This window comes from Cupressus sempervirens, chromosome 4, assembly GCF_028749045.1.
Source record: "Cupressus sempervirens isolate cs-2001-9-10 chromosome 4, ASM2874904v1, whole genome shotgun sequence".
Classification (NCBI taxonomy): domain Eukaryota; kingdom Viridiplantae; phylum Streptophyta; class Pinopsida; order Cupressales; family Cupressaceae; genus Cupressus; species Cupressus sempervirens.
In genome coordinates, this window is record NC_143121.1 from 265,668,091 (window position 1) to 265,812,269 (window position 144,179).

Sequence of the window (144,179 nt, forward strand, 5' to 3'; positions counted from 1 at the left end):
ATTATTCATGTCTTTTGACATTAGAAGTACCTAAGATTTATAGTATTCCCATTTATTTAACATTGATGAAGAGTGATTTAACCAACTAGTGTAACAAAGCACATTTTAAGTATAAGTCAAGGGAAAATAAGATTAAGTATAGTTAGTAGTACAAGTGTAGGTCCAGGGGTTGATGATTCATAGAATATGGATAAACTAATGCAAGAAAAAGACATAAAGGTTAATACTTGATCTTCTACAATTGGTAGTAAAAATTGTGAGGTTCATAATACACAAAGGGATAATCACTAGTTTTGGGAAGCTCCTAGGAAGAGCACTAGATAGTGGAAGCAACCAGCCAAGTTCGATGACTATGTGGCATTAGTTAGTTGGTAGATAGTGATCCTTCCAACTATCAAGAGGATGCAAAGCATCAGGTATGGAGAGATGATATAGTTGAGGAATATACCTCAATAATGTAGTATGATATGTGGGAGGTAGTGCCTAGACCAATAGATAAGGTAGAAGTTAGATCACGTAGGATCTATAAGATAAAACATTGTGCAAATCATACTATCAAGAAATACAAGGCAAGGTTTGTGGAAAAGAAATTCTCTCAAAAGCAAAGAATAGACTATGACGAGACATTTTCTCTAGTGGCCAGGTATACTTGTATACAAGCTATGATATCATAAAAATGTTTGCTTTGCACATGGCATGACTAATCCATGAAATGGATGTTAAGACAACATTCATTAATGGTGGGTTGAAGGAGAAGGTATACATAGAACAATCAGAAGGATTTGTAGCACACATCAAAGAGACCCACATGTGTAGCTTGAACAAAGACTTGTATAGACTCAAGAAGGCTTTCAAAGCATTGACAAGGACACTGATACATGCTGGTAGGAAGTGGGCTTTGCGAAGAGTGTGACATATATTAATATCTACTATTTAATGGTTTGGGTGAATTTATCATTCTTCTTCTATATGTAAATGACCAATTTCTCACATGTTTATTAGGGATCATAGATGATAGAAAGAGGGACCTTTCAGAAGAGTTCAAGATGAAGTATTTGAGACTTATGCACTACTTTCTAGGCATGAAGGTTTTTCAGACTGGGAGAGATTTTCCTTGGACAAGGGAGATTTTGAATTAAAATTGTAAAGAGATTTAGAATAGAGGATTGCTAATCCATGTCTACAACTATGATCATGAATTGGAGGAAGGTAGATGCATCTAGGGAAATAGATATAGATCCCACCTTATACAACTAGTTGATTAATTTTCTTATGTATTTTGTCAACACCATGCCAAATAAAGCTTTGTAGCAAACTCCCTTAGGCAATTCATGGTTGAGTGAAATAGGGTACATTGCCAGATGACTAAGCATGTTTTGCGTTACTTATTTGGTAAAATTGACTATGGGATTAGTTATGCTTGAAGTGAAGGAATCAAGTTTGTAGGCTATAGTGATGTTGATTGGGATGGCAATACAATAGACAGTGGAGCACTTTAGGTTGTTGTTTCAGTTTGAAATCAAAAGTTGTATCCTTTTTCATTACGAAGAAGTCCATCACTCTGAGCTTAGTAGAAGTAGAATACATAGCTACTAGTAGGGCGACATGTTAAGCTATATGGCTTCAAAATTTTCTAGTAGCCTTGTTTGGTCAAAGAGTTGAGACTACTATGATACACTGCAAAAATCATAATTACATCAATTTGTTTTAAAATCTAGTGTTTCACAATAGTCCTAAACATACAGACATCAAATATCTATCACTCCATCAGAGATTGTGTAGAGTGACAAATTGTTTAGCTATGGTACATAACTATAGAGGATTGGGTAGAAATTTTTTTGACTAAGTAATTGGGGAAAGCAAAATGTACCTTCATAAGAGATAAGTTAGGTGTCACGCAGAATAGAGTCCTTGCTAAGAGGGAGTGCTAGTTAGTTTAGCTCTGACAACTATTTGTCCATATGTGATTATTTAGTAAATAATTGGTTTCCTAAAAAAATTGTTAGAGTAGGGATAATAATTCGTCAAATAATTGACCTTGTTTAGAAATAACTACAAACCAATTATTTTATTGGCTATTTGGTTTTTTTAATCTCAACTGTCAACTAAGAGTCAATCTTGGTAGTTGGTTTTCCAATAGAAGTAGTATAAAAGGGGTTAGAGATCATTAGAAAAATAGGCTTAAGAAGTATTTGCAATAATAGAAAATAGTCTTGTAGTTAGGGGAATACTGGTAGGAGAAATTTGGAGATTGTTAGAGTTTTTCTAGTAAGAGACAAGGAACTTTTGTATCTTTTGATTTTCTAAAGTTAAGAATACAATTCTTTATCTATAGTATTAATTTACTAGTAGGGTTTTTCCTTGGGACAATTTGTCTGAAAATTTTGTGTCATTGTGTTGCAAATTTATTTCCATATTTTTATTGGCAAGTGAACTAGTTAAAATAAATTCCAAATTTATAGGTGTAAAATTATATATTATCAACTGTGTAATAAATTACAGATTTATAATTGTGTAATTATATGTCATTATTTGTGATAGAATGGAGAGAGAGTCATGATTTATAATAAATAAATAATATTTTTAGAATTAAATATTTATATTTTCTTCTTTGTATTTTAATTTCATATATTGAGATTCATTACAATAGAATTATTTTAGTAGAGTATAGAGGACACATCTTATAGTATTAATGTGCATGACAAAAAATGATTTCAACATTATAAGAAAATGTAAAAGAGAATATTTGAAAATTTCTTAAATGAACTAAGCTTAGCACTTGAGGGGTTTTAATTATGCTTACACAATTTATTAAAATGAACTCAAAAATGCAAAGAAAAGTGTGAATTTAAATTGAAATTAAACTAAAAATATATATACAATGAAATTAGATATGGAACAACTATACAAATTTTGTTGCTAGAATTTAATTTAATTTAATTATATAATTCATAATATTTAGGAATGGATTTCAAAGCACTACATATTGTACACACACACACACACACACACACATTCTATGGAAATATTTTAAGACTTAGAGATATATAATTTGTGTGAATTCAAGATGTTATAACTACATGCTTAGTTTTCAAGAATAGAAAATTTTAGTCTAGTTCTTCCTCATTTTGAGTTTATCTAAACAATTTATCCACTTTAACATTTTATATAAGGCTTAACAACTATTTTAAAAATTCCCTGATTTTATTATCATTTAAGATGTTTAGTTGAAATTTTGAATTTAAGGTTGTAAGGTGTTAAAATTTCAATGTTATGATTTGAAAACTCCAAATCTTCCATTGTATTGTTTCAATTCAATATTTAAGTACTATTTTTAATGTAAAAATTAATAAATAATTTAATTTTTATTAATATTATTTATAATTTTTTCATTCTTAGTTTATTTATCTTTATGTAGGTTGAATCTATAAGTAAAAAATTTGATTTGTCAAAAAATTGTTACCCCCTTTTAATAATTTTTTTTTTCAACTTGACAATAGAAATTTGATGAAGAGAGGACATGTTATACTAAACTTTGTATATTAAAACTACAAGTTTTTGATACATGCATTAGATATGAAGAAAACTATACTTCTCTCTTCTCATTATTTTAATGGAATTCAATTTTGCATATATATATTTTACCATAGTAAAAATTTGAGAATAATTCAATTTAGACTTTGTACTTTACAAAATTATAATCAAAATAGTGGAAAAATTCTAATCATTTTTTTTTTCTTTCGCTGTTCTAATTAATTAAATAATATACAAATACAAGCTATTACATTACACTTTTTTTAAGGCACATGACTGTTTAATCAAATTTCTAGAACATAAACAAAATTGAAAATATGCATATACCATTAAAAATTAGTATAGATATTTTAAATAAATCTATCTAAAGAAATGCCAATAAATATCCACTACAAAATAATTATAATTTAATTTACTACATCTCAAAGTATTTATATTTTCTTTATCTCCATTTATTTAGTTTTTTACTAACTAAAACTTTTATTTTAATTTCTTAAAAAATGTATGTTTTATATCTCCAAATATTATAATCTAAATGCATATTTTATGTGATATTTATTGAATTATTTTTAAAAATATATTCTATTTATAATAAGATTTAAACTTTTGAGATGTAGATGGTTGTCAAATTTAACCAAAAAAATAAAAGTTAACATTAACATGCTCACACTATTTCACTCCCCCATTCTGCCTATGTCATAAAAAAACAAGAACCATCCAAGAAAATCTATACACTCAATATTTTATTAGATGATTACTGCTTTTAGCTGTAGTGAAAAACTTTTGAAAAGCCTTTAAAATGTATATATTTTCGAAACTACTGACCTGGCTGGAAGAAGCCATGCCAATTCACCGCTGTAATTTCGATTATTTTTACTTCCTTACCCTCGAAGTTAATCATTTGGAGGCCCGTCCAAAACCAATCAAACACTACATGTCCGCTATACTCCTATTAAGATGTCCCATATCAGGAAATGCTCTTTACCTTTCGCTGGTCATAATGCAGCAATAAACAAAGGCGATAAAAATGAGATATTTTCTTGTGAGAAATATTGTGAAGGACAGTAGATTTACTCTGTAGGATTGAATCTCCGCCATCCATGTTTGGAAATTTGCGCAATCTTTAAGGAATTCTCCTAAGAGGATTACGTAACTCCTAGATAGAAAAAGCAAACAAGTATGAATGTGACTAAGAGTGTACGGATAATTTACAAGCTTCTGTAAATAGTTTGAAACTCTTTCACTAAAGAGGAATAAACAGATGATAATAATAATACCCACTAAAGTTATTCCAACAATGCCACTGAAAGTTCCCAATTCCATTGCTTGCACACAAAAACTCCAACCCATTATCAGAATGGCACGTCATATCACTATCTATCAAGCAGACTGGACAAATCAGATTGATTATTCTTCTTTCTCAGACATTAGAAGTACCTAAGATTTACAGTATTCCCATTTATTTAACATTGACGAAGAATGATTTTACCAACTAGTGTAACAAAGTACATTTTATCGTTTATGATTCATGGCCCAATGGCTTTCTAACAGCAAATCTGACATATTATTTTCATAATCCAATCTATAATGGAAAGTTGATATGACTATCTAAAATGTAAATTAGATGAAAGTGCGGAAGATGTACTGTATCCCAATTTGTTCTATAAAGATTTATCAAGATTTTACCAAGGAGAAGCAAAACATCATACGTTTTGTCTTTTGTACTCTATTTCTGCCCCAAAGCCTGCGTACCATTGTATCTGACACACAAATTATTATTTTCATCATCCTAATGTTCTACCTAAGGATTTATCATTGTTGCACTGTTTAGTTCTCTTATTATCAGTAACATTGTAACCATGGTGCTGCTGGCATCATTTTGGGCGAGAAAATAGATAATATTTTCATTATTTAAAATTCCTTTCCAAACTCTACATCATTGTGCTAATCGTGACTGCCACAACCAAAAGTCATTGCACATAATAATGAACCAGAAAATATATCTTGTGGATCTTGGATTAATGTTTTAGATTGTTGAATTAATCTATTTGAAACACTAGCAATTTCTATGGTATATATATTTGCATTATTGATTGCAATTGTTTTATAAATGGAAGGTATTATTATGTCACAGAAACGGAATAATTGATGTCTGTACATCAAATTGATTCAGGGAATATTTGATACACTGTAAGCCAGTTGTTACAAGGTGCCACTATTATTTGATTTAAAGCAGATGTTGAGTGCATCACCATTTAGGACAAATAATTTATCTGTATCCCATAAAAAAATCCTTCTAGCCATAGATGACGTGTCAATCGACTCTTTATTAAATTAACATAGTATTTGTAACTACAGACAAGGTCAAGGTACTATTAGTCATTTCATTAGTTATCTGCAGAATGTGTTCCATAGATTTTTTTCTCCTACACAAACTTTCTCTTAGAACAATATTTTTTTGGATGCCTTTTCCTTATTAAATTGATAGGATAACTAGTTATACAATAGTGAATATTGTATTAGCTTGGTTGACAGATAAGGGACGTGAATAATGTGTGACTTACAGTGCGTATGAAATAATTTCTTTCCTTCCTTGATATATATACAACAATTGGGTCTCCCATCTTGGCTAATTACACCCACACCTACGTTAGAATAACGGCATGAGTTCTTACTAGTATAAAGAGTCAAGATTCTTGCGATTGAAATATAGACATGTTGATTTCAAATTAAAACATTAACTGTCACCAGATCGTTCTTGTATGATATACATTGGAGTTAGGAAGGCTGAATGCGTAGCAGGAATGTGGTTGAAACTTAATCACAATACATCCTTACCGCAAGTAGATCTGATGTTCATTTTGTGACTCACCTTATTGCATAGTTCGGGAACATCTATTAGAAAGAACTCTGTGTCACAAGGCATTGTGGAGTGTATGCATTGAGATCTATTACAAAATCTGTGTGCTATACCTCTGAAATGTATTTACATTGAATACTTTTATTGTAACAACTTACGGTAATGTCTATGATAGGGCACCATGATCCAATCTAGATTTATATTACAATGTATATTGAAATCCATGGTTTATTATAATCTGAAATGAATGCATTAAGGCAATTCTTTTTTGTAGTTTTATGTTTGACTTTTGCCGAAATCCATGACTATGCATAGATAGAAATTGGATAAACTCTAAACCTAAGTTAGTGCTTGAGTTAATATGAATCATTATATGTTCCTGCAAACATGTTTTAGTTATGTCTATGTGGGGATATCACATTAAAATTTGTTAAACATGTGAGATTACTGTATTCATAAAATATATTGTGTAGTTGATTGTAGTTGAGTGCCTCCATTGTGTAAATATGGAAATATGATATGATTGTATGTTGTTGTGAGGGTGGGGATGGATACATTATGTTTTTACTTCTCCTAACCTATCAGATTCTAAAGAGTATGATTCATTATGTTTTATCTCTCTTTTTAGTAATGCTAATGAAAATGCTTGACCAAGCCATATTGTATTTAAGTATGTTGTTTCTGACATGAAGTATATGTGCTTGACTATGTTTATTTTTATCTTGAATATGAGTAGATATGCTTTAATTAAAAGAAATGTACATGTGTGTAGATGTAAATGAGTATATGTGTAGTGTTCTTTTCTTTTCCCTGCCACATTCCATGATTAGGCTACTAGGCACATGGTTGTATGTAGCATGTTTCATGGCTGCACCAGATCCATCCCATCCATCTCTTTTTGAAAAAGCTAGGCATCTCATGCTAGAGTCGAGGCATTCTTCATGTCATAAAGAACCCTTGGGAAGTAAACACTCCGTGATTAGCATGCTAAATGCACCTTGGCCACACTTCCATCTCAGATAGTAGATGGATGACATTTGATGGTTTTGGAGACTGAGTCATAAAGATGGACACATGCTGAGGTTTTATATATATCTCTTCTTATTAAATTGTACAATCATCTTTGGATGATCATTCTGATGTAATTATATAAATGGATAATGTATCTTAATGATCTCATTTTAATTATTTAAGGAGTATTCTGATAGATGTATGACATGTAGATCAACATTCTAGATAATGCAATTATGTACTTTGTTATGAGTAATGAATTTGTTAATCTTGATCATGGTTAAAGTAAATGGAATTTGACTTTAAAACTATGGTTTTTTGGCATATGCTGACTAGGATAAGGTTCATACATAAGCTAGCATGATCTTTCTTCTTATCTCTAAATTGGTTCAATTATTCATTCAGATTGTTACTCAATTTTTCTTCTGTCTTGCTATTTTACTTTCAAAATAGGAAGGTAACCATTATCTTTGTCAAGATCATCAAGAGATTTTTGATGCTGACTTTGAATATTGATAGGAATTTCTATGTATTATTTACTTTATTCAATCCAAATCCTAACTTAATACTAAATATAATTACATTTTAAAAATACAAGATCCAAAACATAATGTGATAACACCATAAATTTTTATTATTATTAAATCTAGGTTAAGGGAGAAACTTTTGTGAAAATGAAAGTCACAAATAACTCACTAATCCCTACTATAATAATAAGTTTCATGTTAAAAGAATAAGTACAATTGAGGGAAACACATTATGATTTAGGCCTATGGTTACTGTTCAATTAAAAAATAGATATTACCTCATTGAGGTTCATTGATCTATAACAAATCAAGTCATATAAGAAAATTGGACTTCCAGACCTATACTGAGTTGATCGATAGCATCAACAATGATTTTATATAGTCCCAATGAAGCTTTAACAAGTATTTCTCTCCAATATTATCTCTAACTATATAGTTACCTAAGTTATATAAGCAAAATGGACTCACAAGACTGATAGCATCAACAATGATTTTATATAATCCCAATGAAGCTCTAACAAGTATTTCTATCCAATATTGTCTCTAACCATATAACTATCATCTTCAAATCATATTTTTCACCCATAGATCATGCATACTCATCACAATCAAAACTTGATATTATCTACGAAGTGTAACTTAGAAATTGTAATGTTTTCTAGTTTCCAAATGAAATAGCCTAGAATAGTCAATGATGATGTTGGTCCAACCAAAATATATTATTTACCATAAGCTCAAATCTTAGTAATCAATCATACATATGGATCATTCTCAATTACTCTTTTCTACATAGAATATTGTCAGCCCAAGACTCAACAGTGGATATTTCACACATTAGATAATATCTAGATCTATGATATTGGGATTACATAGAATCATATATGGACATTAATTCTCTCCAATTGCAACATCTAGATTTTCAAAATATGCCCAATTCAAATATATATATAGCTAATTACAATTAAATTCAATATATAGATAACTTATAAGCATCAAAACCTTTAGTAAATTGTCTAATCTGTACTATCTCCAATAATAAATTAAAAGTAGGTACCATCAAAGACACATCCCATGCATAACCTAAAGAAAGTTTGGCTTATATGGGATATATTATTGTTTCTCTTGTGTTTTTTTATAATCTTATGCTACACCATGTCTTTGTGGCGGAGTTCCTTTGGGTTGCATAAGGCATCACTTTAAAAAGATAAAATTCAATGGAATAAATAGAGTAAAAAAAAAACCAAATGTTAATAAAATACGTAAACCATGCTAAATTTAATTCAAAAACCTTTCCAATTCTAAATGATGTGTTAAAAAGAGATCATGGGTCTCAAAATTGTGCAATTTTACAATAAGGAGAAAAACCTTAAGATCTAACTCGCTCATCACATAGAAAAATATAAGACCTAACTCGCTCATTATACAACCTTGAAGAATCCTAAAAAGTAATAATCTAATTTCAAAAAAATATGTCTTTCTTGTTATGGCACAATGAGGGTAATCATAATTGTAAATTATGATTTGCATTTTAAATTAGCTTTATATAAGAATTGTTGAATATTGGAGATTTATTTAAAATATTAAATTTGTATTGTACAGATTGATGAAATTAAGACATATTTTTAAGTTTTATTTTTTATATTTTTATCAATAAACAATTGAAGGCTTGTATATTACATTAATAAAGATAAGATTACAAATTTCTCTATTCAAACGGACATTGATAGGAAGGAACAGAGAATAAAACCTCCAATGTTGCTTAGGATTTTTGTTCAATTGATTAAAATATTTGCTGATGTATATGATCAATGCCATGATTAACCTCTTGACTCTCTATCCTACACTAGGCTATATTGATGAGGTATTCCTTACTAATTATCTACAACCACAAACCACTTCATATATTTTAAATGTTAGTATTTTCCATCAATATATTTTCTCCGATCTATCTTTTTAACTAAGATCTGATCTGTCTTCTAGATTTTCTAAAATCAAAGAGTAGAACTTATTTATATTTAATTTTTTTATCCTTATATTAATTATATTCTCTTATTGGACTATAATTTATATTCCTGGATGTTAATTACTATTAAGTATAATCTAAAAACCATCTACTTAATTTAGGAAGAAAGTATACTATGGTTTAACTTTTTAGAATTAATGACTTATATTAAAGTCTACCTATTATTATTATTTTAATTAAAAGTATATGGTAATGATTCATAAAATTATACTTCTAGTAGTCCTTAATCTTTAATTATTGTTTTGAGTGATCTCCCATTATGTTTACATGTTGATTGATTGCATTCATTACTAACATGTGTTCTGATAAATTCCATTAACTAGATTTATACATTTTATTTTTCCTTCATGTTAACAGTATATTTAAAATCATCTATACATTTCCATAATGACAGATACCCTATCTTTGTACCAGAAATTTGGCATTAAGCATTGTTTTGTTCGCAGATGTTTAATTGAATTTAATTTACCTCAGTTTTGAGTTCTAAACTAGTGTTTGGAGTACATGCTATGAAAATGGAGATAGAATTTTGGAAACAAGTCGAAACAATCTCTAAATCATACTTAACTTGATATTCCATCAATACCCTTATCACAGATTGAAATTATATTAAAAATTTTAATTTACATATATTTCATAGAAATTGTGTCTATATACAAGGATCTATTATTAAAAAAGAAACAAGATCCCTATGGATTGAGAAATATCTAACAATATATACAAAAATCCAGTTTTTGATGAGACTAAAAACTGAAAATACTAGGCTATGACCTAAAAACGTATACAAGATGTTGGCGCTCAAAATTGTACCCCAAATTTTGAGCACCATTGAAAAAATTGAGCCCTATAAATGCTTTAAAATGACTTTGTACCTAGCTATACCTTTGAGGCCCCTAAGGTGTTTACTGCTTCTAACACCTTCCATTTAGTATGTCTACCTATTCCATGAAGTTAAATTTCCATTCTGAGCCATTTCCTGAGGTCTCGTTGTAAGCATTCGTCAAATCTGCATTTTACCCTAAGTGTTAAACAGCGAGAGGAGGCTATGTTTGGGATTGAATATCTCACACCCAGAAATGTGTCATGACTTGCCACTTTGGGAGTGTTTAGTGTACTCGAGAACCTATGTTTCAGATTTTGAGTTGTTTCGAGTTCGTTTGACTAGATTTTGACTCCCTCAAAGCTGGTCAGTTACTGTTTTCATGCATTTGCAAATTGCACATATTTTTGGGAAGCCTTGTTTGACGTGTTATAACTTTGACCCAGTTGACCAAAATGCTAAAATTTCTTTTGCGTTGCATTGTAAATGTCAGAGACTTGTTATATTTCAAGTTTTAGCTTATGACGAATCCATTTGATCAGTTTTCAAATGCGATTCCAAACACAATTTGTATCTTTTTACTAGTGTTAGCATTTGCAAACTTTTCGGGACCCTTGTTCGTGATGCTATATCTTGAAATCGGTGATTGGTAAGATTGAATGAATTGTACCACTATGTTTTCCTCTAAAAATACTTTAAGTGTGTTAGTTTGGAAGTCATGCCAAATCCATATTCACACTTTTCTAGGTCAGTTCTGTTTGCCAAAATCACTTTTCTGCCATTATTTCAATTTGCAAAATCTAGGTAGCCCACTTTGATCGCTCGCCATTTGTGTTATGTTATTCATCATGAACTCGAATTGCAGATTCATAATGTCCTCACCATAGAGAACCAATGCCTTAGGTTTTGTCTCCCCAGGTGTCAGTTTGCCTAGTTTTCTGAGCCAAATCCAAACCCAATTTATGGTTTTCTAACATGTTTATTTGCAAGTGTTTTTAAGTGGTCAACTTTGACGAAGAATATCTTTTGACTTGGAATTTTTCATAAGACGATATTTGATAGGGTGAAAGTATGTGGAACAAAGATTTAGTGTGCCAAATTTTAGAGCCTAGTTAGAGGTTCGGATCAGTTTTTAAGGCCAATCAATGGACCTCCTGGCACCAAATTCACAGTTTGCAAAAAGTGGGTAAATGAGTTTTTAATGATCAAATTAATGCTCGAATTGGATTCAAATCAGTCTGAGAAGGTCAGTGGATCAGTTTGGAGGTTTCAGTTGTCCGAAAATGAAATTTTTTTAGTCAGACCCATTTTGGGGGCTCGACTAATCTACAATAGATTCCTAAGAGGGTTGATCTTATTGGCCATGCTAACTACCTTGAAGAGGCTTTAAATATATCATCAACATGGAAAGTAAACCCGCATTTGTTTTGTAGATGTATTTGTTAGGTGCCTCAAGAAGTAGATAGGTGGGGTGGTGTTCAAAGCAGGAATAGAAAGTAGAGGACAAGTATTCATAGATAAATAGTGTCATCAATTTCCCCACAGTGTTAATCAAATGAAGATCAATATTTGGGATGCCGAATTCACCATATAAAGGGCTGATTGTATTTTCTAGAGAATCATCTGCTGTCTGCAGACCTTGAATTTAGGGCAGAAGCGACTTGGTCAGCTAGCAAAATGGAAGACAACAAAAGAAGTAGTTGCATTGGTAAGGTCATTACTCATTGAGGAGCAACCAAAAAAAAAAAATTTTACGCATAAGGGAATGCTAGATCCTTTGGAAGTTCACTTACTTGACTTTCCCAACATTGTCATCAAAGGCATTGAGCTTCAATTGCCCTTCCAAGCATGCTTAAAAATTGAAAAGTTTGGTGATCTAATTCTGAAGGCTACTGAGCCCCAAATGGTTCTTTTCAAACATTTATGATGATTGGTTAAAGACTATCTCCTCTTACACTACATTTTCTCGCTTAATATTGATGCTACGAGCCCTTCATGTGAATAACGAGAAAGCAAAGATGTTGTTGAAACCTAAGAAGACAATTGTTACTGAGCCACATCACATTTGGCCAAACATCTCTGATGATCAATGGATGAAGGTGGAAGTAGCTTTGAGAGACCTGATTCTCCCCGACTATGCTAAAAAGAATAATGTTAATCCATCTACATTAACTCAATTAGAAATTAGAGATATTATACTTGGAGCTGAAATAATCCCACCTTCTCAACAAAGGAAATAGATAGCTAAAACAAGAGGCACCATGAATGAAGAAGTAGGCAAGCTACAGGGGTGCGTCTGAAGCAAAAGGGCAAACTATGCCCAACGTAGGAGAAGACAGCCCACATTAGTAAACAAAATACAGTCAAAGATAATAATAGGAGAATCTGCCATAGAACAGGAAGCCAACCAAATGAGCCCACGTTGGAGCAGGGACAATCAATGGAAAACACATGCACAAAGAAACTAAGGCCTCTCACGCCTTAAGAGGAGGAAAAAATAAAAATAAAAGGAAGAACGTCCACACCCAAGCAGAGGAAGACTGATCAACATGTAGGGAAACCACCTAGTAATCAGGGGAGCCTTCATAAAAGGACGCTATCAAATCACAAACACTCACACCTGCAAAAAAAAAGTCACGGTGAGAAGATAAAGCCACTGGCCAGTAAAGGAGGAGACCCGTGTGATTTTGCATTAGTCAATTTCTCATAGGAAATTGCAGGAGGATACACGTTTTAGAAAATGCCTTGCAGTCTCAGCGCAAGGAAAAGAAAATCAGATAGAAATCCATGTTGAAAGTAGAGGAAGGTGTCAGAATTTGAGGACGCCATCAGACCAGGACCCACATATTAAGGCATTGACCACACATGAGAAAGAGCGGTTGTCTTTTGCAATTGGATTTTCAAGAAGAATCCATGGCTAAGCATAGAACAGAGCTCCCACTACGCAGAGAAGAAGACCATGATGAGCAGGGGCAGAACAAAGGCAACCACGCGGACAAAGAGAGGGAGCCTCTTGAGATGAATCCACAGGGCAGTATGAGAAGGTTAAAACGTTTAATCCCACATTCATCGTGGGTGCGCTTATTTTTGTGGTTAAATACTATTGCATAGGATTGAGATAATGTCTATTAGACAGAATGCTTTTGTGAAAGCCAAGTCCAGGCGTGGGCCTGTGGTCAGTTGGAGGGACAGTAAAGGGTGACATCAGTGAGGCATAAACATAAGTTTTAAACGAATCCATAGACGTGATGATGTGATGCCCAGATCAGATGCATCGAGAGTTCGACACGTATCGAGATCGTGCGGTGCTTGCATGCCTGCAAAAATAAGCTGCGAGGAAGTTAAATAAAGTGGGCATGCAAATTTTTTCCATGTGGCAGTGCAGGATCCAAGCATGGTGACGTGGAAATCAAAGCAAGCTTAGGTGAGAATCGACCAAATTGTGACATGTGTCACGATCTGATGATGGGGGCATACCCACAATAATAAGTTGCACACTAGATAAAAAGTTGGGGAATGCAGACTTTCGAGATGTGGCGCGGGTCTCGATGGCACTAACATGGCAGATGATGTAGAAGGCTCAGCCAATCAAACAGTGCCACGTGGCACCGGTCAAACAGAGGGTTGACCATCGATTGGAAGGATGAGGAAAAGGTTGAAGAGTAAAAAGTAATAATATTTTATTATTTTCTCAGAGAAATGAAGTCACATTCAAAATTTTAAATTCCAAAAGGGCTTTATAATAAAGTTTCAACTTTAGAATTTTTAATTTTTTGAATTTTCAAAGATGCATCAGACCTGAATTTTCTATTAGATGGGCATTTTTCAGACTGAGATTTAATGGGTTTTCGAGAGGCAAAATAGGCGATGTTATATATTGACAGAATTGTGAGAATCTAAATTTTCCAATCCTAGAATCAATTTTTGCACAGGAAGTAGTCCATTCAAGTTACATGAGGTTTTCTTCCAGGTTTCCAACTTGCAACCGATTTCAGGTATCAGAGTTTAGTTTTGATTTTTAACATGGTAATGACTTCAATAAGAATAAAATATGGTGAAAATGTAGTTGGGGTAAATTGTAACTACTTTCAAGTCATCTAAAACTCAAATTTCGCCATAATTTCATAAGGTTTCAGATATTTTGATGAATCAACAAGGGATTTCATCATTCAGCAGGAGATATTTTGCTAGTTAGTTACAAAATAATGATGAAATCAAATCAGATCAATAGTAGAAAGATGAAAGAGGTTTTCAATGAAAAAGATTGGATTCCAAGTGGACACTTATCATTCTGAAATCAGATCTGAGAATTCATTTTGTCTATATCTTTCTTTCTTTCTTTCTTTCATTTGAAGGGTTCCAGTCTTGGTCACTAAGAAACCAATTGGTAGGCAGTTTTCTCTGGGTAATACCAGCAGGGTTCCAGTGTTTTTCTATGATACCAAATTCTTCAACAAATTTCTCTTGTATGAACAACATTAGGAATGATAATATAGATAGTTCAGATCTGTTAGGTGTTTTTCATGCCTTCATTTCATGCATATGGTTGTATTTTTTCAAGGAAATTAATACAAAGAACAAAAAAGTTTCATTAGTTTCATTTTGATTCTTGTCTCCCTTTATCAGTGAGTTTCAATGTTTTATGGTCTTTGAACAAAGAGCCTAGATCGTAGTTGCAATCCCTTAAGGCTGTATGTTATTTCATTATTGCCTGTAACTCAAGTAGCTATGTAATTGCTTCAGGGAAATAACAGGGTTGCAAGTTTGCTGATGGGGATATCATGAAAGAATGAGGTTTAGATTGAGCACAGATGTCTATTTACAAGTTAAATAGATAGATCAGTTATCTGAATATATGTATAAGTATCAGATATCCATATGTATACATTTGACTCATGGATTTTCCCAATGGTTAAGGCACTGACCAGTTACAAGATCATTAAATTCTTATTGCTGCATATCTAAGGGTTTTTTGAAATCAACATTATTAATCAAATGGTCTTTCTATTTTATGTTGAAGGATCTAAATGTTTAATCCTCACTCAACTTGTGAATATTCTAGACTTGCATTTAGCTACTGCAGATCTGTGTCATTTCATGAGTTACTAGGAGATATAAGGGTTTCATCTTCTTAATAGATTCAAGGATATGTTTTTGCACTGGTACGGTATCATTTGAATTTGAGGTCTACCCACCTAGGTTTAGCAGAGCCTGAAGTAGAAGAAGGGTCATGCCTTATAGTTGGTCCAGTGTTTGAAATAGCATGTTGAAAATGGGAGTTAGTTGCCCCTAGATGTGTTATATTCTCATTGGGATAATTGAAAACCCTCCAGTGTTTTCAAACACCAACACAAGACACACCAAAATTCCTCATTAAGGCTAGAGGAAGCCCTACCCATACTAGAACAGGTACCCAAAAGGACCTACCTATAGAAGAAAGAGAAGAGAACAATAAAAAATAAGGAAAAGACGGACAAGATGGGGACGGATCACTCCTCTTTATTCTAAAATACCATGTTAGGTCATCTGATTCCTCCAATTTAGTAATAATTGATCTTGGAGCTAAATAAAGTGTCATATTTTTTTGCTAGATTTGGTGAAGTTGGGGAGAAAGAAGTCTAGCCTATTTAAGTTGTGAAATTCCTCCCTATGTTCAATGTAGGCATCAAATTCATGTAGATATTGGAGAAGCCAATCCTTGTTCTATTCTTGAAATATGCCACTCTAATGAAGGATAAAATTGATACTAGCCTCTATCTTAGGCCATTTCCTATTAAATTGGTAGGAATCCCTAATGTGTAAAATTGGCTACCTAATAACATTGGCTTGACCAAATGACCTAGAGGAGCCGTCATATACACTTTTGTAAGAGCAATTTCCATTTGGCAGTTAATTCTAAGCATTGCATGTTCAAGGCACTCTAGCTAGGTGGAATAATAAATGTTTTTACATAACTAGACAATCTCATAGTGACTCACATGTGATATCATTAGACATCATAAAAAGTAACCTATTACTCAACTATTGTTTCACCATGTGAATTCATATTTTAAAGCATGCTCCCTAATAGCCCTACTCGTAGCTACTCTAGACATATCACCTATGGGGTTTAAAATCTTATTCCATCTTTCATGTTTGACAAGTCCCCTAGAGGCCATAGTGTGGGCTACATGAGTATAGAATAAAGAGATAGTAGACTCCATTATAGACTCCTAAACACATTTGAACTAGATGCCTTATAAATTAATCTAATGACAACAACTAGAAAGATGGGAAAGAAAGGCTATAATAAATAAGCGTCAAAACCCTTAAGTCTTCGTGACCATCCTAGAAACTTCTTCATGACGATGCTAAAGTTGAATTTTAATGATTAAAATTGTTATGGCTGAGGTCCCCTCCTGATCCTAATGTGCTTAAGTTAGCATTTTTAATTAAAGTTCTTCTACCTAATAAGAGACAAAGAATTAACTGATGTACACATAATATATTGCCCAAACAGTTTGAAAATGCAAACGGCCAAACTCTAAAACTTAATGAGGGAGGATAAAATTTAGACAAAGGGTGAAGTATCTAAGTCATAGATGGTTTTCTATTGCTTGAATAGTAAATTCCTCTTCTTCTACACCATTGTTTTCTAGAATATCTTCTTCTATATTTTCTTCCCAATATATATGCTAAAATCTAGTTTTTTCAAATTTATCAATGAAGCTTAGTAAATTCTCAAGTTTTGAGTTTATAATCCAATTTGTATTCTTTCTTTTTCTTATAGCATTTATGATGATTTGAGAATCCCCTTCTACAATTAGTCTCCTCATATCTAATTATAGGCTCAATCTAAGTCCTTCCTGGACAACTTTTAGTTCTACCACATTATTTGTTGTGATTGCTAATTATTTGGCTCTCATAATGATGCACTTTCCCAAGTTAGTGTATATAATACATCATATACTTGCCATACCTAGATTTCCTCTTGAATGTCCATCAGAATTTAATTTTGTCCACCCATACGGTGGAGGTTCCCATTTACATTCTTGGCTTTCTTTCTAATTTTTCTTATAATGGACTAATGGAGGATTGATTAGATTAAGCCAATTATTTTTCATTAAAGCATCCCATTCATTAAAATATCCTTCTTCTATAGGTAATCTTCTTAAATGACCCTCCATGACTATTTTTATGCTTTCTTTAACTTTTTCAAGCAAGGATGTGGTTCTAAGGTAAATATTAGTAAATATCCTCATGTTCTATTCCTTCCAGATCTCCTACATCAAAATAGATTGAGATATGTTCAAAAATTTATTATATATCATAGAATTATTACCATTGAGCCATCCAATTATATGACTACCAAGATCCCCAGCTACGAGAGAAGACCAATTTATCTTTTGATGAAGCCAATACCAAAATTCTTTCGCATATGAGCATTGAAAAAGTATGTTTTTTTCTAGCTCCTCATTTTCTTTGGATAAACTGCATCTTAAAGGGCCTTCAAATCCCATATTCTGAAATCTATCAGATATTAGTATACCTTTTTGCAGTTCTTCCCATTATAAAAATGCCAGCCTTTGGCAAACAAACTAGATCCCAATATAACCTAAAAGACATATTAATATTTTCCCATCTTTGAGAGTTTATTATAATGTTGTAGTACCCTTTCTTTACCCTATACTACCCATCCTTTGAGTCCCCCAAATGAGTTGATCTTCTCTATCTTTATGATTGACCTTTCTCTGTTTGAATATTTGATCTATGAGCTCTTTTTCTTTAGAGGCCAAGCTTACATCTTCTAGAGATTTCCATGTCCAGATATCCTTCCCATTCACCCTATTAAGTTCTTTATAATTAGTGACCTATTTACTCCATAAATTTACTAAACTATGTTTAATGTTTGGGGGAATAGTGAGACTATCTAAATCTAGAAGCCCATCCCAAGTATCTTCCTCAAAAAGGGCTTCTTCCATTTTTCCTATGTCCCATGTTATATATTTACTAATCAAAGATCAACACCTAGTCATAAAATTACATGCCTCTGATCCTTTGGATGGAATCCTGGGTCTCAACAATGAGGAAGAGTCTTCTACATTGAAGTATTTTTAAATATAATTTTATCTTACTTACTATCTCTCTCTTCATACATTCACTAGACTAGCTTTAAATCCGAGGCTTCATTCTACCCATGAAAGTTCTTAATACCTAAACCACCTCATTCTTTTGGTCTACAGATCTTCTCCCATTTAATTAATGTAGATTTATTTTAACCTCTATTCCACTCCAGAATACATTTTTAACTTTGTCTTCTATTTTTAAATTTATATTTTTAGGTAAAGGGAGACATGACATTTGATAAGTGGGAATAGCTAAGAAAATAGCTTTGACATTTGTGGATCTACCAACCTTAGTTAAACATTTTCCTTTCCAACTTTTGGTTTGTTTATTGATTCTATATAAGATGTTGCTCCAGGATTTAGTTTCCCTTGCAACATTTTCTAAATGCATACCTAGGTATTTGCATGGAAAGGATCCCTTCTTGAATCCCATGCAAATGCAAATGTAGTCTTCCATTTCAATTGATGTGTTGAGGAAGAAATTTTTTGATTTCTCTACATTCACATTTTGTCCTGATTCTTCCATATTATCTTGCAAAATTTGTTTAAAATTTTGAACTTGTACTAATTTTCTCTCTCTTGGTATGATTTTGTCTCAACAAATTGTTGATGAGTGACATCTATGATGTTTTCTACTATAGTAATTCCTATTAAATTTAGCCCTCATCTTGAACTTTCTTTATTGCTCTACACTAGGAGTGCCTAAATATAAAGGCCTTAGGAGAGCTTCTAGAATGCATAGAAGTTAGCATCATGATATGTCATACAACTAGGCACATGTCCACTAGATATGGGTTATCCTTCATTGAGCATGAGATTAAGTGCGATGATGTGAGGATAAGCCTACAATGGTGTAGCATGCAAATCAGTGGTGTAGACAACATGTGCTAAATGAGGAGTGTGGATAACTATGTTGTCAACATGAAAACTCAGTGAATGATGCATACTCCTATGTTGTAGACACCATGTACATAATTAGAGTTATGTAACTCAATGAGAGTACACAAACTCCTAAGTGTCTCACCTAAAACAATAATAAAATAATGCAAAATAGTTAAATAATGAATTAACCTAAGTAAAATTAAGTAAGTGTAATAATTAAATACTTATTTACACCAACACCCCCCCTTAAGTGCAACTTAGGGGAATGCCCTTAAGCTTATGAAGTCTAGGATGAGATGCAGAATGGGTCCCGGCTACTAGGCCATGTTAGGTACCCATGTACATAATGATATGCAATCTCCCATAAAGTGGGGAAAGAGGGAAAACCCCATGGGAAAACCCTCCCCCAAAAAGAGAGATAAATAGGGATGCATGGATGGATGGAGTAACCAAGACCCCCCCATTACGAAATACATCCAGTATATACATAAGAGAATGATGAGAAGAGGAAGAGAGATAGGATGGGTTCCCCCCCCCAATAGAATAATGTTGAACAGTGACTGCTCTGATGAAGAAGGTGATCCAAGACTATAGAATGGTGTTCCTCCCCTTAGGAAGAAACAATGCCAAAGGTTCAACTTAGATGCTCCAGCTATGTGTGGAAAGAATCCCATGGATGAGTGATGTCTTTGAAACCTGCTCAACTAGTTGAAGAACCTGTCTGAAAGAACTGTCTGTCTCTGCAGTTGATGAACCCTATTGCAACTACTAATCATAAGTATCCACAATCACTTCAACTTATGAGGATCGATCATGTAGATAACGAACAAGAGAGTTTGATGGAGCCCTCATGACAATTGAAGAATGTAATTTTGCGTCAAGAAGAAGAGGCAGATCATGAATACTATCCCCCAAATTTGTCACTGAACCTGTATCTAGAAGACTAGATGCACCCTAATGTTTTGGACCTATCACTATGGTGATGTACGCATGTGGACTAAACTAATGAAGTGACCTCTCACTGTAACTGCTGATAGAACCCCACGTGTCTGAAGCTGTTGAAGCACTATCATTGAAATCACTATCAGTATCCACACTATATGATGTGCAGAGAGGAGCAAAGAACAAGCTTGGTGAACTTTCCTCAAAATGTACTTCCATCTCCACAAATATTTGATGTTTCTTTGGATCTAGAAGTATGTATGCCTTCACACTGTCTTCATAAACAATGAAGGTACAAGGCCAAGGTGATTGTGCCATGCATCCCCTGGAAGATAGCTTTGGCCATGCAGGACAACTGAAGACTCTGAAGTGTGTCACAATAGGTTTCTTGCTGCACCATGCCTCAAAAGGAGTTTTTCCATCTAAGGTTGGATGAGGAGAATGATTAAGAGTGTGAGTGGCACATGATATTGCTTCGACTTCTAATGATGGATCGAGAGACTTGGCATGAATCATGCAACTTGCCATAGACTTAGAAGTTATAATCCTTCAAACTGCAACATCTGTCTTATGAGGACTGAATGCTGAAGGATTATGAAGATCAATGCCCTCATGTCTGTAAAAGTCCTAAAGTCTTCTATTCACATCCATGCTTCCATTGTCCATGCAGAGTACTTTGATGGTCTTTCTGGATTTCTGTTCTACATGAGCCTTGAAGTCTAGAAACTTGTCCAACACTTCATTCTTGTTATGTAGAAAGTAGACCCAAGTGAACCTTGAAAAATCATCAACTAAGTTAAGTATGTAGCAACCCTAGCTAAATGCAAAAGGACCTACTAATACCATGTGAACCATCTGTAGAACACCTGTTGCTCTAGAAGACTTCCCTCTTTGTAACTTCCCCTCTGAATGCATATCCACTAAATCTATTGAACATTCACCCTTAGAAAAATTGATTTGAGGTAGACCTTTCACCATGTGGTATGTGAAAAGTTGCTGAAGGTAGTGGTAGTCAAGATGACCATATCACTCATTCCATATTTGCATGTTTGAATTAGATAGAGATAACAAGGCTTTTGAAGGAGACTTGGGTACAAAATGAGAGAAAGAGTAGAACCTCTTATGATCATTCACTTTCTCCATTGCAACCAAGGAATCATCTTTAAGACTGTGCACCTGAACTGAGTCTAGAATGAACTCAACTCTATCTTCATCTCCAAGGTGACTGATTTCATAGATTGAAAGGAGATTTGAACTTAGGTTTGGAACATAGAGAATCTCTTGAAACTCTCCATTTTCCATCGCCACATTTCCTTTTCCTTAAACTTCCATTTTTCTATCATTCCCCATTGAAATGTGCAGTACCTTTGAGTGATTCATTGACGAAAAATCCTCCTTTGAAGAGCCCATGTGATATGAGGCACCTGAGTCAAATATCCATTCTTTTGAAGAGTTTGAATTAGCCATGAGTGCTTTCCCTTTTCCCTTTGAATCTAAAGACGACCCTTTATCCTTATAAGCATTAGGCAATGAAACATTATGTTTCTTCATGATGTTGGTTAATTCATCAATCTTTTTAAGATAGCACTCATGCTCTTCATAACCCAATTTCTTGCAATAAGCACACTTCTTCTTCTCCTTATTGTTGTTGTCCCCTTTCTTGTTGGAATTCAAGGACTTGCCTTATTGATTAGATTGTGGTGTTGTCTTTTCTACATCCTCATATTTGTCTTTCTTCCACTTCTTTTTACCCTTTCCTTTATTTGAAGATTGTCCAGCTGAAGTTTGAGAATGCTCATTGTTGGCCACCAATGCTTTGGACTAAGGTGATTTGAGAATCCTCATTGATTTCAACTTCTTTTCTTCATCATCCAACAATTTATCATATTCATCAAAAGTGACTTTCTTGTAGGTAGACCCTAAGGTAGTCTTTGAGGTGTTAAAAGAAGATACAAATGTGGAATATTCAAATGGTAGCTTGTTATGGATGAGATAGATCAGTCTGTCATCTTTGATAGAACTCCCACAATCAGTAAGCTTCATCCTTAGTTCATTCACCTTATGATGAAATCCTGTATGGAGTCATATGACTTAGGATCTAAGGAAACAAGCTCATCTTTGATTTTGAAAACATCCTCCAGACACTTTACCATAAAGGCTTTCGAGGGTATCCCAAGCTTCATTGGATGTAGTACATTTCTTGATTTGATACATGATCTTATCATCTACCCCAAAACATATATCACCTAGGGCTTTCCTATCCATTGCTACCCAATTTGAAATATCACTTGCAAAAACATTATCACCTGCTGGTTTAAGAAGAGTACCATCTACATATTGTGAAACTCCATTATGCATTAAGTGATATAACATTTTGATTGACCACGTTATGAGGAGTTAATTTAGGAAACTTAAAGTTGCCCATAATGCAAAAAATGAAAGAAAAGTGTAGAAAAGAGAGAACACAACACCAAGAACACCCCCCCTTTTCACTAAATCAAGAAACCCCCCCAAAATAGATGCTTTGGGAACTTTATTAGTAGTTTGATTACATTGGGCCACTAGCAAATTTTGGCCTTCGTGGACTTTTTATTTTGCTTGTTTAACCTCTTAATGGAGTACAAATCTGGAACTTTACAATGTGCTACAATTTTGAAGCATTACAAAGCAAATAAAGCCCTATTGCTGAAAGTGACAATTTTGTCCACACAACACTACAATATGATGCCAGATCTGGAAAGTTGATGAAAATATACATACTTTAAAAAAAAAAGAACCTATTTTCGATTCCAGATGTGCCCGTACGGAGCATTTGAAGTTGCAAAATGCAGGATTATCCAAGTACAGTCACCAAAAAATGCAATTTCTAAACAATCTGTGCACCAAAACCATAAAATAGCTACACCACTAAAAAATTTAGGAAATTCTACCTAATTTCAAAAAAAATTACACCTAATTTGGAGTGTCGATGTGCAAGTTATGGCCTCTTGAAGTCAGACTACAAAATTGAAAATTAATCTGGAGAGGGGTTGCATCAGCAAATTAGAGGGTTGAATTTGATGGTCATACAGCCATTATAGTAGTTAAATTTTTCTCTTTAATGATGTCCAGATGAGGATCAAATTTAGGCTAGTATTTAGATGACATTAGCGAAAACTCAGCCCTCGGATGACATTAGAAATGTACATACTTTATAGAAATGACATGTCAATGTAGATGATGATGTGCCATGTGTCACTCAAGTATTGGCTAGGTTGGATAGCGATGAGTACTAGCTAGATCTTGACGTGTGCGCTGACAGTGTGTATAATAAGATGCTGACTGATCTCCACGTGTTTGATGACTAGTCGCTGCTGACAATGCAAAGTTTCTCCATGTGGCTGCTAGGACGAACCAAAGGGTGCCATGTGTCTTTGCAGATAGGATGCATGCAGGTGGGCCGGTGATGCTGCATGTCTGCGATTTGCAAGATAGGTGTGTACACATGTCTTCAGTCTGCTTGGAGTATTTTGGCGCACCTCATAATATACTCACAGGTGATGGAGATAATTCGCAGGTGCCAGAATATGCTGAAGGTGACGTCGAAGATCGAGTATGGCTTGCCAAAGTTTCACAAGGAAAGATCCCACATTCATGGATAGAGCACTTTAGGCACTTTTTAAAAGGAAACCAATCCTCCAACCAAAATAGAAGTTGGAACCACTAGTTTGTGAAATATGGTGCCAAATTTATGAGGTATGGTAGTATTGTGCAGAGTGAGCAAGTTCAGCCATTGTGTATAATGTGTCGAATATTGGTTGTACATCCCACAGTATTAATGCCAAAATATTATAATAAAATTCTGCGAAAAATATAATAATCCACCACAAATATGGAGTCTAGCCAAGGTGTGACTGCTCGGTCGGCAAAATTACTTTTTCTCTACTAGGGAAATTTAAATTTCAAAAAATAATTTGAAAAAAATCAATAATAGTAGAGAACAAAATTATTTTAGATCTCAAAAATAATTAATCAGATCAAATAAAATGATCATACCCGATCTGCAAATTGGGGCCTCTGGGTTCCGATTTACAAAATTTTTTTGCCTCACAATCAACTTTCACCCAACATAGGAAAATTTATAGTCAATCTACATTGAATTAATGCTCCAGATGCAACGGTGAGGTCAGATCTAGCTCTAGACCCTCCCAATTTCTGCAGATCCTCCAAATTCGTGTCGAGGTGCTAAAGCATGAACAGTCTCGAATGACTATGCGATGAGAATCTCCCTTAGCTCTAATACCATGTAAGAATTTGGCTTAGGAAAGAATTCACCCAAGAACTAAAGAACTCAACACAAGCACACAATAGACTAAAATAGATAGAGTATGATTAGAATGATGATATTCATTCAATAACTTGTTGAGAGTATACTAGGAGTGCCTGAATATAAAGGCTTCAGGAGAGCTCCTAGAATACATAGAAGTCAGCATCATGATATGTCATACAACTAGGAGCATGTCCACCAGATATGGGTTATCCTCCATTGACCATGAGATTAAGTGCGATGATGTGAGGATAAGCCTACAATGGTGTAGCACGCAAATCAGTGGTGTAGACAACATGTGCTAAATGAGGAGTGCAGATAACTGTGTTGTCAACATGACAACTAAGTGAATGATACATACTCCTGTGTTGTAGACACCATGTGCATAATTAGAGTTGCATAACTCAATGAGAGTACACAAACTCCTAAGTGTTTCACCTAAAATAATAATAAAATAATGCAAAATAATTAAATAATGCATTAACCTAAGTAAAATTAAGTAAGTGTAATAAGTAAATACTTATTTACACCAACAGAATCAAAGTTTCCTCTAATTATAAAGTTTTATTTGAGGTTAGCTTCCATAAAAGTGTTGATCTCATCCCATAGTTTTTTCTTGTCTGATCTCATAAAAATTAATCAAAATAAATTAAAGATTTTGTTTGAAACTTTTTATTTTACATCCAATCTGTTTATTGTTTGTGGCCATTATATTGATCACTAGTTTGTGTGGATTCAAAATGAAGCCTATACCTCATGATGCCCCATTAGATTGTACCGATACTATTTTCTAGTTACCTAGTTTCTTTTATAATTTGCCTCCTTCTTCTTTATTCAACTTGGTTTCTTGGAGTAATATTATTTTAGATTCAAATAAATTAAGGTTGTATTTTAATAACAATTTTTTACATGGGGCATTTAGACCCCTAGCATTGCAAGTTGTGCTCCTCATTTTTCTATCGGAAGGCTTTTCCTCTTTCCTTCTTTTATAATTTTGTTAATATTTTTGTATCCCTTTTCTTGCTCATCTCCAAATCTCAATTCCTTGAGTGATTTTCTTCCGCACTTCATTTTATCTTTACCACACTTCGAGGTCTAGAAACATTCTTGATTGATTGAAATGCCTATATTTTTCATATATTTTTGTCCATTGTTGATTCTATATGAGTTCAATTCTTGTTTCACCTCTTCCTCGTCTTCTACTACTTCCTTAAATATTTTTTCTTCTAGTTCCATTTCCTCAATATCTCATTCTTTGCATTCTTAAAGCTGTTGTTCCATATCCTTTTCCTGATTGTTGTGTTTTGTTTCATTGAGGACCCCCAATTCTTCCCATAGCTGACAGTTTCCAATATATCTATCCTCTTTAGTCCTTGTTTTGACACAATAATTTTGGTCTTCTACATTTACTATCTTAATATAGGTAGTGACTCCATTGGTATTAAGGGTTCATTTGATTTATTCATTTCCTTATATATATGGTGTTCCTCTTTGTTAGTGTCTTTAGAGAGGTCTTTCACATTAACAAGAGGTTGCCAAAATTTGTGGCTTCTTTTCTTAGACTTTTTTTAGATTGTCACATTACTCTAGTGTGCTGAAGTTGTTGAAGGTATAGTGTCTTCCTGACCCTGTTCTTTCATGTGAGTGGTCGTTGCTCTATCCTTTTGAATAGCTCTTGTTTGCTTCAATCTTATCATTTTTTAACTGATCTCTATTGCCATTTTAAGACATCTTTTTGAGAGTTCTTTGTCCTCCCTTTTCTTGATTTTTACTCTCCTTTATTAGGCTCTCCAAACTATGTTTTGATATGCATTGATTTTCTATCCTAGATTTTTCTATCTATGTTGAGACCTCAATGTGTCCTTGTATTTCAATTTGATTATTTTAATTTCTTAAATTCTTGTTTGTTTCTTCTTTCATTCTTCTATTTTGAAATCTTTCATCTATGTTCTCTATGTTGTTGATCTCCTATTATTATTTGGTCTTTAATATCATTCTTAATGAGTTAAATTTCTTGGATTAATCTATTCAGGTTCTTTAGGCTATCTTCAAGCTCTTCTAAAATCCCATTCTCTCCTTGACTTAATACACACTACTAAATGTTTCAATTTTACTTTGCATGTTTGTACTTTTTTGAGCTTCATTTTCAATCTCTTCTAAAGTCTTCATACCTTTTGAATTATCTCTTGATGTTATTAATTCTCCTTTTATATTTCTTCCCTCTCACTCTTCCATAATTTAATTCCATCCTCTTTTGTTTTTTCTTCCTAATTTCCTTTTTTTCCTTTGTGTTTTTTTTTTGTGAATTTCTTTTTTTCTTATTCTTTCTTTGTGCCATATTCTATATTTCCCTTCATGCTACTGATGTTCCATAGTGCTTCTTTGATATTTGTGATTTTATATTCAAGGTTAACATTGAGTTTAATAAATCCATTGATTACTCATTTAAATTTTGTGAAAACTAGTTCAAATATGGATCTATTTGTTGTGATCTTTTTAGTATTAAATACGTTTTTTCCTAGTTCTAGACCCATTAAAAACTTAATATTACTAGTTTTATGGAACTTCAGCTCGATTCCTATAAAATTTCTTATAGATTTACAAATTTAATTAGGGTTTGGATGTAATTTGATTCAAGAAGAATTTTTTTACATTCAAACCAGTTAGGAGCATAATATTTCCTAATATTTTTTTCATTCCCATTAGGTTCCCAAGATAATTTTTTACTGAATATCCTTTATGTAAGCATTACGAGTTTTCAAGATTAATTTATTCCTAATATCCTTTTTTTTACACAATTTAAATACAATGAAAAATTAGAATAATTTATGATACTTACCTATTGCTAGCAAATCCTTTTTAATCTTCTTATCAGTTTTGAGATTAGCTTTTCTAGTCCACTCCAATATGCAAATACACCTAGCTCTGAGCACTCCAACCATTTATCCTCTATGTATCTATTACCTATAATCTAGCTATCTTTATAGTATTTCTAATTTTCTAGGGATCCTATGGTTGAAAGGTTGTTAGAAACCTCTAAGCACTTATCTTTATCCTTATTTCCAGATAGTTTTTTATGGGGATGTATATAGGCTTTTGTACTTTTATTATACATATTAGGGAACCTAGAAAATAATTAAGAGGATCTACTATGTTGTTTGATACCTAAGGGATATTATTTTCTTCTAGAACTATTTTAGGTCGAGGCTTACTACCATAGTTGGAATCTTCATTATTCAATGCCAATTTTCTTGCATACTTTTTTTATTGAAAAAAAACCCTCTCGCATTTAACTTGTACATCTTCCACAATGTTTTGTAGATCTGTTTCTATCTTCTTTCGAGGCATTATTACCCTTCTTGCCTTTCTTTTTATGACTTGTTTCCAATCTTTCCCATGTTCTTCTGGATTAGGAGAATTTATGATCTATTTGCCTTACTTTTTGAGAATTTCCTTATCCCTTGCTTCATGAAGTTATACTAGGGACTTAAATGTTATATTCCTTTGTCCATTGCTTTTTCCCTAGATAGTGGATGTAATATCAAATCTATTGCTAGTAATAATATAGGAAGGCTCCAAACATTGGTTGCTCCATGATTTGAGATTGTCAAAGTTTTATGAATGTCTAAACTTATCTTGTTAGGAAAAATGCCTAGTGCTCCATTAATGCAGTTAAGGTTTCTTGGATAATTTTTTTTGTTTTCTAACTTTTATGAAATGCTCACCATTTTTTAAATTCTACAATTTTTTTATTAAATATTGATTACAAAAATAAAATTCTAGCCAATTAAGTTTGAACTATTTGGTTTATGATAGTTATTTTTTGGATTAGATTGTGTAATGATTTTTGTCATCAACGTTTTGAATCACACTACATGATCCATTATTAGGATGAGAGAGCATGAGATGTAAAAAATGTATGTAAGTTGCAAATTCAGCATAGATGCAACAAATAAAGGAGACCAAGAGAAAGGGTTTGCACATGCCCCAAAGTTAGAAAAACAATAAAATAATTGGTGTGAAAGACTAAGCAAGAAGGCAACTAACAATTACAAGAAAAAAAGGTTAATAGTAAGGGAGAGAAATTAAAAATAAAATCAATAACCAAACTAAATCCAAGTGAAACAAGTGAATAGATTAAGGAATGTGAATAAGTTACCTATATATGTTATATACTTATATATACATAATATGTATTTGTATAAATATACACATATAAATATTACACACACACACACACATTTAAATATTTCATAAATATAATTGTATTAATAAATTGAAAAGTAGATTATTATTTTTATTTAATTGTATTAATAATTCTAATTTATATATGAGAGATAACACGTTACAGAAAATATGTTAATTTTAATAAATGATTATAATAGTTATTGCATTCTAACCTTCATATACATTTAATTTAATACTTTAGTTCATACTATTAATCATATACTATTTTATAATTATAATTATCAATTTAAGTTAAATATGTATAAATTATTTCACTATAACTAAACTATGATAAAACTTTCTGAACTTAGATAGAGAACATGAATGAGAATGTTTCCCCTTCCATAATGCTTGTGCTACTGTTCAAATAAATGGAGACACTTCAAAAAATTTGATCTTTTCTACTTCAGAAAAACCAAGAAGTAGGCCTCCTAAGGGGGAAAAAATGCAATAAGAAATAGCTTCGAGGATCCTATATATGCTCTCTTTCCCCAAATTATCTAGGAAGACAAAAGATGTAGCCATTGCTTCAATACCAAAACATATGAAGCAAGGAAGGAGATTAGTTGGCTATCTGAGGCTCCAATACAAATTATTTCTTGGAATGTTAGAGGCATTTATACCTTTAACAAGGTCTGACTTATCAGTGACCAAATTCTAATAAGTAGGGTATATATTATTTTAGTGCAGGAAACATAATTGTCTAGGGATAGAGGTGACGAGCTCTTTGGATCTTAGAAGAGTTGGGATTTTCTCCACATTCTATCTTTAGGAGCTTTGGGGGCTTTGGTGATTTTATGGAAACCTCATAAGTGTAAGGTGGAGCTGGTTTCTTCAAATAATAGTTGGCTACTTGTTCAAGTATCTATCTTTTCAATCTCCTTTTATTTGGAAAATATTGATGGCCTAATTTTGTTTATTAGTAAAGAAATATTGTGGACTACCCCATCCCAAGTTCTCTCAAACCTTGAGGACTTTAAGCTTATTTTAGGTGGTGATTTCAATGTTACATTGGGAGTTAAGGATAAGGTTGGTAGGGCTGATCCATCTTATCAGGTTACCCAAGATTTTAGGAAATTTATTTATGGTAATGCTCTTTTTTATTATGTCCCAACTAATGGGAAGATAACCTAGAAAAATAGGAGAAAGGGATCTCAGTATATAGGGGTCAGATTGGATATGTTCTTTCCTAATCTATTATGGTTAGTGGAACATGGATGTTGAAATTTTAATATTCCCAGTTTACATGGACTAGATCACTTTGGAATAAGTTTAGAGGTTCAATTGGAACCTAACTCTTTTAAGTGTACGTCATACTCCAAGATAGAATGCATGTGGTTCAGAGATAAAGATTTTTTTGCAGCTACTTCATCAGTGGTGGTTGGATTTTCCCCCCTCTAAAGGGTATATGATGTTTCAGCTATACAAAATATTAGCTTTCATGAAAGTGAACATCAAGGAATGAAATCATTCTAGTTTTTGAAACATCTTTAAAGAAAAAGAGAGCCTTCAAAGGAAATTGGAGGATTGGAATGCTCATGTTATGAACAACGGTCTCTCACAATAGGTCTATGATATCCAAAAGGACCTACAAGGTAGCTTGGATGAAACTCTCCTTAGTAGAAGAGACTTGTTAGAGACATCAATCTAGAGAATTATGGCTTAGGGAAAGGGATAGGAGTACCAACTTCTTTCATGCTTCAGTCAGAGTTAAGAGACAAAAGATTGTTATTTTTCAAATTAAAGATGTTAGTGGAAACATCCTTACCTTGAATAAAGATATTCAAATGGAGGAAGTCCATTTTTACCGAGACTTTCTTAGCCAATTAGGTGACTCCCTTGTCCTTCCAAATTATCCAATTTTTATCCCTTAGCTTTTGATAGAAGAAGATAATAATCTTTTAATTTAGCCTTTTACTTTGGACAAGATTCAGATTATAGTATTTTCCATGGAGGCTAATAAAGCTCCTAGGAGAAGATATTCTGGTAGTGGTTAAGGAGTCCAGGAGAAACTCATGTATGTTTAGACCATTCAATAATACATTCATCACATTGATACCTAAATTTTTGAATCCTTCCTCCTTTTTGGATTATAGGACAAATTCATTATGCAATACAATATACTAAATCATTACAAAATTTATTTCACTTACGTTGGGTAAAATTAATCCAACAATTAACTTTGATGAACAAGGAGGCTTTGTTGCAGGAAAAGACACAGTTGAGGGAGCTTTGACTGCTCATGAGATTCTTTGCTCCATTAAATCTTAGGGTCTTTAGTCTATGATTCTTAAATTGGATATGATGAAGGCATATGATAAACTGTGCTAGCATTTCTTAAAGAAAATTATGCAAAAAATGGGGTTTTCATTTAAATGGATTATGGCATGTGTCAAAGGGGCAAGATTCTTAGTAATGGTGAATGGTTCCCCTTGTGATTTCTTCCATCATTCATAGGGAGTTAGGTAGGGGGATTCAATATCTCCCTTTCTCTTCATTATTATGGCAGAAAGCTTGAGCAAACTCATCATTGCTAAGAATGCCCAGGGTGCTTGGGAAGGTATTTCTCTTCATCACTCCCAGTTGTTAGTTTATCACACATTATTTGCAGATGATTCTTTGTTGTATGGTAAGGTTTCCCTTGAGGAGGTGTAGGTCATTAAGGAAACCTTGGAGGTTTATTGCTTTATCTTAGGAAGAAAATTAAAAAAGTCAAAATCAAAGATATTCTTTTTAATCTCCCAAGATCGATTCAATTAGCTATTCACAAGTTACTTTGATTTGATATTTCTCTAACTAATAGTAAATATCTTCGCATTCCACTTTTTCAAGGTTCATGTAAAGATCCATTTTGGGACAACATATTTCAATCTATAAGAGATAGGATTACTTCTTGGAAGGGAAGATGTCTCTCTCTTGTGAGAAGATTCATTTTAGTCAAGTCTATCATTTCCTCCATTCCCAACTACATTATGTCTGTTCTTTTGGCTCCTAGGTTAGTCATAGAAAAGATCAGAAAATAAATTAAAGATTTTATTCGAAAGGGAAATAAGGATAACTCAACTAAGGTCCCTTTACTATCATAGGATAAGATTTGTTTACCCAAAGATTTTGGGGTTGTTGGTCTTCATAGCCTTTTTGAGAGAAACATCAATTTAGGAGCCAAGCTATCTTGGAAAATATATGAGAGTCTAGGGTCTTTATGGGCTAAGATCATTAGGACAAAGTATTTGGATTCTGATGATCTAGCCAAGATTTTCACAATCAAAGATCCTCCCTTGGGAGCAGCTGTGTGGAATTTTGTTACGTAATGCAAAGAAGTTATCCTTCCTCATTTATCTTGGGTGGTAAATTCAAGGGATAAGGGTCATTTTTGGGATGAATCATGGAATGGCTTGCCCCAAATTTCTTCCATGCCAAATTTTGATCCAATAGTTAAAACTCTTCTCTAGCATCATTCAGGGTTGGTAGTAAAGGATTATTTGATTCTAACCAGAAAAAAAGATGATGGGTTCCTCGCAACTTGGAAAGATCTCTCTTAGTTTCATCTTACACAGTTGCAAAAGAACTTCTTGGTTAATATATTTGAACAAAGGATCTTGCACATCAATCAAAATGCAGCCAAGTTAGTTAGGACATTAGCTCAAGATGGAAGGTATTCAGTTAGCTTTGGTTATCTTTCTTTCACTAGCAATAATGTTCATCCTAGTAGACACATCTTTAGAGTTTTTTGGCACCCTATTGTCTTGCCAAAAGTAGGCTCTCTTTTATGGTTGACAATCCTTAAAAGAAATCTTTCTACTGATTGTCTTTTTAGATTAGGCATTGCAGATAGATTCCTATGTGTTATGTGTGAAATGCATCTTGAAGATTCCAATCATCTACTAGTATCATGTTCCTTTGATTAGGATGTTTGGTATTGGACACTTCGTAAGTTAGGCTAGAATGGCCCCTTGCCGGCTGACCTTCAAGCCCTTCTTGAACAATGACCTCTTCTTTCTAAAGATTCCTTTTTTTCTCAAAATTTTTGGGTGACTCCAATAGTTTTCACTTGGAGTATCTAGTGGGAAATAGATAAGAGAATTTTTAGATAAGAGAGATGTTCAGTAGCTCGAGTTTGTGAGTTTGTGGAAAAATTAATTTTTTAAATGATCAATGCATATACATCTAGATCTAAGTCACTGTCTTCACTTTTCTCCTCTCATGATTCTAGGGTTTTGAATTAGTGGCCACTCATTTCTATCCCCTACAAAGGAGTGTTAATTGGAAAACAAAATAAGATGGAGAGAAGCGAGGACATTAAGTGGGATCCACCTGATAAAGATTTTTCTAAACTCAAATTTGATGGAGCTTCAAGAGGAGACCATGGGATTTCAAGGGTAGGTTATGTCTTCTGAGATCCTAATTCTCAAGTTATTCAGGCAACATGTTCTAGGATTCCACCTTATTCTAATAACATTGCTAAGACAAGGGCTTTACATTTGGGAATTAGTCTTGCAATTTCTAATGGCATTCGAAGAATCCACATAAAAGGGGATTCTCAAATTGTAACTTCAGTCATTACATTAGGACACTTTGGTAGTTGGGAGATCCACCACATTGTCTAGGAGGTGAGGGCATTACTTTATAAATTTTTAGAATTCAAAATTTCACATTGTTTTAGGGAGGCTAATAGTTAGCTGATTGGCTAGCCAATAAAGGGGTTTCTTTGGATAAAGGGTCAATTGATTGGGATTCAACATCATTAGCCAGTTCATTGATAGTCGATAAAGATTCATAATAGATGTTGGGTGAAATATCTTCATTTAGTATTTGACAAATTGCTAGGGGGTTTCAGGCCATGACATAGTATTTTAGTTTTGAATCTGCTCTCGATTTGTTTTTTGGGCAGATTCTAGTTGTTTCTCTTTGAATATATATTGTTCATTTGATTGCGAAGGGAGGTTTTCTTCATTGCTTCTTTCCTCCTAGATCTTCTTGAAGTAGTTTATAATAAAATATAATGGCTTCATCCATTTTTATTAAAAAACAATTTAATTTAAAATTCTAAGTAAACTAATTTACAATTAATTTCAAATTGATTTATTTTTATTACATATTTATTATAATGAAATGAAATATTTATTTTAAATATTATGCTTGAATATTATTTTAATTTTTATTAATATATAATAAATATAGAAATAAAAAACATGTTTAAAATCTTAATCTAATAGTAAAAAGACCATTCATTTCTCCCATGTTAATGCATTTAAAGAGCCCTCACTTAAGCCTTAGGCTTGGTACCACATGATTAAGAAAAAAATCATTTAATTGATGGTAATAATGTAGGATGGAGAAGTAACTTGAATAATAATAATGTCATTTATTGAGTTAGACTTCATATATAAGATCAATATCTAAAATATGTATAATAGTAGCATAAATGTCATGGATGAGACTAAAGTCCCTATATTGTTCTGCTTAGATGATTTCATGTACATAGAAAAAATAATATAGACAAATTATAAACCTTAATGAAAAATAATAATATGTTTCAATTAAACACTACAAATAACTCAAACTTATAACTCAAACACAAAATCTCAAATATAAGATAACATGATAAATGAGAGAATTAAATGAAATCTCTTCTAGAAACTATCGAGATATAATTATAATTGCAAGGCTACATAGTAAATGCTCATACAATATAGTAAAAATACATCCCAATTTGTTGATAAAGAGAAAATATGTCAAATGTTAAAAGTGATTGAAAGAGGCAATACCAATGCATGTGAAAAATGAATAGATGAAGAAAACATGAAACATTGTTAGATGGTGACCTAAAAAAATCAAATGAAGTAGTAAATGACAAAATATTATATATATTTGAAATATATTTCATTACAATCAATCTACAAACTAATTGATTCAAATAAAAAACTACTATTTCTTGAAAAAGAGAATTTGACTATAGTTCCTATGATGTCGTCTCTGTGATTCCTCCTATCCCTATAGGAGCGTCAATTCTAGCCACTATAGGGATGCAAGCGAAGGACAAAGGAACTACTCCCAGAGTTTCATAGGTTTCAAACCCTACTGACATGTAGGGGATTAAGGTAGCTACCAGGACTTCTACCTTGGCTGGGGTGCATACTCCTCTTGCTACTTCTTCCATAGCACCTCTAGTGATGCGACATTCTCGCAGTCCTCCTAGATGTGCGAAGATACTAGAGGTGAAGCGTCAGGCTATAAGTTTAGAGGGTTTTTTGTTTGACTTCAATCATGTTTCTACCTTCTTGTAGAATAGCTACTCCTCTCTTGAGGATGAAGATGATATGGATGAGTTCTCATGAACTTCCTATTATGGAATGTACAAGGTCTCATAGACCTCCCTAGAAAGTAGTATGTTCAAGATGCCCGTCATAGACTTGGTAATTTAATTTTTCTCTATCTATGAGAAGTTAAAATTTCTAGTTTCATGCTTTCTTCAGCATGCCATTTAATTTGGGAGGATGGCATGATGTTTTCTTCTCAACAAAAAGCTGGCTGAGGTGGTGTAGTTACTCTCTTGTCACCTCGCCTTCACTCTGCTATTATTTCACATGGTTTTGACCTCACACATAGAATTATTTGGCTTTTTCTTTCCATTAACAATGATTCTTTTGGAGTCATTAATTTTTATACTTCTAATGATGCTATGGAAAGGTCCCAGATGTGGGCTTGAGTGGCTGACAACTTGCCTCTAGCTACTTGGGTCATGTGTGGGGATTTTAATATGGTTGAAGTGGCCTTTGACAAAGATGACATTCTACCTTTTTATTGGACAGCTAGGGAAAGACAAGCCTGGTATTACATGCACAATAAATTGGGCCTTTTTGATCCCAATACCAACTGCCACCAAGATAGTGGGGTTTGGCACACTTGGTCCAACTTTCAAGCTGGCTCTGACCACATATTAAAATGCCTCGATCGTGCTATGATCACTACACAATCGTTTTTCCCTTTTTCTAAGGATTGAGATCTTCTTATCATTCCCTTGCCAGATGTGATGTTATCTGACTATTATCCCATTTATTTTATCATTTCTTGGCAACCAGTTGTCTCGAAGGTGGCCAAGTCTCAGTTATTCCTCAACATGTTTGTGCTGATGGATGCTTAAACCATCTTGCACATCCTAATTGTCTAGAATTTGGAGCCACATCTACATTCTCAAAGGGGATGGATTCAATGGTGGAATGATGCCATTACTAGAACTGTCTGGTTCCTATGCATTTATGGGCGTCAATTGGCTATGTTCAGAAAATAGTCATATGAAGCCAACATGCTTGCCCTCAAGAAAGCCTCTGAAGCCCTCGCCCTCAATCTGTTTGATGTGAACTTATAGATTTAGCTTGCCAAGTATTTCCATGAAAAATAAATTGTTGATAATTTTGCTGCTCAGGGAGCCCAAATCAAAGCCCGTCTCCATTGGTTGGAGGTTGGCGAAAAAGCCTCGAAGGATTTTTCTCAAGTTCTTCATGCCCATCATACCAATGTTGGGATTAGAAAGGTCAAATAAGGAAATTCTATTCTATCTAGTCTCCTTGCCATCCTGCAAGAATTTGTTCATCACTATGAGAACATGTTTGCTTTGCAAGGAAATTTGATTGCTTAGGAGGAAGCTCTTAGAAAGTGTATTTCTATTACTCCAAACTACCTAGCATTTTAGCAACATGCTTTCTATGAGAAACTTCTTTCCCTTTGAGACCTTAAAGAGGTAGTCTACTCCATGGTGGATGACAAGTCCCCTAGGTGTGGTAGGTTTCCTTGTGAATTCTACAAACACCTCTGGGAGCATATAGGTCCTGATCTGCACAAAGTTTATCTTGAAGCCTATCATTCTAAAAGCTTAGGAGCCATTATAAAAAAAAGAAAATATAAAATTCATACCTAAAGTCGGTGATCCAAAGGACTTATGCAATTGGAGACCCATTACCCTTCTAAATGTGTCTTATAAGATTATTGCCAAGGTGCTCTCTCTCAAAATCAGGCACATGTTGCCCTTTATTGTGTGGCTAGAGAAAACTAGATTGATCAAGTCCAGATATATTCTTGACAACATCATTGTTGTCTGGGATGAAATAAAATAGGCTCGCAAGTCTAATAAGAAGGCTATCTTTTTAAATATAGATTTTGCTAAAGCCTATGATCACATTGAATTGCCCTTCATCTTGGCTATGCTTTGAGCTTTGGGTTTTGGCCCCAATTTCCTTTAGTCTGTGGGGATTCTCTTTGGTGATGCTAATGCTTGCATTACCATCAAAATTTCACAATTTGAGGCTTTTGGACTTTTTCATTCCATCAAGTATGGTTATCCATTAGCTCCTACACTTTATGTCCTTGTTGTAGACGGTTTTGGCTATTTACTTGTGCATCTTGTGTCCTTAGGATTGGTTCATGGCTTTTCCTTGCCTGAATCATCCTCCCAATTAGTCAATGGACACTTTGCTGATGATTCTTTTCTTACTCTTTTAGAGGATGAAGAAAACATCAATAATGCTTTAAGTTTCCTAGACACCTTTTGTCAAGCCTCTAGTTCTATCATTCAATGGCATAAAATGCTCTACTTTCGCTAGTCATTTTTGGCAGCTCCACCTTGGCTTAGCCAGTTTGAGTGGAAATGGGTTGCTCATAGGGAAATCTTCCACTTTCTAAGCATTCCTTTTGCATTCCAAGTGTTTCCTATGGAACTTTGGAAAGTTGTTCTGGCCAAGATTAGCAAAAAGCTTGACTACTGGATCAAAAACCTACTCTCCCTCACTAGAAAATTCCAAACTTTCTCTAAGATTCTAGTGGTCACTCATGTGTATTACTCCTCCTGCTAAGCTCCATCCAAAGCTTCTTACATGAAGCTGGAAAGATTACTCAGGGATTTTCTCTAGACCTTTGGTTTTGATCACCATGGCTTCCACAGAGTGGCCTAGGAATTTTTTTGTCTCCCAAAAGAGTTTGATGGTCTTAGCCTACTTTCCACTCAAAAATAAGGCCTTGCTCTTTGTGAAAAATGGATTATTAGGGCTACTTCAGGAGATGAAGCTTGGAAGATTCTGGTTTGACACTACATTTCTTCTAGCTTTCCTATTAACAAGCTTACTTGGAAGGGGATTAGTTTCCAAACCCTTCTCATCATGCATGATCCCATGGTCATTTAGGGTTCATTGATCATGAAGAACATCTGGAAATCATGGGAGGCTATTAAGCCTTAGCTTCGATGGGTTGGAGATGAATTCTACAACGGCCTCTCCTTGAATGAGTAGAACATTTGGTGGTCTCCCCTATTCGCCATTCAGGATACTCCCCTCACCAAGACTCAAGGGGCCAATGCTCTACATTTTTTTAAACATGGCACCAGAACTTCTAAGGACCTCTTTTCAAGGGTCACCATGAGTTTCAGGACCTAGGAAGATATGGAAGTATAGTACCACCTTATCCATTTAGACCAATAGACATTTGACCTTCTACTTTCTTCCATCCCTATTCACTTAGTTCATAAAGTGGGGATTCAGTCTATTTGCCCTTGGTGGCTTGATTGGAAGTGGTATCCTGCCACTCCTTTTTCTAATTACAAGCCATGTTTGGGCTAAAAATGGCTTTCATCTCATCTCTAATGGTGGATATGCTAAACCACAGATGGCATTTACAATATTCTCTTTCTCAATGGAGAAAATGCTTTGATACCATATGGAATTCTATAACTAAACCCAAGATTATGCATTTTCCTTAGTGCCTAGCCTTCCAAGGTCTTCCCCTGGAGCCTTATCTCAAACACATTAGGGTTCCTGATACTAGATGCCCCTTCTATGGACAACCAAAATCTTTCTTGCATACTTTCTAGTTTTGTAAGCATGCGAAAAATTTTTGGCAATGGATTCATGATTTTTTTAAGCCATTCAAACCTGAGTCTTTTTCTTGGCACATGATTTTACTAGGTTACTCTCATAGATTTCCTTAGAAGTTCACCCAAATTTGGCATACCTTCAGGCTGGAGATTTTTTTTTCTCTATGGAAGGATAGGAATTTTGTTCTTTTCACACACAGTTTGTTGGATGTTAACATTGCTATGTACACTAAGGCATGCATTTGTAATAATGTAATTATGTAGATTCAGGTGCAAGCTAACAAAGGTGCACTCAAGGTAGCTCACTTGTAGGAGCTACTAAATCATTGGGGCAATGCTCCATGCACTATTGCCAGAGTTCCTCTTGATGCCTCAGTGGAGAACTTGACTGCTCGTGGATGCCATCCTTGGCACCACTCCTCCAGTTGCGACTCGCACACCCCATGCTCCCAGGCTTCCCGCCACCATTTTCCTAGTGGTGGTGATGGAAAATGGAGGCACCACTCAACTTTCCCACCCCGTGGTTGTTCTGGTTGGTCCCTGGCTCCTCCTCTTGGTACTCATCATGCACATTCTAGGAAGTGGCCTTGCCTGGACCTAGTGATCTCTTCTCCATGGCCAGAGGTTAAAGATGCAGAGGCTACCACTATTATTACTACTATTGATGATGGTTGGAATATTCCAAGCCCGTCCCCCAATCCTAAAGATGATTTCAATTTTCAAGACAAAGATGATCCACCACCCTTGACTGGCACTGCTTTGGCAGTGTAAGGTTGCCTTATATGTTTTTTTTTTATGAATAGTTTGTGTTTCTTGCTGTGGCCATGTTTTTAGTCCAGCTTTGACCATGTGAACTCATTCATAGGATGATCTTGTATCCCCCAACCCTTTTTTTGTGAATTGTAATATGAGTATATTTTATTAATAGAAAAGCACATTATTCATCAAAAAACACCTATCATTTCAAAGATAAATTCAAAACAAAAAAATTCTAAACATGTATAGTGCAAGAGAAATTATCGTACTCTAGTATCATGTATGATCACACTAGAAACTATGAATCATGTACAAGAGAAACTCCTATCACTTAAAATAGATTTAAAAATAATAAGCATGTTGTATAACAATCCCACAATTTTATATTGATGACAAAAGTAAAATTAGAATTGGGATATATTAGAATGATTGCACAATTTGATTTCCTAAATATAAGAATAATGGAAAATACAAGTCTATATTTATAGATCAAACTAACCTAAACCTAGTTTTATCTAGTTTTACTTAATCTACACTATAGGTGTGAATTTATACATGCTCAATTATCATACCAATACAAATAAATTTTTTATTGAGCATGCACACTAATTAAATGAAATATATGCAAGCCTTCCTAATCTAAATATTAAAAACTCTCTAATACCCTATTTAAGCTAAATTGAATGAGAAAAAAATTCTTTGATCATGAAATCCATGAAGTTAACATGAATGAGTTTTTGGAATAAAGAGTTTGTTGAAGTTCTCCCAAGGTATTGTCCTATCTACTTGGAAATTACATTCTTTGTTAGTTCAAATAAGGCCTCATATTGGAAATTTGTTATACAAAGGATCAAATTTTAGAGTTCGGCATGGAAAGTCACATGGCTATCTCTATCCGATGGAATTCTTCTCATCAAGTCTATGTAGTGTACTTTTCCTAATTGTAAGAATTATTCTAAGGGAAAAATTCACCCAAGAACTAAGAATTCAAACACAAGCACACAATAGACTAGAAAGAGAGAGAGTATGATCAAAATGATAATGTATCCAATATGCCATGATTAAGAGTACACTACGAGTGCCTATATATAAAGGCCTCTTAGGAAGCACCTAGAATGTCTCTAGAAATAACAAGAAGATAAGACAACTAAGAACCTTATCCAACATTCTAGATGAATGGATAAGAATGACAAAGTGTCATATGTGTGTAGAAGGTTCTTATTTTGTAGACAATGTGTGCTAAAAAGAGCTACAGACCCCTGTGATGTCATCATGATAACTCACAAGAGTGCACAAACTCCTAAGTGTCGCACAAATAAAATAATGCAAAATAAACAAATAATGCATTAAACTAAGTAAAATTAAGTAAGTGTAATAAGTAAGTAATTATTTACACCAAAACCCCCCCCTTAAGTGCAACTTAGGGGAATGCCCTTAAGCTTACGAAACTAGGATGAAGATGCATAATGGGTCCCAGCTAGTAGGGCATTTTAGGCACCCATGTACATAATGAAGATGTAACCTCTCATAAAGCAGGGAAAGAGGGAAAACCTCATGGGAAAAATTCTCCCCCAAAAAGAGAGATAAATATGGATGCATCAATGGATGGAGTAATCAAGACCCCCCCTATTATGACATACATCTAGTATATATATACAAGAATAAGAGAAGGAAGAGAGACAAAATAGGCTCCCCCCCCCCAAAAAAGAAGAAGAATTCCAACAAGTGAAAGTTGCTCTGATGAAGAAGCTAGTCCAAGACTGTAGAATGGTGTTCCTCCCCTTAGGAAGAAAAAATGGCAAAGGTACACTCCTAAAGATGTATGTTGGCCCTAAAACCTACTCAAGTATCCATGTGATCATGCTGATGTTCACCCCTTCCAATTGTGCTGAAAAGAATGAATATAGATCTGGCAAGGATATCTATTGAACTTGTTCCACTGAACCATCTATCTGCTCAACTCACAAAGAGACCTCCACTAATTTCTATTCATAAGGATCCACAATCATGCCAGCCTATGAAGATTGATCATGTAGAGAATGGACATGAGGGTCAGAGTGAGCCCTCACAACAACTATAGAAGGATCACCTTCATCAATGAAAAGATGTAAGTCCTCAAGTCTATCTCCCAAGTCAACTAAAGCTAGAGCTAGAAGACAAGATGTACCATGATGAGATGGACCTTTCACTGTGGCAATGTAAGCATGTGGACTAGACTGATGTGACCTCTCACTGCAACTATCGACAGAACCCCACGTGTCTGAACTTGTTGAAGCACTATCACTGGTATCACTATTATTTTCCATTATATATGATGTGTGGAGAGGATTAGAGGATAAGCTAGGAGAACTTTCCTCAAAGTGAACATCCTTCTCCACAAAAATCTCATGAGTTTCTAGATCCATCAGTCTATAAGCCTTCACATTGTCTTCATAACCGATGAAAGTACAAGGCCTAGGTGTTGGTGCCTTGCAACTCCTAGAAGAAAGGTTTTCCCATGCTAGACAATTGAAGACTCTAGGGTGACTCACAACAAGTTTTCTAATGCCTCAAAAGGATTCTTGCCATATAAGGTTGGATGAGGAGATCTATTAAGTATGTGAGTAGCACTACTAATGGCTTCAACTTCAAGTGTAGGATCAAGAGGCTTGGACTTAATCATGCAACTTGCCATGGTCTTGAGAGTCCTAATCCTCATAACTATAACATTTGTCTTGTGTAGACTAAATGCTAGTGAGTTCTAAAGATCAATCCCCTCAATTTTGAAAAATTTCTTAAGTCTTCTATCAACATATATGTTCTCATTTTCCACCCTTAGTAGCTTGATGGCTTTCCTTGACTTGGGTTCAACATGAGTCTTGAATTCTTGAAGCTTATGAACCAATTCATTCTTATGATGAAGGAAGTAGACCCAAGTGAATCTCAAAAAGTCATCAACAAATGTGAGTATGTAATGGCCTTGCCTGACTGAAGTCACTACATAGGGTCCTACTAATACCATGTGAACTAGCTGAAGAACAACTACAGCTCGAGAAGACTTCCCTTTATCATACTTGTCCTTGAGATTCATATCCAATGAACAAGATGAACATTCTCCCTTAGAAAAGTTGATATTAGGTAGACCTTTGACCATATGTTTAGAGCAAAGTTGCTGAAGAGAGTAGAAGTCAAGGTGACCAAACCATTCATGCCATAAGTTGATTTGTGAAGTAGAGTGAGTTAAAAAGGCCTAGGAAGGACTCTTAGGCACAAAGTGGGAGAATGAATAAAGCCTCTTGTCATCATTGACTTTCCCAATTGCAACCAATGAATCATCTCTAAGACTTCACACCATCACATAGTCTAGAAGGAACTCAACTTTGTGACCATCTCCAAGGTGAGTGATTTGGTAAACTAATAGGAGATTAGATCTTAGATTTGGAATATAGAGAACATCCTTGAATTTCCCATTTTCCATTTCAACATGTCCTTTCCCTTCAACTTCCATCTTAGCATCATCTCCCATGAAGATGTGTGGTATCTTTGACTGTTTCAATGAAGAAAAGTCTTCCTTTGAAGAACTTGTATGGTAAGAGGCACGTGAGTCAAGTATCCATTCCAAAGAAGAACTAGTGTTTTCCATAAGGGCTTTACCTTTACCCTTCAAAGAGGTTGGAGTTGAATCCTTGGAAGTACCTAGCACTTGAATCTTGTTCTTCTTGAGTAGATCATCTAACTCATTGATTCTTTTTGTCTTGCAATGATGCTTGTCATGATTTGGCTTTTTACAGTAGGCACAAAAGAGTTTGTCCTTCTTGTCATTACTTCCCTTCTTTTTTGAAGAAGAATCACCTTGTTGAGAGGAGGATTGTTCTATCTCAGATTGTGTTTTTTTCTTCCACTGCTTCTTCTTCTTGTTGCTTTTCCCCCCTTGACCTGATTTGTGATCATCACTAGCCACCAAGGTTTTGATCTTTGATGACTTAAGAAGTCCAAAATCCATCAAGTGATATTTTTCAACAATCAACATGTCTGCAAATGCATCAAAGGAAGGCTTGAGGTAAGCAGATCCCATGGTTAACTTATGAGTATTAAAACTCAAAACAAAGTTGGCGTACTTAGAAGGTAGCCTCTTCAGGATGTGATGAATCAACTTGTCATCCTTCATGGGATTTACACAATCTTTAAGAAGTGCCCTATACTCATTGACTCTGATGATGTAATCCTAAATTGTGTCACAATTCTTAAGATCTAAGAGAAGTAGATCATCCTCAATCTGAAATCCCTTTTCTTCATCAACCTTAACATACAACTATTCAAGTTTGTCCCAAGCTTCTTTAGAGTTTGAACAATTTTTAATGTGAAAGAGAAGATCCCCATGTACACAACTCTTGATTACTCCTAAAGCCTATTGGTCTTGAATTTTCCAATCAATGAGTTATTTAGCATCAGTAGGTTTGGTAATTGTACCATCAACATACATAGTATATCCTTTTTCTATTAATCTACTCCATGTAATATCTTTCCATGTAGAATAGTTGCATGAAGTTAGAGGAGGACATTTAAAACCCATGATGCAGAAATAAAAAGAGTACAATAGAGAGACACAAGAAACACAGTAGACACCCCCCCTTTTCACTCAGTCAAAAGACCCCCCTAAAAAAGACGTTGTTGGCACTTTATAAGTAGTGTGTTTACAATGGGCCACTTGTCAAAATGAAAAAAGTGGACTTTCTGATTTTTCTTTTACAACCATCTTATGAGGCTAAAATTTGTCATTTAAGCACTGTAGCTTAGTTTTACAAGAATTTTGGAAAGGAATCAAAGCTGTACAATGCCGAAAAAGGCCTAATTCTGAAAGTGAGAAATTGGTCCACAAAAACCTCAAATCTAACTTTAGAACTGGAAAGTAGATGAAAAAAAACACACTTTCAAAAAAAATAGAACCTAAAAAAGTGACCAGATGTGCCTGTACGGAGCTTTTGAAGTTCCAAAACACAGGATTATGTAGGTATAGTCATCGAAAAACACAATTTCTACAAAATCTATGCACCAAAACTAGAAAACAACACCACCACTAGAAAACTCAAAATTTTTTACCCAATTTCAAAAAAAATTACACCTGAATCGGACTCTAGATGTCCAACTTGTGGGCTCACAAATTCAAGCTGCCAAACTAAAAAGCAATCTAGAGAGGGGTCCAGAAGGAAAAATGCCAGTCTAAATTTGATGGTTAAGTGGCCATTGAATCAATTATAAAACACTTAGTTTTGATGGTCAAATAGTTGTCAATTTTATAACAGTGTTCTACTGACGTCAGCAAAAAATTTGCACCCTAGGGTGACGTGGCAGAATGACTAGTGCTGACTTTGATTTTCATACAATATGAAATGTATGGATTTGGAACACATGGAAAAGGTGTCTAGTTTCCACATGGTGATGTGGCAGTACCGGATCTTCTATGTGCAAATGTTGACGTGGCCTCTAGATAGGCAAACATGTGGCTCTGCAGGTAACTGCGAGCAGGAGTTTCAAATGACACCGGCTGAGATTTCAAAACTTTTTCAGAATATACTTTGATGCCTTTTAGAATCTCCTTGCACTATCCAAGAGTATACTTAAAATTGACACCATGAATATGAGTTGTCGTGCACCGGAACAATGACTACAGATGGTGATATGAGATGGAATATTCCATCATAGATGCTAAAAATTTGAAATAGTGGGTTGTCAAATTTGCAGAAAGGCGTGCCAAAAATAGCTCACTAGAAACTCATGGTGGGAGAAGGAAATAGTGGTGCCAAAAACTTCTTAGGATCTTGCCGTCGATAAAAATAGCAACGCCCAAAAATCACACTGCCAAAAAGGCCAAATGCAATGGCGGGAAGATGTAACTAGGCGCCGAATTTACTATGCATGCTAGAAAATTCATGTGGGATTTTAATCCCACATCAATGGGATAAGTAGATAAAATGTGCAACAAAACCTAAACACCACCAAGAGCAAACAAATAAGTGGCTACGGGTGGAATTGTGAAGGCGCTAGTTAAGTTGGTGGCCAGTTGAGTGTGATGTTGGGTTGCCAATATTAGGTAAGCCACCAGGGAGTTTGATAAGGCTGCTATGCTATAAGAAATGTGTGCCAAATTTATGCAGTATGACCTCTGTACGAAATAAAGAACTATACTTTCCTGCGATAGTAATAAAATAAACTCTCCAAATGGAAAATCCGTGGTGTCACTACTTGGGTCTGCTAAAAAAAAATTCTTTGCTAGGTGCCCGAAAGGGGAAAAAAATTCCAAAAATTTGATGAAAAAATGCAGAGAAATAAAAAATTGCAAATCCAAGAATAATCAATGAGATCTTCAAAAGACCATACCCATATTGTATATCAGGGCCTCCGGGTTCCAATTTGTAAAAGAAAATTTGCCTCATGATCGACTTTGAGCCAAGATAGCTGAGTTTATAGTCAATTTTCACTAGTTTAGCATTCCAGATGCAATGGAGAGGTCAGATTTGGCTCTAGATGCTCCCAATTTCTATAGCACTCTAGATTCGAGCTAAGGTGCTGAAGAAAGCATGGTCTCAAATGACTATATGATGAGAAAATCTCCAAGTTTCTCTGATACCATGTAAGAATTTTCCTAAGGGAAAAATTCACCTAGGAACTAAGAACTCAAACACAAGTACATAGTAGACCAGAAAGAGAGAGAGTATGATCAGAATGACAATATATTCAATATGCCATGATTAAGAGTACACTAGGAGTGCCTATCTATAAAGGCCTCTCAGGAAGCACCTAGAATGTCTCTAGAAACAACTAGAAGATAAGACAACTAAGCACCTTATCCAACATTCTAGATGAATGGATAAGAATGACAAAGTTTCATATGTGTGTAGAAGATTACTGTGTTGTAGATAACACATGCTAAAAAGAGGTGCGGACCCCTATGATGTCATCATGACAACTCACAAGAGTGCACAAACTCCTAAGTGTCTCACAAATAAAATAATGAAAAATAAATAAATAATGCATTAACCTAAGTAAACTTAAGTAAGTGTAATAATTAAATACTTATTTACACCATCACTAATAATTTATTTTCTCTTTTGCAAGCCCAAGTGGGGTGGTTAAAAAAATTATAAAATTTAAAAGGATCTTCCTTTTGTCTAGCAATATGACTAGTGAATCCAAGTTCCCCTTCATCTCTCTTCACAACATGTCTTTGGACAAAATTGAGGGCTAGATAAATATTCATGATGTTACTAAAAGGAACAAGGCTTTTGTTAGGAAACTTGTATGGAAAATGTAAGAAAAGTCTAAAAATAAATGGTTTCAAAGTATATAGACTAGATACCTTGATTCTCGAGGTCCCACGAGGGTTTTTACATCTCTTAATCCCACTAAGGGCTTATCTATTTGGAATTTCATGATTACCTATAAAGATGTTATATATAACTTCACCACTTGCAGAGTGAATAGTGATGAGAAAACTCTATTTTGGGAAGATTCATGGAATGGGTTTTCTCCTTCATCATTATCTTTGAGTTGGGACAACTATATTTTGATCTTCTAAAGTCAATGAGTAATATTAGTAGTGGATCAAATATAGATTTTTAATGTTTTCAATGGGCATGTTTAATGGAAAGATCTGAATAACATTTAAATACCATAAGATGATAACACTACATTTAAAAGGTTGCCAAGAAATAGTGAAGTGTTCATTTCAAATCAACAAGACTCAATGATTTGGGATCCATGTAAATATGGGAAGCACTCAATTAGGATGGGGTATAAAGCTACTAGAAACATGTTTGGAGATAGAACCAAGTCTAGAGCTTTTTCATTCTAATAGGGGAGAAGATGCAAAAAAATAAAATTGTTTAGTCATTAAAATGTATCCTTTATCATGAAGTGGAAGAGAATGTTGATCACTTTCTCCTACAATGGAAATTTTCTCAAAAATTTTGGGTACATATCTAGGTTCAAAAGCTTAAGTTTTATATGTCACTTCCACATAATCTTTGGGATCTCTTTAAGGATTGGATGACCATTAATTCTCATTCATACTACTCCTACCCATGGAAATGTACCCCTTCTTTATTAATTTGGTCAATTTCATGGAAGGAAAATAAATGAATTTTACAAAAAAATTCTCTTCTATGGAATTAGTGTTATCTACCATAGAATCATCTATTCTTGAGGTGGCTTCAACATACATCATGTATGGTAATAAGAACCTTCTTATTACCCCTTGGAACATTTTAGTAGAAAATCACTAGGAATCTCTCCCATCTCCTTCCTTTCCCTTATGTGAATAACCCAACAGTAACTTCCAATAGGAAATATGTTACATGGATTCCTCTAGATAGACATTCTCTCAAACTTAACTTAAATGATGGTTACTCTCAGGGGAATCCAAGAGCCTCTAGGATCACTGCATGTATTAGAGATTGCAATGGAAATATCATTTCATACTTGGCCCATCTCATCCCTTTGGCTACCAATAATGCAATAGAGGAACTTACTCTTCTTTAGGGCTTCAAAATGGAAAAAAATATTGAATATAAGGAGTCTAGTTATTGAAGGGGATTCAATAGTATTAACTAATGATTGTATGAAAATAATTTCAAGTAATTTGAAGAGTACCTACATTTTGAACTATTATTGGCATATTATTGATACATTTAAAGAAGTCTCCATCTCTCACACTCTATATGAAGGGAATTTTGTAGTGAATTATTTGGAAAATATAGGGTGTTATGACATTACTTTAGATTTCTCTTCATTTGCAGAAGACATGAATAGGTTCCCTTATCTCTACTCAACTATTGAGGTTGCTAAAAATTATATCCATCACTGAGTTGATGTTAAGCGACTTGACCATGACTTTATTTTTCATTACTTTAAACTATTGTTTGATGAGTTTGATAGACATTTATGAATTTTGTATATATATACATAGACACACACATAAACATATATACATACATATACATATGTATATATAAGTGTGTGTGTGTGTGTGTATTATTAGAAATAATTGATTAATTGTGTATTGTCTTTGATGTTACATAAAATTCCATATCATTGCTAGTTAGTGTATGTTGAGATCACTCAGGCATTGAAGACAATTTCCTATGTTTGTTGAGTTATTTCATTGTTTACCAAGTTGCAACATTTGTTAGTGTAAATTGAGTGCCTGTGTGTTTGCCAAGTTACAATAGAGTTCAGTTTACATAGAGTTAAGATTTGTATTAACATCTAAGGGATCTGAGATTTATTTTTGTAGTAACTAATTCAACGCTCTCATCTCAGTTACTCTTCTTATAATTACAACAATTGGTATCAGAGCTTTTGGTGCTTGCAAAGAAGGTTTCAAGGACCAAAGCTAAAGATCAGGATGTCTTACAAAAGAAAGATTCCCAAGTTGAACAGAGACAACTTTGCAGCATGGAAAGGACTTATGAGGTTAAATTTTTCAACTATTAGTGATTTAGGTTGTAAATATATCTTGATAGTGAACACAAGACTCCTACTAGAACATTATTAGTTAAAGAAATTTCTGAAAATAAAAATCATAACATCATCATGATTTGCATTGCTTCTCCTCTTAATTATGCTAAATTTGATGAAGTCAAAAGTTGCACTACAACTTATGATATGTGGATCAAACTAAAAGCCATCTATGGAGGACATAATAATGTAATAAGAGCTAAATTCAAAATTCTTAGAGGAAAATTTGATCAAATGAAGATGAGAACATTGCAAAATATGTTGATGGAATTAAAGAAAATTTGAGTGCAATCAAAGCATCTGAAAGAGACATTGATGACAAAATAGTTTTAAGCAAGGTACTCAGAGCCCTTCTTCCTATCTATGGAATTAGAGTGTCTATTATTCAAGAGATGAGATGTGATAAAAATAGTAATAAAACTTTGCATGCTCTAGTTGGAAGATTGATAACATTTAAGTTGGATAGCTATGATAACTATGTCCCTAGTTCTAAAGGTATTGAGCCTAGATTTGAAGCCAAGATTTCACTCAAGAAAAAGGGTAAGAAATCAAAAGCCAATCAATCAGAATGTTAAGAAGAGGAAGAAAGTTAAGGCAGTGATCTTGAAGTTGTTGAAGCCCTACTTGCAAGGAAATAATCCAAAGGTAGAGGAAACTACAAAGGTAAGATTCCTCTAATCTACTTTTCTTGTGAAGAACTTTGTGACATCGCTGCAAAATGTCCCAACAAAAGAAGAAAATAAGAAAAGAAAAGTAATAAGTTAAAAGGCATCAAGGAATTCAATAACTACATGGACTACAAGGAGAAAGGTAAGAAATCTTGTGTTATGGCTAAAGATTATGATAATAGTGAATATGGAATGGTAAATATTGTTGTAAAAGATAAATCCAATGATTAAGGAGATAAAATGGAACTTATATCTCATGTTAGCAAAAGCGATACATGGATTATTGATAGTGGCTACTTGCATCATATGAATGGTGATAAAAAAAAATTAAACACATGGAACATTATGATGGTGGTAGTGTGAGATTTGGAAACAATGAACCTTTTTGCATAAAGGGGAAAGGGTGTATATCATTAACTAATGAACTTAGACGTGACAATGCTTATTTGGTTTAATAACTAAAGCATCATCTACTAAGTGTGGCATAGTTGAATAACATTGGATTCAAGGTAAAATTCATGAATGGGAAAGCCAAACTGCTAGATGGAAAAGGAAATTTTGTTGGGTCTAGCAAACAAACAAAAGGTAATCTATTCTATCTAGATTTTAGTAAAAGTTCACATTTTATTGCTCAAGTAGAAGAAATCTGGTTATGGCACAAAATATTATGTCATGTGAACTTTAATAATCTAGTCAAAATATCAAAAATAGAAAAGAAAGAGGTATTCCTAGCTTGAGGAAACCTAATATGGGTCAATGGAAAAATTATCAACTAGGTAAGATGGGAAAAACTAGTTTCAAAAGTAAGAACTATCATTCTAAAGAAGTCTTAGAGGTATTACATATAGACTTATATGGACCTATTGGAATAGAGATTTAAAGTGGAGATAAGTTCTTCATTATTTTTCTTGATGATTATTCTAGAATGGTGATTGTAATTCATCTAAAAGAAAAGCCTGAATCATTTCAAAAATTTAAGTGGTATCTGGAAAGAGTAGAGAAAGAAACTGGAAAGAAGCTGAAATATTTGAGATCAAATAGAGATGGTGAATTCATTTCCAATGAGTTCAATGAAATCTCCATTGAAAAAGGAATTAAGAGATAGGTATCAACCCCTTGTATACCATAGTAGAATGGTATAGTTGAAAGAAGGAACTGATCCATCATGGATTGTGCAAGGACATTGACAATAGAAAAATTGTTGGAATGAAATATTGGAAGGAAGTAATCAGTAGTGCAATGCATACCTTGAACAAAGTATAGTTGAAGAAAGACTCAAATCAAACTCCTTATGAACAATGGTATGGCTATAAACCTAATGTAAGTTACTTGAAAGTATTTGGTAGAAAGTGTTATATCTTGAAGTAAAGAGTAAAGAGTACAAATGTTTGAATTTGCCTACTCATAAAATCATAGAAAGTGCACATGTGAGAATTGATGAGTTTACAACAAAGAATGAAGAAGATATCATTAAAGAACTTGAGAATTATAGAAGATTTTCTTACTTTTAACCTAATACAGTGCCAAATATATTTGTAAGTTAGGAGGCCTCATCCTCTGAGTTCCCATAATCTCCAAAATCTATTGACTTGCAACCAATGCAACCCGAGTCATAGTCTAAAGGACCTAAATCACAGTCAGAAGCTACCAAGCTATTGCTAAAGAAACTATCTAATTGACCTGAGTTGAATATAAGAGATCATAAAGAGGTTAGTTGAATGAACTCAAAATTCAAAGTACCTATGTTAGCAAGATATGTTAAAAGGCATCGTGCACCTGATTAGATCATTCGAGACAAGTCAGATGGAACAATGACAAGAAATAAATTGAAAGGTACATGTTTGCCTTTTGAATTTGCACCCAGAAATGTTAAATATTCTTTGGATCTAATGAAATTTTGATTGAAGCTATGAATGAGGAAATATGATAGATAGAGAAGAATATGACTTCGACTCTTGTTCCTAGACTCAAGGTTAGAAATGTAATTGGCACAAAGTGGGTATTCAGAAATAAGCTAAGTGAAGATGGAGAAGTTTTCAAAAACAAAGCAAGGTTAGTATATAAAGGTTATTCTCAAGAAGATGGTTTTGATTATGGTGAAACTTTTTCTCCCATTGCAAGATTAGAAGGTGTTCGAACTTTACTAGAAAATGCAGCATTTAGAGGATTTCATTTTTATCAAATGGATTGTAAAATCTACATTTTTGAATGGAGTTCTTGATGAAAAAATCTAAATAGAGAAACCTGAAGGTTTTGTAGATCTTAGCAAAAGAGATATTGTATGAAAATTACGCAAAGCATTGTATGGTCTTAACCAATCTCCTAGAGCTTGGTATGAAAGGCTTCATAACTACTTGATAAAGATTTGTTTCTAAAGAACAAATGATAACATCAGTCTGTATATCAAAGAAGGACTAGATAGGAAGATTTTGTTGTTAGAAATATTTGTGGATGACACTCTATTCACAAGAAATGATGACTTGTACAAAGCATCTTTAGAAGAAATGAGTAAATAATTTGAGATGTCCATGCTTGGAGTCATAAAATTCTTTGTTGGATTACAGTTCCAACATAAGAAAGATGATATCTACATTACTCAATCTAAATGTATGAAAGAGATACTAAAGAAGTTTAGAATGGAAGATTCTAGACTAGTTGGAACTCCTATATCTACTGGACATAAGCTTTCCAAAAATGATGATTCCAAAGAGGTAGATCAAACCACATGTAGATCAATGATTGGAAAATTGTAGTATGTAGTGCATAGAAGGCTTGATAGTGCATTAGTATTTGGAATGGTGGCAAGATTCTCAGAAAATTCCAAAGAAAGTCACATCATGGAAATCAAAAGAATCATGAGATATCTGAAAGGTACTAAAGACTATGGTTTATGGTACAAAAAATGAGGCAATTTGGATTTGAAAGCATTCATAGATGTTGATTAGGAAGGAAGTATTGATAACAGAAAGACCATCGGTGGTGGAGGATTATTTCTTGGTAAAAGACTAGTGTCTTTGACAAGAAAGAAATAAAATTGTATTTGTTACAATAGAGGCAAAATATGTGGCAGAGGTAGTTAATTTTTCACATGTTCTTTGGTTCAAGCAATTATTGGTAGGTATGAAGATAGAAATAAAGGATCTAGTGGTTATCTTTTCTTATAACACCAGTCCAATCAATACATCAAAGAATCTTGTGATAGATACCAAAACAAAACACATTACTAGAAATATTATTAATTAAGAGAATTGGTACAAGATAAAGAGGCGACATTGGAATATGTGAATACTAAAGAACAAATTGTGGATATATTCACTAAGTCATTACCTAAGGATGTATTTATGTATCTCAGAGCTAAGTTAGGTGTCATTCCCCTATCGAAAGATCACTAAATGAATTTTAGTGATTCATCAACCATAGCATATTGAAGATCAATCAATTGATGGGTATGTGCAGGATCATGGTGTGCCAAAAAGTGGCGATCTAAAAAATATGTAGTTTTGAAATGCCTCAAAGAATTTCAAAATCTATTCCAACTTTTTTCCCACCCATCTTGATACTAAATGAAAACAATTAATACCTTTATAATTCCTACTATATCTTTCGATACCAACCTTATATGGTCATCTTTAAAACATCCCAAAAATGTGTTTTTGGCATGTTCTTATGTGTTTTTTACTTCAAGCATGTAGCTGACGACTTTTTTTAACCAAAATTTGATGTAATGAAAAGGGTTTCTTAAGAATGTTCTTAGATTTTCATAAATGTAAGGCTTGACAAATTACGAGTTCAATAAGTAATTATTACTTATTTTCTAATGGAGTTAGCTACAAAGTGTTGATTGACATACTGGTTGAAAAATAGATATAAATTTCAAACTGTATAAGATTTGTGAAATCCAAAAGATGCGTCACGTTCTATGCTTCGAATAGTATAAGAAAAAAATAAGAAAAACTAAATTTTGATTTTTTTTGAACTAGTTAAGGTGGTCAGACATGAGTGTTTTTAAATTCTGAAAATAGTATACTAGAAAATTCATAATTAATTATTTATTTAGAATAAAATTTCCCAAAAATATGCATCACATCCAAGCATGAGTCTACTTTTTATATCTAAAATTATATTTAAAAATATTATCATTTGATTATGATTAAGGTGGTCAGACATACACCTACTTTTTATTTTTGCCTTGAAAATTTTGTAGTACTACATTAAAATCCAAAATTTTGACCAATTAAATAATTTTTTCTCTAGACAAGGCCTTGTTGTTTAGAAACTAAATTCAATTTCCTACAGATTATTTTCTTACAAGTTTTTGATATAAAGTCTAGAACCACTTTAAAAATATGTGTCAAGTTGACATAACCCTGATTTGCTGGTTTTTCACTGCCACTTAAGGCCATAGTTTGGTACACCATGATGCTGCACATACCTTGATGTAGTATTGACAAGGGCATATTGCAAATGAATCGATACATAAGGTATATTGATATTCACTGAATATTGTCTTTAGATGAGATATCAAAGAGGGAGATATTTATTGTTATATCTCACAAAAATTTTATAAAGATAAAGAGGAGTGATGCTGGAGAATCCTAGGTGTAATAGAAATTTTGCATCATCCAAAAATATTTTCTTTTAAGTCTTTTTCTGTTTTAATAAGGACTAGTAGAAAGGGTGGTTACTATTTATGGGAACTTGCTATTTTTGGTATGTTTGTCATATGAGCTCAAAATGTTCTCATTTTCTACAAGAAGGTTCATTTAAGAGTTATAAGCCTACCATAAAAATCTCATTGCTCTAGCTCAAGTATCAGAGAAGTTATTACAGAATTTCAATGAAAAAATTTGTAGAAAAATATTCAAGCCCACTATTGGAGGCCTTAGAGTGCACAGATGAGGTTTGAAAAATTGACATAAGGGTGCTTGCATTTTCAAAAAGTGGTTATAATAGCCAATCAGAGTTGTGGTTTGAGAGATATGGCCTTTCGAAGTTGGACTGCCAAATTATTTGAATAATTTGTCATAAATGTATTTATCTAACTCTATATGTAGTTTTAGGGTCTGTTGTCCCTAGGTATTAAGTTTGAGCATCTAGAAACTTCCTGGGCAGCATAAAATTGTCTATTTAAGAAAGGCCTAAACATTGTCTAGGACAACTTTGGGTAGTAGTTCACAGCTTAGTATTGCAAATTATTGTAATGAAGGCACCCATGTGGGTTAACATATTGTACTTGTGAATTCTATAATTTTACATCTATGGTGCAAATAAGAAGTTTGTATTTTGTCTTGGATTGGATGTTGTTTCTTTGTTTCTATTATGAGTTTATGGTTTTAAGGGTAGCATCCTTCATCAAGTGTATCAGAGTGAAGATTATACTTGAGCATATAGACAGATCACTGAAGTTGAGGTAATTTGCACTAGGAGCTTAGGAGGACATGCAAATGGATCTATAGTTGCAAAGACAAAATGTTGATCTTGTTTTGGAGGATTGATCCATTGGTGATTTGTTGCAGATGGTTTTTGAGGATCTTGGAAGATGGCTTCTAGACAAGTGGACCATGATTGGAAATCTCTATGATATAGTGGAGAGAAGGATTAATGAGAAAATAGGTCGGGTAGATGTTGTTGTGGATGCTACTTTTTCTAAAAGAGTTGAGAAACAAAAGAAGAAATTTCTATACTATTGGTGTTGGAGTCTACTAATCCAGAAGAGAGTTATTTGGCCAATTAGAAGACTTGTTTGAGAGAGAAGATGGCATCGCAAGGTCGAAGTGGAAGAGGTTGGTTTTGTTGATTAGTTTGTATAGTCTAATGCAAAACTTGTAGAGAAAATTGACGTTGCTGCTAGGGATATTCCTAATCTTGTTGATGTTGGGATGGAGATTGGTTTTCATGATTATTTGGTTGAGTCTGACATAGAGATTGTAGAGCACTCGGTCATGGATGATCTCATTGTTGTTGGTGGTGAGTTGTATGTTGCAAAGCATCTTTTTGTGAGAAATGAGACTGCTAGTGTTGTCCATTTAGAATGTGTTGATGGAGATCTACATGTTGCTATTCATGTGGGATTTGTGGTTGATGGTGTGGACTCACTAGTTGTTGATGTAGATGAGGGTTTTCTAATCAAGCATTATGTTCAGTTTGTTCTTGAGAGTGAGCATGTTGATTGGATGGTTGAGATTTTTGTGTTTGAAAGAGTGATGCAGATGTGGATGATGTGCAAATTGATTTTCTTACCCCTATTAGAGTGGAAACCTTTGGTGAAGATGAAGAGGGTTGTAGATCTTTCTTTTGGCATCAAAGAATGGGACAAACTTTTCTATCTACAAGGGGAGTCTGATGCATGAACATCTTGCATTAGAATTTATTTATTTTAAATGGAGGAAAGAGAAAGTGACAAAAATTAGAGGGAAAATAATAAAAAATAAAAAATAGAAAAAGGGAGAAAAGAGGAATTTCTATTTTCAAGGTGCATAAGTGGCATAAATAGAAAAATAAATTAAAATAGTTGTCATTGCATTTATCAAGGGGTGTAAGTGGAATTCTAGAAGTTTGTGGACATATCCTTAAATCATGCATTTAATATTTGTTGGGCCACACGATGGTGCTTAGTTGAATATGGATGGGAATTAAATATTTTCTATAAGGTAGTGTCATTTACCTTTTATCCCACATTTGTTGTGTTTATAACATCTTGGGTGGTAAGTATTTAAGCAAGGCATATGAGCATTTTTAATCAAGCTTCAAGGTTTGATCTTTTCTTAGTAGAAGCTTGGAGAGAAGGAGGAAATAGTGGAGTGATTTTTCCTGAGTCTGTGGATAGAGCGCCAAATGTGAGGTAGTTCACAATAGGATTGTGTTGAAGTTCCATATTTATGAGAAGGGCTAGTGGCTATAGTTTAGAAATAAGGAGATTGATTGGTGGGCTTGCAAGTACTAGTTGAATCTTCCTTGGAGGTTTCTACCAGAGTGTAGATTTGGACTAGCTAGTGTTTGGGTTGGATCTTAAAGGATCTTGTAGAACTATTATTGTAATTTCTTTATATTTGGCCATAATCAAGAAAGATTTATAGCCTGACACATTGCATGTAACAATTATTTTATGAATAAAGAGTTGTGATTTGGTATCAGATCTTGCATTATTGTGTTCCTACTATGTGGTTATTTTCTAGGGGCTAGGACATCTCCTTCGGGGATTCTCCTACCTTGCACTATGTCAAAGACTAAACTTGGTCTAATATCAAAGTCAAATTTTTCTATAAGAAGAAGATGTTGAAGATAAAAAAAATTTGACACAGGGAGAAACTTAAGAAATAGGGATTTCATACTGATAGAGGGAGTTCGCATGGATGACAATTAGAATGAAACTAAGGTTATGTTCATTATTTTATTCTTGCTCTAAAATTTCATTACATTATAACATGCACTGTATTACCATCAATGCCAAAGAGCATGATTGTTGGAAACAATTGATTAATTGTTTATTGTCTTTGATGTTACACAAAATATCATATCATTGCTAGTCAGTGTATGCTAAGGTCACTTGGCCATTAAAGGTAGTTTCTTGTGTTTATGGATTTATTTCAATATTAATTGACTTACAACATTTGCTAGTGTAAAATGAGTGTCTCTATGTTTGTTGAGTTACAATAGAATTCAATTTATACAAAGTTTTGATTTATAATGACATCTAAGGGATCTAGGATTTATTTTTGTAGTAATTGATTCACCCCTCCTTTCTTTCTTTGTGACATCAATTGTGCCATATAATGTTAAATTATGAATGAAGCTTTGTTAAAAGAAATAAAATCTTTATCAAAAATTAATTTTGGATGATTTCACCGGGGTGTATTCGATATTGACAATCAGTTTGTACAAAGGGAATTTAAAGAACATATTTTTGGTATAGAAATGATGTGGGTTTCCTTGAAATGAATTCATCTATTGCAGATTTTTGGTTCCAATTTTGGTATATAAACTTTAGGCTCACCATTGTACGCCTAAAATTTTTTGGACGAGGCCCAAAAATTTGACAAATGGGTGCTTGCATGTATTTGAGCCTAAAGATCAAAAAACTGAGTTTTCTAAAAAGTGGTTATAATGGCCAAACACAATAACCATTTGAGAGTTATGGCCTTCCCAAGTAAGGCTGACCAAAAATTCCAAAATAATTTTTGTTGACTCTATATGTATTTTTAGGGTCTGTCAACCCTAGGTATTAAGTCTGAGTATCTAGAACCTTTCTAAGTGGCATAAAATTATGTATTTAAGGAATGCTCATACATTGTCTAGGATAGTTCTAGGTGATATTTCATAGCTTTGTAGATTACTATAATGGAGGCACCCATGTGGGTTAGAATGTTATAATCTTGAATTATGCAATTTCACATTTGTGGTGATAATAAGAAGCCCATATTTTATTCTCCCAAATTATTGTTATATGTTTGTTTCTATTATGTGTTTATGGTATTAAGGGGAGCACAATTCATCAAGTGGTATCAATGCCAAATGTTTTGAGTGTGTTGATAGATCACCAACTATGAGGTAGTTCACATGAGGACCATGGTTTGGGCTAAGTGTGTAGATAGATCATGGATAGTGAGCCAATTTACACTAGGGTTTAGTAGAAGCATGAATATGCCTACTTGAAGAGAGTGTGATGGGAGAGTCTTAGGTGTTATAGATGAGGGTTTTAGAGCCCTCTAGAGGAAAACACAAAAATTGCAAAAAAAATGCATAGAGGAATGAATCTTGTTGTAAGAGATGATAAAAGTGAGGATGAAATAAAATAAGGAAATGTGGATCAAGTGGTAGAAGATGAGGTTTTGAACTCAATTTGATGTTCCCAAAAAATTTGGGAAAGATTAACCTAAAGGAATTGATCAATTGGGTCAATTAATTGCACGAGTACTTTAAATATGAAGATATTGGAGATCCAAATAGGGTGAAGTTTGCAAAGGCCGAACTGAAGGGTCACACAAAGATTTAGTGGTAGGAGATCCAGTTGGAGTGAAATAGGGAAGGTAAGGAATACCTCACCAGATGGGATTGAATCATAGCTAAAATTAAGTGACAGTTGATTCATGTGGATTATGAGCTTGATCTATTGAAGAAAATGCAAGGGTTTAAGCAAGTGGTAAGATCTCTTCAAGATTATATTGAGGAGTTCTACTAATTTCTTATTACAGCATGCCATGCAAAAGATGACAAGGAGAAAGTTTCCTATTATCTTAATGGGCTAAGGCCTAGCATTCAGGAGGAGTTGAGTCTAGTCTAAATGACCAGTATTGAGGAGGCATACAAGTTTTACCTAGGAGTGGAGGAGAAGCTAAAACAAAAGTTTGATAAAAAAAAATAGTGGTAGAGGTCATGATACAAGATTTGACAGGCAATATTATGGAGGCCAAAATGATAATGAGAAGAACAAGTATTAGGCTTGAAGTAGTAGTTAGAACTAGAGGGGAAACAATTCCAACCATTTCCATGATCAAGATAATAGATATTAAAGAGGGAAAGTAAGAGGACAAGTATTTGGAAGATGAGGTTTTTGTGGAAAATGTTTTCACTAAGAAGAGGAAGGGCATAGAGAATTTGAGTGTTCCCAGTGCCATGGAAGGACATATCAAAGAACAAAAGGTAGGCCTAGAGTTACATATATTGACAAAGATGTCAAATCATCCCATTTTGATGATGTTGAAAGAGGAGAAGTCCTAGTTAATAGAAGAGTCCTATTGAGTGGTGAAAATGAACCTGAACAAGGATGGAGCTTGTTTTGCATAAGATGCAAATGTGAAGACAAGTGTTGTGATGTGACCATTTCTGGTAGAAGTACTGACAATATAGTGTTAGAAAAGATGGTCACAAATTTGAAGCTAAAAAGATATAGGAACTTGCATCCATACCATATTGCTTGGGTGCAAGATGACCATAGGTTCATGGTTAGTGAGAAATGCTTAGTGAAGTTCAAGATTGGAAGCTAGTAGGATGAGGTGCTATTTGATATCATACCGATGGAAATATGCCATTTTTTATTGGGTAGGCCATGACAGTTCGATAGGAATTCTATACATGATGGGAAATCAAATACCTACACTCTGACAAATGATGGAGTAAAACATTATTTGAAGCCATCAATGGAAAAAGAAGAAAAAGTATGTAGTATTTCTAGAATATGTTTTATTTTTTGAAAGAAGTTTCTCGAAGGTAGAAAGCATGAACAAATGTGTTTTTCTATAATTTCAAAAGATGGTAAGGAAGAAGTAGAGAAGGTACTTAAAGAAGTTACACATTTATTGGGAGAGTTTCCTAACATTGTGTTAGATAATGTACCTGATAGATTAGCCCTAGTGAGTAAGATGGCTTGGTAGATAAATTTGATTAGAGGAGCTAGTTTTCCAAAGAAGGAAGCACACAGAATGACACCAACATAAAGTGATCAAGAGTTGAAAAAACAAGTTCATGAGTTCTTGTAGAAGGAATTGATTCAAGAGAGTCTAAATCCATGTGTTGTATGAGTAATATTAGCACCAAAGAAGAATTTAGAATGGAGGATATGTATAGATTCTTACGCTATCAACAAGATCATAATCAAGTATAGATTTAAATTTCCAAGGATGGATGATATTATGGGCTGTTTGAGTGAAGTTGTGTATTTCACTAGATTCACACTAGAGAAGGAGATGAGTGGATGAGTACCTTCAAGACAACATAAGGGTTGTAGTTATTGTAAGTCATGACTTTTGGACTAACTAATGTACCGAGCACTTTCCTGTGGCTCATGAATAAGGTATTGAAGAAGATTTTGTATAAGTTTTTCATTTCTTACCAAGACATTAGAGGAGTATTTGATGCATATTCAAAAGGTATTTGATATGTTGAGAGAATGAAATTTGTTGATAACACTAAAGAAGTGCAATTTTGTGAAGAAAGAGATGGTGTACTTAGGATTTGTAGTCTCTATAGAAGATTTGAAAATCAACCCTAAGAAAGTGAAGGCTATCCTTGAATGGCCTACTCCAAGGAGTACTACAAAGGTAAGATATTTTCATTGATTGGATAGTTTTTTATAGAAAGTTCATAAGAGGTTTTAGAAGTATTTGTGGACCCTTGACTAAAACAATGAGGGGACATAAATGAAAGAATTTAAGTGGAATATAGGAGGAGATAATAGTTTTAATCTATTGAAATAGAAAATTAGAGAGAAGCCTATTTTAGCACTTCCAAATTTTAACAAGGTGCTTCAAGTAGATTGTGATGTGAGTGGTACTTAAATAGGAGTTTTTTTGACCCATGAAGGTGTACCTATTGCTTATTTCAATGAGAAGTTGAATGATGCCAAAATAAAATATTCTATTTATGATCAAGATTTTTATGCTATAGTTCAGGCATTGAAGAAGTGGAGACACTATCTTCTTCCTAAGGATTTTATTTTATATACTAATCATCGAGATTTGCAATGTTTGAATAGTAAAGGAAAATTGAATTAAAGGCATTTGAGTTGGGTTGATTTTTTGTAGAGTTATACATTTGTTTTGAAACATAGGAGTCGAAAGTCTAATAGAGTTGCAAATGCTATTAGTTGAAGACAAATTTTGCTAACAAAGATGTAGATTAAGGTGGTTGGGTTCAAGGAACTCAAGAATTTGTATCTAGAGGATCCTTGTTTTGGAAAAGCATGGAATGCTTGTACATAACTCATTACATGTGATAGGACAAAGTGGTTCAATTTCATAATCCAAGATCATATGTTGTTCAAAGGAATCTAGTTGTGTATTCCTAGAAATTCAATGAGAGGGAATCTCATCAAGGAGAAGCATAGTGGAGGACCGGTTAGATACTTTGGGAGGGATAAGACCATTTCTTTTATTTCTAAGAATTATTACTAGCTAAAATGGAAGAAATATGTACAAAGAAGTTTGTGCAGAGTTGCATACTATGTTAGATGGAAAAATGAGTAAAGAAAAATACAGGGTTGTATAATCCATTACCTATACTGAAGAGACCATGGGAGGATGTTAGCGTGGACTTCATTCTTGGATTACCAAGGATTGAGTGAGGGAATGATTCTATTTTTTTTGGTGGTTGACACATTTTCCAAGATGAAACATTTCATCCCCTAAAAGAAGAGTATAGTCTTATATCAAGATAGCAAATTTTTTGGGTATTTATGGTGTACATAGTGGAAAAATTGAAGATATATTTGGAGTTCATTTCACATCATCCATAGATTGATGGACAGACATAAGTTGTGAATTAAGTTTGGGAAACCTGCTTAGATGTTTTTTTGGTGATAATCTAGAAGGATGAGATTTTATTTTATGACAAGATGAATTTTCATATCATAATTTTGTCAATAGAAGTAATGGTAAATCTACATTCTAGACTGTATATGGGAGTAATCCCAAATATTATTTTGAATTGAGGAAGTTGGATAGAGGACAAATAGTAGTGTTGAAGCAGAAGAATATGATGAACATCTAAAGAATATCCCTGAGGAGGTGAGGAAGTATATTAAAATGATGAATAGACAATATGAGGATAAGGAAAATGTCAAAAAGAGGTCAAAGGAATCTTAGAATGGAGATGAAGTCATGGTTAATTTGAGAAAGGAGCATTTTCGAGTGGGTACATATAATTTAAGCTAAAAATGAAGATGTTTGGACCATGTAAGATAGAGAAAAGAAATGATTCTAGAAATGCCTATAAAGTGGAGTTACTCACTGAACTAAATATTTCATGACTATTTAACATTTCATATTTGATAGAGTATTATGAACGAGATGAGGTTGTAGAAGCATAGTGGAGTATTCTAGTAGCTAGTTTGGCTACAAAGGAGATTGAGGAGGTACTAGACATTCATGTTAGAAAAAATACAAGGAATAGAACTTACGAAGAATACCTAGTCAAGAGGAAAGTAAGGAAAGTAGAAGATTTATAATGGCTTGGAAGGGAGGAGGTTAACCATATTGGTTTTCCTCTAAATACTTAAGATGCAATGGGGCCACTTCTTCAATTACCCTAGGTGTCTGATGTAGGAGAATCCTAGGTGTAAGAGCAATCTTGCATCAACCAAAAATATTTCATTTCAATTGTTTGAATAAGGGTTTTCTTAATGGAGAGTTTTTGTCTATGGAAGCTTGCTACTTAGTAAGTCATTCATATGAGCTCAGAATGTCCTAATTTAAGAGGTTGATATTCATCTTTGATATATTAGTCTACCAATTCAGGCTCAATGTCATATCATGTGTATTCATGGATTTTTTGTACACTTTTGGTTTTCAATTTTGGTATATAAAATTTAGGCTCACCATTGAAGGCCTAAAAGTTCTTAGATGAGGCCCAAAAACTTGATGGATAGGTGCTTGCATAGATCTGAGTGTGTATATCACAAGTAGAGGTTTCTAATCAATAGTTACAATAGCTAATTGGGGCAATAGTTTGAGAGTTATGGCCTTTCGAAGTAGGCCCAACCAAAACTTCCAAAATAAATGGGAAAATGTATTTGGATGACTCTATATGTATTTTTAGTATTCTTTGGCCATAGGTATTAAGTTTGAGTATCTAGAACTTTTCTAGGGGACATAAAATTACAAATTTCCTATTTAGGAAATTCCCAAACATTTTTTAGGACAACTCTGGATGATAGGTCATAGCTTTTTCTTGTAGATTATTGTAATGAAGGAACCCATGTGGGTTAGCATATTGTAATCCTAAATTTGAGAATTTCACATTTACAATGATAATATGAAGCTCATATTTTGTTCTCACAAATTACTATTATTTATTTATTTCTATTATGTCTTTATGGTATTAAGGGGAGCACCCTTTATCAGTATCTTAGTTTCCTAATAAACTTCCAACAATTGGTATCAGATCCTACCTCTCCTCAAAGAAGGTTAGAAAATTAATAGTTCAAATCTTGTAGATTATGGCTTACAAATTGGGAAAGATTGTTGATAATCAAGTGACAGACATCCAATTCATACTAAACAAATTGAAACAACAAGAGAGGAACTACACAAATCCATAAGAAAGAAAAAAGATATGGCTACTCAAAAAAATGACACACTTTATCAAGAATTTGATACTCAAGGATTAATTGATGATGGAAATTTTAGTTAAAGTGATGCATCCATTGTAGATCTATTTGAGAAGAATAATATTCTGAATGAAGAAGTTAGAGGAATAAAAAGAGAACATGAAATCTAGTTAGTAAGGCTATGTGAAGTGACCAAAGAAAAGATGTAAGTTGCAAAAGAAAAATTTGTGGCCAAAGAAGACAAAAGGAAAATAGCTACTAGACTTGAAGAAAGATTAGTTGAGGTACAAAATATTTTAAAAAATCTACTAGACATGGTGAATCAACTAATGATTGCAAATTATGAACTAAACAGAAAAGGCATAAAGATAGAAAATCCAAGATCACAAAATGATCTACTAAAGAATGAGTTAAGATCTAGGTGAAAGAACTTGTGGAAAGGATGAACAATCCCAGTGAAGCAATAATATACTCTAAAGAATTGATGAGATCACCTAGGTCATCTGATAACACCTCTAGACTAGGACATATAAAGAAACATTCATCCAGTGCAAAAGGAGACCCATCCAAGAGTGGATAGTAAAGGAATGCAAAACTAAAATGAAAAACTACACACTAACATTGTGGTAAACTTGGACATATTGCAAAAATTTACAGAGGCAATAATGGTATGTAAAACCCTAAACCTAATTTTACTAGTTACTATTTTTATTGCAAGGATAAAGGACATCAAATACATCAATTTAGATCAAAGATGAAAAACACACCTATTGCACATAGATTTGACGGATATTGTTATAATTTTCATAAATTTTGGACATAGAGCATATGAATGCAAATCATAGGAAAAACCCAACTATACAATCAAAAGGAATTTCAATGTACCTAAGAAGGTTTGTTCTAATTGTCATAAGGTTGGACATGTGAGAAATAACTATAGGATCCAAGCACCAATACCAAACAATAATCACATAAAGGTAAACGAGAAGTTGGTGCTGAAAAAACAAAGAAGGAGATGAATCAAACTTGGAAGAAAAGGTTGAAGAAAAAAGTAGTGGAACAAAAGAAGTCAAGATCACCCAATCAAATGGAGAAGGTAGACACGCTACCTCAAACTAATAAAGAGAGGTATGTAAGGAACTATATACTTAACAATTTATCTTACATCAGTAACTAACATAAATATGGACAAGTTCATATCTAAATAACATAAGATACATTAGAACAAATATATAAAAAAGATAGTGCAACAAGAATCATTTACATTCTGGGTGTTGAGCATCAATAAAACTATTTAATATGACTAAGTATTGTAATATGGATTGAGTAGCCCCAACAATAAAACTAATGTATAGGCTGAGTTAGATGTAGTTAACCAAGTTGTATGATGGAGACCAAGTTCAAATTTTTAATAATGACTTAGATAGCTGGATTCCACCTAATAGAGGATAAAACATTTATGGAGAGCCTATTTTTAATGAATGGAGGTATATATCAAGAATACCAAAGGTATTTTAGACACCTTTCATTTAGATTTCAAGAGCATAAAGAAATTTGAGCAACTTGCAAAGTGAGTTTAAGGCAACTGAAAGTAGATCAAAAGTGGAAGTGTGATCAAGTGTTGATTTTCTAGTTTTCCTGAGTTGTTCAAAAAGGAAAGTTTCAAAACCCTAACATAAAAATATGGCATCATCATCATCAATGAAAAAGAATCAAGGAGAAGAGGTAAGAAATTTTCAATTGGTGAAGAGTGGCACTTGTCCTCCACCTAAATACCCTTTTATTCCTAAAATATCTGTGAAAGGAGATTTGATGGGTGCATTATCATCAATATTTCCTAAGGTCATTATGATTCATGATATGAGGAGTTATTACATCTATAAAATTGTGAAATTGAAGACTACAAGATTTGTTTGGCATATGAAAATTGTGTGATGAAGTATAACTAGAGGATGAGTTCAAGACTATTGAGAGGAAAAGGTTAACTCGTGCCCTATATTTTCTAAAAAAAATCAAGATTGAATGGATTAAGGTTATGCTGAGCTGAATTCATGACATGAGTTATGGCTAGAGAATGGACCAATTAAGATCACAAAGAAGATGATACATAGTGTTAGTGGATACCCAATACTTTACAAGAAGAAGACAATGTGTTTCCAAAGAAAAGATGTTGTCAAGGAAAATTCAAAAGCCAACTTGAATGGACATGACCTATCTTTTTAAACCATCACTAGTTCATTAATCAAGTTTGTAGTGAGAGTTATCTCTTGTAAATTTTATCAGTTAGGCCAACTGAACAATGTATCATGTATGCAAATTGATTAGGCATAGAAGATTGTCATGAAAGATCATGAATACAATCTTGCCAAGTTGCAATAGTTGCAACTAGTAGAAAACCTGATGTTAATCAGGAAAACAAAGAATGCAATGTGTAATTTTGGATCATTGATTATGTATATTTTCTTTTACACTGAGAAAAAAAATTTGGACTATTAGGAATGTTGTATGGGGACATGACAAACCTGTTGCAAGGTAAATCAATAAGTATATAAAAAGTTTGGGAGAAAATGATAAGAATTTTTGAGATGTATATTTTGAAGAATTCAAATAGAAGATGAGAAAAAAAAAAAGATACTAGCATCTTTAGTTGAAAATAAATATGTGATGTATTTTTTCTAGTTAATACCAATAATACATTTGTAAATGAAGTTAAGTGAAGGATAGCCTGGCTCATACCTTTTGCCTATGAAATTGTGATTAATTATGTTAGTACAATAATTACTACACTAATAAATAAAGAAATTGATACAAAGGCTGAGCCCTTTGGAAAATATGAAGAAGCAAAATCCAGAATAACTATAGACATATAGATTACTTCTACTGATATGAAAGGGAAGAAAATGATTGAAGACCTAGAGGAAAATATAGATACACAAACTAAAGAGAAAGAACCTTTAATGTTGACAAAAGGTATTAGAGAGGATAAATTATAAAATGGCATTGATGTAAATGAAAATGAAGAGAGTGCAGTGAAATAGGGTAAAACCCTAGCATTTGTGACACCACAAGTGAAAAAGGCTATAATAGTGAAAACTATTGAGCTTGAGGCGAGGAATGATTCAAAGAAGGTAACACATTTTTCCCCTCTCTCCTCCTACACCACAAAGAAAAATTATTAGGCCCACAACAATAGCCAATGTTGAGCCACCACTAAAGAAAGGATTGGGAAAGGATCACAAAACCAAGTGGCACAAGTGTAGCACATAAGAAAATTCCACCCACTAAAGTTTAATAGAAGGGAAGAAGGTCAATTAAAAAAAATGATACTGAAGAGGAAGATACAAAGAGAACTAAATTTGATGGACTTGGTCAGCACCAAGTCATTGTGCCTATAAATCCTATAACTATTGATGAGGTATGTACCAATATTAGAAACCATGCATGCCTATTAGGTTTTAGATATGTAAAGTATGAGATATTGAGTAATGCTTGATAACTCCAAGGTAGAGGAGGCCATGTTATAAATGATGGCTAACAATAAGCTAGCACCTATAGAATTTTAAAACAAATTCCACATTATATTTATACTATAATTGATGGCAAGAGGCAGCATAAAACTGAAATTAAGAAACAAATTAGAGAAGGTACATTAGCTAAAATTATACATGAGTTGAAAAATAAGAAAAAGATAACATTTTTGGAGAAGTATAGGAACCAATTCTCCTAAATTTATGGCACTTATGATTTTACAATATAAAATTGAGGCTATTATACAATAGAATGAATTGATGTGGAAAGACATTTTTGGACTAATTATAAAAGAGGTTGATAAGATTAGCAAAGAATATTAACATGAGAAGAAAGCAACACAATAAATATTGAATATATTCATAGAGATGAAGAAGTTTTAGGTGCACTGAGCCCGAATGAAAATATATCACCTATTCATGATACTTCACCCAACACTCCTATATTACAACAAATAAAGGAGTATCCTAAGGTAGGAGAAACAACATTCCAAATTGTTGATTTTAATGAACAAATAGATTAGATCAAGTAGCAAGTCCAATACACTTCTCATACCAAAAAATTGATCATAGAAACCAAGTAGTCAAAAAAGGAGAAGCAAGAAGAAAAGTAACCAGAAAAGTAAACAAATATAGATCCATCTAATATAGGTCAAATAGAACCATATGTCTCAAGACCTAAAGATGAGAGAAATAAGGAGACTATACACAAAGAGGTTAAAAAAGAAAAAGAGAATGGGGTGTCAAGTGCTACTATTGTTGTTCCCAACACTGAAATACAAGTTAGACCTAGTGCTGAAACCCCCTCACCTACTCTAACTCTAATCGTGTCAAGGAGAAATACTCCTAAGAAAATAAAAAGAAGGATGAAAATTGACAATTCTCTAGATAATACTATTACTCTAGATGAAGTTATTAAAATGAAAAAATAGGATCTAAACAATCTCACATTTGAAGAGACTGTCATCCTGCAAGATATTTTAGAAACAAAGAAAAGATGAGAAGAGATTAGGAGAGAAAAACAAGAGAAATAAGTGTTGCATGATATCAAGGAAATATTTGTTAACACCTTTGATATAAAAACCATTGTTGACCCCATTATCTCTCACCTAGTGAATTTTTTTGAAAAAGTCAATACTGAGGATATGGAGGCAAATGAAAAACCTGTGGCTTGGTCTGAAAGAAGTTTGAAAATAAATTAATAAAGAAAGTTTCTACTATCATTATAGTAATAAAATTAGAGTTGTAGGTACTATTACATAATCTAGAAGAACATATGAAGAAGGTACAAGGTTTTTACAATATTGTTTGCGAGATGCCAAGGTTTACAAATGAATTTTTGGCAAAAAATTAGATGACTCAAGATGACATAAAGCTATAAGGTAGTTCTATCTCTTAGTCAATAGGATCAATTTCAATGGATTATAACACATTTTTATTTACAGAATGATGATTGGTCAAGCTACACACATGGGATATGAGAATGAGGGAAAACTTATCTCCATTGAACCAATGTTGACACCTCACCTGAAGGCTATGAAATGAGAGGTAGATTTAAGAAAGGATCTAATTTATAGAGATTATAATCTTTCTATTGTTGAGATCTTAATTGACTAAGCTATAAATATGGCGATAAAGATTCATGTTTTGGAATCGATGAGAACCACGTGGGATTATGATTTTTCCATGATTATTAAAACCAATAAGCCATTAATTGATAAACATGGTTTAATTCCATCTACTCAGCCCCAACAAAAAACATCCAAGTAGTAGACATAAGTGTAAAGAATAAGGGGAAATGAAATGAAATGAATTAAAATGAGGAATGATAGGATAAAAGAATGGTAGGAATAGGGGGATTTCTCAAATTTGTGTTATCTATTAGTGTCAAACACTTAGTCATATATAAGGAAGAGTCACTTGGTCATCACTATGAATTAGTTACTCTATATAGGTTGAGTCATGTAAAGAGTTGTAAATAATCATGTATAACCTGATCTCTCTAGGAGGTGAGCCAGTCTTTGGTTGCTAAGTACTTCCATAGAAGATGAGTTTAGTTAAATACTGAGAACATAGCATACATAGGTGTTGAGATGCATAGAAGGAGCCAAGTAAGCTATTACTATTGGAAATACAAATGGGAAATGTATACTTCTGAGAAGGGGGTGAATCAAAAGTACTAGTATTTAACCAATAAAACTTTTAACTTTAAAATATTGCATGTATTGACATATTGAAATAGAATGTAAAGTAAATGAATTAACATAAACACTTGACACTAGATATGATTACCTAGAAACCCTCCAATGAGAAGGTAAAATTGGGGTGGGGATGACACCCACAATTCTTCACTATTGCAGCAATAAATTTCACCTATTAAGGTTACACAGTTTGACCATTCTCTTGATCTACCCTGTGAAAGGCCTGCCCTATTAAAGGCTTACAAAGGACTATTAGATCCCACCCTATTAAAGGATTTTAACACCCTGTTAAAAGCATGCCTAGTTAAAGGAATTTAGTACACTCACTTTAAATGTTACCTTGTTAAAGGATTTTACAATGATTGTTAAATCAGCCTTAGTCTAGAGGATTTCACCCTAATGATATAGTTGTTAGAAAGTAATAGTAGAATGTTTGATCTAATAGACCTACAAGTTTGGCTTGCTGATTTTAGATCACAATTCTATCCATCTTGATCCTCTTGATCGATTATATCAATGTTGTATAGCTTCTCTTCTATTCTACAAACTAATTTTGTAATTTTTTCACACTTCTATGTCACCTTGTATGCTTTCTAATCAATTAAGCGTTTCTCACTTCCTTCAATTCTTTTCTTGCATCACTTCCTCACATACATTCATTCCCACATACTGAATTATGGAGTTTCATCTCCCCTTTTACAAGACTTTGGTGGCTTAGGGTTATGTATGAATCTATTACTAATATTTATTCATTTTCCCACTCAATTCCTTCCATTTTTCTGATTGGTTGCATGTTGATTGCATAGGAAGTCCAAATAGATTCAATCTCATCTTCAAAGCTTCAAGATATATCCATAAGTCACCTCAAAAATGGTTTACATAGTTGTTTGTGCCCTCACAAACAACTAGGTTCATTATGTATTACTCAACACTTGATAATATTGATGCTCAACACTTACTATAATTCTATCTTGCCAATCTAAGATCAACAATCTGCCCCTTTGACATGAGTGTCATAAACACTTAACTATACATAAAAAATCTAATTCCTCAAGTTTAATATATATATAGTTCGGCATATGTACAAAACTTCAAAATTTTCAAATCTCTGTAATAGAATCATACATGTAAAAATTTTGCTCAAAATTTTGTGTAACTCCCCCTGAGTTAATGTGCCCATTCTATATCCAAAATTTCTTCTCTTCTCTAAGTAGATTTGCTTCATGTTGATACTCTTTGTCTTCAAAAGTACTAACACTATGTTTCTATCTGATGTTTTTTTTTTTTTTTTTTCTGTTCTTTTGCTGGTTGCTCCCCCTTTTCTTGCTCTTCCCCCTTTTTGGGTTATCTCCTCCTTTATTATCTCCCCCTTTCATATATTTCTCCTCCTTTAATATATTCCTCCCCCTTTTTAACACTAATGTCAAAGGGTCTATACACTGATTGTGTATTTGTTAAAAAATTTCTTGTGGACTTCCATGATGATCTTCAAAGTAGCATCCTAATTGTCTAATGCAACATCTAAGGACTTCATCTAGATGGCTATCTCTATTGCAAGATTAACTAAACCATTCAATGTCGAAAGATTGGGATCTTTCTTTAACATTGTTTATGCATATGCTAGTTTTTTTTTGAGTATTTTTATATGGGGAGTAAGGGAGGGTTGTATATTTGTCATGCCCAAACTACGAGGGCAAAAACAAACTCCAAATTTTTTTTTGAGTAATAATTAATAATTAAACATGCTCTAAGTTTGAAATGATAGATAAAAGTTTTAGTACAAGTTCTCTACATTAACTTTCAACAATAAGAAACAATTATTTAAATGACAATGTAATGTATTTGAGTTTAGATTCATTGAAAGTATATAACCAACATCAATTATAAGAATCTTAGACAATTATCAATTTACAAATTAATCAATATTAAAAGTCACTTTAAGGAAAGACAACTTAACTAGAATTAAAACTGGACATATGGATATCAAATTTATTAACTTTAAACTTTACAACTATTTTAACATATTAATAAACCATCAAAATCTTACTAAATTTAAATTTAATGAAATAAAAACTAACTAAATATAAATCAATAGTACATTTAAACTAGTTAAAATCATATCAGTATAGCACTAACGTTACACTTATTTAAATGATGGTAGAACCTATAAATTAATATTAATTTAACATGATACTTAATTCATAACCAAAATAAACTTACCATTTTAATGTTAATACAATCACAAATCAAATACCAAATTCAATTGTCACAAAATTTAAACTATAATAGCAACTAAACTATATAAAAATATATATAGATTCGAAGACTAATTTAATTTTAATCTTAAAATTAACTAATCTTTTCACTAATCATTATGTTATGGCTTTATAAGTTGATTAACAACTAAATTAATCTAAAAACAAAACTAACTAAATCCAATATAATCGACTAATCATAAATCTAAACTTAATTACATTTTAAACTAACTTTAATGACTACTTCTAAAACATGTTAATTACTACTACTAAAATATATATATATATATTAAAATTTAAACAAACGTAATCATAACTAAACACAATTCCTAACACCTACACTAACTTCTAACTCTAACAACTTTATTAACAAAAAATTACTAATACTAACAACTAATACTAACCTAAACCATAACTAAAAACATAAACAAGACAATAAATAACAAATAAACTAAAACTAACTTAAATTTAAAACTAATAATTAAAACATGCACAAACTACACTAAAATAAAAACTTAATAAAATATACTAACATAAATACTAACAACTAAAACTACCATTAACATATAATTTACCCCCTATTCTATCCCTACACCCCCCCCTACAACCCCTCTACCCCTATTCCTTGGGCAGCACTTCCCACGGAGCGCTTCCCAAGTGCTATCCTTCGGACAGTGCTCTGCCCCAATGCTGACAAGCGTAGTCCTCAAGAAAGGTGGTGGCCAAACCAATAAAAAGCAAGGGAATAAGGATAAAGTGAATGCTATGATACTTTGTTTCAAAACAATATAATTAACTTCCATGCAACCATGAAGTAAGCGCTCAAAAAGGTAAGGGAGAAGATGGGGGATGGGACATGGGGGCAGGGTGATGTCACCCCCCCCCATGTACATTGTTGACTTGCACAAACTTAAAAACATTTAAAATCCTCCCTCCAAAACTGACGTCCACTAAAGAAGGTAAGCATTGATGTAATAAAATTTTATAGGTAGCATAGATATTTAGGATATTAGTTTTCAATTATGTTATACCCAATTTCTATTACCATTATTATTTTAATTTTAATTTACAAGATTTTACAAATGATTTAAAGGAGGATATTTAAAAGAATATTCTCTGTTATGAAAGGGGCGTTTAAGTTGTTTCCCCATACAAATTCCAGAGACTATTTGGCTCTTGGATACAATTTTTTTTTGGAAAATTTATCTAAGTATAGAATTACAAGCAACGCATGAATATATTTTTTTTTTTGGTCTAAATTTTCTAAGTATAAAATTTTTAGTTGATTAATAACCAAGAGGGGGATTAATTCTTTCTTTTCCAAGCAAATCCATAAAGACTTGTTACAACTTAATATACCAAAAATTTGAATTATTCATTTTGTTGAATCATGCAATAATTGTTTGATTCTAATAATCATGAAAACTAATCAACATACAAGAAAACTTGAAATTTTGCCACATTAAAACAACATCAATTCCATCATATTTTGATATGCATCCATCTAAATTTAAATCTCGATTAAATCACATGATAAACAATTATACAAAAACACCAATTTTATTGGCAAACCTAATTCAAGGGCTCAGCCGAGAAAGAAGCAGGAAGAAAACTCGACGTCATTGCCATTACAAAAAAGTTTTGAGATAAAAATAACATAGGATTTCAATCCTAGATTGCAACACTTAAATTTAATTTCCTTGATGACCCTCATCAAGAGTTCCATATCAAAATTTGCAACACATTACTACAAACCGAGGATGAAACAGAATTTGATCAGGTGACAACAAGCATGTCCAAGAACAATACAACATGCATTTTCATACAAGGTTTCCAGAATAGGATTCACAATGACTCAAAACCAGGAGAAGTCAAGCACAACACCAAATAGATGCCCAATCGGGGCTATAAACCAAGAACTTCCATTCTTCCATTTCAACATACCATAATCATACAAGGTTTGTGCTAACAGGTAGGGGCCCATAACACCCTACCGTTTCTCCCTCTTCTCATCCTAAGAAGAGACTCTACACTGGTTGGAGTCCGACAAAATAAAACCTTCCCAAAATTGGTCACTTCTACCCTATCCAAGGGTGAGTAATACCAAAAATCCCATGCAAGAAAATCTCAAAATTTCCAACATAATCATAAAAAGAACTCATCCAAAATAACATGGTTTTCAAATCTTCCCAACATACCCACAAACATACAAACATTCAAACAACAACAAGGTAGCATAAGCATGAAACAAGAATGAAATCTGAACAAGGGAGATGAGAATTCCAACCTTGAAAAAGAGGTAATGGCAATGAACAAGTTTTAGTACAGCTTCCCTTTCCTTGCTTTCAATCTTCCAAAAAAAACTCCTCTCTAAATGTAGAGATTGGGTAACAACCTCCGCTCCTCCAAGAAGGGCCTCTAAATAAGCCTTAGACTCAACCACCCAAAAGGATCAATAACTTCTCCCACCCACTTGCAATTCTAAAAACTCCTAACTCTACCCTCACTATGGTTAGACACTAAAAGGAGGTGGGGTGAGGCATCTCATGGAACCATGGTCAATTTTCGCACAAAGGCAAAAAGAGACTTTTTGAGTGACCTCAAAAGTCAATAAACGGGGCTTAGGGGTTGGAAAAGACCCCTAACCCATACCCATACCCTTTGAGTATAATAATTTCATGATTTAAAGCCTTAGGAATAAGTTTAGAGCCAAACAAAAGCTAAGAAATAATTAGAACTAACTAACAACTCTAAAATGCAAATTAAGCACTAATCTGGATTAGGGATGACTAACCTTGATTATGAACTCAATTAGCAAACTGACACTAACTTAAACCAACTTGGGTACAAAGGTTACACAACTAACCCTAATCAGCACACTGAAGAACATAACAATTTACAAGTGTCAAGTGACACTAAAAGAACATAGTTACGAACATTAACATTCACTAAACACAGAAATAAAATATATACATCTCACAGTACAATACTTGAATTACAAACAATAAGGTTTTCAAAATTAACACATAGAGATCATTTTTGTTCCTCCATTGGTTTTCTCGGCTAAATATCTGCACACTCATTGCACACATCAGTAGTCCCATAAAATTACATGTACATATATGTATGTATCAGAAGTTCACATATATTAAAACATACATCAATTAGGGTTTCTTGCATCCTACTTATATCCTTCATCATAAAGATTCCAAAATTAATGTGTTAATCCTACATGTTACTTAATTCATCAACATACAAATACATAAAGCATTAAATGACGGACATCAAATATCTGAAAATAATCATCACGCAACATGAAAAAAATATGATATGTTCAAGAATCTGATAATGTCTCGACATCTCGAGTCATGAGTAACAAAAAGATAAAGTAATAACTAAGGCTACGTAGGGTCGGGGTGAGGCCTCACAATATTAATCAACTTGGTTCTTATACTAGCCTCTTGTGCTATTGACACAACTAGTTGGTTTTGTGTATGAAGCACTGAATGAAAGTGATTTTCACTCTAAGCTAGACTTTAGGGCAGTTCCATACCTAAAATTTTTAGATTCCTTTCTAGACTCAAAATTCTATGGCTCTTTTCTTGTGTGAAGAGTGAAGAATCACATAAATTTTGTGTACAATGAGAATATGTTCCCAAGTACTTTCTTCACTTTCTCAATTTTCTTAGCCAAGTCAAATAGTGTTATCTCTCCTGATATGTTCTCGTTGACTTTTCCTTGAAATTTCTTTTTAGACCATTCTATGAGTTTAGCATTAGTTTCTTGCTCTCCATTTGTCATCTATTCAACAATTTCTGATAATTGTTCTAATATAGGCTTTGATTCATTAGGTGTTTGCAAGCTGAAAGCATCTAAAAAGATGTCTTTGATCTCCTAAAGTGATTGCCTTTGTTTATAATCTTTCCTAAGTATCTCTTGGTTCTTCTTTCTTTCTAGTGCTTCTTGCTTGATATTGATCTATTCTAAGGTCATTGTTGCATAATCATATTTTAGTATCACTACATCTTCATCTAATAGTGCATCACCATAGTGAAATACCTTAGCAACCTTTGTTGAGCTAGAGCCTAGTGCTGAAATTTGCACTGGCATTGCATTAGTGCTCAGCCTCAGAAGAACTTTAGTAGGATTGCCAGAAGTTGGTAAGTTTACCAATTTATGTATGGCTTCTTGCTCCTTTTCTTTGGGTATGTCCTTGTCTTCATAAAATCTACCTTGATCAATTATTATCAATTAAGGTTCACCTTGTACTTGTGGAGTAGCTATATAAACACCTATCTATCCTACTTATTCTTTTGTAGTCTCTTTTTCTACTGTTTAAACTTCATCAACTTTTGTAGTAGTGTCAAACTTTATGGATTTATCCTCTATTTGTGTCAATGGTTGAGCATTGGTAGTTGTAGGGATGGTAGTAGGTGTTTCTTGTGTATTCACCTTTTCCATTGTTATGTTAGCTACTACTTTTTGTAGTTCATCTACATTGACCAATATATGATTTTCACATAGCCTTGCTTGTAATGTGGATTGGTCAAGTATCTTTTTCAAAACCTCTATAGTTAATGGATTGATGTTCTAAGGTGATTTTTTAGGAACATCTTTCACTATTATGGTCTCTACAATTGTATTTGTGTCATTTGGAGGGCTCATGGATAGCAATTGTGAATCTTCCACATTCTGTAATGCTTGTTTCTGAACAGCTATTGCCACCTCATCTTTCTTTTGTTGTCTCCCTTGCATAGTAGTGTCTTCTTTCTTTTTTTCTATTTCATCCTCCTTGTCCTAACCTTCTTCTTCATTATTTCTTCCCTCAAATGGATCTACTTCTTCTTCTTTTATAGTTGTCAAACCATATATTAACCTCCACATTTGTGCGGATTTCTTCACAACATCCTCAATTTTGTTCTGTAAAATGTGAAATGGTCTATACTTAGGTGCAAATCTTCTACCATATTTCTTATTTTCCTTAGTTATTTGTCCTTTTGACAATTCTAGCATGACTTGTGATAATGTGGAATCTCTTATTTCTTTCTACATATTTAGGCAATAGTGCCACTTATTCTCAACAATAGTATACAAGACTTTTGGCATTGTATTATCAAATTCAAGAGTAGTGTTCATGAATTTTACCATCATGGCATATATTGATTCTTCAATCATGTTTTGATCTTCTCTACTAAGTTTACCAAATTCAATGTTTTTCAAACTAGTCAAATCTACATTATCTCAAACATTATCACAAATGTTTTCTGGATCAGATTTGGGAGCATGACTTATCATTCTAAAATGACTTGTGTCCTATGATTATGTCTTCTCATCATCTCACTCTAGTTGTGCTAAATATTTTCTTCATAGTTTCTTCTGCATAGGACCAGTCTGTTCAGTAGCCTTAGTTTTCTCTTTGGTTTGCTCCTTGGCTTTTTGTGTAGTTGCCCTTGTAGTGGCTCTGGTTGCTAGAGTTGCAGGCTTTGCAATCTTCTTTGCCTTAGGTTATGCAACTAATTGTGTCTTTTCTTTTCTCTTCTTTGCTTGAAGCTTGGCTAGTGCTTCCTCAACATCTTCTCCCTTGGAAACTTCTTCTTCCTAATCCTCACCCATTCCATGGGTCAAAGAAAGAGGTTCTTGACCTTGTATCTCTTCTTCCTCTTCTTCTTCTTCTCCATCATTGCCTTTTACACCTTCCCCAAACTTAGCTTTTAGCTTCTTCACCATTTTCTCTTCTTTAAATATCAGTTTGTCTTTAATTCCATTTCTACCTTTGATTTAACAACATCATAGTTACCAAAAATTTTGTCAGTCTTATCAACTTCTTCTACAAGAAATGTAGTGATAGCAGCTAAAGCTTCATCAATATTTATTTCATAACCTAGAGACCTTAACAATCTAACTCTAGGTATTGTAGCCTAGATGAAGGTGTAGTCCATATCTACTAAAAAGTAAATGTCATTGTAATATTTCTCTACTATAGAAATAGGAATTCTCAACCTCTATTTCATGGAATAATTGAAATTTTCAAAATAACTAGTCATCATTGACTCAAAATTCCCTCCCATTTGCTCAATATACTCATTTATTTGCACAGAAACTAACTAATTGGTCTTCCATCCTACTGTACCAAAAGATGGGAATTCATTTTGAACATAGAAAAATATACATATTAGTATTGAACCAAACTTACATTGAGCACTTTTAGATTTCCTTATTGCTCCTAGGTTTTCAATGATTTGTTATAGCTAGAGTTTTGCAAGATCATAGGTATGATATTTCTTGACTATCTTGTAGCCTACATCAACTGCTATACATGGAACACTATTCCTTTTGATTGACTACTAGAATTTATGTGAAATTACTCTAACAAAAAAGTCAAGAAGTGGATCTATGATAGTGTCAATGGTCATCCCATGCTTGTTCCACTTTGCTCCTATATTTTTCTCAATCACCTCTTTAGAGTCGCTCCTCAATATTTTAGGCTAATCTAGGGTTGGTTATCCAGTAACCCTTTATACAAATCTCTTTAAAAGTTTGATGGGTCCACCTTCTAGCCATAGAAAACTATCATGTATTCTACTTAGAACAATCTTAATCCATTCAATTTTAAAGACTGTTGGAAAATATAGAGCATGGGTTAAGCCCTTCCTCTCTACAATTTTGAACTCCTCCTTCAACTCTCCATTGTCACATAATGTGTCATATGCTTGTTTGATTTCAATGTCTATAATCCCTCCTACTTTGCAGTTATAATACTTCCTCACATCTTGAACCATGACAACCTTAGGAGGAATGATAGATAACACACCTGTTGGATCATTCTTGTATGTAACTTTTGGTATTGCCCTAAAATCTATTTTTTTGACCTCATTTCTCACTAATTGAACTTTGAATGGTTCCTTCTCCTTTACATTCTTAGACCTTGAGGTCATTTTTTAAGCTAGGGTCTAACAAATATGAAACTGTGCAGCTTACAAAATGAAGAATACCTCTGAAATTGATGAAGTGATGCTCGATCTTCACTATAATCTATGAAAATGCTATGCTGTTGTTTGTAAATTTGTTCTTCACTCTACTCACTCTTTCTCTATGTTCATAATCATGAAAAATATATGAAACTTGACCTTATACCAACTGTAAACTCAACTTTAATGCAATTTTTGTTTCACTCAGCATTCACTAATTTTACCATCACTCGGTAGCTATAAGAATTACCCTTACTTAGAATTAATGGAAATTTCCCTCACTCAATAGCTACTACTAACTCGGCTTTAACTAATGTTGGCTGACAACTTGGCACATACTAGGATTTTACTCAGCACTTGAAGAGGACTTTTCACACTTGGCAGTAAGATGAAAACTTAAAGACTTGACCTTGGATTTTCCTTATTATCTTGCATCTTTATTCATGCTAATCCATATTTTTCAATACTAAGATCTTTTGGAATTGATGTATGATAAAAAAAATTTGAATATCAGTCCCACATACCTCCTTTTTCTTAATTTGATGAGAAGTGAGCACTTGACCTATCAAGTGAACTGATCCCTTCATTTGATGTGCTACATCCATCTTTCTTCTTCCATGTTTTTTTGATCTCTCCTATGATGTGTCCAACTTCTACCTTGCATTTTCCTTTGTTGAACTATGAGTTAGGTGCCTTTGTCCTTATTAGGCAATGCTTGCTTATATGACCAATCTTCAAGTAGCTAAAGCATATAGTTTGACTCAACCATCTATTGTACTTACCACTAAAGTGTGTCCTTATGCAATTCTTAGGGACGTGTCCATATTCTTGATAATAATGATAGCTATGTCTTGTATTGTAATCCTAGTTATAGGAGTTTTCACAGCTTCTTCCCTTTGTTGATTTGTTTGATGACCATGTGGACTTGGATCTACATTCAAAGGCTCTATGTCCAAACTTCTAGCAATAATAGCATTATCATTCAAATTTTGGTACATGCATGGTTTTGGCTCTGCATTCATGTTCTTGATGACAGTGTTTGTTGCACTTGTGATAATGAATCACATTCTTAGACTTAGCATTCTAACTTGTATTCTTGTTCCTGCAAACATTGGTTGTATGTCCTTTTTTACCGCAATGATGACAAGTACGTTAGAATTTTTACCTTTATTGTTTCTTTCCTTAGCAAATTTGGATGATTCTACTTCTTCAGTGCTTATGTAGCCCAATCCTGATGCGTCTTTATTGGATCTAGGAGATTTTAGTAGTTTCTCAAAGTACTTGATGGCTTCATTTTTCTTCTTGAAACTTCAGCAAACTCCTTTTCTCTTTTTAGGTCATTCTACAATTGTTCATTTTGCAACTTCAATTTTTTATCTCAATGTCCTTGACATTCAACTCATGATGAGCATTCATCATTTGGCTTAGGGTATCCAATTGCATGTTTAAGATCCTAGATAGCTCCGCTAACTTCTCTTCCAATCTATTTGCCAAAACTCTTTTGTCTTCTTCAGTCATGGCCTTGTCTTCTATAGCTTTCTTCTTTTGTTCAGTTACCTCACATAGTAGTATAGCTTGTGATTCATATTCCAACTTGAGATTTTTGATTTCTTTAGCTTGTACTCTATTCTTTTCCATGATATTGGCAATTTTTGCATTGAATTCATAGGAGTTACCATCTACAAATAACTTTTTGTTGTCAATCTCTTTGTATTGTTTGTCATTTTCTGCAATAGAAATCTCTTTCCTTCTCTTTAGTGAGCTTCTCAAGGCATCTCTAGCTTCGTTTAGTTGTTGTAGTAAGAGATGTATCTCAATCTCTAGATTTTCAATGGTCTTTCCCAATTTGTAAACTTCCATCTCAAGGTCTTTTCTCCAAGCTGTAAGCCTTCTCCTGATGAGAACTTTGCTCTAATATCAATTGTTGGAAATACAAATGGGAAATGTATACTTTTGAGAGGGGGGGTGAATTAGAAGTACTCATCTTTAACCAATAAAACTTTTAACTTTAAAATAATGCATGTATTGACATATTGAAATGGCATCTAAAATAAATGCATTCACATAATTACTTGACACCATATATGATTACCCAAAAACCCTCCAATGAGAAGGTAAAACTAGGGTGGGGATGACACCCACAATTCTTCACTACTGTAGCAATAAAGTTCACCTATTAAGGTTACATAGTTTGACCATTCTCACGATCTACCCTATTAAAGGCCTGCCCTATTAAAGGTTTAAAAAGGACTATTATATCCCACCCTATGAAAGGATTTTAACACCCTATTAAAAGTGTGCCTTGCTAAAGGACTTCAGAATGCTCACTTGGAATATCACCTTGTTAAAGGATTTTACAGTGACTGTTAAATCAACCTTAGTCCAAAGGATTTCACCCTACTAATACAATTGTTAGAAAGTAATAGTAGAATGTTTGACCTAATACACTTATAACTTTGGCTTATTGATTTTATATCACAATTCTATCCATCTTGATCCTCTTGATCTGTTATATCAATGTTGTATACCTTCTCCTTTGATCTACAAACTAATTTTGCAATTGTTTCACACTTCTAATTCACCTTGTATGCTTTCTAATCAATTCACCCCCATTCACTTCCTTCAATTCCTTACTCAGATCACTTCCTCACATACATTCATTCCTACATACTGAATTATGGAGTTTCATCTCCCTTTTCAAAAGACTTTGGTGGCTTAGGGTTAGGTATGAATCTATGACTAAGATTCATTCATTTTCTTGCTCAATTCCTTCCATTTTTCTAATTGGTTGCATGTTGATCACATAGGGAATCCAAATAGATCTCATATTCAAAGCTTTGATATCTATCCATAGGTCAGCTCAAAAATGGTTTACATAGTTGTTTGTGTCATCACAAACAACTAGGTCCATTTTATCTTACTCAAAACTTGATAAAATTGATGCTTGACACTTACTATAATTTTGTCTTTCTCAGTACTTGAACTTGCTTGGCATCAATTGTTCACTTGACACTTGAATTTCTTAGCACATGAGTGACTCAAAACTCATTGGAACTTGACATCTATACATATTATAGTTGGCATGTGTTACTAGCTCAGCATGAACTTAGTAAAAATATTAAGTGTGTTGACACTCAATTGTCAAAACCAATCTGGGATCAACAATTACTAAGTAACAATAGGACAAAAAATTATGAATGAGCGTTAGAAACAATATATGATCAATAAAAAGGAGTGAACAAAAATGTTCAAAATGATAAAAAATTTGAGGTGAACCATTTCTAAGTTGACATGTAAATGACATTTAATGATCTTAGAGTTTGTTATGATAGTTATTACTCATTTTGACGTGGATCACTAATCCCTATGAGGGATGAAAAACCAATCAGATGAAGAGGAAAAAAGGGAAGGATCTAGATCATTGATCTTATTCTAGAAAACTTTACAAATGTTTTAAAAAAAGGGTAGATCCAAACCCTATTTAGATATAGTAGAATCTAGATAAAAATTTGAAGTGTGTGAGCAAAGCAAAGTGTTGTGTGAATGTGTTAAGTTTTGAATTCTCCATGGAAAAGTTGTAAGGAATAGAGTTAAGAAAATGATGAAGTAGTGAAGGAATGAGTAATGAAATATCAAATTGGAAATCAGGTCAGATATTGAAAGGAGGAGATTCATAATCAACAATTGTAAGTGTAGATCTAAAGATCAAGTACTAAATTAATCTTGACAAATTAAATAAGGGAAAACCTCTGTAAATAGAGTAGTTTTAATAGAACTTTGTATATCATTAAATAGAGTCCTTACTTCATTGTAAGTGTGACAACCTTTAATGTAGGTAGACATAATAGTCTTTTAAATATTTTAATAGAGAAGACCCCTCACAAGATAGGTTATTAGATGTGATCAAAATTGTAGTTATAAAAGAGTAACTTTGTTACCATAGTAGTGAAGATTTGTGGGTGTCATCCCCACACCAATTTTACCTTCACCTCGAAATGTTTCTAGATTACCAAAATCTTTTGTGTTATGTGTTTACATTTCATGGATGTGATGCATAGCTAGATTTAATTCAACATTTGATATCTCAAATTATGTCATGTAAAATTTAAATATGATATGGTTATGTTGGCCTTATGGTCAAATCACATGTCAATTAGTTACTAATAATTCAATTGGATTGATTGTCTACATTGCTTTTGAGCTCTACAGTTATTGTCAAGCTTCTCATATAGATAGTAGTAGTTGTTGAACTTCACGGAGTCTACCAAGCTCATCAGTGAAAATGATGAAGGAAATAGTATTAACTGATCTCTATAGTGTTAAATGAGCTTATCAGTGTCTACAAAGATGGTAGTGTTAATGAAAAATAATGAAAGTAGTGTTGACCAAGCTCTGTAGTGTAAACCAAGTCCTTTAGTGTCCACTAAATTCTCCAGTATTCACCAACTGCTAACCAAGTTTGGACTACTCCAAAGTGATCAATGTGCACTAAGCACTAGTTTCACATGAATGCTAGAGCTTTTTGAGTTGACAATGTAGCTAAGTGTCATAATATCACTCGAGTGATCATAAGAACCCAAGTTATAGTAGTGAGCCAAGTTAGTGAAGATTATTGAATTTGGTGTTGTAGCTAACTCTAGAAGGTAGTTTATTGGATTGCTATATATGTAATACATATTATCATATCCAATACATCATAAAAATAGAAAAACACAAGAAGAATCATGAGTGTGAATTAGAAGTGTGCTACAAGAAGTATAAAGAAAAGAAGAAATTTATCTATCACAACAAGGTGATCATTGTATTTCAAAGGAATCTCATTCAAAAAAATGAGTTGCATATTAGAGATTAGCCACTGATTCATCCTAACAGGTCCATTAATCAAATCCTCTAACAAGGTAGACTTAACAGTTCTTTCCAAATCTCTTAATTGAGTGCATACTTTATTGTATGTTGTAAATCCTTTCACAAGGTGGACCTAATAGTCCTTATTTCTCTAAATCATGTAGATCACTAGAAATGATCTATTGTAAGATTTAACAAGATAAATTTATACTACAACACAAAATCTTGTGGGTATTATCCTCACTCAAGTCTTACTTTCTATTTGGAAGGCTTCTAGGTTACCAAATATTGTGTCAAGTTTAATTATGAACGTTTAATTGGTGAATTAAAGTATAATTTTTATTGGTCCTAGATTCAACCCCCTCTCATTCATCTAGTCTATACTGCATTTCCAACAACTGGTATTAGAGATCTTAGTTCTCACATCAGAAGTTTAGCAGGTTGAGAAAAGATCAGAGATAATGGAAGTATATAGACTAGAGAAAGCTATTGAGAATGAAAATTTGGATCTATAATTAGCCATAGAAAAATTCAAGAGAATTAAGAAGCATCTCTCTCAATCCCTAAAGAATAATTGATCTTGCAAAAAAGATTAATAAAAATCTCTACATTAAAGAAAGAATTGAAGACATTTGCCATGATAGAAAGAAAGAAAAGAATCTTACTCTTCATAAGGAATTCAAAAAACTGAGAAGAGAACAATAAATTCAATTAGTCAGAAGGTGTGAAGACATTGAACAAAAAAAAAAACCCAAGGAGGAGAAATAATTCTAATTGAAAAGATAGAAGAAAAGGATAATAAAAGTTATCAACTATCTCTTTAGTAAGCAGATTTGATTGATGAACTCAATGATACAAATCAAGAGCTTATCAACTTGAGGACAAAGAATGAAATATTGCAGAATGACCTTAGCATAGAGAAGAAAACCAATGAGAGGATAATGATATCTCAAGAAAGCATAAATCAATTTGATAAGAAAACTCAATTTGGACACAAAGGAAAAGATGGATTAGGATATATAAAAGAAGGTGAATCATCTTAGGAAGGAGCTCAAAAGAATGAAAGGCCTAAATGTAATCACTATGGAAATATAGGGCATACATCAAACAAGTTTTCAAGTAATCGAAAACCAAGATTCAAAGGAAAGTGATCCATTTGTAACAAGCTAGGACATAAAGAAAGTTAATGCACAAAGAAACCTAAGTTTGAATTAAAGTTTTTTAATTGCAACAAACAAGGACACAAATCTTTAGATGTCACTATTGTGGTGAGTATGGGCACATTGGAGAAAATTACATAAAAAAATCACATGAGGAAGAGAGACCCTACAAAGAGATTCTTTGTATGTACAAAGCATGTACATCTAACTAAAAAATGTATGAACCAAGGTAAAGTTGAAGATGAGAAGAAAACAAAGATAGAAAAAATTAGACGTTAAATGAGAACCTAAAAATAATGACACCCAAGTAAATGAGTTGAGTGACTCAAACATTTCAAACTAGTTAGACATGGAGCTCACTGGAATTATGATTCTAAATAGATATCTTGTATGAGTTCTAGCCAAAAAGCAAGAAGATCCATATCACCATTTCTGATGCACATGGATCACCAAGTTAAGATGATAGTTGAAGTTATGTGTTAAGACCTTACCAAGTATGGTTGGGTTGCAAGACCTTATAGAGCATGGTTAAGAGTCTAAACCTAACCAAGTTTGGATACAGATGGCAAGTTGGAGACTCAATTGAGTTAAAGACTCTACTGAGTCAAAGGTATCTATTGAGTTTTGAAGACCTAGCCATATGGGACAACCTGTCACTAAGCTAACTATTATACAACACATTAATGAAAAATTTAAAGATAGAATTTGGTTATAAGGAAGAACAATATTGTGAATGAAGAAGTCAAAGTATTGAAGAGAGAACATGAAATCTAATTGGTAAAGTTGTGTGGCTTAACAAAATAAGAAACATGAAGAAGAAAAAGTTTTGGCTAAATAAGTAAAAAGAAAAATGGTTATCAGACTTGAAGAAAAGTCATTAGATGTGAAAAAGCTTACAAAATCTTAGCTAGACATAAAACATAAACTACCACTTGCAAGTCGAGAGCCGAATGGAAAGGACATTGAGATTACAAATTTGAGATCACCAAGTGACCAACTGAGGAATGAGTTCAGATCTGAGAAGAAACTCTTGACGAGGATGAAAATACCTAGTAAAGCTATAAGATACTTTGAAGAATTTATGAGATCACCAACATCATCTAGTGATACCTCTAGATTGGGACATATCAAAAACTACTCATCTACTAAAGAAGGAGAATTATCCAAGAGTGGATTGAAAAGAAATGCAAAATCAAAAGGAAAACCTATATGTCATCATTATGATAAGTTGGGACACAAAAAATATTTGCAGAAGAAAGACTAGTAAGAGAAACCCTAAATCTAAGTTTATTGGTAACCATTTTAATTTTTAGAAACAAGGATCAATCTCATTAATGTATATAAGAGGTTAACAATACACCTAATGCACCTAGATTTGAGGGATATTGCTACAATTGTCAAAAGTATGGACATAAAGCATAGGAATGAAGATCAAAAGAAAAATCCAACTTGATAAACAAGGAAAGAGAATATACATATGAAAGGTAACTCTTATGATTGGGATTACAATACATGGCATAGTTGTAAATTTTATAGAGAATATGGTCATATTCCTAAAAATTGCATACAAACATATTTCAAAGACAATTACATGAAATGGCTGAATGGAAGAATAGTTTGTTTTAGTTGTCACAAGAATGGTCATGTGAGAAAGAACTATATGACCTAAGCACCAACACCAAACAATGAACAAATCAAGGGAAAAGGAAAAGTGGATGTAGAAAATTCAAAGAAGGAGATGAATCAAACCTGAAAGAAGAAGGTAGAAGTTGGAAGTAGTGGAAGAAGTGAAGCTTAGATCACCCAGTCCAATGGAGAAATGATCACACTCTAAATGAAACTAATCAAGTAAGGTATCTAAGGAACTACATACTCAAAATGACATATCTTACATCATTTCCTAACATGAATTGTGCCAAAGTTCATATTTGCATAAGATAAGATGCATTAGAATAGATTTGTCTCAAGAACGGAGTAACATAATCAATTACATTATTGAGTATCAAGCATTAGTAATACTATTTGTATTTACCAAGCTATATAGTGGAGTCTAAGTTTAAACATGTATTATTGACTGTGATAGTTAAATTCCACCCAACATAATACAGAACATTTATGAGTACCCTAATTTGAATGAATGAGTGTATATAGTGAAAATTTGAAAGCATTTAAAATACCTTAAATTTAGATTTTGAGAGCTCGAGCAAGTTGATCAATTTGTGAAGTAATTTCAAAGGCATTATCAATCAAATTTGTTGTTGAATAGTGATCGTGCATTGATTTTTAGTAGTGTCGAGTTACTCTGTAAGAAAATTTCAAACCCCAAGAATGGGAATAACATATGTACGGTGAGGAATCAAGGTGAAGAGGTTAGTAATGTTCAATTGGTGAATAGTGACACTTGGTCTCCACCTAAGTACCCTACGATTCCTAAAATTTCTATTAAAAGAGACTCAATGGGTGCATTATGAATGATACCACCTAGTGTTATCATGACACACACATTAGAAACTATAATTGGAATAATTATTATATTTTCATTGATGTCAAACCTTATTGGTGAGATAATTTTCTATCTGATTTGAGTGTCATATCTATATGATTGATGGAGAGGATTTGAGAAGTTGGTCATAGAAAAAGAACCTAGAGGAAAGGTTGACACTAGTACATTTGCGGGTCATTTTCAACCTAAATTTTTTATTGCAAGACAATTTGGCTTGTCAAATTCATTTTCAAAAAAAATGATCCCAATAATGTCAAAATTTTGATGACAGTTAAGTTTATCACTATAATTTTGATGACAATTAAGTTTTTTGTTGATGGTATAACAAACCTATCAAATCGTCTCTAGCTGGCATTGATAATTTGACATTTTGAATTAGTTGTTGGGCACCAACATGTGACATAAATGGGGATTATTTTTCACAGATCAGCTTGTTGATAAATTGATGGTCATGGACTGCATCAAATTTTTGATGCAATTCTAGTGATGTTTACTTTTAATATTTAAGTGTTGAAATTTTGACCACCAATGCATGGAAAAATAGGTCCAAATTTACTAGTGTGAGTTATGAAGAAGAAACTACAATGAACACTTGATTAGTTTGAGTTTGAAAATATAATGTGATTATTTAAATCATGTCACAAGTGGAGAAGATAGTCTTACTAGAGGCTTGATGAAGTGATAAAAGACTAACCAAATGCATATGCTTGACCAAGCAACAAAGTAAAATATTAAGGAATTTGAAGTTTCTACCTAGTGATGCTAGTGTCAACCAAGCCATAGTATAAGTCGAGCATAAATATTTTTGACCAAGAATGACTATTAATCAATTATCAATACATGTGTTAATTAGAAGATTTGGTAGCAACCAAGTAACCTAGTGATGATTGAGTGCCAGAACACAATCTTGGTTGAGGAAAAACATTTTGATAGATTATAAGAAATCATGATTTCCAGAAAATAGATTTGATTTCTTGGAATATGGAAAGCATATCTGAGATAAGAATGGATGACATGGAACATTTAAAAGAAGGGAAACTATGTTTGAGCATTTCTATGCGAGGATTCACAAAGAAGTTGGAAGAAGTTTGTAGAAAAGAAGAGGATGAAGAAGAAGGTGGACTAATTAATTGTATGTGTTAAATATGATTGTAACCCTATGATCTATGGTGGTGTTTAAGTGGGAAAATATTACAATTACCTATTTAAGGAGGTACAATGGATAACATTAAGAGTTGTTGAAGTTTGGAGAAGGTGTTAATTTCATTGACCAAAAAACTTAAGAAGAAGGTTGTGAAGAGTAAATAAGAAAACAATATTGATTACTTGAAGGGTTTCCAAGTGAATTAGATATTGAGATGACAGTGAAGGCATTTCACTGGATCAATTTTTGAGCTGAACTAAGACCCGTGTTTGTAAAGTGAGTTGTATTTGTTAGATCAAAACTTTCTATTACTTTCTAACCATTCTATCAGTTTGAAATCATTTAATAAAGGTTGACCTAAAAGTCATATTTAAATCCTTTAATCAAGGTGGCATTCTAATGGAATATTATAAACTCCTATAACAAGGGCACTCTTAATACAGTGATTAAATCCTTTAACAAGGTCACATTTAATAGTATGTTTCATGACCTTTAATAGGGTTTGATCCTAATAGAGATTATTTTAGAAGAGTAAAACATACGTAACATGTTACTAGTGATTTTTTCCAAATTGGGATTCCATTTTAAACCCTAGTGTGAAACTTGTGTGGATGTTACTTGTAGTGATTTACTATTAATATTTGAATTCTAAATGTCTTAATTATGTTTATGTTTATTTTATTTGTGGTGATTTACAATTAATATTTACATTTTACTTAGGAAAATTGACTACTAATTTATGTTTATTGAAATTTTATTACAAAGGGCTAGCTAACAAATGTTGAGATCTAAAGTTTTTTAAGTATCTGTTTGGTTTTTCAATTGGTACATCTAGACCTTGAATAATTGATTCACCCCCCTACCCTCTCTCATTTATTATAAACATTCTAAAAATTGGTATCAGAACATTGGTACTTGTGGAAAATTTTTTGAAGGTACTTGAAGCTAAAGATGATGTACAAAATGGAGGTGCCAAAGTTGAACAAAGAGAGCTTCCCTGCATGAAAAACTTTGATTAGGATACATCTAGTAGTAATTGGGGATAGTACAATAAATTTTGTGTATAATTCATATTTGGAAATAAAATTTCTTCCTCTAAAGGTTCAACACTTGAAAGAGAAACAAGAAGATAGCCAAGCTATAATGTAGATTGCATTAGCCTAAAGATATTCCAAGTTTGATGAGATTTTGTATAACAATACTAAAGAAATATGGGATACACTACAAACCATCTATGGAGAGACAAGAATTTCCTCAGAGAAAAATTAGACGTAAGTTTGATGAAATAAGAATGATCAAAGGTGAGAATATAGTCAAGTATGGTGGAATTATCAAAGAGGTTGTAAATTCTACAAGAGAATCCACTACACAGATTGATGATGACACTGCAATTAGTGAGGTATTAATAAATCTACTTCATATCAATGTTATTAGGGTTTCTACAATATAAGACTTGTGATTTACTTGAGGTAATGGCCTAACTCTAGAAGGTTTGATTGGTAGGCCTACTATTTTTGAGATGTCAATTTTTTATAACTTCATTCCTACCTCTATTTAATCTTCTTTTAAATCACAATTAGTTCTTAGTAAGAAAGAAAACAAAAAATACGTGAAAAGTGGCAGTGATACTTTCAATGATGAACTTGATGAACTTGAAGCATTGATGGCTACATGAATTCCAAGAGGAAAAGGGATGTAAAAATATAAAATTCCTATAATATGTTTTTCAAGCAACAATTTTTTTTATATCACTATAAGATGTCCTGATAGAGAAGACGAGGATGAAAAGAGGGAAAGCAAGTAAAATAGAAGACAAGATGACTGAGACAACAGGAGAAACAAGGAGTACAAAGACAAAGGTCAGAAATCTTGTTACATTGATGGTGACACAACCCAACAACAGAATAGACACAATAGAAAGGGGGAATTATATTAACTGAGAAAATATGCTAATACAAACAGTGCAGAGAAAATAAACTTCAAAACATGCCCTACGGGCTTACAATAGCATAACTCTGGAGAATATTTCTCCTTTTAGCACCTCCTCTCAAGCTCCAATCTGAACTGCCTTTTACAATGCCAGAAATCTCCTTAAATAGACCCCGAAGGGTTAAGGACTAGGAGTACATTCTAGAAAGTGCTAGTAAGCATCCACCGACAAAATGGAAGGTTCCAGAAGCTACGTTATAAGTCGGTGCAAATCTAGAAGAATCCAAAAACGGTAGCCGAACTTCCGGGAGGCATAACTTTTGAACCGTAGCTCCGATTGATGAACCATTTATATTTTTGGAAAGCTCTCAAAGCGCTCTATAGCCCTATGGACAGCTTTGCTCGTCCCCCATTTTTTGGCCCTTTTCGAGGTCATTTAGTGCCCCAAACCTGACTTTGAAGCATTCTTAGGGGGTCTCCAAAATTCGAAAAACTACAATAACTTTCAAACCGTGGGGCCTTTTGACCTAATTCTTTTTCTGGAATGCTCTAAATCTCAATTACATTCATCTGGCCAAGTCGCACCTTCTAGGTCACCAAAATGATGGTCAAATTGCATGCTCCTATTTTTTCAGGATTTTCAAATGCACTGATAGTTGAGCTATGAGAGTTGGAACCTTTATTTGAGCCAAATGGGTATCCAAAAATGTAAAGACATAAAATAGAAACTAAGTCTAAGTACATTTTTTTTTGGGTGACACAGGATTGCCCTTATACCTCTGGATGCTCCTGCATCAGACACCCAGGGTAGATTGAAAAGTGACCCTGTCACTTTATGGATGGTAGAGGAAATCCCAAATGGGAAACCTCAGCTGCTGAAATCCACGTTGAGTCTTCGATTGGTCGTCCTTTCCATTTGACCAAATAATCTTCATACTGCTTGTTTCTGGTACTCCTACCCACACGATGATCTAGAATGTCTTCTATCTCCTCCTTCTTAGAAGCAGGAATTGGAAATGGCTCTAAAACCAGCTCCTCATCAGTACCATCATCATGATACTCTATCAAATCTGCAATGTTGAAAATGGGAGAAATGTGAATACCATCTGGCAGCTCAACCTCATATGCATTTCCTGAGTTATGTTTCTTCAAAATTTTGCAGGGGCCAAATTTCTTCATTTTCAGCTTGTTGTAAGTACCAATTGGAAATCTTTCTTTTCATAAGTGCACCATGACAAGATCCCCTACTTGGAATTCCTTATGTCTTCTCCTTGCATCAGCCCTAGCTTTATACTCTTGATTCATCTTGATAATGTGTGCTTGAACCTCCTCATGTAGACGCTTGATGTGTTCAGCAAATTCTTCAGCTTCAGCACTTGTTCTCTCCCCTTGTTCTATCTTCATCAATTCCAGTGCAGTCCTTGGGCTATTTCCATATACAATTTGAAATGGTGATTTTCCAGTACTCCTATTTACAGAGTTATTATAAGAAAACTCGGCCTGTGGTAGAATCAAATCCCATCCCTTGGGCTTATCTCCAACTAAACATCTCAGCAAATTGCCCAGACTTCTATTTACCACTTTTGTTTGGCCATCAGTCTGTGGGTGATGCATGGAACTGAATTTCAAGTTTGTTCTCAACTTCTTCCACAATGTCCTCCAGAAATACCCCACAAACTTAGTATCTCGGTCAGAAACTATACTCCTTGGAAGACCATGTAGTCTCACCACCTCTTTGAAAAACAAGTCTGCAATATGGACAGCATCATGAGTTTTGTGGCATGGAATGAAATGTGCCATTTTGGAGAACCTATCAACCACCACGAATACTGAGTCATTACCCCTTTGTGTCCTTGGCAATCCAAGAACAAAATCCATACTTATGTCCTCCCATGGCCTTGATGGAACAGGCAATGGCTGATATAGGCCAGTATTTTGACTAAACCCCTTGGCAACTTGACAAACCTGGCAACTCTGTACAAACTTCTTCACATCCTGTGTAATTTGAGGCCAAAAATAATGTTCTCTAAGAATGGCAATGGTCTTATCCTGACCAAAATGTCCTACCATCCCTCCACTGTGTTTCTCCTTAATCAGATTTTCCCTCATGGAACTCCTTGGAATGCACAATTGACTACCTTTGAACAACATGCCATCCTAAATCAAATAGTCTAACCACTTGGTTCTATCTACAGCCACAGGTTCTTTACAAGCTTTCCATGCTTCAGCAAAATCAGGATCCTCGAGGTACAAATTCTTGAGTTCATCAAACCCAACTACTTCAACCTGCATTGTTGTAAGCAACAACTGTCTCCTACTTAATGCATCTGCAACCCTGTTAGATTTTCCACTTCTATGCTTCAACACAAATGTATAACTCTGCAAGAATTCTACCCACTTCATATGCCTCTGATTCAATTTACCTTGGCTATTTAGGTACTGTAATGCCTGATGATCAGTATACAAAACAAATTCCTTTGGCAATAAATAATGCCTCCATTTCTTTAAGGCCTGAACTATTGCATAGAACTCTTGATCATAAACAGAATACTTCTTCTTTGCATCATTCAATTTTTCACTAAAATATGCAATAGGCTTACCTTCTTGGCTTAATACAGCCCCAATAGCGCTACCACTAGCATCACAATCCACTTGGAATACTTTTCTAAAATCTGGAAGTGCTAACACAGGCTGTTCAGTCACCTTCTTCTTTAGCAATTCAAAACTCCTTGCAGCTACTGCAGTCCATTTGAACTCTTTTCTATCCCCTCTTATTGTATCAGTTAGGGGTGCACATATGCCACTGAAATTCTTAATAAACTTCCTGTAAAACCTAACCAGACCATGAAATGATCTTACCTCAGTAGCAGACCTTGGAGTAGGCCATTCCAAGATGGCTTTTACCTTCTCTGGATCCATTTTGAGACCTTCAGGTGATATAACAAATCCCAAATAGACTAACTCCCTTTTTGCAAAGACACACTTCTTTAGATTAATTAACAGTTTCTCTTCCCTTAGCCTTTCAAAGACACTAAGAATATGCAGTAAATGTTCTTCCAAAGTCTTGCTGAAAATTTAAATATCATCCAAATAGACAATAACAAATTTTCCCAAGAACTTCTTAAGTACCTCATTCATGAGCTGCATGAAGGTGCTTGGGGCGTTCGTCAATCCAAAGGGCATGACTAACCACTCATAAAGACCCTCCTTGGTCTTGAAGGCTATTTTCCACTCATCACCTTCTCGAATCCGTATCTAATGATAGCCACTCTTCAGATCTATCTTTGTGAAGTACTGAGCTCCACTCAAGCAGTCCATAAGATCATCCATCCTTGGTAAAGGAAATCGGTACTTGATGGTTATCCTATTTATAGCTCGAGAATCTGTACACATCCTCCACTCTCCATCCTTCTTTGGTGCAAGTACTACAGGTACTGCACATGGACTCAGGCTCTCTCAAATCAAGCCCTTCCTCAATAGCTCCTGAACCTGTCTATTTAGCTCCTCTATTTCAGTAGGAGTCATCCTATGAGCAGCCTTGTTAGGCAAACTAGCTCCTGGAATGAGATCTATTTGATGATTGATTTGCCTTACTGGTGGCAATCCATCTGGAACATTATCAGAAATAATATCTCCAAATTCTCCTAGTAAATCTGAAACTTCAAATGGTATTTCACTACTACCTTCTTTATCTTTCCTAGGAATCAAAGCATAGCACATACGCTGATGTTTCATGCCATCTAAAAACTTCCTTCCATCAACAAGAAAAATCCTAGCATTGCTACATACCTTTTCACCTTCCTTTTTCATGGGCTTCAATTTGTGGTGAACTCCATCCTTTGTCAGAGAGTATGTGTTTGCATGTCCATCATGTATTGCATGTCTATCAAACTGCCATGGTCTACCCAACAATAGATGGCAAACATCCATCGAAATAACATCACAAAGAACTTCATCATGGTAACTCCCAATTTTGAATTTTACTAAACATTGTTCACTTACCAGGACCTTATGATCATCTTTTACCCAAGAAATCCGATAGGGCTGGGGATGTTTCTCCCTCTTGAGCTTCAGCTTAGAGACCATCTCTTCTGATACCAGGTTATCAGTGCTACCACCATCAATGATCACATCACAACATTTATCCTCACACTTGCATCTGGTACAGAACAAACTCCTTAATTTCCCTGGTTCATTCTCACCACTTAGTAGGACTCTTTCATTTACCAAGGCCTCTCCTCTTTCTGCATCCTTTGAATGTGATAATTGTGCATCCTCATCCACATGAGCAACCCTAGCTTGGCCCTCAGCTCTCCTATCTGTCCTTCCTTGTCATTGAGGGCATTCAAAGGCACGATGACCTTCTTCATTGCAATGGAAATAGGTACCACGGAAGCCTCCTCTTCCTTGCCCACGTCCTCTACCTCTTCCTCTTTGATTTCCAAAATCTTGATCACGGAAGCGATTGAAACCCTCATTCCTTTGGTTCTTGCTAGTACCCTCATCTTCATTTTTCTTTTGAGTTTCATTGCGGCCTCCAGATGATCTACCGCTTCCCCTTCCTCCTTGACCACGCCCTCTTTGTCTTCCTTCAAACCTTTTACTCAGCTTCTCTTCAACTCGTAGGGCAAACTGGTATGCTTCTTCAACGCTGGTCATTCTTACCAGACTTAATTCCTCCTGGATGCTAGGTCGTAACCCACTAATATAACGAGCAACCTTCTCCTTATTTGCTTCTGCATGCCCCGCTCTAATCAGGAGTTAGTAAAACTCCTCTATATATTCTTGGACTGATCTTCCTGCTTGTTTTAACCCATGCATCTTCTTAAATAGATCAAGCTCATAGTCCACAGGAATGAACTGCTTCTTCAATTTGTCCACCATGCGATCCCATCTTGTGATCTTCTCCTTTCCTCTTCTAAGTCTTTCCAGTTGAACCTCTTGCCACCAGATTTTGGCATGGCCTTTTAGTTTGGCCTTTGCAAACTTAACCCTATCTGGGTCCCTTATATCCTCATACTCAAAGTATTCGTCCAGTTCATTGATCCAATCGATCAACTCATCTGGTTTCAAATTTCCCGAAAATATACCCACTTCAATTGTAGGTCTTTTCCCAAACCTAGAAATGGCCCTAAAAAGCCTTTCCTCTATAGGATTCAGAACTTCCCCGTCAACTTCCATTACTTCCTCTTCATTGTCATCCTCACTATTGTCATTTGCGGCAATATTTGCTCCTCTACGAAGCTCCTCTTGCAATGCTTGTACCTGTCTCTGGAGGGCTCTAACCTCCTCAGGATCAATAGCTCTGGCCCTTCCACCATGCTCTCTTCGTGGAGGCATCTTCTAACTCAAACCCACAACCACACAGTCCTGGTGCAAACTGCCTCACAGTCGGCGCTCTGTCTACACACTCAGGAAAACTAGGCTCTGATACCACTTGATGGTGACACAACCCAACAACATAATAGACACAATAGAAAGGGGGAATTATAATAACTGAGAAAATATGCTAATACAAATAGTGCAGAGAAAATAATTTTCAAAACATGCCCTACGGGCTTACAATAGCATAACTCTAGAGAATATTTCTCCTTTTAGCACCTCCTCTCAAGCTCCAATCCGAACTGCCTTTTACAATGCCAGAAATCTCCTTAAATAGACCCCGGAGGGTTAAGGACTAGGAGTACATTCTAGAAAGTTCTAGTAAGCATCCACTGACAAAATGGAAGGTTCTAGAAGCTGCGTTAGAAGTTGGTGCAAATCTAGAAGAATCCAGAAATGGTAGCCGAACTTCCGGGAGGTATAACTTTTGAACCGTAGCTCCGATTGACGAACTGTTTACATTTTTGAAAAGCTCTCGATGTGCTCTATAGCCCTATGGACAGCTTTGCTCATCCCCCATTTTTCGGCCCTTTTTGAGGTCATTTAGTGCCCCAAACCTGACTTTGAAGCATTCTTAGGGGGTCTCCAAAATCTGAAAAACTGTAATAACTTTCAAACCGTGGGGCCTTTTGACCTGATTCTTTTTCTGGAATGCTCTAAATCTCAATTACATTCATCTGGCCAAGTCGCACCTTCTAGGTCACCAAAATGATGGTCAAATTGCATGCTCCTATTTTTTCAGGATTTTCAAATGCACTGATAGTTGAACTATGAGAGTTGGAACCTTTATTTGAGCCAAATGGGTATCCAAAAATGTAAAGACATAAAATAGAAACTAAGTCTAAGTACATTTTTTTTTGGGTGACACAGGATTGCCCTTATACCTCTAGATGCTCGTGCATCATACATTGTTGAAGAAGAAACAAACAATGAATCTAAAAGTAATGATGAAGATGCAATATATATTTCTATGGAAAATTATTCTAATCTAGATGAGAAAACTACATTAATTTTATATGTGTATTAAAGTGATAGGTGGATAATTGATGGTGGTTGTTCAAATCACATGACTAGCGATAAAAGTAAATTTGAGAACATTCGACCATAGAAGGGTGGCTGTGTTAAATTTGGTTATGATATAGGATGTCTTGTAAAAGGTAAAGGATGAGTACACCTAACTTATAAGATCATATGTGAAAATTTTTATTGGGTTGAAGGACTTAACTATAACTTGTTGAATGTTTCATAGTTAAACAAAATAGGATACAGAGTTGAATTCCACCAGAGGAAGACCAAAATATTTGATATTGATGGTGACCTCATTGGATGTGGTGACAAAACAAAAGGTAAGTTTCTCTATTTGGATTTATCTAGTGAGACATGTTTGTTTGTAGAAGATGAAGATATTTGGTTATGGAAAAAGAGGTTATGGCATGTAAATTTTGACAATTTGGTTAGCATTAGTAAGATGAAAAGAGTAAGAGGGTTACCAAAATTGAAAAACCTGATAATGCTATTTATAAATAGTATTAATTGGAAAAAATGACAAAGTGTAGTTTCCAAAATAAGGCATATTCATGTGATGAAATTTTATTTTTTGGTTCATGAGTATGTCCACAAAGAAAAGTTCAATTCCATGAAAGTTCATCTCGTGGAATGATACTTCTTCAAAAATGGGCACTCATTTTTTAAGAACTAGGTACCTGTTATGGTTCAGAGACCGAATCTATATTCAAAAACTAGGTACATGATGTTTGAATATAGATCAGGTGCTTGAACCATATTTAGAAAAGTTTGGTGCTTGATTTTAAACAAATTGTGTGCCCAATTCTACAAAACTTAAATCCCATTTTTTGGGGGCTTTTTTTGTCATTTGTGCTACTAATAGTGACTTTGGAGATGGGAGCCTGATTTGAGTTTGGAGATAGAAGCCCAAATTTGAATGTCCTACTAACCCCCTTAGCTGACTTTTCACTCTTCTAGGTATTTTAATTTGTTTTATATTATTTTATTTAATTATTTTTGGTTTTTTTCTTTACAATTTGGTCAATTTATTATTTTTTTGTTCATGATTAATAGTTTTATATCTATAAAATTGTAGATTTTCATTGTAAACTATTGTTTATATATGGATTATGATTCAAATTATATATAGATTATTTTTTCTCTCCTCCCTTGAAATCTCTCCTTCTTTCTCTCTCATCTCTTCACCTCTCCTCTCTTTCTCTCTCCTCCCTTTCTATATTTAGATGTTGATTTATTTATTTTTCTAAATGTTCATATATATGAATATTTTAGATGTGCAGAAGTATTTACTTTATAGGTCACATAATTAAAGTTAAAGTGATGGATGATTAGATACATTATATTTTTATAGTATTTAAACATGTATTTAAATTGAGGTTTTTGATTTATTTCAACTAAATGGTAATTGTAATTTTCTTGTTGTGCATATTAAATATTAACTAAAGTTTATGGTTAGGATTTGTATCAACCCTATACTTGAACTTACACTTTACACTTAAATATGTTCCAATAATTTAGAATAACTAAAGGTGGTGGTGGGGGGGGGGGGGGGGGGGTGGGTGGGTGTGAATAAGTTATCCAAGGTCCAAATGTACAAATAAAACTTTTCAATACCACAACTTATTCTTATGAATGCACTGACCATTCAATATCTTAAACATGTGCATATTGTTGTCCTATGTCAAAATAACTTTGCAAAAATTTAAACATGCAATACCACAAAATCAATCACACATTTTTACAAACGAATTTTACATGGAAACCCAATTTGGAAAAAATCACCTGTAACATGCTACCAACTTTCACTCTTCTAAAGTGAGCCCTATGAGGAGCCAAACCTGTTAAAGGTTACAGTGCACACTATTAAATGTGAGCTAGTTAAAGGATTTCAATCACCCTTTTAGGAGTGATCCTTGTTAGAGGACTTTAGAACATTCCATTAAAATGTCACCCTATTAAAGGATTTATTAACAACTTTTAGGTCAACCTTAGTTCAAAGGATTTATCTAGATTGATACAATTGTTAGAGAGTAATAGCAGGACTTGATCTGATAAAAATAACAACTCACTTGTAAATTATAGATCTCACATTTAGTCTTCCATTCTAGGTGACATTTATCCTCTTAATCTTTGACAACTTGTTCACTCTTCAAGCCTACATCATGTTAAGCCATCTTTATTTGTATGCCAACTACAGGCTCTTCTATTCATCCACCATATGAAGGAACACCCTAGATTTCATGTCTTCCTTAGGTTCTTGCACATGAAAAAAATTGCTTCTAGCCCATTATTGTTATAAATAGAGAACCTAGACCTTTTTCTACTTAACCACAATCATCCATTCTATGGTTGGGTCAGATTCATTGAATCTACCCACTTTTCCATTTCATCCCTTTCTAGAAACTTCCTCTACAATCAACTTTGAATTCACCTCAAGATGGTTTATCTTGAATTCTATGCCACCAACTCATCATAATAATCTTACACATGCTTCACACATTTCAATAAATCAACTTTTTTTGCTTAGATTTGTTAAATCTTTTATCTAACACATTTTTTTAGCACTTGGTGATAACACTTTGTTTTCTCAACAAACATTATCTTTTGATGCTCGGCCAACACTATGTTTCTTAGCATGCACTGAGTCTCTACTAGTTCTTAGCACATACTAACTTTCTTCACTTGGCACCAACTATATTTGTTTTTCTCAACTCATACTAAACTTACTCCTCGACTTCATCTAATTTTATGTTTGACCTATACTACATTTTCTTGGATTGCACCATTTTCTTTGTCAAAGTTGGCAAACACATTTTTTTCTTAGCCTTCTTCTAGTCTTTCCTCAAGTATCCTTTCATTATAGCCTTAAGTATATAAACAATATAATATATCATCAATGTCTTTCTTGGTCTTAGTGCTCCTTTTATACACCATAAAACTCAACCTTTCTATAGGTTCACTTGTTATCCTTTCTTTTCAAATCTTCTTCATCAATCAATTAATTGATAGCATTAAGATCAAAGTAACAAATTATCTCCCCAAAAAGTAGTAGTTTTGACATCAATGAAAAAATAATAATTGTTCCATGATAGGTTTCATTAGTCTTCTTCACTTCAATAGTCTCCCTCTTTGGAATTGATGGAAAACCAATACCAACAACAATACCAAAAGTAAACTTTATATCTTTTATTGAAATCTATCCCTCTATCAATATGGGTGCCTACATCTATATATTCTGATCTTAGATTTCTCCCTCATCTAATCTTTTCCTTATTTGACAATCTTTCTCCTTCTTTCATTGATCTGATCTCTCTGATATCTCCCCCAATACATTCTTTAGGTTTTAGGTATAACTCTCTATTTTGTTCTCCTTCTTTCTCTTATATCCTTCTTTCTCTTATATCTTCCTCTTTCACAAAAATGCCAAAGACTTGTCATCTATACATGTAGATATAGTATTTTTCAGGTTTCCCCTCTATCAACCTGCATGTGACTATAAATCTTTTCTTTTTAGCTCCTTCTTTACTTCATGTAGGTCCTAAACTAAGATCTACTGCATCAATTTGTAAAATATGTCATCCAACTTAGTTGATGTAGGACATTAATCTTTCTAATAAATTAGCTTTGGATAAGGGTATCACCCCTAGTTTACTTCAAAGATATTCATGTGCATCCTTAGGTAAAGCCTTTGTGAATATATCAGCTATATATTATTTTGTATTCACATATTATATTCTCACTTCTTTGTCTTGAACCATTTCTCTCAATTAACAATACTTTATTGAATTTTTCTTTGACTTTGTATGCATCACATGGTTCTTTGATATGTTTATAACACTCATATTGTCATAGTAGAGTACCATAGGTTCAATAATTTCCTTCATTCCTTCACATAACTATTTGATCCATACCACATTTATGCAATTTACTATAGTAGGCACATATTTAGCTTCAATAGTAGATTGTGATCTACAATTTTGTTTCTTTCTGGTCTAGATGACCAACATTTCTCCTAAGAAAAATGCTCCACCATGTTTACTCTTCCTATCATCAATGTTTCCATCCCAATCTGGATTTGTAAAGGCTCTCAATTTAAACTTTTTATTTTTCTTATAGTATGGACTATAGTCATTTGTTCCTTTCAGGTATCTCATGATCCTTTTAACAACCATTAGATGATTCTCCTTAGTATTTTAGAAAACCTTGCAACAAACCCAATAGATAATGCAATATTAGTTCTTCTATGAACTATGTATTGCAATTTTCTAATCATAGACCTGTACAATGTTTTATTTACTTCAACATAATCATTATATTTGGATAATGTGTGTCCTATCACCATAGGAGTGCTAACTAGTTTTGAATCCTCCATACAAAAAGTTTAATATTTCCTTCACATACTTATACTAAGTGATGTAAATACAATATTTCATTTGATATACTTCTAGTCCAACAAAGAACTTTATATCTCCAAACATAGACATCTCAAACTCTTTCATCAATTCATTTGCAAATGTCTTACACAATGTATTTTGTCCTCCAAATATGATATTATCAACAAATATTTCATCTAGTAAAATTTCTTTACCTCCTTTCTTCAAGTACACATTGAGGTTTTCATTAGTCTTTTCAAAACAAATTTTCACAATGTAGTTATGTAATCTTGCATACCATGCTCTGGGATCTTTCTTCAAACAATATAAAGCTTTGTGTAATGATGGGGGGCTTCTTCACTTAGAGTTTTATTACACTATCAAGGTTACTTCTTAGCCTACCTAGGGTCACTACTCTAACCCAAACCTAGAGGACTCTCTTCCAATCCCCTTCCTCTAAGATACTCACACATCAACTTAGGTTTTACTCCTCTTCATTGCACAACCCTAACTATGCATCTTTCGATCAATAATTTGAAACTCCATCAAATGCCATCAGAGGGTGAAAATGAAGTTTATACCTTCTCACTATGATTATTGACACTTTTTACATCATTTTACATCTTTTGGATAGTTATAACATACCCACAACTCAAAATTTCCCTTTATGTCCTTGTAGCCTTAAGAGCCCCTATTAGCCCTCCTAGAAATAAGGAACTTGCAATAACTTGGAATGCTCCTTAAAAAGGCCTATTAATGTATACTATACATTATTTCATATCAACAAGGGATTGAATATTTTCTTGGTTTCAAGTCTCTGTAGTGTCTGTATAGTATAGTTCTAGAAAACCTTTGTTTTGAGAGTTTTAAGGGCATTAATAGAAAAATAGTTGCCAAATGCTCTAGACCCAGCATCAAACCTCTTCTATTTTTTGGACATTGAAAACCTTACCCCACCATTTCAACTTCAAGGTGGGCATGTGCCAATCCTCTAATCATTCTAAAATTCAATTACAAGTTTCACTACACCTTGTCAATCCTTCAGTTACTTGCCTAGGGCTCACTTGTAAAAAGGGCTATCTGACTCCCATACAAACAAAAATTATCATTTATAATATTTACAGAGGTTATTACTTGATTCTATACGGCCATAGTGTTTTTCACAGGGAGAATAAAGCTATAGCCATTTTGTTGTTGGTTGCACAAAACTAGACAAGAGGTAAGCAAAAACTAACTAAATTTGTAAACCTAACAAAAAGACTATTTCTAACTAAAAAGACTTAGTAAAAATTCAAAACATGGAAACAAGAAACTAGTCCATCAAGAACAATGAGAAAAACAATCTAGTTATTCAATCAATTCTTCGAAAAGTCCATTTTCTGTTAGCAATCCTTCTATTTCTTTCATCTATCTGTATAAGAGATACAATCAACCCATAGAAATGAGTTGGAGGGTGTTTAAATAGTTCTCCCATCAACCTTGGCCTTTGGTTTCAGCCATAACTAGCTATTTTTCCCCTTCCTTAAAAAGTGCAAAAATTGCTAATTGCAATTTTGCAAAAGTTACATAAAGTTGTCAATGAGCAACTTTGACAACTTTGGTAATTTTGCAATCTATGCCTCCAAACTTGTTTAGTTTGGTTCCAAAACTTATGAAATGAACCTACAACACCTAAGGACCTCCATTATACACCTATTTTCCCTATTTGGAGCACTTTTCCATTTTTTTCATTATGGAGCAACTTTGAACAATTTTATGCTTATCAAGGCCTATTGAGCTAGAAGTTTACTCGAACTCAACTCTTCCCTAACCAAATATCTAAAAACTACCTTGGCACTTTATATTTAGTCCTTATTCACTTAGTGGTTGCTTAGACCATTTATAAACCAAAATTTTAGTTAGGGTTTTACCTTACCCCTAGGTGCTCCTATACCATTCTCCCCTACAAGAAGAAGCTTAAGGTACCTGTGGAGAGAGGAAATCCTTGTTGATGTCATGCTTCTTGAAATCACTCTCAATAACCCAAGTTTTTTTAGCTTCAAGTCTATCTAACCATTTCACTAAATGTTCTTTGTAAAAATTATTTCTTGTGCTCTTTTTTACTCTAGAATCAAGTAGTTTTTCCACTTGTGGTTGCCTCCTTTTAGGTAATTGTAGGTCTAATATATCCTTGGTCATATATTTCTAATACTTCTCTTCATCCACATTTGGTCCCTTGTAGTGTATCAAGTTTTTGATAGTAAAAATGGGAGAGATAGACACATCACTTGGTAGGTTGACCTTGTAAGCATTAGATATATACTTTTGTAGCACTTTACATGGCCCAATTCTTTTCATCTGCAACATACTTGGGATGCCCTTTTGCAACCTAGCTTTATTCAAGTAGACCATGACCAAATCTCCCACGTGGAACTATAGTTCTCTCCTCCCTCCATCCATCTTCTCCTTTAATTTCTTATTTTCCTCCATCAAGGTCCTCTTAACTTGATCATGTACTTATTTCATAGATTGAGAAAATTCATAAGCATGTCCACTGATGGTGTCATGTTCTTGCTATCATTGTAGGAAAATTCTTCCTAAGGTATCACTTGCTCCCAATTCTTCCCATACTCCTTGGTTAGACACTTTAAGAGGTTTCCTAGGACCTTATTGGTGACCTATGTCCACCCATCTCTTTGGGGATGGTAGGTAAAACTATGAGCTAGGTTTATACCTAACATACCTCCTTACATTCTATTGCATCTTGGGTTAGTAGTAAAACTTTTCCACTAGGTCTAGGATCTTGTGAAGAGAAAAATGGCCACTCACACTTCCATTGTACTTCTCTTGTATGAGATTTTCCCTCATAGATCCCCTTTGGATGCACAATTGCTAACCCTTGAACAATAATCCCTTTTGCAAGGTATATTCATAAAACTCACCATGAAAATTATCTTTAAAGTTAGTACATACCTTTTAGGCCATTGAAAAAATAGTATCCTCACCATACATGTCCTTGAATCCTTCTAGTCCTATGCTTTGCAACTTAACTTCTTGGACAGTCAACAACCTTTTGTTTGAAGAATCTACCACCTTGTTGTTTATCCCCTTCTTTTGTTTGATAGTGAAAGTGTAGGACTATGAGAACTCCATCCATTTGATGTGCCTCAAACTAAGCTTCTCTTGAGAATTGATGAAACTTATTGTTTGGTTGTCAGTATAGACAATAAAATTGTTAGGCAGTAGGTAATGCCTCTACTTCTTAAGGGCTTGAATAAGTCCATATAGCTCGAAGTCATATGTTGAATACCTTGACTTGGCTTCATTCAACCTCTCAGTGAAAAAGTTGACAACACTACCTTGGCTCAATACTACCCCAACTGCTATGTTGTTAGAATCACATGCTACCACAAATGCCTTCTCAAAACTAGGCATAACCAATGTTGTTTGGGTTGCCACTTCCTTCTCCAACCCTTCAAAACTTTCATGTATAGCCTTGGTCAATATGAACTTGGTCTTCATGCCTCTATTAATGGTGTCATTCATGAGTGCATAAATCTCACTAAAATTCCTCACAAACTTCATATAAAACTATGTTAGGCCATGAAAATTTTTGACCTCAATAGAAGACCTACAAGTATTCCAACTCAAGATTGCCTCTACCTTACCCTTGTAGTACACTAGTTTTTCTTTCATGAACTCACTCTTCCCAAGATTCATTGTCAATTTCTCCTCTTGAAGCTTCCTCAACACCATTTCTAAGTTCTTCATGTGTTCCTCTTTTGTCTTAATGAAGATGAGGATTTCATCTAGATACATAACAACAAAACCCCCTATATAGTCCTTCAAGACTTCATTTATGACTCTTATGAAGGTTTTTGGTGCATTGGTAAGGCCAAATGGCATTACCAACAACTCATAGAGACCCTCAATAGTCTTAAATATAGACTTCAACTCATTAGCCTCCTTCATTCCAATATGATAATAACCACTGTTGAGATTAATTTTAGAAAAGTATCTAGCTCCACCAAGGCACTCCATTAGATCCTCTATCATAGGAAAAGGAAATCAATATCTAATTGTGATTCTATTACTTGTCCTAGAATTAGTACACACTCTACATTTACCTCTTGTTTTAGGTGCTATGAAAGATAGTACTACACACAGATTGGTGCTCTTCCTAATTATCCCATGATCGAGTAACTCTTGGACTTGTCTTGCTATATCCTTTCTTTAGTCAGAAGTCATCTTGTATACAACCTTGTTTGGCACGATGTATCAGGTATAGAGTCAATTTGATGACTTATGGAAATTTTTGGGGGTAGTGTTGGTGGTGCTCCATCAATAATAATTTCATTGTATTGATCTAAGAATTCTTGCACTTCTACAGGTATAAGTCCTTATGGTGATGATTTCTCCTCTTTTGGATTCACCATGATGACATACCCTACTCCTTCACCTTCCTTCAAGTCATTGAAGAACTCTTTTCCACTCACTGGAAATGTATTTGTAGTATGCTTCTCTACCTTATCTCCTTCCACTAATGACTATATCCTATAGGTGACCACATCCTTTTTGAATGAGTACATGTTTTCCTTCCAATGATGCACTGCCTCTTTGTCATATTACCATAGCCTCCCTAATAGAAGATGGAAAGAATCCATAGGTAGTATGCCACATAAAATCTTATCTTGATACTTCTTAATAGTGATGTCTACCCATAATTTCTCATTTAGCAATATATTCTTGCCCTTGTTCAATAAAGTCACCGTATAAGGACACACATGGGGAATCTTTGTTAGGCCAATCTTTTGTATTTCTTCCTGTGACATCACATTATCAATCAACCCTACGTCTATGATAACCTTGCATGATTTTCCAAGTATCTTGTATGTGGTTCTAAAAATTTCTCTCCTCTATTTGGGTTCATCCTTCATTGGCTCTTTGACCAAGACTCTCCTCAAGATGAGGTTCTCCCCCTTCTCTATTACAAGGTCCACCTCCCCTGTTTTCTATATGTCTCACTCTTGGACATAAGTTATCTTCTACTCTCCATAAGATGCTAATTCCTTCTCTTGACATCTATAAGAAGGATGCCCCAACTTGACACAGTGGTAATATTTCATGTTATTGAAGTGTAAGCCTCTGTTGCTACTCCAATATCTTCCTTTTTCCTCATTACTAGATCCTCTTCCTCTTCTAGAGCCTCCCTTTTGATTGGTATCACTAGATTTTAGAGTCCACTTGGAGTCTCCATAACCTCTTTTATCATTGGTTCTACCACCAAAACCTCCTCTTGAGTTACCTCTAAAATTTTTTCCTCTAGGTCTACCTTTGGAGCTTGAGTCACCCTTCTTCCTCAACTTGTCTTGCACCTTCATAGCCATTTGGAAACAACTTTGCAATTTTATTTTACTAAATAAGCTCATTTCATCTTGGATAGATCACTTAAGGCCATTTAAGTACATTTCCACCTTGATACTCCCTGCCTCTTGCACCTGTGACCTTAGAGAAAGCTTTTGAAATTCTTCACTATAGGTAGCTACATCAAGATCCTTATGCTTGAGAATTTGACTCTTCTTATGAATCTAAATCTCATAATCTTTAGGTAAATATGTCTCCCTTATCTTGGCTACCATATCCTTCTAGTTAGATATTGGTTTCTTCCATTTAGTTTCTCTTTCCTCTTGCACAAACTTCCACAAAGTCAATACCTATTCTTTCAACTTTAACTTTGCAAATCTAACCTTTTGAGCCTCTATTGTCCCTCCACATTCAAAGTAATTCTCAATAATCTTAGTCCATTCTAGGACCACCTCTACATCCATCTTCCCATGAAATAGTGAAACATTTTGAATAATTTTTCCTCCAAATTCCTTGAGGGATGTGAGGAATCATTTTTTCTTGCCAAGTGGAGGATTAGGATCAGGTAATTCATCCTCTAAGTGCACCTTCTCTTTTCCTTTACTAGTATCTTCATCTTCCTTTTCTAGGGCTACATCTTCAATTTCTTTCAACTTGTCTTTCATCTCTTCTATGGACTCACCAAGAAGCTTAGTTTTCTCCTCCATGAGCTTCTTCTTCTCATCTACTTCCTTAGTTAATTATGCATTGAAAATCATCTTTGAAGGTCCATTTGATTCAGTGGAATATAAGATACTATCACAAGCCACAATCTTATGGCACTGATACCACTTTGATGAGGAGTTTCTTCACTTGGAGCTTTACTGCTCTATCAAGGATACTTCTTAGGCTACTTAGGGTTACTACACTAATCCCAATATAGAGGACTCTCTTCCAATCCACTCTCTCTAACAAACTCACCAGTCAACTTAGGTTTTACTCCTTCTCAATCCATAACCCTAAATGTTCATCTTTTGGCCTAACAAGCCAAAACTCCTCCAAATTCCATCAAAAGGTCAAAATAAAATTTATAGATTCACACTATGGTTTTTGACACTTTTCACATCATTTTTTATCTTTTGGATAGGTCTAACATACCCACAACTCCAAATTCCTTTGTTTGTCCTTGTAGCCCTAAGATCCACTTTTAGCCCTCCTAGAAACAAGGAACTTGCAATAAGTTGGAAAAATCCTTAACAAGGCATATTTATGTTCACTAAAAATTGTTCCATATGAACTAAGGATTGAATATTTTATTCATTTCAAGCCTCCATGGTGTTTGTACAATACAATACTATAAAACCCTTGTTTTGAAGGTTTCAAGGGAAATGACAACAAAATAATTTCCAAATTCTTTATAATTGGCATTAAACCTCCTCCTCTAGTTTTTTGACACCTAAAACCTTAATCCAACATTTCCCTTTAAGGTTGGAATGTGACAATCCTCTAATCATTATAAAACTCAACTACAAGCTTCACTATGCCTTACAAAGCATTCATTAGCTTGCCTAGGGCTCACTTTTAAAAATGGCCATCTAACCCCCAAATAGACCAACATTGAGATTTACAATATTGACATAGGCTATTACTTAATTCCCTAGGGCCATTATGTTTTGACCATGGAAAATCAAGCTACAACCATTTTGTTGGTGGATGCACAAAATTGGACATCACGTAAGCAAAAACTAACTAATTTTGAAAACCTAAAAAAATGACTACTTATAATCAAAAAAAACTAGTATAGATTCACAAAATGGACATAAGAAAATATTCCATCAAGAAAAGAAAGCTCACCAATCTAGTTATTTCATTAATTCTTCAAAAAGTTTGTTTGATGTTAGTAATGCTTCTATTTCTTTGATTTGTCCATACAAGTGATTCAACCTACCACTAGAAATGAGTTGGAGAGTGTTTAAATAGTTCTACCATCCACCTTGGCCTTTAGTTCAATCCATAATCACCTATTTCACCCCTTCCTTAGAAAGTACAAAAATTGCCAGTTGCAATTTTGCAAAAAATGCAAAGTTGTCAATAAGAAATTTTGACAACTTTTTTAGTGTTGCAATCTATGCCTTCAAAATTGTCCAATTTGATTTCAACACTTATTAAATGAACCTAATAAACCAAAGGACCTCCATAACACATATTTTTCCCTATATGAATCAATTTCCCATGTTTTTCCTTATGGAGCACCTTTGACCAATTATATGCTTAATGGATCTAATAGGCTAGAACATTACTCATACTCAACTCTTCCCTAACCACACATTTAAAACTTACCTGGGTAGTTTATATTCAGTACTTATTCATGCAATGGTTAGTTAGACCATTTACAAACCAAAATTTTAGTTAGGGTTTTACCTTACCCCTAGGTGCTCCTACACCATTTAATCTACACACTATGTTCTTGTTGTTTGGATTAACAAATCCTTCATTTTGTTCTATGTAAACCTCTTCTTCTAGAATACCATTCAAAATTACTAACTTAACATCCATTTGATAAACTTTAAATCCTTTTGTAGGAAGAGTAAGTAAGTAGATTTCTTACTCCTTCCAATCTTGCAACTATGGAAAATATCTCTCCATAGTCAATTCCTTCTTCATATGCACATCCTTTGAAAAATAATCTTTCTTGATTCCTTGTGAATTTTCCATTCTCATTTGATTTATTTCTGTACACCCTTTTGGTTCCAATAACATTCTTTTTCTCTAGTCTGGGTACTAGAGTCCATGTTTTTTTCTTATTAATCTTATCAATCTCATCTTTCATGGATTTACTGCAGTCTTCATTCTTTAATGCATCCTTTAATAGCTTAGGCTCATGTATGCTTTAAAAGCTCATGTATTCTTTAAAAGCATGTGTCACTTCTCAACCTATTCCTTTTCATTTTTTTAATCTTTTTTATCTCCAATAATTTATCTAGTAGGGTGATGTCTTCTGACATACTTTTCCAACCTTCACTCAAATCTTCATTCTACATTAAGTCTTTCATGAAGTTCAACTTAAGATTATTTGTGTACATCTCTATCAAGTAACTTGACATTCATTTCATGTAAAATAATCTAAGTATCACAATGTACCTTAGCTTGTCACCACAACTTGGCTCCTGAATGCAACTCAACTTCCATTGTATGTGACTTAAATAGTTACTGATTCTTGTTGGTTAACAACTTGGTTTGTCAAATTATCAACATCAACAGACATGTCCTCATAGTAGTACATAAAGGTTTTTTAATTTTAAAGTTCATTCTTTGCTTCATCTTCATGCACTTCTATGTATTCAATAAACTTTACATTTGTACTTTCCACAACTTTGATAATGTTAGTATTTAAACACTTATAAGCATCACATCTCATGGAATAGCCTATGAATATACCTTCTTCACTTTTAGCATCAAGTTTACTGGTTTTTTTTCCCTTAAGAATGTAACTCTTGCTGCCAAATACCTTAAAATATTTAACATTGGGTGAGTATCCATACCATAATTCAAAAGATGTAGAATTTGTACCTTTCTTCACTTGTACTCAATTCAAGTTATAGATAGTTTTAATGACTATTTCTCTCTAGTATTTCAAAGAAGAATTCTTCTCCATCATCAATGTTCTAGCACAATCCATTATAGATATGTTCCTCCTTTCAAAAATCCCATTTTGTTGAGGGGTCCTAGGTGTAGAAGTTTGTTTCTTGATTCCTCTGTCATTACAAAAGTTTTCAAACTCATTTGATGTAAATTCTCCACCTTTGTTAGATCTTAGAGATTTCAAGATTTTATTACTTTCCTTTCCAACTCTTCCTAGATACCACTTAAACATTTGAAAAGTAACATATTTTTCTTTTAGGAACATTGATGTCATCAATCTTGAGTAGTCATCAACAAATAGGATAATGTTCTTGTCACCTTTGTAGCTTTGCACATCAATTGGTCCACATAAATCAATATGAACAAATTCCAATTTTTTTTTTGAAGTATGAGTCTTAGTTTAAAAACTATACTTTGTCAACTTGCCTAACTGACATTGTTTGCAAATCACACTATCAAGTTTCTACAGTTTTGGCAAACCTCTAGCTCTTTTCATCTTACTAATACTCACCAAATTGTTCAAATTTACATGACACAACCTCTTTTTCCATAGACATACATCATCAAATTGTACAATAGGGCAAGTAGCATCATTCATATCAAGATAAAATAGATTACGTCCAGTCTAATCTCTACTTCAAAATAGTTTTCCATTAGTGTCACAAATCTTAGCCTTTCTATTATCAAATTCAACATTACAACTTGGACTATTCAATTGTGACACACTCAATAGATTATAGTTAAGTCCTTCTACATAGTAAGCATTTTCACACATGATCTGATCTATCAATCTTATTGATCCTTTTCCTTTAATTATACATGGTGCATCATTACCAAATCTCACACTATTTCCATTCTAATAGTCAAGGGTAATGAACTTACATTTATCTCAAGTCATGTGATGTGAACATCCATTGTCAATGATCCATCAATCACTTTTGTTGACATAAGTTATCAATGCAGTTTCCTTATCTTCACTAGAATCAACCTTCATAGAAACATAGACAACTTCATCATTATGATCTTCAGATTCATCATTGGATTCTTCTTTAGCAATGTAAAAATCCCTATTTCCCTTGTCCTTGTAGCCTTTGTTATTGGCATCTTTTCTACATTAGAATTTTCCTTCATTCTTGTTTTTGGACTTATAAGAACATCTTGGTGCAATATGACCAACCTCATGACAATTAAAGCATGTGATGGGTAACTTACAATTGTGTTTTCCTTTGCTTATGTGAAATTTTCTACCTAGAAATTCTTCCATTTCTTCTAGTTCTTCATCATCTGTATCACTATCACTAGCAGTAGGTTTGACCTTTTTCTTTTTCTTCTCTTTAGGTTCAAAATTGTGAGATTACCATTGAAAGCAGATTCAACATTCCTAGATTTGAAATTATTAAAATTTGAAAGTTCAAAAGTAGTGAGTCTACCAACTGGTCCTTCAAGGGTTAGATTACTACAAGGGGTACACCTTAGCTCTTGTAAAGTAGAGACTCTAATAGAATAGATAGGAAATAGGGTTCTCAATACGTTGTTGGTCACAATCTTGTCTTCAATATCTATGATCCTTACACAATACTGAACTATAGTCTCATCATCTTGCATTCTCATTTTATCAAATTTTCCTCTTGGGCTTTCAGTTTTGGCTCTCAATAGATTCTTGTCTCCTCCATAGATCTTTTGTACATCTTGATCTTTATCTTTAATTATCTTCAAAATTTCTCTTCTCAAGAACTTGGTACTCTAATACCAATTGCTGGAATACTTTAGAATGATTTGCGGGAGGGGGGGAGGGGTGAATTAGTTATCCAAGGTCCAATTGTACAAATAAAACTTTTTAGCACTATAACTTAATTTTATGCATGCATTGATCATTCAATATCTTAAACATGTGCATATTGATGTCCTATGTCAAAATAGCTTTGTAGAAATGTAAACATACAATACCTCAAAATTAATCACACATTTTGACACAAGGATTTTATGTGGAACCCCAATTTGGAAAAAACCACCAGTAACATGCTACGAATTTTCACTCTTTTGAAGTGAGCCCTATGAGGAGCCAACCATGTTAAAGGTTACAATACACATTGTTAAATGTCACTTGATTAAAGGATTTCAATTACCTTTATTAGGAGTGAGCCTTATTAGTGGACTTAAAAATATTCCATTAGACTGTTAAATGATTTACTAATGACTGTTAGGTCAACCTTAGTGCAAATAATTTATCCAAGCTAATACAATTGTTAGAGAGTAACAACAAGACTTGATACAATAACAATACCAACTCACTTGTAGATTATAGATCTTACATTCAGTCCTCCATTTTTTCTAGCATTCATCCTCTTAATCAAGGAAAACTTATTCATCCTTCAATCCTTCATCACCTTAAGCCTTCTTGATTTGTATGCCAACTGTAGACTCTTCTATTTGGCCACCATATGAAGCAACACCTAGACTTATTGTCTTCCTTAGGTTCTCACACATGACAACAATTAATTCTAGCTTATTATCTCTATAAATATATAACTTATATATTTTGTTGCTTAACAACAATTGCCCATTCTAGGGTTAGGTCAGATTCAATGAATCTACCAACTTTTTAATTTTACCCCTTTTTGGAAACTTCCTCTATAATGCTCTTTAAATTTTCCTCAAAATGGTTTATCTTGAGTTCTATGCCACAAAATCATAAAATTAATCTTTCACACGCTTCACACAATTTATGAAATCAACTTTGCTGGCTTAGATTTGTTAAATATTTGATCTAACACATTTTACTAGCACTTAGTAATAACACTATGTTTTCTCGACAAACACTATCTTTTGATACTTGGTCAACACTATGTTGCTCTTGATCCACTAAATGTTTACTAGCATTCAATGCATATTCACTTTGTTTAGTTGAAACCAACTATATTTCTCTTGCTTGGCTCATACTAAATTTGTTACTTGACTTTGACTAAGTTTTTGTTTGCCCTGTACTAACTTTTCTTAGCTTGCACTATTTCCTCAATCATTCTTGGCATACACATTTCTTTACTTACTTTCTTCTAGTCTTTGCTCAAGTATCCATTCATTATCACTTTAAGTAGATATAAAAAATAAACTATATCATCAATGTCTTGCTTGGTCTTAGTGCCTCTTTTATACACCATATAACTCAACCTTTCTCTAGGTTCACTTGTTATCCTTTCTTTTCAAATTATCTTCATCAATCAATCAATTGATAACATTCAGACCAAAGTAAGCAATTTTCTCCACAACAAGTAGTAGGTTTGGCATTAGTGACAAAATAATGATTGTTCTATGATAAGTATTATTAGTCTTCTTCACTTCAATAATCTCCTTTCAACAATATATTTTTTATGAAATGTTTTCCTAACCTTAATATATTAAATTATTACCCTATTTCTCTCCCTAATTAAACTATAATCCAAATCTTAGGTATATATTAGATCTTGAATTTAATAATCAAAATCTAACAATAATCTTCCACCATAACTATAATTCACTTTTGGACCTTAACTCTAACTAGAATATTTCATTCTACTTGAACAATAACCCTATTCTATCCTTAAGTCTAGGAAAAGTTATCCTTCAACCATAAGAGCAATTGAACTATATAACTCTATCCTGATTTGAATCCTAACCATAATCCAATCTTAACTAGAGCCATATTAACAATGAACCTAATATGTACATGCTGACTCAACCCTACCTAATGCATAATTTGGAACATGTACTTCAATCCTCAAACTAATTCTAAACCTTAAATTCCTAACCCTATCATAGATAATAAATTTTAAACATAAATGTAAACCATGATCTTAGCCCATATCCATACCCTAACACTAACCCTAACCAACTTTTATGTTCATACCCTAAAATGCCATTTTTATAACTCAACCATAACCTAATTCTCTAACCTTAACCAATTAAATGCCTCTTGTATACCTCAACCTAAATGCTAACCATATATTCCTAAACCATAATACTAGGCCTGACTCTTATCATAACTTAGATGCATTATTCCAAGACCTTGTATAAACACACTTATAATCCTTATTTCTATCTTAACCCAAATCTAAATATGATTTTAATCCTAATCCATACCCTAATCCTAGTCCTTTGTGTAATGATAATATTCAATGTATGCAAAATTGTACTAATATAAGCCATAACCTTAATAATGAGCCATTCTATAAATTTAATCTCTCTCCTCCTCTTTTTGATATACTGAAGTAGTAAAAGATGTATTAGATGTTGATATATTTCTAAATATGTATTTATATTGATATTTTAGATTTATTTTAATTAATCAGTAATTATAATTTAATTTTATGTTGTACATATTAAACACTAACCAAAGTTAAGGGTTAGGAATTAGTCAAACCATATACTTAAACCTATACTTTATAGTTATGTATGCTTATCAAATGTTTCTTTAAACCTAATATATTAAATCTTTAGCATGGTTATATCTTTATTTCAACTATAATACAAGTCCCAGGTATAAATTAACCCTTCAATTTAATAACCACACTCTAACAATACTTTTGAGTCATAACTATAATTCACTTCTTGGCCTTAATTCTAACTACGATATTTCCCTTTACTGGTATCTAGCCATATTTCATCCTCAGATCTACCATAAATTGTGCTTCAACCATAAGAACATTTAACAATATAATTCTATACTAGTTTGAACCCTAACCATAATCTAATCCTAGAACTATAGCCACAATAACCCTAATCATAATATGTACACTCTAACTAAAGCATAACTAATCCATAATCCCAAATGCTTAACCTAATCCCAAAACTAACCCTAAACCTTAGATATGCATATAATGTAATAAGATAAGTTTCATCCCTTATTCCTAACCCTATTCCTTAAACCTTAACCCATAAATTTTTTTTTTTAAACCTCAACCTAAATCCCAATTTAATATATCTTAACCATAATCCTAGCCATAACTCTTATCATAATTCAAATATGTTACCCCAAGCCCTTTTTATCAACCATATTTCTAATTGTTAGCCTAATCTTGATTGTAATATAAATATAATTTGAATCATAATCCATACAAAATAATAATTTGATAAAAAAAAATTTACACAATGTTTACATGTAGCACATCTGAATATATACATATGGCTTCATCTTTGTCAAATTATTTGTACAGGAACTATATTATTTTTGATTTAGTAGAGTTAAAATAAAATCTTGCATTTACATTCCATGTGAACTCTTGTAAAAAAAAATTTCATCACCTATGCATCAATGAATAAGTTTGGTAATCATGTACAATTGGTAATCTTTTTGAACTCTACATGCAAGAACCTATAGTTCTAGTTGACCCAATCTACTCTATTTAGTCAAAAACTTAATAGGATTCCAAAGTGTCTTCGACATGACATAATGTGAAAAAAAAGTCTATTACCATGGATACATTACTTGAGGAACAACTAGAACACAATGCATGAGCATGGATGATATATAAACCCTAACAGTTTACAACCAAAAGTTTAAGCATAATCATAACACTGACCAACCTATCTATGACAAAATAGGTTTCCATTGCATTATTGCAAACCCTTACCCTAACTATGACATGTATTTGAATATTTTTAAATAGTTTTGAAAACATGTAATTAGATTTATATGTTTTAGGATTTTTTAATTAAATAGAATTTTTATGAAAATTTATCTTGTATACATATATGTAGATTATATTTCATGGATGACATATTTGGTGAGGACCCATCATCACACCCCACCCCCACCCTCTCCTTTTCTATTTCCACCCCCACCTCCTATCCCACCTCCATGATCACTTAGTCCTCATCCACCACATACCCAAGAGGTATTACAGGAGATCATGAGACATAACCTCTGTGATCTCAAGAGAGACATACAAAATATTGGGTGCAAGACCTTGCATCACCCCCCATCAGCTACTTCACCATTCAGTAAAATGCAAGGCATTGTATAGTCTATAAAGTACTTAGAGTATGACACATAAGTAGCATTAGATCATGGTAGAAAAATATGTGTGTTTTATTCTAACAACCTATCTTATAGGAAAGTCCATGAATTGAAAATAAATAAAGGACATTTACAAATATATTTTAGGTACCCCAAAGATGGGTGACATGATATGTGACAAGAAGCCTCATATATGTATTAGATGGTTCATACATCCCCGCATATTTGACCATTTTTTGGAGTGGTGGTAGGTGGTTTCATGAGGTGTCCATGTAATTTCTTAGGAAATTATGGGATGAATATGAATTGGGTTTGAAACCCAACTATATTGATATAAAATCATTTCAGGGGATTGGTGGAGGGATACCTTAGGATAGGCATTGGGCAAAGCTTAGTGATAATATGAGGGATTGTTGACATCCTCGATCTCTAGTTCCTCTTCCTACACTAGTTCTTCCAGTGCATCTCCATCATTGAGAAGTGTCATCTTCTCTTAGTTTATTGAGTGCCCTTTTAGAAAATTTTGTAGACTAGTGGATGCAAGCAAGGGATAATTATCCCCTTCAGCATGTACTAGTTATAGGGGTATATGGAGAGGCTCCTAGAGTGATGCAAATATAGCACAGGATTACCATGATGATGATGGTGGTGATTTTGATGATGATACATATACTACTCATGGTGGTGCTACTAATGATATTGATGTGTTAGCACTTGTTGACCTTTTTTTGGGGAGGGAGATAGTCAAGAGTAGTAGGTAAAAGTATAATTAAAATATATAAAGTATATTATTATTATTATCTTTCTACATATATGCATAATTGTATTAACCATATTATTGTATTCTAATTTTCAATTAACAGAGGGTGGATGATACTATTCCTCCTAGTAGATACTATAGTCTTTTTTTGAGACCTTCAGAGATTAGCATCCCACATACATATGAACATTAAATTACACTTAAATTAATGTACATTGGAACTTTAATTTAATAATATGTGCTCATATATTCTTTTTTTTGACATTCTAGTAATGTTTGTTATTAGTGACATACACTTATTTAGATTATGAGTTCATATCAAGCATGTTGTATAGTTAACAATGTTAACCAAGCATTTAATTTATTATCAGTTCCTATAGTTGCTACTGAGTCCTATGGATAGATTTTAGTTTGAACCAAGCATTTACTAAAAAGTTGATGAATAGTAGTCTAAACCAAGCATCTCAATATATGTCACGTTTGCTAGTGCAAACTGAGTTGTGCAGTGCTTACTGGGTTTGCAATTGATGTGATCTAAGTCTAGTGTTAACCAAGATACTTAGTGTTAATCAAGAGACTCATTTTATACTAAAATCAAAGTCATAGTGTTTACCAAGCTATGTAGTGTGAATCAAGCGATTTAGTTTATATGCCAAGTTTCACAGTATTTGTCGAGTCACCAGTGTAGACTAAGTTCAAGACTACTTAGAAGTGATCAGTATAGATCAAGCCTCTATATCTACCAAGTGCATGATGATTTCAAGCATTGATAGTGGATGTCAAGTATCAGAACCTCACTGAGTCAGTCTTCAAATTGTGAGTTTCTACACTTTGGCCAACCTTGTAACATTTGTGTAAACTTGTGTTGTGGCCAACTTTGTAATTGTTTAATTAGATTGATATATATGTAATGTATTGTATCACATCCAAATGTTTAAAAGGAAGTAATGTAATCATAAAAAGAAGAGCAGAGGAGTGAAGTACAAAGACTACAACAATATAAGGAGCAACAAAGATTCATCTATCATAGTAAGGTGATTTGTACACATAGATGAATCTCATTTAGAAAACAAAGTTGTAGATCAGAGATTAGCTACTATTTCATCCTAATAGGTGGATCAGTCAAATCTTTTACCAAGGTAGACTTAACAGTCTTATGTAAATCACTTTACCGAGTGCATACTTCATTGTATGTGTTCAAATCCTTTTACAAGGTGGACCTAGCAATCCTTATTACTCCTAATAGGACAGATCATTAGAAGTCATCATTGTAAGCCTTAACAGGCCCACTTTGTACTGCAGCACTAAAGGTTGTGGGTATTATCCCCACCCTAGTTTCGCTTTCTATTTGGAAGCTTTTTGGGTCACCAAATCTTGTGTTAAAGTGGTGTGTATGCTTTCATGTTTTTAGTTTCTCATGCATGAAGTTAGATCAAAATTCATATTAAGGATTAACTATTAATTGGGATAAAAGTTTTAGAAGTTAGTGATTCACCCCTCCCCTCTCAGTAACTTAGCCTATCTTAATATCTCCAACAATTTGTATTAGAGAATTATGGTTCTTAGTAAAAATTTTAATAGCTTGAGAAAAGATCAAAGGTAATGGAGGTATTCAAACTTGACAAAGCTATTGACAATGAGAAGCTGGATTTGGAATTGGCCATTGGACAACTCAAGAAAGAAAAAGAGCAACCCTCTTAGTCCCTAAAAAGAAGAAAATATCTTGCAATCTAGATGAATGATTCACTCTAAATTCAAGAAAGAATTGACTAAATCTATTCAAACAATTTAGATGAATCTGATGAATCAATCAAGGAACTACTGGAAAATAATAGTACTCTTCAAGAAGAAGTAAGAAAACTAAGAAGAGAGCAAGAAATTCATTTAGTAAGATTGTGTGAAGTCATGGAAGAGAAAAACAGGATAAGAGAAGAGATAGAAAGAAGGAACAATGAAATTTGGCACCTATCCCTTTAGCAAGAAAAATTCATTGATTAGCTCACCAATGCAAATAAAGAAATGATAAATCTGAGATCAAAAAATGAAAGATTGCTAAATGATCTAAACATTGAAAGCCAGACAAATGAAATAATGTTGAAATCCAAAGCAAACAAGAATCAGTGGAATGAGCAAAGGCATTATAGACAAAAAGTTAAAGAAGGGACTAGATATATAGAAGAAGGTGAAACATCCAAGAAATGAGCTCAAAAGAACAAACCTACTTGCAGTCATTGTGGTAAGATGGGTCATACTTCAAAAAAATGTTGGAGCACGAGGAAAGAAAAATTCAATGGAAAATGCTACAATTGCAATCAACATGGTCATAGAGAAAATGCACACAAAGAGAAACCAAGATTTGAAGGCAAATGTCACAAATCTAAGAAGCATGGGCACAAGTCATCAGAATGCAAAACCAAGATATTGAATCCTAAAATAAAAACTATGAAAGCTATATATTGTTGGGACTATAACACTTGGTGCAGATGTCATTACTGTAGAGAATAAAGACACATTGCAATAAATTGTGTAAAGCATCACATCAGGAAAAGAGATACTATCAAAAGATGTTTTATCTGTACAGAACTTGGTTATCTACGTGAGAACTGTATGAATACTAAAAGAATAGAAGATGAAAAGAAGGAACAAGATGATAACATCAAAAAATAATGAGACAACAATGGGTTCCAAAGTCTACCAAGAATGTAAGTCCAAGAAATGGTGATCAAATCACTCAAGAATTGGGTGACTCCATCATTTCCACTTGATTTCGCAAAGGAGAACTAGAACTAGGCTACTAAATAAGTCATCTAAATAAGTTCTAGTTGACAGGAGAAAATATCCATATCATCATTCAAGAATCAAAGGGGTCACCAAGTAAGAGGTACCATTTACTACTGATTTACCTTCCTTACTGAGTGAGGTTGGGTTAGAGACTCTACCGAGTGACATTGGGAGTAACTAAGTTTTATATGGTTACTAAATGATGGAAGACTCTACCAAGTAATCAATGAAAGAAAAATGGATGAAAATCTATCAATTTGATCTAACATTCATTCTAGGAATTTATGGAAAAATTTGTTAAAGAGAATTAAGTCAAAGTCATTTTTATTGTGAATTTTTGAGAAAAATGTGCAGAGAAATCTTCAAGAGCATTCAAGTGATTTGAGTGAATTATTACCAAATATTTTCTAATTCTCTTAAACCCTACTGAGTGAAGATGGTAGCTACTAGTAACAAAGCAAAATGAGGATCATACATATTGGTTCATGGTGTAGAATGGAAAGCACCAGATTTCAAGCTCACTCTTGCAATTGTAGAAACCCTAGATCCAAGTGGAGCGTAGTTGCAAATCATGCCTAAGGTACTATTGATCAATGGAATTCATTCTCATTTTAAATTTGGAATTCAAGATATTGGTACACTAGAAATGGATGAATTTTTAAAGGACTAATGTCTTAATGGTATTTTGAAACTTGAGCATCAACATTTCGAGGCAAAAGGTTTAACCCATATTCCTCACATGCCATGAGACTTCCAAGTGAAATGGATTAGGTTTATCCTTAATCATGTGCATAATGGTCAATTATGGTTGGGGCAGCCAATTTTGATTACCAAGAAGATGATCCATAGAATCATTCGTCTCCCAATTTTGGTGAAAGTTAAAACAACTAGAACCCTAGGTCAAGTCGAACCGGAGAAGAAAACCCTAGCCGAGTGGGATGTTAGGGGAACAAAAATAAGTAGTGTTAATGACATGGAATTGAAGTTTAGTATTCATGTCATCACACACAAGATCTACAGTCCAAGAAGGTTGAATAGTGTATCTTGTGGAGCAGTTGACCTAGCATACAAGGTAGCTAAGAGCAACCTTTTACTTGACCTTGCTGAGCTACTATTGAATCAATTCAACAAGAACATGAATATCATTAGGACATTAGATAAAAATCCATGTAAATTTGGCTCTCTATTGACATGTTATTCTTTTATGTTCATAAATTCTTTCCATTAAAAGGTATTTTTGTTTGGAGAAAACATGTGCTTGTACTCTATCAAATTAATGAATACATTTCTGAGATGGGAGAAAATTACACTAGTATCATGGAAAATTATTTTAATGCATTCAAGGAGAAAATAAATAACAAATATCGGATCCCAAAGAAACTAGTTGAGGATTATAATAATGATGTTTGTTTTATGGTGGATAGTGATAAGGTATAAATTCAGGCAGTTAGGCCTAGAATTGAATTGGTGAAACCTCTAGGATATGAGGTAAATATTGATGAAACAAAATATATAATTAAGGCACTGATAAATGAACTAGTTGACCCAAAGGTTGTATATTTTGGCACAAGTGGTGAGGCTAAGGCTAGGATAAAACTAGAGATTAAGCTCCCTTTGGTAGTTAACAAAGGAAAGAAAAGGATTGTCAAGTTGAAAGCAAGTTCTACTCTCCAATTGACTAAGGGTAAAGGTGAAGATGAAGAAGCAAAGGATGAAGAATCAGAGGAAGAGGAGCTACTAAAGAAAAAGGGCAAGGTAATCATTACTAAGCCTCCCAGGACAACCACTATAGTACTCACTAGGAGATCCTCTAGGAAGAAAGTAAACAAAGAAGGGGGACATATAATTTTCAAGATGTCTCCACCCACATTTGAAGAAAGGATGAAACTATTGGAATCAGGTTCTGGTATAACAAACTTCAAGGCATTAAAATATGAAAGCATAATAGCTGATGAGAAAAATTAGATTGAGGACATGTTGATATCTAAGATGGGTAAGTGGAAGTACTCACCTGATCAGCTCACTCAACAAATTCCAAATTATTTAATGGATAAGATCAAGCCAAGATGGGAACATGCAATGCAAAATCAAAAAGATATTCATGAATAGACCTTGAGACAACTTATGGAAAATTTGATTGACAAGGAAGTGAAAGAATCTATAAAGACAAATGAAAAAAAATTAACTTTAAGAATCTATACTTGTCTTATTTTTTTTAATGAAATAGAGCATGTGGTGAAGAATGCAAAAAATACATGGAAGAATGTATATCTTCTTCAAAAACTAAGTGTTTTTCCAGTTAGCATAAGTGACAAGGATGATGATGATGATCAAGAAAAGGATGAAAAGAAAGATGATGAAGAGGTAACTCATTTTGATAATATTGATGATGAAGAGTAACAAGAGCAAGAGGCTACCAAGGAAAACACCCAGGATATAGAGGAGAGTGACCTAGTTAAGATTGTTGTAGTGGTCATAGCCTCACTTCCTCATTCTCCTAGAAAAATAGTGATAACATCCAGCTTGAAAATAACATCAGTAGGATTGATTGTGACTGCCATTAAAATTTAGCTCAACACATCATTGACTGAAGTGCCAAGTACTTCATCTATTGAGCTGTAGACTCTTCCCTCTTCAAAAATTTTGGATACAACAATTTTGGCTACAATAGGTATTATTTCCACTAGTATTTCTACAATGAATTTCGTATCAATTTTTGCAGTGAGTCCTACTATTTCTACTATTTTTTCCATTATGAGTACACATGCAATAAGTGCAAGAATAGTTGAGAACAAGCCTCAACCAAGTACAAACATTTTGGGTAAAAGTAAAGAAAAGGAGGAGGACATAGATCATGATGAGGAGATTGTCATTCCAAATTGGAACATCTCCAATCTTACTCTAGATAAGATGCAAACCTTTGGTGAAATTATTTAAAAGAAAGACAAATAGAAAAGGCTAAGAGAAGAAAGAAATAAGGAGTTCATGATCATTGAGGATGCAAAGAACATTGTAGCAAAGGCTACTGGTATAGAGGTTGACACTTCTCAACAAATTTTGTATAAGTTGGAAGAGGCAGTCTAGAAATACAATGAAGATCTGAATGGATAGGATAAATAATTGTAGAGAGTGGATAATTTTTTTGAAAATAAAGTCTTAGAACTTATTTCTCAACAGATTATCATTCACCAAGTAGAGTTATCTAATATTTTAAGTTCTTTGGAAACTTCTTGTATTAATTTATCATTACTTTTTGGAAAATTATGTGACACATCAATTTTTAGAAAAGAAATAAAAGACAAATTGTTTAAAATTGATAAAGATTTAAAGGAAAGTGCACAATAGTTGTAGCTTGACCTGAGTTCTAGCTCTTCTCACTTCAATAGAATCCAATTTCTATCAAACATGTAGGTAGAACTACTCAGAGAAGAAGCCAAAAATAGATCAACTTTGATAGACATCCAAAATATGATTCTCTCTAACATTGATGCACTGCAAAAGCATGTTGCATATTCAAAAACCCTCATCTATGACAATAATTTCTCTATTATAGACCACATGTTTGAACTATCATCAGAAGTGCAAGTTGTTATGCACAAATGTAGGGTCTTGCAAGAGAATTGGGACAAGACCTTGGCACTCATACTAAAGTTACATTTAGACTTCTTGTCTCATTTTGGCATTATTATGTAAATATAAGCATGAATCTTTGGCATTAATGTCAGAAAGGAGGAGAAAATATAGAAGTTATAAGGAGAAGCTTTAAAGAAAAAGTGGGAGAAAGATGTAAAAAAGATAAGGGGGGAAGATTATACTTTACAAAACTAATTTTGAAAAATCTCAAAAATAGAATATTCTACCAAGTTGGAGACATAAGGTGATGGATAATTCAGTTTTGATGGATACATGTTTTTGTCACTAATGAAAAAGGAGGCAAATATTGATATTCTAGTCATGTTTGTTATTAGTTACATGTACACTTATTTAGATTGTGAGTTCATATTGAGCATATTGTAGAGTTAATAGTGTTAACCAAGAATTTAAGTTATTACCAAGTCTTATAGTTGCTACAAAGTCCTATGGATAGATTTTATTTTGAACCGAGCAATTACTACAGATTTGATGAACATCAGTGTAAACCGAGCATCCTAATGTATGCCATGTTTTTCAGTGCAAACTAAGTTGTGCAGTGCATACAAAGTTCATAGTTGATGTGATGTAAGTCTAGTGTTAATAAAGCTACTCAGTGTTAACCAAGAGACTCGATTTCTAACAAGCTCAAGGTGACAGTTTTTATCAAGCTACGTAGTGTGAATCAAGTGATTTAGTTTATATGCTAAGTTTCATAGTATTCACCGATTCAAGATTGCAGACTGAGTTTTAGACTACAAGGAAGTGATTAGTATGGACCGAGGTTCTATGTCTACCGAGTGCATGATGATGCCAAGCATTGATAGTGGATGCCAAATATCAAAACCTCACCGAGTCAGTCTTCAAAGGCTGAGCTTCTACACTTTGGCCAACCTTGTAATATTTGTGTAAACTTATATTGTGGCCAACTTTGTAATTATGTAATTGGATTGATATATATGTATTGTATTGTATCACATCCAAATGTATAGAAAGAACTGATGTAATCATAAAAAGAAGAGCAATAGAGAAAATTAAAAAGGCTACAATAGTATAAGGAGCAACAAAGATTCATCTATCACAGTAAGATAATTTTTAGACTCAAAGGAATCTCATTCAACAAACCAAGTTTTAGATTAAAGATCAGCTACTATTTCATCCTAACAAGTGGTTCACTCAAATCCTTTACCAAGATAGACCTAATAGTCTTATGTAAATCTCTTTACCGAGTGCATATTTCATTGTGTGTTTGTAAATCCTTTTGCAAGGTGGACCTAGTAGTCCTTATTGCTCCTAATAGGGTAGATCATTAGAAGTGATCATTTTAAGCCTTGATAGGCCAAATTTATACTACAGTACTAGAGCTTGTGGGTATCTATGGGACCAAAAAATGGGCTAATGTCTAACATACTATGACCAAATCACAAACCCAATAAACATATGTTAATACCCTCTAGTCTACCATGCAAGCCAAATGAATAAAGAAAGCAAAAAAATGCTTAGAAATAACCTCTTTCATTTGTAGCTCCCATGTTCTTCTTTCTTCTCCATGTGATGTAGCTCCAATTGCCTATAGTGCACACAATTATGAAGCAAAAGCCTATAGTGATGATAATGCTACAAGAATACTTGAAGTTGTGCTTTTAGTATGAGAGAAAGAGTGAAAAATGGAGAAAACTAGGGGACTGGAAATGAGAGAAACAATGCTCATTTTATAATCAACACACAGGGTGAGAGCATTGGATTTGTCACCCTTGGATATGCAACTTGGCAAGAGATTCCTTTTAGAATTGATGATACATATGATAAGGATGTCAAGTGTAGGATTCTATGATGCCTGGAAGTCAAACATGGCTCAATGTGGAAGGGAATCTATGACATGTCAGATGACACCTCAAGCCCACTTAAAGCCAAGAATCTATGACAAAGGAAGCCAAATATGGATGTGATTAAGAGAATAAGAATATTCTCTTATGACACATATTAGCCAAGTGTCAATGGAGAATCCATGAGGTGTCATACCCACGTGTCATGATGATGTCAATATTTTGTGAAATATTTGATTAAAAATCCCTTATTCCACAGAAATAGAAATTAGTGAAGATGGAATTAATGGTGGAAAATGTGACTTAGGAAATTGTGAATTTCCATGGTTTTTGAATCAATTAATTAATAAAATTAGTTAATTGAGGATGATAATTAGGAAGAATTATTAGTAAGAATGACATAGGATTAAATTATGGGATATTTAATCTTATAGAAAAAATACGTAGATGATTGGCCAAATCAATTAAATAAGTATCACAATATCCTTTGGTGAAAATGTGATGATAATGGAGATTGACTAGGATGATAGTGGATAGACCAAAACCATGGTCAAATTGATTGATTGACTAACATGCCAAGGACACATGACATGAATTAAGGACCTGTAACAATTAACCGATATCATAAATGCTACAAGATTGAGATTGATTGATAAATAACATTGATGAACACTGTTAATGTTATTAAATGGTTGAAAATGCTATGATTTGACACTAAGAGACTCGAAAATGTCAAATATTGGATGATGTGAATGATAGTTTGACCTAACACTGAGAACCATGATAGTACTAAGGTCAGATTGATATGATGTGATAGACTGATAGGTTTACAAGGCATTGAAAGCCACAACAATGCCTAGGATTGGACAAATGATTATTGGTTTGGGATATCTGACATGTTTTGGGTTGATTAGGACTAATCTTGAGCTATTCTAAGTTCATTTGGGGTGATTCTGAGTTGATTTGAAATGGTTTTGAGTTGATTTGAAATGCTTTCAAAATGATGTTGAAATGGTTCCAAAATGTTTTTAAATTGTGGTGAAAGAGGATATGATGATAGACACTATTGAGATACAATTAGGTTGGCCAAAAGATCAGAGTTAGTGGAATAAGAGAATTAGATGAATTAGTATGGAAAATGATGTTGATTTAGGGGTCCAAGAATATTTTAAAGGGTTAACACTCAAGATAGTGACAAAACAATGAAAATGATAGCTCAATTTATTCACAAAAAAGATACAAATCCAATACAACTGACAATTCAAAAGTTGGAGTTGAAAAGTAAAAGTTATGGCCTTTGGAGTGGAACATAGGGTCTTTGGGAGTAGTTTTGGGCATCTTACTACCCCAAGTTCACCCAAAACACACCCAAATGTGCACTTGGTAAGCCCAAGTGTGCTATGATAGTACCAAGTGTGCCTGTGGTGCACTTGGGAAGCCCAAGTGTGCCTTGAAAGTGCAGACTATGCCTACAAGACTCTAGGGGCCAAAAATAGGCTGACTGGACTCAGAATGACTTGAGACTTTGAGCAAGTTTCCAATATGGTGGAAAAAGTTTAGAACATGAGTGAAATCAGTCAAACATGGTGACACTTGGTCAAAATTGATCAAACAAAGGTCATACTGAGGATGGACTAGGTGGAAAGCCCTAGAAGGTTGGCAGACAATGTAGGATAATGCAAGAATGTAGGAATGCAAGATGAAGATGATTTGGTGCATCAGAAAACATGATCATGGTGGTAAATGAAGATATGAATGAAAGAAGAATTAAGAGATAAGATGAGGATCAGTTAGAATAAGGTGAAGACTTTTTCTTTCAAAAGGTGTGCTATATGTCAAATGGAGCTTCATTTTGATCAAACCATAGATGCAAACCATTTTTGAGCATCTATGGTATCATCCCCACCCCAATTCTACTATATATTTGTAACATTTCTAGGTTTCCAAATCTTGTGTTAAAGTGTTGTGTATGCTTTCACATTTTTAGTTTCTCATGCATGAAGTTAGATCTAAATTCATATAAAGGCTTAACTACTAATTGGGATAAAAGTTTTAGAAGTTGCTGATTCACCCCTCCTCTCTCAGTAACTTATCATGTCTTAATATTTCCAACAATTTTATCTATTTGTGTAGGGATTTCCATTAGTTATACAATTAGATTATTTTATAGGTCTTGATCCATCCACTAGTGAGACACAACCTTAAATAGAGGTATGGTATGAACTTTTCAAGAAAAATAGTTTTAATTTTTTTAATGTACATATTGTTATTAACTTATCTCAAATTTTGTTTCATGTATAATAATGTATGTTGGCTTTATGAACATGAGATGGATTGTTATACATTTCCATCTAGGCCTCAATATACTCTCCTTTTGAATCCTTCATTTTTTATTATTTCAATCACGTCAATGGTTCTAGTAGTGAGGTTCAACCTCAATTACATATTGTATGTACTTTTTCAAGATTGTTTTCTTGCATATGTATTCTTGCTAACTCATATCTACAACTCTAATCCATCATTGTCTTTTGTAGTTCTAGGACATTATAGTACATGATCATCATGGTAGCATATCTCTAGACAAATTTTTTATACTGGCTATTACTCAAGTATGATATGTATGCTTTTATTACAAAAAATGTAGTGTAAATTACATACTTTCTAGTTTAAGTACTTTATAATTCATGTATATATAATTCCAACTCAAGCTTTATCTATCCATGATTTTAGGATGATGTTGCCATGAGTGTTGGTCACACTACATGACTAGGCTAGATGGAGGTACATACAATATCCTTTGAGTTCGTTACTGTTATTTATACATATTTAATTATTATCTTTCTCAAATTTTAAAATTTTATCTAATCTATTACAAGACCTCACCATTGCTGCATTTGGTAGCTATGACAATGTATCTCCTCCCATGATAGAGTGACGCCTATCTCACATGGTTTTAGTTTAAACAAGTACTAAATATTGAATTTTATATGCAAGCTATATTTTGAAACCCATTCCAATCAAACATGTATATATTGTCTTCTCAGGATGCCACATAGGATGTGACACACAATGCCCTACAAGATGTGACACATGATGCTCCTATTGCTGAGACATATCATGTTACATAGAATGATCCATTTGAGGGTGATCCCACAATAATGGGTTCCACTTTAGTGGGACAAACAAATTCAAAAAAGTTGCAAATTTTTTGCCATTTCAAACTTCATACATTCGCGTGAACCCTTTTGACGTGTTCGTGCAAACATGTACCCGACATGGGTTCACATGAACCCGTTTACATATGTTTGCATGAACCCATGGTGGATAGATTTTTGGCGCATAAAAATGATTTCTCATTTTTTTCAACTCACTTTTACGGTGACTACTATTCATTCAGAGCGTTCGGGCAAACCTGTCAGTTGTGCTACTTCTGTCACCATCATCCTGTCGCTTTCATTTTGATTCTCATCATCGAGTATGTCAAAATGTGTTTTATTTATTATTTTTTAACATTTTAAAAGTATTCTTAAATGTTATTAAAGTAGATTTTAATGTTTTAAAAGCATATTTGAATGTTATTTACGTTTTTAATAGTTTTTAAAACATATCTAAATGTTAATTTAATATTTTTATTGTTTATTTATGTTAAATTAGAGAATAGAAAAATATTATATAGAAAACATTAGAAAACATTAGGAAACAAATTTAGAAAACATTAGAAAACAATTTTAGAACACATTAGAAAAAATAATATAAAATTTTGGAAAAATATTAGAAAAGAAATTTAGAAAAAACATTAGAAAACATTAGAGAATTTATTATTTAACATAAAATTTAGAAAACAAACTTAGAAAACAGATTTAGAAAAAAAAAAAAAAAATTAGAAAAATTTAGAAAAAACATAACAAAAATATTAGAAAATTTAAAAAAAACATTTTAAAAAATAAGAAAATTTATAATTTAATTTAATATTTAGAAAACAAATTTATAAAAAAATATTTTAAAAAATTAGAAAATTTAGAAAAAAATATTTTAAAAAATAGAAAATTTAGAAAAAAATATTACAAAAATGTTAGAAAATTTAGAAAACAAATTTAGAAAAAAAATTACAAAAATATTAGAGAATTTATAATCTAATATAAAATTTAGAAAAAATAATTTTTAAAAAATTAAAAAATATATTTAGAAAAACATTAGAAAAAATATTAGAAAATTTATAATTTAATATAAATTTTAGAAAAAAAATTTAGAAAAATGTTAGAAATTTTATAATTATATAAATTTTAGAAAAAAAAATTTAAAAAAATTAGAAAAATATTACAAAATTTATAATAATATAAATTTTAGAAAACAAAGTTAAAATAAAATAAATAAATAAAGAAATATATATATATATATATATATATATATATATATATATATATATATATATATGTATATGTATATGTATATGTATATGTATATGTATATGTATATGTATATGTATATGTATATGTATATGTATATGTATATGTATATGTATATGTATATGTATATGTATATGTATATATAGACATGTATGTTTTTGATATTAATGTTTATATATATATGTCAAATTCACTTTAATGTTTTAATTTTAGAAGTTTAATTAAATGACATATCTTAAGGGTCTAGATCCTAAATTGTACAGGTAAAAATATAGATTAGAACATGTATAATTTTTTATTTTGAGCATAGATGTACATGTATATTTGTTCATGGTTAAAAGTAGATGTATGTACATGTTTTTAATAAATTCACATTTTTATATGTATAATTTGTGTATATGTTAACTATTGATCTTAATTTCTCTTATAACTAAGTGTAATTAACTATATTTAACAACACATGTCTTAAGGAGAGATTTTAAATTATACATAAGAATGTAGATTAAAATGTATATTTTATTTCATAAATGTACATGTAAATATGTTCTTGTGTTAGATATAGACGTGCGTACATATGTTTTCAATATTCATGTTTAAATGTACATATGTTATTATTTTAATGTCTTAATAATTAGAAGTATATAATTAACTATATAATTCAATGACATGTCTTAAGGGGAGATCCTAAATTATACATATATAAGAATGTAGAATAATTTGCATATCTAGGTATGAATATAACATACATGTACATCCAAACCCTAACCCTAACCCTAACCATTATCCATACCCTAACCCTAACCTTGATCTTAAAATTTAATTTCTAAACTCAAGATTATAAATGATAATAAATACCTTAAATCATAATCTTGAACCAAATCATAAACTTCATATGCTAAGTTCCCTTATCCTAAATTCTTAACCATGGACCTTAATATTAACCCCTAAATTTAATGCTAGAAATTATGTAAGTTCATGTAAACCTTGACAATGTCATAAGGTCTTAAATCTTACCCTAAAATTGAGCCTAATTACACTAAAACCCTATTTCAAAATCTAATTGAAACCTAACTTACATAAAATTAAAACAAGTTGACCCTAATCCTAAATTGTTAAAAATTACATTTGAGATACATGCACATACATTCAAACACATGTACATACATGAAGTATGACCCTTGTTTTAAATGATCTATATGTGACCCAACTTGAAACCTAAACCTTGAAACATTATCATTTAAGAGTAATATAAATAATTTATTATCTTTTAATTGAATTCTCTAATAATACCCCCCAAAGTATAATAAAATATTAGAACAAAAAATTAACTCTAACCATAACCAAACTCTCAACTTTAAAGTTATCTTATACTTATATGCACATTAATCTAGGTTTGGATGTGTTACAGATTATCTAGGTTGATGATGTGTGATGTATGTTTAATTACATGTGTATAATTTTTAATATTAAAAATAAAAAATTGTGTATAGTAGGCAGTTTAGCTCTTCATACATTTCTACAGATATGGCTTCACACGATATGCTTGATGCAGCTTCTGGTGTGACACCTGATGTAGTTCCTGGTGTGACTCCTACTGTAGCACAAGTTGATGCGGTACCTATTGCAGCGCCTGATGTAGTTCTCGATATGGCTCCTCATGCAACTTGTGGTGGGGCTTGTGTTGCAGCTTCTGGTGGAGTTCGTCGTGCACCTCGACGTAGGGCTCATCATGCAGCTCATGTTCCAGCTCCTAGTGGTGTAGGTCCTACCATGGCTCCTGATGCAGCTCATGTTCCAAGTCAGGCTGCACCTAAAGCTCCTGCTAGAGGTCCTGCTGCACCACCTCCACACATCGATATCGATGCTTTATTTGCATTTTCAGAGCAGGAGGTTGCTAGACTACAACACTCTATATTGACCTCTGATGATGGTCTTCATAGAGACATATGTACTATGATATGTAGGAGTTTACAGGATTTGACAGCTAGGTTTAGAGCTCACCATTCATTTACTCTTGCCATACTAGCTTCCATATCTAGGGAGCTTAGGGCTGAGGTTTCAGGAGATGCATCATTTGATGATGTCAAGAGGGTAGCCCCTAAAGATGTCATCTAGAGAGAGCTCTTTCTAGCTTATGAGGGGACACAGGGTAAGGTGAGAGGCTACAGAGTCACACAATGCAAAGACCCTATTATTTCTAGCATGATCTATCCCTGATTTTTAGCTGCATATGGTCATTATCCTAATAACGACCAGATACCCCTTTATTTTGCACAGTAGTTGTACGTTGAGTTTCGTATAGGGCTCAACATCAACTACTTAGATATTCCTAATTATTGCAGACAAGGGCATGGTCAAATTACAGATCATGACCAGTACTACAGTGTAGATCGTCTGCCACCTGTAGATCTTAGACAGTTTGTTGGACCGAGGATGCCTCCTCTAATTCCTACACATGCACCTATTGTAGATAGAGTCATCATTGCTTCCCAAAGGGAAGAAATTGACACTATTTGGCACATTTCATCTATGGCGGCTAGTATCACATCAGATTCTATTGGTCGTTATCTTCATAGTCGACGTCCTCATCCACTTGGTCAACCATCTTCATAGGCATCTAATAGCACTTCAGGTGCCTTCTCTGATGATGCATATAGAGCTGCTGGGCTACCACTGCTAGGCGATATTCATGGACTTTCAGGACAACAGACACATATGGATTGTTGGAAATATTCAAGATATGACAAGTTACTGAGAGGGGAGGGGTGAATCAGTAACTTCTAAAATTTCAAACAATAAAACTGCATACTGATATATTCACCATTCATCAAAGTAACCTACTGTAAGCATGAAACAAAATCATTTGCAACACTTGAACACACAGATTTGGTGACCCAGAAACCTTCCAAATAGAAAGTAAAACTGGGGTGGGGATGAAACCCACAAAGCTTCGTTACTGCAGTATGAAGTTGGCTGGTTAAGGCTTACAATGACCACTTCTGGTGATCTACCCTATTAGGAGCACAAAGGATTGCTAGATCCACCTTGTTAGAGGATTTACAAACATACAATAAAGTATGCACTCTTTTAGGAGATTTACAAAAGACTGTTAAGTCTACCTTGTTAAAGGATTTACAAAAACTGATTCACCTGTTAGAATGAAACAGTGGATTTGATTACAACTGATTGCTGATAAGATCCGCTATGCTCTGATTCACCTTGATGTGATAGATAAAACTTTTCTGCTCCAAAATTCGACCTTGCTGAATTCCTTCACAACTCAGTACACATACTTTCGCACGCATGTATTTCTTTCACACTTTCGCAGTTTCATTCATTATCATTACTATTTCCATTACTTTTGAATGATACAATACATTGCATATATATACCATCCAAATAAACAATACATGAAAGGTCGGCCCAAACAATAAGTGCAAATCTCTATACAAAGTCAGCCCAAGGTAAAAACTCAGGTTCACTGAACTGACTCGGTGTCCTTCTGATACTCGGTGTCCACTGCGTTACTCGGCATCGTCATGCACTCGATAGAAGTGAAGGCACGGTCCATACTAAACACTTCGAATAGTTCTAAACTCGGTAACCACTGGAGACTCGGTAGAAGAGATGTCACTCGGTGAACACTTCTATCTGAACTGTAGCTCGGTGATCAAAGGAAACACTTGATAGAACCTTGTGACTCAGTGATAGTTAGTTTCCTTGATAACCGTCTGAGCTCGGTAAAATTAATTTCCTTGATAACCTCAAGAGCTCGGTTATCATGAAGTTCTCGGTCAATACTAAGTACATCTTCACTCGGTCAAAACTGATTCCTTTCTTTACCTCGAACACTCGGTAAACACTAGCTTCTTTATTTACCTTGATCACTCGGTAAACACTGACTTCTTTGTTCACCTCGATCATTCAGTAAACACTGAGAACTAGGTAAAGCTGGCTTACAAAGGAATGTCCGGTGAGATCTCGGTAAGCATTCAAAATCCAATAAGTGTTGTAACTAATGACAAAAATGTATCATAATGCCAACAATCTCCCCCTTTGGCATTAGTGACAAAAACACTTATGAGACAAAATTTATCTGACATGTTGATGACTGATTCTGAATATACATAGCTTCGTTATATAAAACTCCCCCATAGAATGTACATACAGTATTTACATGAGCTGTATATCTCTTCCTTTGTACAATTTTTTTTGAAAACACTTATTCACCCATAGTATACATATCCAACAATAATCTCCCCCTTTTTGACAATAATGCCAAAGAATAAAAGAATATATATACTTATATAGAAACACCAAAATGAGAGATGAACTCTGAATGTACCTGAAGAATAAGCTGGAGAGTCTTATCCCAATTCTCTTGCAAAATTTTGTAGGTGGAAAGAGCTACTTGAACTTCAGCCGAAAGTTCAATCACATGGTCTGCAATGGAGAAGTTATTATCATGGATTAATGTCTTTGAATGTGCAATGTGCTTCTGCATTGAATCCATGATGGGAAGGATCATGTTTTGGATATCTATCAATGTAGATCGGATCCTTGCCTCTTCTCTCAACAGCTCTGCCTGCTTCTCTGACAAAAATTTGATCCTGAGGTGATGAGTTGAGCTTGAACAGGGGTCAAGCTTCAAGTTCTGTGTGCTCACCTTTAGATCCTCATCAATTTTATTTAGTTTCTCTCTTATTCCCTTAGTGTACTCGGTAACATCACAAAGCTTAGCAAAAAGAGATGTTACATTATTAAAAGAATTTTCCATATCTGCCAAAACTGAGGTTAATGCAACCTGATTTATTGCAATGTTCTGGGAAATGTGCCCCAATACCTTATTATCAAATTTCTTTGCTGCACGCTCAATCAACTTTTCTTGTCCGGAGGCATCTTCATTGAATTTATTAACTGCCTCTTCTAATTGAATCAAAATGTGTTGAGAAGTATCAACATCAACACCTATAGCCTCAGTAATTATGTTCTGGGCATCCTCAATTATCCTGTATTCCTTATCCCTTTCCGATCTTAACTGCATCTGAGTAGCCTTTTTCTTAATAAGTTGACAAGCATACCTCATTTCTTCAATGGTAGCATTATCAAAGTCAATCTTTGGAATTACTATCTCTGTGTCCAAGTCAATGTCTTCAAGAATTTCCTTTCCAGTGATCATAAGTCTTAATGGTTGCTTTTGTTTGACTTCTGAGATGACTGGTTTGACCTTTGGAATAGACAGAACAGTAGAGACAGAAGGACTAGTAGTAAAAACTGGGATGCTTGAGGGTTGAGTGCCAATAGGAGTATGTACAGGGTCAAAAATTTGAGTACTGGCCAAAAATGGTGATACACTCGGTAATATAGTATCTAAGCTCACTGTGCCTGAAGTAGATGGCGACAAAATTGTAGAACAAATTGGAGTAGTCAAAATTTGAGAACTCACAGCAATACCAACTGATGATGATGCAGTCAAGGAGGCCAACTCGGTAGATGAAGAGGGGTGCAGCTTGGTAGATGAAGAGGGATGCAGCTCGGTAGATGAAGTGGTAGTCACTTCCACTGATGATACCCGGAGCTGAGATATGGCAGGTGTAGATGGTAAATCTGGTGTAGATGAACCTGCTGAAGCGGACTCCAACCTTGATGATGTCACAGGTTTAGCTGGGGAGTGAGGAAGGGATGCAATAACTGCTGCTGCATTTTTTACCAGATCATCGTCCTTATCTTCCTTTTCAGCTTCTTCCTCTTTTTCTTCTTCCTCTTTCTCTTCCATCATTGCATGCAACTCTCCTGGTGTAACTGTGATGGATGGAGCGCTATCTGATTCATCACTGCTGCTGCTGCTGTCATCATCCTTTATTTCTACTGGGTCTACACTAGGCTTATGTAGATGATAGATGTTTTTCCACATGTTTGTAGCATCATTTACAACATGCTCTATATCTTTGATCAAAATCAAACAAGTGTGGAATCTGATCATCATTTTACCTTCATGGGTTTTCAATTCAGATTTTACCTCTGCTCCAGTGAGACTAGGCTGAAGATTCTTCAGGGATTGCTCATATATATCTTTTACTGTTTTGGTGGCTAATTCCCATCTTGGCTGTACTCTCTCCAGTAGTTCTTTAGAGATATGAGGAGCAATCTAGTCCAGGGAGTATTTCCATTTTCCCATTTTGTTAAGTACCAGTTCCTCAATTTGCATTTTCTCTGCATCAGTCCTTGTCTCAAATTTCAATGCCTTGAAATTTGTGATGCCAGCTCCTTCTTCCAATGATTTGAGCCTTTGCTCGAATGTAGGTGCAGGCTTGACCAATACAGGTTCCTGTATACCTCTTCTTGTCCTCCGAGTAAATACTGCAGTAGGCTGCTTCTTGGGCTTGGTAATGATTACCTTGCCTTTCTTCTTTTTTGGTTGCTCTTCTTCTGGTTCTTCTTCTCCTTCTTTTTCTTTTTCACTTTCTTTATCTTCACCTTTTCCCTCAGTGAGCATAAGAGGACCCATTGCAGTTTTCAGTTTGGCCACTTTCCTCTTACCTTTGCTGATGGCCTATGGAATTTTGATTTCTAGTTCAATTCTGGCCTTTGCTTCATCATAAGTACCAAAAATCTATTTCCTTGGGTCTACTAGCTCATTTACCAGTGCTTCAATGATATCCCTTGTTTCATCAATATTTACCTCATATGGAAGAGGTTTCACCCATGCAACTCGGGTTCTAACTGTCTGTATGTACACCTTGTCACAGTCAACCATAAAACATACGTCATCTTTATATTCTTCAACAAGCCTAGGAGGAATTCTGAATCAGTTATTCATCCTCTCCTTAAAGTCTTCAAAATAGTTATCCATGATACTATCAAAATTTTCTCCCATCTCTGCTATAAACTCTTTAATCTGATACAAAATTGGGATATCTTTTCTCCATTCTATGGTTCCCTTTGATGGAAAGAATTTTTGTACATAAAATAGTAAACATATTAACAGAGATCCAAATTTACAGGGGTTATTCTTCGATGTCCTGATACTATCCATGTTCTTGTTTAACTGCCTCAACATTACTTCTGACAGATCAAACTCAAGATTCTTCTTTACAATTTTTAGGGCCAAATCCACAACTTCACACGGTACACTATTTAACCTGCTGGAACTATATAACTTATATGCAATAATATGTATGCCAAATCTTAGTTCCGGATCTGTTACAGTGTTAACCTTCAAACCTCTACCATCCCACTCGGCTAGGGTTTGCCTCTGTAACTCATCCCGTCCTAGGGTTTTAGTGGTTTTGGCTTTGCTGAGCATCAAGAGACCCGTGATTTTGTGAATCATCTTCTTGGTTATCAAAATGGGTTGTTCCAACCACAACTGACCATTATGCACTCGACTCAAGATATACCTAATCCATTTGGTTTGGAAGTTTCTAGGCATATGCGCGATGTGAGTCAAACCTTTAGTTTCCAAATGTTTGTGCTCGATTTTGAGAGAACCATTTACACATAACTCCGCTAGGGCATTATCCATGTCCAATGTCCCTATTTCTTGAATAGCACACTTAAAATGAGTACAAATGTCATTCATGAGGAGTACCTTGGGTGGAATCTGTGATTGAGCTCCATTGGGATCGAGCGATTCAGCGATGGCAGGAATGAGCTTGAACGTAGGTGCCTTCCATTCCGTTCCCTTCACAAGCATTTCAGAACCTTTCTTCACCTTGTTGTTGCTGGTGCTTGCGGATGCCATTGCTGCTCAGTGAGTGAAAAGGTTTCATAAGAATACTTCGCTGGAAAATCTCTTCAAATCGCTTGAACTCACTTGAAAGCCCTTTTTGTGTAAATCTCGAATTCGCGGTGAAAAATTAGGTCGAAATCTGCCCTTTTGATGAAAAATTTGCCATTAATGTTCAGTACGGAGGTAGCTGCAATCGACAGACTGTCATCCACTAGCTCGGCTTAAACTTCGCAACTCGGTGACCAAAAGAAAATAGGTTAAACCGACCTTAACTCGGTAAGAGAAGAATCAACTGTGCTCGGTAAGTGCAACTTGGTGAAAGAAGCCTTATTGCACCCAACTGAGCTCGGTAAGGTCATGTACCGACAATGATCCTGATGTATCTGAAATACTGATTTGATCATATTTTCATTCTAGGACTGCTTAGGATATTGCTTTGTAGATACAGTCCTGGTCTTATCCTGATGAGTCTTAATTGGAAATGGTAGAGTCACTCCCTTCTTGAGTGACCACTCCATCACTTGAATTATCTGGCTCGGTAGACTTAGGAATCCATTGCTGCTTCATTTGCTTCCGAATATTGTCTACTTTGATTTTCTTTTCATCCTCGACTTTTTTTATGTTCATGCAGTTTTTAGATATATGACCAAGTTCTGTACATGTATAACATCTTATAGTGGTATCCCTTTTTCTTAGGTGATGCCTTGCACAGTTTATGCCAGTATGACCATATTCTCCACAATAATGACATCTGCACCAAGTGTTGTAGTCCCAACCAAATATTGCTTTGACAAGTTGTTCAGCTGGATTAAATGATTTGGATTTGCATTGTGATGCCTTATGACCTTGCTTTTGGCATTTGTGACATTTACCTTCAAATTTCAGTTTCTCTTTGCATTCATTGGCTTTGTGTCCATGCTGATTGCAATTGTAGCACTTTTCATTAAATTTGCCTTTTCCATTGCTCCAACATCTATTAGATGTATGACCTAACTTACCACAGTGGCTACAAGTAGGTCTTTGATTCTTTTGAGTACCCTGTTTGGAGGATTCACCTTTTTCCTTGTATCCAAGGCCTGCTTTACCATTTTGTTTATGAAAGTTTTCTTCATTTTGTAGATTCAATTGATCCATGTCCTTTTGAGATTTTACCATTCTCTCATTGACTTGTTTTTCAGAGATTAGATCACTTTGTAAGCTTGCATTCATTTGCCTTTAAGTAATTAAGTCATTTCTCAAATTCTCATTCTCAGATCTTAGATTCATAATTTCTTCATTTGCATTAGATAATTGAGTTACAAGATTTTCAAGCTGAGAGGATTGATTATTCCTTACCTCTAAGTCTTCAGCTGCCTTGTTCCTTTGCTCCAAGATTTCACATAGCCTGATGGACTGGATTTCTTGTTCCCTTTTGAGCTTTCTTACTTCTTCCTGCAGAGATCCATTCTTTTCTAAAAGTTCTTTGATTGCTTTGTCAGCTTCATCTGAACTACTTGATGGTGAGAGATCTTCAATCTTTTCTTCAACATACTGATGGTCATTCATTTTCCTTGCAAGTTCTTTTCTTCTTTTCAAGGATTGTGAAAGATTCTCTTTTGCTTCATTGAGTTGAGCCATGGCCATTTCCAGATCTAGCTTTTCATTCTCAATAGTTTTGTCAAGTCTGAATATCTCCATTGTCCTTGATCTTTGCTCAAGCTGTGAAACTTTTATCTTGAGAACCTTATTGCTCTGATACCAATTGTTGGAAATATTCAAGACATGAAAAGTTACTGAGAGGGGAGGGGTGAATCAGTAACTTCTAAAATTTCAAACAATAAAACTGCATACTGATATATTCACCATTCATCAAAGTAACCTACTGTAAGCATGAAACAAAATCATTTGCAACACTTGAACACACAGATTTGGTGACCCAGAAACATTCCAAATAGAAAGTAAAACTGGGGTGGGGATGAAACCCACAAAGCTTCATTACTGCAGTATGAAGTTGGCCGGTTAAGGCTTACAATGACCACTTCTGGTGATCTTCCCTGTTAGGAGCACAAAGGATTGCTAGATCTACCTTGTTAGAGGATTTACAAACATACAATAAAGTATGCACTCTGTTAGGAGATTTACAAAAGACTGTTAAGTCTACCTTGTTAAAGGATTTACAAAAACTGATTCACCTGTTAGAATGAAATAGTGGATCTGATTACAACTGATTGTTGATAAGATCCGCTATGCTCTGATTCACCTTGATGTGATAGATAAAACTTTTCTGCTCCAAAATTTGACCTTGCTGAATTCCTTCACAACTCAGTACACATACTTTTGCACGCATGTATTTCTTTCACACTTTCGCAGTTTCATTCATTATCATTACTATTTCCATTACTTTTGAATGATACAATACATTGAATATATATACCATCCAAATAAACAATACATGCAAGGTCAGCCAAAACAATAAGTGAAAATCTCTATACAAAGTCGGCCCAAGGTAAAAACTTGGGTTTACTAAACTGACTCAGTGTCCTTCTGATACTCGGCGTCCACTGCGTTACTCGGCATCGTCATGCACTCGGTAGAAGTGAAGGCACGGTCCATACTAAACACTTCGAATAGTTTTGAACTCGGTAACCACTGGAGACTCGGTAGAAGAGATGTCACTCGGTGAACACTTCTATCTGAACTGTAGCTCGGTGATCAAAGGAAACACTTGATAGAACCTTGTGACTCGGTGATAGTTAGTTTCCTTGATAACCGTCTGAGCTCGGTAAAATTAATTTCCTTGATAGCCTCAGGAGCTTGGTTATCATGAAGTTCTCGGTCAATACTAAGTACATCTTCACTCGGTCAAAACTGATTCCTTTCTTTACCTCGAACACTCGGTAAACACTGGCTTCTTTGTTTACCTCAATCACTCGGTAAACACTGACTTCTTTGTTCACCTCGATCATTCGGTAAACACTGAGAACTAGGTAAAGATGGGCTTACAAAGGAATGTCCGGTGAGAGCTCGGTAAGCATTCAGAATCCAATAAGTGTTGTAACTAATGACAAAAATGTATCATAATGCCAACAATGGATATGTCACTGTATTTTTTGGAGGATATGTTGCACTTTATTAGCTATATTTTTGATACACAGAGGATTCCAGTACACGTAGTGATGGATTTTGTTAGACAGCATCAGAGCCCCGACACAGTTCCACAAACACAAGCCACCACACTAGTGACAGATGATACACTTGTCCGTAGCTCACAACATTTGGCACCAGAGTTACGACACTCTATAGAGGACTCGAGCATACGATTTGGAGATGTCCAAATCATAGCTGAGGGCCTTGATGATTTTGGTGAGCAATTATGAGGCTTGTCTGAGATTGATACTAGTTTGAGCCTAGGTATTTCATCATACATGGACCTGTTGTTTGAACCTGACAGCACTTATTTTACACCAAATGTACCTAGTCAGTTACATAGTCCACTTCATTCAGATTTACTAGTAGTTGGACATGGAGTTTCAGGCTTAGGTGCATCAGTAGATGATATGATGGAGTCTGTTGATCATCCTCCACCTCCGGAGACCCAGGTACATATATAATTTATTTTTAGTTTTAAATATATATGAAATTAAAAAATATGTTAATTTATTGAAAAATTTAGTTCAGATATATATGTAGATATTTAATTTAATCTTTAACTCATAATAAATCATGTAGGCACAAGTCGCTGAGCACATGGTTACACATATTATTGGTTCAGAGCATCATGTACATGAGAGAGATGATTCTATTGAGGCACCTGGTACTGCTTAGGTACTTGAGTTTTAAATAATTTGTTTAAAGTTATTTAAATATTTTGAAAACTAGATATATATCTATATATATATATATATATGCAAATTTGTATTTAATTTGAATGTACATGTACATGATGCACGTATGTATATATATGTTTTAAAGATAAAACTCTAACACATGTATGTATATATTTATATATATTTGCAAGACTTGGTTGATGTGCTTTGACGAGAGGATGTACAGGAGACTCGATCAGAGGGTCATTCTGTTAGTATGCATCTTGAGGGGTCCTTCTAGTAGTAGATCAAATTTATATATTTTTTGATGCATATATATTGGAGGTCTAGTTTACATGTACACATGTGTATTTTAGTTCCTTGATGACATGCATGTACTTTCACTATTTATTTGATTATTGAGTATTTCAGTAGTTAGATACCATCACATTTACGTACATATGACTTTTTTTATTTTGCTACATACGTATATTTATTCAAGATTTACAGTTTGCATTTCAGATACATAGAGATATATTAGATCTATAGATGTTTATTCTTGAGACGTGTATATGTGTACATATGTGTATTTTTTTGTGTTATAGCTGTAGAACATGATCTTAAGACACGTGTGTACATGTATATCAATTATCAATTAGTAGGAAGTTAGAAAGATACATATTTCTTAAATTATCAATTACTAACCCGCTAAATATTAGTTTTATGTCGATAAAAATAAGTTAATTAGGTAAGCCAATACATTATTTTAGAGAACTTTTACAAAATATAATATTTTAAAAAAATATTAATTTAAACTAATTTAAACTTTAAGAGTACATGACCATAGATGTAATAAAGTAACATTAAAAAATATAATTTTTTAATAAACTAACCTAAATGATAATTATGAACTTATAATCTTACAATTTTAAAAACACTTACTTTAATTTTCACTTATGAAATTCAATCTAGTTTGAAAACAAATTGATAAATTAATTTAAATTATTAAATTCATCCATAGTATAATTAATTTAAATTATTAAATTATATAGTTTTTTAATAAACTAAATTTGATAATTAAGAACTTATGATCGCACAATTAAAAACACATTTAATTCAAGATGAAATTCAATAGTTTGAAAAAAAGTTGATATTTAAGAATTCTAACATTGATAATGAAATTGTGTAAGTTTGAAATTGTAATATAGATAATGAAAGTGTTGAAGTATGAAAAATACATAGAGGGTATGCAAGACAAGCAAGCAATGTTTGAAGTATGTGATGTAGTCCCTAATTTGTGTCCCAAGGAACTAATTAGTTTTGGAATTGCTGGGAAACCTATTGGCCAGCGTTCAAAGAAAATCGACGTGTTCATGCAAGGGCCACCCTTTTTTCTACTATGAGAATGATGCTTTTGCATCAAAAGATATTTGGAAGACAATATCCAAATAATTTAATAGTGTTGAACCAGAGTTGGTGGACTCATGTTCTTTTCAGCTTTCAGAAGAGCAAGAGGGTATGTGCATAACCTTCCAATAAAAGAGCAATTTCAAGCAGAACCTCTCCCCCCATGACTATTCAGGAAGCACTTCTGCAAATAAAAAAGTATTGGCCTTCATGGGATTAGATGATAAAATTTAATTCCATAGACTCAAGATGATGTGACACTGTCCCTATTGATCAACTGAGAGTTATGATTCCGAATTCACGGGGGCAACTGCAAGATGGTGCACATAAATATATACTTCAAAAGTGTGAAGAGTGGAATTTGGTATAGGGTGGGGCTAGGTCACCTCATCCCTCTAGAGCTCCATGAGATAGAGCCTATATTAGGATTTGATAGAGATCACACTCGTGGAACTTCTTGTCCGAATGATTGCTTGTGTTGTTTGGGTAATTCATTCCAAATAGATACAATTCCATATCATTTATTAGTCTTGAAAGCATTATATCCTGATGGCGTCAGAGTACTTTCTCTATTTTTTGGTATTGGTCGAGCAGAATTTACTCTTCATTGATTTGGGATACATTTAAGTTGTGTTGTATCTATTTTAAATTATGAGTTTCCTTGCATTGTGATGGAAGTGAGAGAAATAATGCACTCAAAAGCTTTAGTTAATAATTTTTCTTGATCAATGTGTAGGCTCATTTTTTTGTAAATAACTCAACATTAATAGACTACTTGAAAAATGAAAAATGATTTTAACCATAACAGAATGTTCTCTACTTATTTTAAATTGTCAAATTAAAGGATTACATACCCTAACTAAAAATAGTAATTTTTTTTCATTTTCAAATTAATTTTATAAAGTTCTACAATCAGAAAATACTTTTTTTTTTTTTAAATGAGAGTTCGAATTTCAGTTGTCCAACAAATTTCTTTGAACTGAATTCAAGATGAAATTCAATAGTTTGAAAAGAAGTTGATATTTAAGAATTCTAACATAGATAATGAAATTGTGTAAGTTCAAACTAAGTTCTAGCTTATTTATATCAAGTTGTTAAATTATGAAATTCATCCATAGTACAATTAATATTATAGTTTTTAAATAAACTAATGATAACTGAAACTCATATATTCAGATTAAAAACACAATTTCACCAAAGTTGATATTCAAATTATTACAAAATAAATCTCAAAGGTCTAATCAACCATGATGTACACTTATAACATGCAATATTTTTTCATTATCTTCACTGTCTAGTCTCCACTTGCAACATACATGCTTAAGTTTGACTAGATGCAGACAAAGCCCTATAGCAACGACTAGGTGGTTGTATTGTAAAACTTTTTTGTCAGGTTGATAATCAACAAAGTGTATTCCATGTTGGACTATTTTTTCTTGCTTTAAATACATTCCCTCTATCACAACAGAACCTGTACCACAAATTTAAGTGTTTTAAAATTTGACAGATATGAAGTTACCTAGA